The sequence below is a fragment of the Cervus canadensis genome, chromosome 2 (assembly GCF_019320065.1).
Source record: "Cervus canadensis isolate Bull #8, Minnesota chromosome 2, ASM1932006v1, whole genome shotgun sequence".
NCBI classification, from domain to species: domain Eukaryota; kingdom Metazoa; phylum Chordata; class Mammalia; order Artiodactyla; family Cervidae; genus Cervus; species Cervus canadensis.
The window spans coordinates 11,637,772-11,781,950 of NC_057387.1; the positions used below are offsets into that span (position 1 = coordinate 11,637,772).

At 40.4% G+C, this 144,179-nt stretch overlaps 2 protein-coding genes across 7 annotated transcripts; both read left to right on the forward strand.

The window, feature by feature from the left end:
* Positions 1 to 11,809: 11,809 nt before the first annotated feature.
* FCRL1 (Fc receptor like 1) lies at positions 11,810 to 28,120 on the forward strand. Of its 4 annotated transcripts, none has more exons than XM_043452816.1 (11): positions 11,813 to 11,928; positions 15,849 to 15,869; positions 18,522 to 18,791; positions 20,966 to 21,253; positions 21,398 to 21,676; positions 22,011 to 22,127; positions 23,622 to 23,649; positions 24,921 to 25,003; positions 25,210 to 25,281; positions 26,040 to 26,071; positions 27,026 to 28,120. In XM_043452816.1, the coding sequence occupies exons 1-11, from the start codon at positions 11,898 to 11,900 to the stop codon at positions 27,095 to 27,097; spliced, it is 1,293 nt and encodes a 430-aa protein (XP_043308751.1). In that variant the 5' UTR covers positions 11,813 to 11,897; the 3' UTR covers positions 27,098 to 28,120. The 4 variants fall into 4 exon arrangements, with proteins under 4 accessions (XP_043308760.1, XP_043308751.1, XP_043308766.1 ...); XM_043452830.1 differs by having other exon boundaries at positions 11,891 to 11,952; XM_043452825.1 differs by lacking the exon at positions 15,849 to 15,869 and having other exon boundaries at positions 11,810 to 11,928.
* Positions 28,121 to 50,425: 22,305 nt separating this feature from the next.
* Positions 50,426 to 97,259, forward strand: FCRL3 (Fc receptor like 3). Of its 3 annotated transcripts, none has more exons than XM_043452792.1 (14): positions 50,426 to 50,534; positions 50,607 to 50,740; positions 63,204 to 63,224; positions 64,986 to 65,225; positions 65,464 to 65,748; positions 66,571 to 66,858; positions 67,389 to 67,664; positions 79,312 to 79,590; positions 79,960 to 80,079; positions 89,878 to 89,905; positions 92,031 to 92,128; positions 92,341 to 92,409; positions 96,344 to 96,375; positions 96,466 to 97,259. In XM_043452792.1, the coding sequence occupies exons 2-14, from the start codon at positions 50,644 to 50,646 to the stop codon at positions 96,607 to 96,609; spliced, it is 1,977 nt and encodes a 658-aa protein (XP_043308727.1). In that variant the 5' UTR covers positions 50,426 to 50,534; positions 50,607 to 50,643; the 3' UTR covers positions 96,610 to 97,259. The 3 variants fall into 3 exon arrangements, with proteins under 3 accessions (XP_043308727.1, XP_043308733.1, XP_043308741.1); XM_043452798.1 differs by having other exon boundaries at positions 92,037 to 92,128; XM_043452806.1 differs by lacking the exon at positions 63,204 to 63,224.
* Positions 97,260 to 144,179: the final 46,920 nt, after the last annotated feature.

Genomic DNA, 144,179 nt, shown 5'->3' on the forward strand with positions numbered 1-144,179 from the left:
GTTTTTGCTGACTATATAGAGCTTCTCCATCTTTGGCTGCAAAGAATATAATCAATCTGATTTTGGTGTTGACCATCTGGTGATGTCCATGTGTAGAGTCTTCTCTTGTGTTGTTGAAAGAGGATGTTTGCTATGACCAGTGTGTTCTCTTGGCAAAACTCTATTAGCTTTTGCCCTGCTTCATTCCATACTCCAAAGGCCAAATTTGCCTGTTACTCCAGGTGTTTCTTGACTTCCTACTTTTGCATTCCAGTTCCTTATAATGAAAAGGATATCATTTTTGGGCGTTAGTTCTAAAAGGTCTTGTTGGTCTTCATAGAACCGTTGAACTTCAGCTTCTTCAGCATTACTGGTTGGGGCATAGGCTTGGTTTACTGTGATATTGAATGGTTTGCCTTGGAAATGATAGAGAACCTTCTGTCGTTTTTGAGATTGCATCCAAGTACTGCATTTTGGACTCTTGTTGACCATGATGGCTACTCTATTTCTTCTAAGGGATTCCTGCCCACATTAGTAGATATAATGGTCATCTGAGTTAAATTCACCCATTCCAGTCCATTTTAGTTCGCTGATTCCTAGAATGTCGACATTCACTCTTGCCATCACCTGTTTGACCACTTCCAATTTGCCTTGATTCATGGACCTAACATTGCAGGTTCCTATGCAATATTGATCTTTACAGCATTGGACCTTGCTTCTATCACCAGGCATATCCACAACTGGGTATTGTTTTTGCTTTGGCTCCATCCCTTAATTCTTTCTGGAGTTATTTCTCCACTGATCTCTAGTAGCATATTGGGCACCCACCAACCTGGGGAGTTCCTCTTTCAATATCCTATCATCTTGCCTTTTCATATTGTGAAAAGGCAAATAGCTGTGAAAAGAAGAGAAGTGAAAAGAAAAGGAGAAAAAGAAAGATATTCCCATTTAAATGCAGAGTTCCAAAGAATAGCAAGGAGAGATAAGAAAGCCTTCCTCAGTAATAATGCAAAGAAATAGAGGAAAACAACAGAATGGGAAAGACTAGAGATATCTTCAAGAAAATTATAGATACCAAGGGAACATTTCATGCAAAGATGGGCACAATAAAGGACAGAAATGTTATGAACCTAACAGAAGCAGAAGATATTAAGAAGAAGTGACAAGAATACACAGAAGAATTGCACAAAAAAGATCTTCATGACCCAGATAATCACAGTGGTGTGATCACTCACCTAGAGCCAGACATTCTGGAATGTGAAGTCAAGTGGGCCTTAGAAAGCATCACTATGAACAAAGCTAGTAGAGGTGATGGAATTCCAGTTGAGCTATTTCAAATCCTGAAAGATGATGCTGTGAAAGTGCTGCACTCAATATGCCAGCAAATTTGGAAAACTCAGTAGTGGCGACAGGACTGGAAAAGGTCAGTTTTCATTCCAATCCCAAAGAAAGGCAATGACAAAGAATGGTCAACCTACCACACAATTGCACTCATCTCACATGCTAGTAAAGTAATGATCAAAATTCTCCAAGCCAGGTTTCAACAATAGGTGAACCATGAACCTCTGGATGTTCAAGCTGGTTTTAGAAAAGGCAGCGGAACCAGAGATCAAATTGCCAACATCTGCTGGGTCATCAAAAAAGCAAGAGAGTTCCAGAAAAACATTTATTTCTGATTTATTGACTCTGCCAAAGCCTTGGACTGTGTGGATCACAATAAACTGGAAAATTGTGAAAGAGATGGGAATACCAGACTGCCTGACCTGCCTCTTGAGAAACCTGTATGCAGGTCAGGAAGAAACAGTTAGAACTGGACATGGAATAACAAACTGGTTCCAAATAGGAAAAGGAGTACATCAAGGCTGTATGTTGTCACCCTGTTTATTTAACTTATATGCAGAGTACATCATGAGAAATGCTGGGCTGGAAGAAGCACAAGCTGGAATCAAGATTGCCAGGGGAAATATCAATAACCTCAGATATGCAGATGACACCACCTTTATGGCAGAAAGTGAAGAGGAACTACAAAGCCTCTTGATGAAAGTGAAGGAGGAGAGTGAAAAAGTAGGCTTAAAGCTCAACATTCAGAAAACTAAGATCATGGCATCTGGTCCCATCACTTCATGGGAAATAGATGGGGAAACAGTGGAAACAGACTTTTTGGGGGCTCTAAAATCACTGCAGATGGTGATTGCAGCCATGAAACTAAAAGACACCTACTCCTTGGAAGGAAGGTTATGCCCAACCTAGATAGCATATTAAAAAGCAGAGACATTACTCTGCCAAAAAAAGTCTGTCTAATCAAGGCTATGGTTTTTCCAGTGGTCATGTATGGATGTGAGAGTTGGACTATAAAGAAAGCTGAGCACGGAAAAATTGATGCTTTTGAACTGTGGTGTTGAAGAAAACTATTGAGAGTCCCTTGGACTGCAAGGAGATCCAACCAGTCCATCCTAAAGCAGATGAGTCCTGGGTGTTCATTGGAAGGACTGATGCTGAAGCTGAAACTCCAATACTTTGGGCACCTCAGGCGAAGAGTTGACTCATTGGAAAAGACCCTGATGTTGGGAGGGATTTAGGGCAGGAGGAGACGGGGACGACAGAGGATGAGATGGCTGAATGGCATCAGCGACTCAATGGACATGAGTTCGAGTAAACTCCGGGAGTTGGCGATGGACAGGGAGGCCTGGCATGCTGCGATTCATGGGGTTGCAAAAAGTCGGACACGACTAAGTGACTGAACTGAATTGATGATAATAAACCATATCAGTATCTCACGACTTACAGTGTAAACGTTTATTTCTTTCCCAGACTAACTGAGGGCTTCCCTGAGAACTCATTTGGTAAAGAATCTGCCTGCAATGCAGGAGACCCTGGTTTGATTGCTGGGTTGGGAAGATCCCCTGGAAAAGGGAAAGGCTACCCACTCCAGTATTCTGGCCTGGAGAATTCCATGGACTGTATAGTCCATGGGGTCACAGAGTCGGACGTGACTGAACGACTTGCACTTTCACTTTCAGACTAACCGAAGGTTGCAGGTAGTTGGGTTTTCCTATGTTCCTCTGCTCTCAGTATGGTTTGGCTTTGGCTATGGGCTGGGTTCAGGTTTCCTTTGTCATCTCATTCTAGGAAACAGGTTGAAGGAGCAGTCAAGCCAAACCATGCAACTGCAATTAAGTATCTGGTTGCAGCAAATATCTTATACATTTAAGTCCCTTTGGCCAATGCATGTCCTATAGCCAAGCCAAAAGCCAGTGAATTAGGGACATCCACTTCTCCCAAAGGATGCTTGAGCAAATCACCTGACCATGAGAAAGTGCATACAATTCTCTTAAGGGTAGGGAGCCAATGGAGGCAGTAATCCAGTCTACTACAGTGACTAGTAACAAGTTTCTTCTCCTCTATGGACCACATTTTCTTCATTTGCAATATATAGAGATGAAATTTCCTGTTTTTTTGACTGCATGTCTGGGCCCCATAGCCCAACCAAGTTGGTTAAAATTAACCAACACAGCTTCTGCTGCAGAAACTAGTGTTTGTTAGATATGACTCATGAGAACTGCAGACCTCTACTCTGTGTGGTGGTGTGGTACTTCACTCTCTAAACTCTTGCATTTGAGTTCAAATCACCTCTGTGCCCTCATTACTGATTTATGTAGCAAAAGATGCTGATTTTCCAGTAGAAGCATCCTTTTGTGTAAATTGTTATTCTGATGTTGGAGCCCCAGTGACAGCATTCATTTTCATATTCCTCTCCTTTCTTAGTGGTGTGCCCTTTCACCCACTGCCTCTTTAATCTGCTCGTATCCCCATTGACCTCATTAGAATCTTTGTGGGTGGGCTCATGGTTTTTCATTTCATCATAGTATTGCATAACTTAAATGTGTGTTCCACTTCTTAGTAGATATGTATGGGTTAATGTTATAAAAATAAATATGTTAGGACTTAATAAAGAATGCCCTTTTTAAACCCATGAAGAAGAAAGGGACAGATATTTTTATCTGAAGAAAATGTGAAGGCACGCATTTGAGCACAGGAAAGAGGTGTGAAACAGCACAGAGTAAGCAGAAACTTATGCTCTGAGTTCAGAGGGCTTCACATTGCTCATTGAGCGTTATGACTTGTCCTGAAACTTTAAACTAGGCAAATTCATCCCCATACAGGCTTTCCCAAATCAATAAACAAAGCTGTGGCACACCTGTCTTGTTTGTAGCAATTTCCTAGGGGGCTTTAGTCTAGTCCCAACATTGCTCCCTCTTCCCTCCATCTTTGCCCATCATTGACCATTTGTTTCTTTCTTTTTCTGTCAGGTTCCTCTATCCATGGGATTCTCCAGGCAAGAATACTGGAGTGAGTTGCCATGCCCTTCTCCAGGGGATCTTCCCAACCCAGGGATTGAACCTATTCTCCTGCAAGGCAAGCAGATTCTTTACCATCTCAGCCACTAGGGAAGCCCAAATATTACCTACTCTTTTACAAATTCATTTCTTATTTAGGTTATTATTAGACCATTTGTTTCTTTTCTTAATCTTCCTCTTTGGACTCGATACCTGGACTTGGATGTCAATACCGAAAAGCATCTTCCCATATCCCCTAATACATTAGCTTCCACACATTCTTACTCCTAGATACTCAAAGATTCAAGAAATGTTGAAAATTAAGATGGCTTATTCCCTTCTAATCCATAGTCTGAGTTACATACAGTCTTCAAGTGTGGAGAATTGGTGGCCCCAAAGTGCTAAAGGAAGAAATGGAAGAGATTACAAATATCTTAATTTTGGGTGACAGGAGGAACAATATCATAAACGCCAGGGTTAGTGATAATGGTGAACTTACCTCAAATGCCCAGAAGATAATTTGCATATGCATAGTTCCTGTATTTTGCTTATAAATGTTTCCTGGTTTGTAATTTCCATGATTTTATTTTTCAGTTGTTTCATGCCCACTTATTGGTACCCTGTGAAAGTTTAAATACGGAAGCTAGTATCTTATAAATTGTTGTTATTGGATAGCAGCCATTCTGACTGGCATGAGATGGTACCTTATTGTGGTTTTGATTTGCATTTCTCTGATAATGAGTGATGTTGAACATCTTTTCATGTGTTTGTTAGCCATCTGTATGTCTTCTTTGGAGAAATGTCTGTTTAGTTCTTTGGCCCATTTTTTGATTGGGTCAATTTATTTTTCTGGAATTGAGCTGCAGGAGTTGCTTGTATATTTTTGAGATTAATTCTCTGTCCGTTGCTTCGTTTGCTATCATTTTTATCCCATTGTGAAAGCTGTCTTTTCACCTTGCTTAGAGTTTCCTTTGTTGTGCAAAAGCTTTTAATTTTAATTAGGTCCTATTTGCTTATTTTTGCTTTTATTTCCATTACTCTGGGAGGTGGGTCATAGAGGATCCTCCTGTGATTTATGTTGGAGAGTGTTTTGCCTATGTTTTCCTCTGGGAGTTTTATAGATTCTGGTCTTACATTTAGATCTTTAACCCATTTTGAGTTTATTTTTGTGTATGGTCTTAGAAGTGTTTTAGTTTCATTCTTTTACAAGTGGTTGACCAGTTTTCTCAGCACCACTAGTTAAAGAGATTGTCTTTTTTCCACTGTATATTCTTGCCTCCTTTGTCAAAAATAAGGTGTCCACAGATGTGTGGATTTATCTCTGGGCTTTCTATTTTGTTCCACTGATCTATATTTCTGTCTTTGTGACAGTACCATACTGTCATAAATGATGATTGTAGCTTTGTAGTAGAGCCTGAAGTCAGACAAGTTGATTCCTCCAGTTCTTTTCTTCTTTCTCAAGATTGCTTTGGCTCTTCGAGGTTTTTTGTATTTCCATACAAATTGTGAAATTATTTGTTCTAGTTCTGTGAAAAATACCATTGGTAGCTTGATAGGGATTGCATTGAATCCATAGATTGCTTTGGGCCGTATACTCATTTTCACTGTATTGATTCTGCTGATCCATGAACACGGTATATTTCTCCATCTATTTGTGTCCTCTTTGATTTCTTTTGCCAGTGTTTTATAGTTTTCTATATATAGGTCTTTTGTTTCTTTAGGTAGATATATTCCTAAGTTTATTCTTTTCATTGCAATGGTGAATGGAATTGTTACCTTAATTTCTCTTTCTGTTTTCTCATTGTTAGTGTATAGGAATGCAAGGGATTTCTGTATGTTAATTTTATATCCTACAACTTTACTATATTCATGGATTAGCTCTAATAATTTTCTGGTAGAGTCTTTAGGGTTTTCTATGTAGAGGATCATGTCATCTGAAAACAGTGAGAGTTTCACTTCTTCTTTTCCTATCTGGATTCCTTTTATTTATTTTTCTGCTCTGATTGCTGTGTCCAAAGCTTCTAAAACTATGTTGAATAATAGTGATGAGAGTGGGCACCCTTGCCTTGTTCCTGACTTTAGGGGAAATGCTTTCAATTTTTCACCATTGAAGATAGTGTTTACTGAGGGTTTGTCATATACAGCTTTTAGTATGTTGAGGTACGTTCCTTCTGTTCCTACTTTTTGGAGGGTTTAATCATAATTGGATGTTGAATTTTGTCAAAGGCTGTCTCTGCATATATTGAGATAATCATATGGTTTTTATCTTTCAATTTGTTAATGTGGTGTACTACATTGATTGATTTGCAGATATTAAAGAATCCTTGCATTCCTGGGATAAAGCCCACTTGGTCATGATGTATGATCTTTTTAATATGCTGTTGGATTCTGTTTGCTAGAATTTTGTTAAGGATTTTTGCATCTATGTTCATCAGTGATATTGGCCTGTGGTTTTCTTTTTTTGTGGCATCTTTGTCTGGTTTTGGTATTAGAGTGATGGTGGCCTTATAGAGTGAGTTTGGTTTACCTTCCTCTGCAATTTTCTGGAAGAGTTTGAGTAAGATAAGTGTTAGCTCTTCTCTACATTTTTGGTAGAATTCAGCTGTGAAGCCGTCTGGTCCTGGGCTTTTGTTTGCTGGAAAATTTCTGATTACAGTTTGGATTTCCTTGCTTGTGATGGGTCTGTTAAGATTTTCTATTTCTTCCTGGTTCAGTTTTGGAAAGTTATACTTTTCTAAGAATTTGTCCATTTCTTCCAAGTTGTCCATTTTATTGGCATATAGTTGCTGATAGTAGTCTGTTATGATCCTTTGCATTTCTGTGTTGTCCATAGTGATTTCTCCATTTTCATTTCTAATTTTGTTGATTTGATTCTTCTCCCTTTGTTTCTTGGTGAGTGTGGCTAATGGTTTGTCAATTATTTTTATCTTCTCAAAGAACGAGCTTTTGGCTTTGTTGATTTTTGCTATGGCCTCTTTAGTTTCATTTGCATTTATTTCTGCCCTAATTTTTAAAGATTTCTTTCCTTCTGCTAACCCTGGGGTTCTTCATTTCTTCCTTTCTAGTTGCTTTAGGTGTAGAGTTAGGTTATTTATTTGACTTTTTTCTTGTTTCTTGAGGTAAGCCTGTATTGCTATGAACCTTCCCCTTAGCACTGCTTTTACAGTGTTCCGTAGGTCTTGGGTTGTTGTGTTTTCATTTTCATTCATTTCTATGCATATTTTGATTTATTTTTTGATTTCTTCTGTGATTTGTTGGTTATTCAGAAGTGTGTTGTTTAGCCTCCATATGTTGGAATTTTTAATAGTTTTTTTTTTTTTCCCTGTAATTGACATCTAGTCTTACTGCATTGTGGTCAGAAAAGATGCTTGGAATGATTTAAATTTTTTTAATTTACCAAGGCTAGATTTATGGCCCCAGATGTAATCTGTCCTGGAAAAGGTTCCGTGTGCACTTGAGAAAAACGTGAAATTCATTGTTTTGGGGTGAAATGTCCTATAGATATCAATTAGGTCACCCTGGTCGGTTGTGTCATTTAATGTTTGTGTTTCCTTGTTAATTTTCTGTTTCGTTGATCTATCCATAGGTGTGAGTAGGGTATTAAAGTCTCCCAATATTATTGTGTTACTGTTTTTTTTAAATATAAATGTATTTATTTTAATTGGAGGCTAATTACTTTACAATATTGTAGTGGTTTTGCCATACATTGACATGAATCCACCAAGGGTGTACATGTGTCCCCCATCCTGAACCCCCCTCCCACCTCTCTCACCATCCCATCCCTCTGGGTCATCCCAGTGCACCAGCCCTGAGCACCCTGTCTCATGCATCGAACCTGGTCTGGCGATTTGTTTCACATATGATAATATACATGTTTCAATGCCATTCTCCCAAATCATCCCACCCTCTATTGTGTTACTGTTAATTTCCCCTTTCATACTTGTTAGCTTTTGCCTTACATATTGTGGTGCTCACAGAGTTACATGGAGAAGAGAAGAGGGAGGAGGGAGATAGAGGTGACCAGGAGAAGAGGGGGAATCAAAAGGGGAGTGATAGATCTAGGCAGTACTCTGTTCACTAAGTGTTTTTCACAGCCCAGAACACACACAGAGATTCACAGAGTTAGGTAGAGAAGAGAAGGGGGAGGGAGGAGATAGAGTTGACCTGGGGGAGAAAAAGGAGAGTCAAAAGGGGGAGAGAGTAATCAAGCCAGTAATCACACTCCTAAGTAAAAATGAGTACTGAAGATTGGATTCTTAAATGTACAAAATTAATAACAAATACCAAAAAAGCAAAGATTAAAAATCTAGAGTAGAGGTTAGACTCTCAAAAATACAATATTAAAAAAACAAACAAACAAAATCACAAAAAGTATAAGAAATATATGTGAAGTTTGCTTTAAAAATGAGGTCCTCTTTTTTTTTTTTTTTTTTTTTTGGCAAGGTAATAGTAGGTTATAAAAATGAAAATTAAAGGAGTAATAGAGGACTTTAAAAAAAGAAAAACATTTAAAAAATGATAAAAGTAAAAATATATCTAGGAATTTCTCTGGAGCTGTTGTGGGCAGTGCATGGTCAGTTCAGTTTCAGACAGTTCCTTGTTCCAACTTATATATCTCAATATCTATAGGCCCCTTCCAATGTAGTAGGTGTTAACCACAGGGATTTTAATCTGTTTCACCAGTCACTTCCAAAGCGGTTCCCTCTGTTTATTTGGCTTCTTCTGTTTGCAGGTCTCTTCAGTGTCTAATTTCCACCCTGACATAAGGGGGCGAAGGTGGTCATTTGTTTAGGCACACTTGTTCAGTCATGCTGTGAGGAGGGAGGATCACTGCAAACAAATATCACTGGCCTGTGTAGGGAGTGCTCGCAGTGTCTCGGCCACACTGGGTTTGCCCCTGCTCATGGCGTGTGTGCTTTCCCAGTCTACACTGTTCAGGCTCCAGGTTGCTCTGCAGGGAGCAGGCCCTGGATTGTGTGCGCTTCCCAGGTCTAAGCCGCTCAGGTTCAGGTTCTTGGGTACTCCACAAAGGCGCTGACTCGGTTGGGCCAGTGTTTTGTGCCCTTCCCAGGTCTAAGCAGCTCAGGTGACCAGGTGCTTGGTGAGCGCAGTCTCCCCAAGCGGCGAGTGCATCTTATCTCCTCCCCAGTTCTAGCCGCTCAGTTTCCTGGGTATGCAGTGGGAGTGCCATCTCAGGTGTGATGTGTGTCTCCTCTGGGGAGGTGATCTCTGGCTGCGACCCTCCTGGCAGATTTCAACCGTCCAGAATCCCAGGAAGTCTTGGTTAGAAATTGGAAGTCTGGTCACAGTTTGGTAGAGGATGCCATCTCTGGGGCTGAGTTTGCCCCTTTCCGGCTCTGGCTGGCACTCGTCTGCCCCCTGTCTCCAGCGGGGCATGGGCCCGTCTGCATCCTGCTAGCTCTCCTCTGATATTCGCTCAGTCCTGTGATCTGTGAGTGGGCCGGCAGTGCCTCAGGTAAGCGCTTTTCTCTCTCTCTCTCTCTGCCACCCCCCCCCCCCCAGCTATCCCACAGTTTAGGTTGCCAGCCCCCTCAGATTGCCCTCAGGGGATTCAGGCCCAGTCCTTACCCTAAGCAATGCAACCTGCTCCTCCCTGTTCAGCCACCGCTTGCTGGTGGCAGATGCGAGCATCTGGGGTACTTTTCTGCTGGGAGTTGCCATTAGGCATATAAACTGTGGGTTTTATTTATTTATTTATTTATTTATTTATTTATTTATTTTTCCTCCCAGTTATGTTGCCCTCTGAGATTCCAAAACTCCCCACAGACCCACTGGTGAGAGGGTTTCCTGATGTTTGAAAACTTCTCTTTTAAGACTCCCTTTCTGGAATGGATCTCCATCCCTAACTCTTTTGTCCCTCTTTTTATCTTTTATATTTTTTCCTACCTCCTTTCAAAGACAATGGGCTGTTTTTCTGGATGCCTGATGTCCTTTGCCAGTGTTCAGAAGTTGTTTTGTGGAATTTGTTCAGCATTCAAATGTTCTTTTGATGAATTTGTGGGGAAGAAAGTGATCTCCCCGTCCTATTCCTCTGCCATCTTAGGACCGCCCCCTTTATAAATTGTAGTTATTGTTCAGTTGCTCAGTCATGTCTGACTCTTTACAACTCCATGGACTGCAGCATGCAAGGCTTTCCTGGCCTTCATCTCCCAGAGTCTGTTCAAACTCATATCCATTGAGTCACTGGTGCCATCCAACCATCTCATCCTCTGTCATCCCCTTCTCTTCTTGCCTTCAATCCTTCTCAGCATCAGGGTCTTTCCAATGAGTCAGCTCTTCATATCAGGTGGTTGAATTATTGGAGCTTCAGCTTCAGCATCAGTCCCTGTGGTGAATACTCAGGGTTGATTCCCTTTAGGATTGACTGGTTTGATCTCTTTGCCTTCCAAGGGACTCTCAAGAGTCTTTTCCAGTATTATATTTTGAAGGCATCAGTTCTTCAGTGTTCAGCCTTTTTATTGTCCAGCTCTTACATCCATACGTGACTACTGGACACTTGACAACCATGCACATGAAGTTGCTTCAGTCATTCTGACTCTGTGCAACCCCATGGACTATAGCCCACCAGGCTCCTATTTCCATGGGATTCTCCAGGCAAGAATACTGGAGTGGGTTGCCATACCCTTTTCCAGACCCAGGAATTGAACCCGTGTCTCTTACATCTCCTGAATTGGCAGACAGTTTCTTTACCACTAGCACCACCAGGGAAACCAGAGCTTTGACTATATGGACTTTTGTAGGCAAAGTGATTTATAAGCTATCTTATATATAAGTTGACCCTACAAACCACTGGTCTTCCCAGGTGGCTCAGTAGTAAAGAATTTACCTGTAATGCAGGAGATGCTGGTTCGATCCCTGGGTCAGGAAGATTCCCCTGGAGGAGGGCATGGCAACCCACTTCAGCATTCTTGCCTGAAAAAATCCCATGGACAGAGAATCCTGGCAGGCTAGAGACCATAGAATCACAAAGAGTTGGACACAACTGAAGAGACCGAGCATGCATGCACAAATCATCATGTGCAACGACTGTCACACGTTACCCACAACCTGGGTGACAGCCCACTCTTCCCTGCCTTACTGACACTTGTGTGTGTAGGGTGATTAAGGTAGAGGCTGCTGCAAGGCAAAAGGATGTGCTCATTAGATATGGTTGAGAAGACACACTTACTAAAGATGACAAACATGCCATTTGAATTTCAGCAGGACCACTGCCTGATGAGACGCCCATCAAAGTCAGAATCTGCTTTTACTTTGAGCTACCCGAGTTCTTAAAGAAGGCACTGATGTATTAATATGTACTGTCTTCAAAATTTGGAAATAGAACCAAACTATAAACAGAAGTGTATTTAATTTTCTTGGCCTCCAGAGCAGAGGAAACAGAGTGGCTCTCAGAAGACTCTTGTTCCTTCTATTTCTGTACACGTGTGCTTCCGATCATGTGACTTCTGATCCTGACTTCCTCAAACTTCTGACAAGCCACAGCCTCTTGAATCTAAGGCCAATTCTTGTTTTGATGAGACAGTACCTTCAGTTCCATGTCCTCTCCCAAACCTGGTCCCCATGTTGCTGAGGCTCCTGCTGCTGATCTGTGGTGAGTAGGACAACTCAGAGAAGGGTATGGGATTCTATCCTCTTGCACCCTGCCTTCTGAAGCTTTCGGGCTTCTCTGGACTGAGTTTCTGCCCAGTGATGGTCAGGTGTGCTCAGATCTTTACTCCCCAGTGAGGGCTCAGAGCTGGGCAGAAAATCATAGATATTGGAGAGCCAGATTTTGGAAGAAAACTGCCAATTTATTTTTTATCTCATAGTATGTGTTCACTTTCTGTCTTTCTTTCCTCTATTGATTCTGACTTTGTTCTTGGTGGTTCTGATAGCCACAAAGATAATTCATACAACAAATTGGCCTCTTAGTCCCTTTCCCTTCTTATCATCAAAATGATTTCCCTATTTTCTTCCTTGTGTTGTGTGTTAGTCACTCAGTTGTCTCTGACTCTTTGCAGTCCCATGGACTGTAGCCTGCTAGGCTCCTCTGTCCATGGGATTCTTTCTCCGGGCAAGAATACTGGAGTGGGTAATTATTCCCTTCTCCAGGGGAGCTTCCTGATCCAGGGATCACCTGGGTCTCCCACATTGCAGGAAGATTCTTTACTATCTGAGCCACCAGGGAGGACCCCATTCTTCCTTGCCTTCCCCTATTCCTACCATCAAACCCCAGAACTTGTGATTACCAACAACCGTCCCACTTCCAAAGTCTTTGATTTCAGCATCCACCTTCCCATCCAGTTACAGCATACTTCAGCTCACTTTCTCTAATGCTCCATTTTCAACATGCCTTCCACTCCCCAGTCTTACTTTTCCATTGTCAATTACTACACTCTGTGTCCTCACTTCTCAGAGTTCATCACAATACTCTCTTGGATACATCATCACCTCTCTTCCCCATAGTGCTCTTCTGACTGACATTCTTTTCTGCATGCTTTACACCTGTGCCTGAGCAACTGAATGTGACCCTAAACAAAAGGGACAATCCTGCTGCCTTTCTTTCTTTCTAAATGTAGTAAACCAATCTCAGGTGGCTATCAGAGGTGCCACACAATCCTCCTATTCTTTCTGAGTCAATGCTTTTCCATTTTTGATGACCACTTCCTCATACTCCCTCCTTTCTCCTCAAACTTTTCTCTTGTTACTCTTAATTTAGAACACTGAGAAAAATAAAAGCAATCCAAAAAAAAATTCTTCATCTTTCCACTGCTGTATCTATCAACCTGTCCACCTCTGTATTTACATACTGTGCCTTTTCTCCCCCTATTATGGATATATTTTCCCTCATCCTATTGAAGGCAGGATTCTCCACTTGTGCATTGGGCCCAGATTCCCTGGCCCCACCATCAAAATGTTTTTCCATCCTGGGCTCTTCCTATAAATGCATAAGTATGCTATAATATCTTCTATTTTAAAGTCATAAAAATGTAATCTTCATTTGCTTCACCATTCAGTTTATCCCTTTATAGTTTTCAGAGAGTTGCTATCTTTACCTGACCTCCTCCCATCCTTTCTTTTTAAAATTCAATGTCTATTTTCTTTGTAGTAAGATTAACTTTTTGATGCAGTTTGATTTTTGACAAAGATTTGGAGTCATGTGACTACCACCACAATCAAAATACAGAACATTTCTATCACCTAAAAAATTCCCTCAAGTCCTCAATCCCTTTAGAGTCAACGCTTCCTAACCCTTGGATATTGTTAAACAGTTTTAGGTCCTTGTAGTTCTTCCTTATCCTTTCTTGGTCCCACTTCAATCAATCTTTGCCTCTACCACTCCACTAAAACTACTCTGATTAACATCATCAACCACCTCTATGTTGCTTCACCCAGGATTCAATTTTTATTTCTCATGTTGTTCAACATCTCAGACCATAGTTGACCATTCCAACTTCTAGAAATACTTTCCCATTTGGCTTCTTAATATTATATTCTGTTGGTTTTCTTTCTAACTTATTACTGGATGCTTTACTGATCTCAAAATGTTTGACTTTCCCAAGATTGGCATATAGATTTTCTCCATCCATACTCATTTCCCAAGTTATATACTTTAGTCATTTTATGTGCCATTTTAAACACCTTTAAATCAAGTTACTTATCCAACTTTGATCTCACTTTTGAACACCTTGCATATATTCAACTGCTATCCAACTGTCTAATATGTATTTTAATCCCAACATGTCCAAACAGATCCTTTGACTTACATGAACCACCACCACCACCATGGAATTTAACCTATTTCTCCCTACCATTCCTCCATGTTTGTAAACATCACCAACATTCTTCCTAGTATACTCCTAGATACACTTAATTCCTCTCTTTCCTCTATACTTCATATTCGGTCCACAAGGAATTCCTATCGATTCTACCTCCAAACTTATACTGAAATATGTCTCAATCACAGCACCAGTACTGCCTAACCTGAGCCATCATCCTCACTCTTCAAGATTAAACTCCCACTGATTTTCTCCCTGCTTTTCTTGCAAGTCTGTAGTTCTTTCCACAGTGGAAGAGTGATTTTACAAATGGATATCAAGTCAGAACTGTCCATGGTCCCCAATTACACCATGAATGAAATCCAAAGCTATGACCAAGTCCACCAAGCCTTCTGTGACAGGCCCCTGCTTACTTCTCACGCAAAACTATCAACCACTCTCCCCCTCAACTAGACAGTTCCAGGTGCACCTGCCTTCAGACCATCCCAAGATACTCTGAAACTTATTTTTCTGTTTTATTTTTCATATAGCACTGACCATTCTCTGAGATCATGTTGCATATTTATTTATTTTTTTATTGAAGGATAAATGCTTTATAGAATTTTGTTGTTTTCAGTCAAACTTCAACATTAATCAGCCCATATTTATTTTTTAACTGAATCTCTTCCACTATAATATAAATTCCTTAATGGAAAAGATTGTCATTCAAGGTCACTCCTGCAACCTAAGTGCAATGTACAAGGCCTGACTTACAGTAAGCACTCAAAATTATTTGTTGTATGGATGAGTAAATAAAATGTAATTTTTATGCTAGCCCTCATTGATTCTCTTCTTGTACCTGAGGAGCTAGTTATTCAAATAAACATTTATTCTAAAACTGTAGGCATCTCAGACTAAACTGGGCTAAAATAGATAATAATAGTGAGATAAAATTTACTGAATGCTAGATGAATTCCAGACATTCTTCTAAGTGTTTTGTGGATATCGACTCATTTAATCTTCACAGAACTCTGTGAGGTAGGTTTATTATTATCTCCATTTTACAGGAAACTAAAGCACAGAGAGGTAAAGTGTTTTTCCCAGAGTCACACAGCTCATAAGAGGAAGAGCCAGGATTCAAATCAACATCATCTCGCTACAAAGCCTACATCTCCCCCAGAATTTTCCATTTTTAACCATATGCTATAATATTATGGTAAATTCTTGAAGGATAAGAGACTCTTTGGAGAAACCTGAATTCTGTATCTGGACCTAAGCCTCCTCTGCTCTGAAGTTGTCAAATAAAGGGGCATCATGTCTTGCGTAAGACCTGGTGCACTCTCCTTGCTGATGAATCAGCAAGTCTTTAGAGCTGAGTCATCAGACTTCTGAGAGATGAGGTGAGGATAATGTGCTTGAGGAAGGAAGTCACTAAGTAGTTATGGAAAAAGACACCATCTCATAATCACAGGTGAGAGAAACTATTGGAAATTTTGATCACAAAACAGAAGTGTGTGTCATTTTGTAGGCAGGTGGTTGAAGTGGAATATGGGGAAAGGATCAGAGAGAAAGGAGGAAGGAAGCAGGGCAGGGAAGGGGTAGAAAAATAAAGTGGTAGGGAGGGAAAAAGAGAAGAACAGAGAGAAAAAGGAGAGAGGAAGGGCACAAGGAAAGGAAGGTGAGTTGCTGGGCAAATCCTCGGGGGAGTAAAACTTTAGATACGTTTGGGATTTGCCACCCCGTACTGACGGATCTCTGCTGAATTCTCTCCCAGCTCCACTCTGCGAATCAATTGGTGAGTGTCACTTCCTTTTCTTCTTCATGATCTGTGGGTATCTTGTTACTTGAGCTAGTGCATGAAGTCTGTGGTTGGTTGTCTGGTATCAAGTATATAGACGACAGCAGCTCCCTTGGGCCTAGATTGCTTGTGTTCACGCCAGTCTCTGCATGTGACGTGTACATACTCAGCTGATAGAGCGGGTCTTGCTCTGATCTTTAGACAGTCTTTTTTACTGGGACATCTCAGTTTAGGGAGGGTGATGCTGTTTGCACAAGGAAGTCAGGGAGTGCTGAAGACTGATGTTGGAAAAATCTCTGCTCTCTGCTCAAAATGCTCCAAAGCCCCTGTGTGCTCCCCAGTTGGGTGCACCACTAGAGGACTGAAGAAAATGCCAAAGTCATACCTCCGCAGAGAACAACATTATAGCCAGTGCTCGAGGCACACACAATTTGTAGACTGCTGCCTTCTTCCTATTTCCAGCCCTCCTCTGCAGCCGTAACTGTTATCTCAGTGTGATTTCTTTCTCAGACTCTGGTTTATGCAAGCTTACTTCATTACTTTGCTCCCAATTCAGTCTTATTTTTACAAGGCAAGGAGGGAAGGAAATTTTTCCCTAGAAGAAATCTTCCACTAAAGTATGAAACTGAAGTTCCAATACTTTGACCACCTGATATGAACAGCTGACTCATTGGAAGAGACCCTGATGCTGGGAAAGACTGATGGCAGAAGGAGAAGGGGGTGACAGAGGATGAGATGATTGGATGGCATCACTGATTCAGTGGACATGAACTTGGGCAAACTACAGGAGATGGTGAGGGACAGGGAAGCCTGGCATGCTGCAGTCCATGGGATACAAAGAGTTGGACTTGAGTTGGCGACTGAACAACAACAACAACAACAATTTATCAAAGACTGCTCTCTTGTGCAGGTATAAAAGAGGTTATCCTGCTACTCCAACACAGGCTTCATGTGCAACTAGGAAGCACAGGAATTCCTATGACCAGAAATACTCAGTTACTCACCTGATGTTTGTCCAAGGCTAACTCACACCTTGTGTTGATGCCATGATGCCTTGCACCTGGCTCTACTTTTACTCCACAAGTGTGTGTGACTCGTTGTCGCCTCAGTAGAAATTTAAAGCTGCATCCAGGATGAAGAAACAAAGCTTTGGCCCCCAGGAATTTTCCAGGTAGTCTCCGTGATTGAGAATTTTCTGAAACAAGCTCTGAACTGCAAGACTGACCTTTGGACCTGTGCAAACTGCCCTGTCCAGTGTCCTACTCCATCTTCGCCCCAGACCCATTCAGAAGAGTGGGTTACAGTTGCCTTTTTTAAAATTCCCTTTCCTGCCCTGCTCCCAAGGCTGTGTTGCTCCTCAGTCCTCTGGGGATTACAATTTTCCAAGGAGAGAAAATGACTAAATGCACAGGGTATTCCATGCCGCAGCACAGGCAAATATTTGGGTACCATGAAAGTGAAAGTTGCTCAGTCATGACTGACTCTTTGTGAGCCCATGGACTAGATAGTCCCTGGAATTCTCCAGGCCAGAATACTGGAAAAGGTAGCCTATCCCTTCTCCAGCGGATTTTCCTGACCCAGGAATTGAACTGGGGTCTCCTGCATTGCAGGCGAATTCTTTACCAACTGAGCTATCATAGTACCATGGTTGAATTGAATTGTTTAAAAGTCCAAGGGTAAAGCATTCTGATAGGAAGGCTTGGAGATTATAGATGCTGGACCAGGAATCACCCCTTAGTGATCTAGAACACTTAGCATTTTTACCTGATAAGGAGACAAAGAGGCTTTTCTTAAGAATATTCTTAAAACTTCTCAAAGAACAAAGTCTCTGAAGGTTGGATAAACAAATGCCTATGAGCAAATGCTATCAGGGCTTTTGATATTTTATGAATTGTTGCAACTGGGATAGATACAGACGTAAGATGAAAGCAGAATACAACTTTACTCATCTTTAATTCATCCAGAAAAGAGTCCCTATGGCCAAAAAAGGATACATGGCTTCTGTAGGCATTTGTATAGAGGTCCCAGAGCAAGGGATCTGGGCCACATGGATGTGTGGGTGCAGACTATTTCTTGGCAAGTGCATGCTTGTTCCTTCCATTAGGAATTGCAATAAAAGGGGCAGGAAAGAATAGTAAAGAAATCAAGTTCATCTGAGTATTTCCCAAACTGACTGATCTTCCATGTGTCATATTCTACCTCTGAAAGAGATAATGTGGGTCTGAGACATCAGGGAAAGGGGAACAGAAGAAAATGACAAGTACGGCTTATCACAAGGATAAATGAAATATATTTTCCTAAAACTTCGAGCTTCGCCTTCTTCAATGCCAACTCTAGTGACAGTCATCAGTATCCCTGCATCCCAAGAGTGTTTTCAGGTCATGGATAGAAACTTCAAAGAGTAAGAGCCAGGTCAAAGGGAAGGGTTTGCCTTGTGGAAGGAAGTGACACTTTATAGGGGCAGGATGGGAACAGTTGTGTGTGAGCAGTTGAAAGCCCATGGGCCATGTCCAGGCGGGGTGGTAATGTGAGACGTGGTCTGTGTGTCAATGAGCTGGTTCTCTGAGTCTTGCTGAGAACGCAAAGTGCTTCTGATTAGGATCTCTGAGTTCCATTGCCCTAGAATATGTGTTTATTTCTTCCCTCTAGAACTGTTACTGATAGTCAGCCCCTCTCCACCCATAGAGGGGAAAACAATGACCCTGACTTGTAAGACCCAGCCCCCTCCACAGAAGTTGGATGCCAAGCTCCAGTTCCGCTTCTACAGAGATGGTCGGCCCCTAGGGCTGGACTCGAATAGCCTCCCGGAATTCCGGATTCCTGCCGTGCGGAAGGCAGACTCAGGGTCCTACTGGTGTGAAGCAAAGATAACATCTATCAAATTCAAATTGAGCCGAAGAGTCCAGATAGCAGTTCACAGTGAGTGCCAGTGGGGACCTCTGCTGGGATGGGCCAAGATGTGCAGAGACATGAGTCTGGTCTTACCTAACTATTGTGTTCTGCTCCTGCATGCATGGGTGCTGTTTGAGGCATGTACCTAAACTTTTGTTTATCAGAGTCATTTTTTAAAAAAAAATTTAGTTGATAATTTTTTAAACTTTTGGCTACATCCCACAGCATGTGGTACCTTAGCTCCCCAACAAAGGATTGAACTCAAGCCCTCTGCCCTGAAAGGCAGAGTCTTAACCGCTGGACCCCCAGGGACCTCTCTTTAGCTTTTTAAAATAACAGTTTTATTGATATATAATTCACATAGTGCAAAATCCACCCATTTGAAGTGCACAATTAGTTTTTAGGACATTCACAGTTAGACAACCTTCACCACGATCAGCTTTAGACCATTTCCATCATCCCCCAAACAAATCCCTTATTCATTATCAGTCAGTCCCCATTTCCCCCTCCTCTCTCCCTAGCTCTATGCAGCCACCCATGTACTTTCTATCTCCATGGATTTTCCTATTCTGAAAATAGGAAATCCTATTCTGATTCCATCATATAAATGGAATCATGTAACACGTTGTCCTTTGTCACTGGCTACTTTCACTTAGGCAATATTTTCAAGATTCCTTGATGTTTAGATGTATCAATACTTCATTCCCTTTTACAGCTGAATAACATTTCATCATATGAATATACTGCATTTTATTTATCAGTTTATCAGTTGATGGACATTTGGGCTATTTCCATTTTTGACTGTTATGGATAATCTGCTGTGAACACTCATGCACAAATTTTTGTATAGGTATATGCTTTCAATTCTCTTAGGTGTAGAACTAGGAGTTGAAGTGCTGGGTAACCGAACTGCCAGACTGACTTCCAAAGTGGCTGAATCATTCACTCCACCAGAACTATATGAGAAATCTTAATTTTTCCACATCATAAGCGGTATTTTAACAGATGACACCATAAATGTCAAAGTGAAGCATGTGAAGTTATGGTATCTCTTAATTTACTGGCAATAAACTCAAATAACTTTCAACTTTTAAGACTTGATTGATTCAACCTAAAAGAATAATATTTAAAATAGATGTTTAGAAAACAGCCTAATATTTATTTTATCAGAGTTCTTAAGCAGTCTTCCCTTATTCCTGCTATTCCTGTTTAAGCAAACAAAAGAATGTTTAGAAAGACCTTACCGTATTTCATCATTGTGCTGGAGGGTGTGGAGGAGAAAGTTGCATAATATGTGGTTCCTGACTGCGAGAAACTGACACTTGGCTGGCATCTGAAACAACTAGGGTGGTCATGTTGTACAGGTTGACTATTGATAAAAAGTGTAGAGAAGGGATAAATCTGCCTGAGGAGGTAAGAGGAGGCTTTGAGGAAAGGGGGAAGGGCTTATGGAAGAGAAGTTGAGGTCTGACTTTGAAAGATAAAAAGGAATTGAAGGTGTTTTGTGATTATGAACCACGTTATCCCATATCAGGGTTGACATTTCTGACATCCTCTCCCATTCTCAAACAAAGAGGTATCCATACTACCATAAGCAAATGTTAATACCTCCTGAAAGCTGAGCTTTCCCAAACTTGCTCAAAACTCAACACTGTGGGCCTGGATCTCTACAAAAGCCACTGGATAGTTCATATGCCACAGACCCTGTTCTAGTGCTTCACACATGTTTAATTAAACCCTCACAACTGTAGAAGGTAGCTACCATTATCTTCTCCATTTTACAGATGGAAAATTGAGTCTCAGAGAACAAATAATTCGAACAAGCAAACACACACAAGAAGAGTTGGAACCAACATTCCAACCCAGGCAGTTTGCTTTGTAATCTAGACTTGTAACCACTATACTGCTGTGCTTTGAAAAATGGGAGTTTGAGAAATCAGGGTTCTGGTAATCACACTGTTCTAGGCAGGGAGAAGACACTGCAATCTCCATAGGAATATTATGGTGTCTTTCTTACCCTGCCATCATCAACCCAACCAGTGCCAATTATGAATCAGCAGGATTCCTCACCTGTCCCTCATCCCACCTTTACATAAACTTTTGACTTGACCAGAGGCCTTTGCTTTCAGGACTGTCACAAGTACCCTGTCCCTGAAACCTTCCTACTTAGGGCCTTCCTGTGTCATCTTGTATTCATGTAGGAGTCCCTGTTGGTAACGTGAGCTTGGAGATACAACCTCCAGGTGGACACCTGATGGAGGGAGAGAAGCTGGTTCTTGTGTGTTTGGTCACTGGGGGCACAGGAGATATCGTCTTCTACTGGTACAGAGGTGCCCGGGGTTTAAGCCTGAAAACGAAGACCCAGCGTTCACTGATGGCAACATGTGAGATTCCTGCAGTGAGAGAGAGGGACTCTGGCCAGTATTACTGTACAGCTGACAATGGCTATGGCCCCAGCCTCAGTGAGCTAGTGAGCATCACTGTCAGAAGTAAGTTCCACTGCCCTTCAGCTCAGCCAGCATGTTCCCCGGGGGCACCCTGAGAAAGTTCACTGGGGTTGAGCCTCTGTGGGCAGGGATTGGGAGTGTGCCATCATCAGAGACCCCCCTGTGACAGTCTACTATCTCTCGCAGTTCCAGTGTCTCGCCCTGTCCTCACCCTCAGGGCTCCTGGGGCCCAGCTGGTGGTGGGGCACATGGTGGAACTTCACTGTGAAGCCCAGAGAGGCTCTCCGCCGATCCTGTACCAGTTTTATCATGAAAATGTCACCCTTGGGAACAGTTCAGCCTCCTTTGGAGGAGGAGTGTCCTTCAACCTCTCTCTGACTGCAGAAGATTCTGGAAACTACTACTGCGAGGCCAACAATGGCCAGGTGGCCCAGCGCAGTGAGGTGGTACCACTCAACATCAAAGGTATAGCTTGAGTTGTGGAGCTGTCTTGGTCAATGTTTCTTCTCAGCATCCTGGAAGAGTTTTGCTGACCCCACAGTTTTGCTGGTGGGTATGCTACCAAAGATGAGGCTTTGCCGGTAGTCCTGTCCTGGGGGAAGTATCCAAGGGGCTGTGAGGACACCAAGGCTGGTTCCTCTCCTCCTCTCATCAATGTGATAAGCTGCAAGTCCAGAGGTGCATAAATAAATCCCATTTGCCTCAGGAAGAGCAGGAATGGCCTCAATCCATGCTCAAAATATCTGCTCCCCAAACCCAAGCCCTTCTTGGCAGCTCATTTACAGGTCTCTTCCTTCAGTTCATATGGAAGACAGAAATGAAGTTCTTACTTCAGGAATCATTGAGTTGCTGCTTGGCATCCTTGCTCCCACCACTTTGGCCATATTATTTTGCTTCTGGCTCAAGAGAAAAATAGGTTAGTATTTATAGAGATTGGTATTTTGTTACTGTGACCTTTGTTTTCACTGAAATAAGGCTAGATTTGTGACATCTATACTATTAAGGATGAATATATTCCATTAGCTACCTTGCCTACAGATTTGCTCACAGGCCCTCCCCTCAACTTTCCAGCACACAGGTCAGTATCTATTAAAGTAGTGAAAGTTTTTAGTAAAACCCTTCATCCCCACATGTTATCACTTGAGGTTAAGCTGATACCTTAAACTTCAGTGGTTTAATGTTTATACAAAAATGTAACTATTTAAAATAACTAATCAGCCACTGGAAGAGAAATACAATGAACAGTTCCAGATATACTGACTATCTCCCAGTTAAAGTCAATGCACTAATTCTTATTTGTTTTAGAATACTGTCACATGATTTTTTCTCCCTGAAATGCTCAACCATGCATTCACACAGTCTGTTCATTGTTGTCTTTGTCACTTTTCAGTTTAAATGTCATTTTCTCCAAGAGGCTTCACCTGGCCACACAGCCTACAATTCTCTTCTAAGTGGCTCGGCCGGTAAAGAATCTGCCTGCAATGCAGGAGACCTGGATTCAATCCCTGGGTTGGGAAGATCCTCTGGGGGAGGGCAAGGCAACCCACTCCAGTATTCTTGCCTGAAGAACCCCCATAGACAGAGGAGCCTGATGGGCCACAGTCCATGAGGTTACAAAGAGTCGTACATGACTGAGTGACTAAGCAAATCATAGCACACGTTCTTAATCAGAGTACCAATAGCTTCACACTTCATTTCAACTGATAATTACATATTTATTTGCATTTAATCTCAGGTTTCCTGTTCTCCATAGAGCAAGTTGGAAATGGGGCAAGAGAGGATGTGAGATTCACACTTAAATTCCAAGATTTTCAGGCATATTTGGAGACCTCACCCAACTGTAATGTGTCTGTGGCAGTGCATTTTGTCATGATAAGATTAGGTTGAAAAGTGAGTGTTAGTTGCTCAGTTGTGTCCAGCTCTTTGCAACCTCATGGACTGTAGCCCACCAGACTCCCTTGTCCATGGAATTCTCCAGGCAAGAATACTGGAGTGGGTAGTCATTCCCTTCTTCAGGAGATCTTCCCAACCCAGGGACTGAACTTGGGTCTCTTGCATTGCAGGCAGATTCTTTACTATCTCAGCCACCAGGGGGGCACTTTCAGGATTAGATTGTATGGTTGTAAAGCCAAAGCCAAAAAGTGTTATAGGTGTGGGTACAGAGGCTTGGGCTCAAGTCCAGTGTTGATATTAACTGCCTTTGGGCAACTCAAAGGACTATTCTGGACCTAAAGCTCTTCAACTGCAGTATGAAGGATCTGCCCAAATAATTGCCAAGATGTACTCTGGGCACAAAAAAGCACCTTGCAATGGGCATGCTAGAACAAGACACATTCCCTGCACAAGGACTGTATGAAAACACTGAGAAAGTTGCTCCACTGACATGTTTGTTCATTTGTTTGACTTTCAGGCAGACGTACAGCCAAGGATGCAGTCAGGTGAGACCTCTGTTTGCTCTGTGTGTGCTGATAATATAGATAAATCTATTAAAATATTCTTGAATTGTTCTCTCTTGTCAGCTTTTCTCCATGTTTTATCATACCTAAAACTGCCACTCCAGAGTTCTTCCACTGGTAACTTCATTTGCTATTCCTTTTCTTTTATGTATTAACTAATTAATTTAAATCCTTTCATCATTTGTCCTAACATCTCCTTCACTAAATCTGCTGAATAAGAAAGCTCTACTATATCAATCAGTTTCATACATTTATTCGATCAATTAACCAATATCTGAGAGTATGTAAATCATTTTATTGAGTTCCAGAAATCATGAACACATGGAAAGATTTTGAGAGATTTGAAGTATTTTAGAGTAGTTAAGATATACACACATTTCCAGAATACAGGCCAGAGAATAATCAACATACTGAAAAATTGTTGATGACATTTCTTAGAAGATTAAAGGAGGAAGATATTTTTAAAAATTTATTTCTGATTTTATTTTGTTGACATATAGTTGATAATTGTGTTATTTTCAGGTGTATAGCACAATTATTCAGCTATCTTAATATATTCTTTTTCAGATTCTTTCCCCTTATACACTATTACAAAACTCTGAGTAAATTTCCCTGTGCTATATAGTAGGCCCTTGTTGATTTAGAGGACGAAAAGATTTTTAAAATACTTTCATTGGGAAATATCAGTATTTAGTTGATACATTTTTATAGCATGTTATTATTTTTGCCAGTAAAAACTAGACTTTTTTGCAAATCAGAATAGTTGAAATTACTGATTTCATCTATTTGTAATTCCAATTACAAATTAGATGTACTGAAATTTTTCAGTAATACATGTATATGCAAGACCATTATCTTTTCCTTCCTCAAGCTGCTTGTTCTATGTAGCAACTGCTTTCCATCTGGAGTAAATAAATATTTTTTCATTCAATATTTACTGAGAACCTATGATGCAAATAGCACTATCCTGGGTGTGGGCAATACCATAGAGAGCTGTCAGATAAGGACCTTACACTCCTGGAATATGTACTCTATGGATGCTCCGCAATGCCCTGCTCACTGCAAGCATAGAGTGATGGCTTGTACCAGACAGCTATGCTGATTGCTGATTTCCACATAAATTAGCATTCTCTCAGGACATTTCCTCCTTCAGGCTTCTCTCCTTCACTGTTTTACTCATGGTCCCAGATAGTTATGTCTGGAACATCTGGGATTCTATCCCAAAGAGATAATGTATGTTTCTGTGTTTGCAGGAGCATTCCCAATCCTGTACCCCAAGAATCCAACTACTTCAACTCACAAGCCCCAGAGGAACTACACCCTGACTATGAAAATGGTGAGGCTTCCCAAATGACCTGGGCCGAAGTAGGCAGAGGGGGCTGGTGATGTCTCTGAACCGAACCTGACTCTGCTGTGTCCCCGCCGCCTCTACAAATCAGTGACTCACCTGCTGTCATGGCTGTGATAGGTAGTAGGTACAGAGTGAATTAAATGTTTAGAAGAAGGGACTGTGTCATATAATGATGCTTCCTTCTCTTTCAGTGAATATTGTAAGCGGGGATGAGGTTTATTCTTTGGTGTACCGTGTGCAACAGGAACAGCCGTCAGCAGCAGGTGAGACAAGAGAGTGTGAGTTGGCCCCTGATTTTGTCTTTCCTGGAGCCAGGAGGATAGTCAGTGACTGTGTACGGCAACATGGCAGCTGGCACTGCTGCTTCTGCCCTTGGAGTGGAGTGTGAGCACTGCTATGCCTATCTGAAGGTTGGCCTGTGGTCTGGAAGCTGCCTTGAGTAGGTCCCAGTGAGGATGCCAACTTGCATATCTCATTCCCTGTCTGATGGCAGCCTTGGAAATGGTACCAACTCTGTGTTCCCTATAGCACCCCAAAGGCTGCCTAGCTGTGGCTGTAGCCCCATCCCGTGCTTGATGCACACGGAAATACTGAGAGGTATTGATGCCAGGGGGGCTTCCCTAGTGCTCAGTTGGTAAAGAATCCACCTGCCAATGCAGGAGCTGCAGGTTCAATCCCTGGGTCAGGAAGATCCCCTGGATCAGGAAATGGCAATCCACTCCAGTGTTTTTGCCTGGGAAATCCCATGCACAGAGGAGCCTTGTGGGCTACAGTCCATAGGGTTGCCAAAGAATCAGACACAACTTAGCAATTAAACAGCAACAACAAATGCTAGGAGGGACCGTCTGGCCCTCACACCTGCATGTGCCAATTTTCCTAGCCATATTTGTGATAGGCAGAAAAGCAAGACAGAAAATATCAATGGATGAAAGTTACAGGAAATAGGAGAGGAAGAAGCCTTTATTAACATTAATTTAAGGAAGGACTCTAAAGGGAATCTCACATCTATTTGTCTTCACAGAATCACCCCCGGGGATACATCCTGGGGATACGGTGAGTTAGAATCTTTGTTCTTTCTTCCTTGCTCTTTCACTCCCCTTCTGGGGACTGGGTCTCAAACTTCTACAACTATGGGCACTTAGGAAAAACAAAAGATTTCATCATCTATCTCCTATTTTTATCTCCCCATACAATGGGAATAAAAACATCCAATTACAACAGTAAAATGTCTTTATATAAGATAATTTTAGAGGCTCACATATGCATATTTTTAGCAATGGATGTATGAAGGTTTGTAGCTTAACTGTAGTACATGCTTAGTCTAAAAGTTCTATTGGTCCGAAAATCTTTCTTCTGAAATACTGTTGAACCATGCATACATCACTTTGTGCTGTAAAGCTAGCCAAACAACATGTCAAAAACTAAATTGATATTGAATAAAATGAAACTAAGAGTGATTTTTGTCATTGAAAAATTGGTAATTTCTAAACCTTGATCAATTCAAGACTTCACTAATAACACAAAACTGCTTTCAGAAAATTGCAGAAACTCCAACTCTGCATGTGTGCAAATAGAGGAGGTGCTTTGTAATTTTGTCTAGTGTGGTGTGGCAGCCAACTGTCTCAGAACAGAATTCAAATCCTTGATAAACTCTAGCGACAGGCTAAATTTAGCTTATGAATATGAAATTCTGATACCCTTAAAAAATTTTAGCCCATGGAATGGCCTAATAAAGGCCCATAAAAATGAAAGAAGGTTTTGCATATGTAGTTCAGTTTACAGCTCATCAGGAGCATGTCTGTAGCCCAACAATGGGACCAAGCCCTTTGAAAATGCCTAGGGCCACAGTCTTCCAGAAAGCTCTGTGTTCTGTCTTGAGTGATGCACCATGGTAGGATGCATCCAGGTTGATCAGAAAGAGAACCCATGGAAAATATGTTATACTTGTTTTCCTTGCTCAAGTTCTATCCATGTTCTATCCTGCTCAAGTTCTACCTTTGCTCCTAGGACCCCTCAGCCATATATTCCAGGCTGAAGAAGGCAGATCTTACAGATATGGACTATGACGATGTTATGTAGAGTTACAGAAGATTCTGCTCTTGGAAAACCATCCATGACTCCAAACCTCAGAACTATTATGTCCTTCAGAGATCCTGGGAGAATTAGCATTCCAGTACACCTCATCCAGGTGCTTTCCTCCATAAAACTATTTCTGCATCTACTGTGAAGTGCAGTTTGCTCAAGCTTTGACGAGATCATCTAGAAGAACCAACCCGAACTCAGAAGTGGGAAAAACTGTGTTATTAGAACTTGATTCCTATTAGTTCTTTCAGGTACAGATCAAACTCTGCTCTAAATTCTCTCTCTGTAAGTGGAAGCAGGATGGGAATATAAGAACTTGAGATCTTGGGGGTAGTGAGACAGTGAAGCTTAGAGTGCATGAACCCAAGGTTAGTGATTTTTGTGGGACTGCTCCATACAGAGAGATGCATCAATATTTTTTTTTTTTTTTGCAAGGGCTTTCTCTGGGCAAACAGTACAGTGCTCTAGCCATGTTTCTTAGATTGATCATCCTGTTCCTCCATAAAATATGTGATTCAGTGAATTTGGGGGTCACTATTACCAAACTAGAATTAAATCAAAGTTACACAAAATTCTGTTGTGGTTGCATTCAGTTTTAATGACATATTTTATACGCACAAGCCAATCTAGATGCCGCCGTGTTTATAATGAGATATAGTCTTTGTAAGTTTCACTGCATCCACAGTTCTATATTTGTTGCAGCTTCTAGAAGTTTTAGGAATATGTTTTCTTCCTTAATTCATGCCTTTTTTTGGAAATGTGATAATATGGTTTGAAGTCCATATTTTAATTTTAAAACAATCATAAGCTAACACAAATTAAAACGTTTGAAAAGTATATAATGTAAAAGTTAAAGTCTTCGCTATAAGTTAACACCACAAGTGGTACCCATTGTTAAAAGCTTAGCATTGTTAAAATCTTAACTCTGAAGGTACGTTTCTATTTTTTTGTAGTAACACTTCTACGTACATGTGAATATATTTAGAAGTATATATATTTAATAAAATACCATGAAATATTTTAGAGTCTGTACTATTTTAAAAGGCTGTGTAGTATCCTGTGATGTGATAAATTATAATATATATTTTCTTTTTTATTTTAGTAAAGTATAAATAACATAAAATTCACAACTTTAATCAATTTTGAGCTACCAGTCTTTTCTTTATTTTCCACTTGTCAAATTCTTTGTTTATTTTTTCTCATTTGTGTTTCTTCTATTTTTTTTTATTGCAATAACATTGGTTTGTAATAGTGTATACATTTTATATGTATATTTGTAATTTTACTTTTATTTACACTACTGTGTGCTGACCATCAGGAGTTTAGTTTCAGTCCATTACCATATAATTAGTTCCCTTACCCACTTTGCTATCCTCACCCCTCTTCCCCTTTGGAAACTGCTAATTTGTTCTTTGTATCTATGTGATGGTTTTTGTCTTGTTTTGTGAATAGTGTAAGACAGGAGTCCAGTTTCATTATTTTGAATATGAATATCCAGCTTTCCCAACATCACTTATCAAGGAAACTGTCCCTTCTTCACTGAGTATTCTTCATTCTGTTGTGAGCTATTAGTTGAACATACATGCATGAGTTTATTTATGGGCTCTCAATTCTGTTTCATTTGTCTATGTGTCTGTTTTTATGTCCATACCATACTGTTTTTATTACAATAGCTTTGCAATATAGTTTAAAATCTGGATATGTGATGTCTTCAGCTTTGTTCTTCTTTCTCGATATTGCTTTGGTTATTTGATGACTCTTGTAGCACCATACAAATTTTAGAATTCTTTGTTACATTTCTGTGAAATGAATGTCTTTGGGATATTGATAGGGATTACATTAAATTTAGAGATGGCTTTGGGTAGTTAACAATATTAATTCTCTCAATCCATGAACAAAGGATATATTCACATTTATTTGTGTCTTCTACATCTTACATCAATGTCATACAGTTTTAATTATATAGATCTTTTGCCCCTTTGGTTAAATTTATTCTTAAATATTTCACTGTTTTTAATGCTATTCTTTTCAGATAATTTGTAGTTAATGCATAGAAATGCAACTGATTTTTGTCTTTATTTTTTATTTTGAAACTTAACTGTATTTTATTATTTCTAGCAATTTTTTGGTGGAGTTTTAGGGTTTTCTATATATAAATCATGTCATTTGCAAACAAAAATTTACTTCTTTTCTGATTTGGATGGCTTTTTAAATTTTTTTTATTTTTTTCTAATTGCTTTGGCTAGGACTTCTAGTATTAAGCAGAATAGGTAGGAGTGAGTACTCTTGCTTGTTCCTGACAGTAGAAGAAAAGTTTCAACCTTTCACGTTTAAGTATGATATTAGCTGTTGATTTGTCATTTATGGCCTTTATTATATGGAGGTACATTCCTTCTATATACAATTTTGAAAGTTGTTATCATGAAACATTTTGTCAAATGCCTTTTCTGTGCCTATTGAGATAATTTTATGGTTTTAATTTCTTATCTATTAAATTAATATATTACTGCACCACACCAGGCTTCCCTGTCCTCCACTATCTCCCAGAGTTTGCTCAAGTTCATGTCCATTGAGTCAGAAATGCTATCTAACCATCTCATCCTCTGCCACCCCTTTCTCCTTCTGCCTTCAATCTTTCCCAGCATCAGAATATTTTCCAATGAATCTGCTCTTCACATCAGGTGGCCAAAATATTGGAGCTTCAGCTTCAGTATCAGTCCTTCCAATGAATATTCAGGATTGATTTCCTTCAAGATTGACTGGTTTGGTCTCCTTGCAGTCTGAAGAGCTCTCAAGAGTCTTCTCTAGCACCACGATTTGAAAGCATCCATTCAAATGCTTGTTTCTAGGAACCCATTAATTATTTCTCTATGTCGTCCAACTTGTTGTGATGTAATTATTTATAGTGGTTTCCTATGATACCTTGTATTTCTGTGGTACTAGTTGTAATGTATCCTTTTTTCACTTATAATTTTATGTGAGTCCTCTTTTTCTTGTTTAATAGATTTGTCAATTTTGTTTACCTTTTCAAAGAATCAGGTTTATTGTCTTCTAATGTTTTCCTATTCTCTATTTTATTTATTTTTGCATGATCTTTATTATTTCCTTTCTTCTGCTAACTTTGAACTTAATTTGTTCTTGTTTTTCTAGTTCTCTGAGGTATAATGCTAGGTGTTCAATGAGGTCTTTCTTTTCTTTTTAATTTAGGCATTTGCATTAACCTTTTTTTTAATTTAGGCATTTGCATTAACCTTTCTTCATTAAACTGTTTTTGCTGTGCTCCCAAGTAATGCTGTGTTATGTTTTTATTTTACTTTGTCTAAAGATATTTTTTGACTTCCCTTTTGTTTTCTTCTTTGCTCCATTGGTTGTTCATAAGTGTGTTGTTTAATTTCCATGTATTTGTAAAATTTCAGCTTTCCTCCTGTTATTGATTTCTAGTTTCCTATCATTACAGTAGGGAAAAAAAAAAACTTGATATAATTTATTTCTCCTAAAATTTGTTGAGAACTTGTATTGTGGCCTAACATATTATCTAGCTTAGAAAATGTTCCCTGTGTACTTGAAAATGGTGTGTATTCTTTTGCTGTTGGATGGAATGTTTCATATATGTCTGTTAGGTCTATTAGGTCTATAGTGTTGTTCCAGTTTGCTCTTTCCTTATTGATTCTCTGGACGATCTATTCATTGTAGACACTGGGTAGTTAAGTCCCCAAATATTATTGTATTGGTGCTTTCTCCTTCAGTTCTGTTTGTGTTTGATTTATGTATTTATGTTGGGTACATAAATATTTGCAATTGTTATATCTTCTTGGTAAATTAACCCAGAAGGCAATGGCACCCCACTCCAGTACTCGTGCCTGGAAAACCCCATGGACGGAGGAGCCTGGTAGGCTGCAGTCCATGGGGTCGCTAAGAGTAGGACACGACTGAACGACTTCACTTTCACTTTTCACTTTCACACATTGGAGAAGGAAATGGCAACCCACTCCAGTGTTGTTGCCTGGTGAATCCCAGGGACGGAGGAGCCTGGTGGGCTGCCGTCTATGGGGTCGCACAGAGTCGGACACAACGGAAGCGACTTAGCAGCAGCAGCAGCAGCAGACCTTCTTTGTCTCTCCGTGCACCCCACCCTTTCCGTCCCCCACTGTGTCCCAGAGTTACAGCTTTTGACTTAAAGTCTATTTTGTCTGCTATAAATATAGCTTCTTTCTTTTGGTTTCATTTACTCAGAATTTGTTTGTTCATTCCTTTATTTTGTTCTGTGTTTATCTTTATAGGTGATGCGTCTCTCTTCTGAGCAGCGTATAGTTAAGCCTTGTTTTATTATCCATTCAGCCACTTGATAGAAGAATTGAATTTAAATTTAAATAATTACAGATGTGTAAGAACTTACAAATGCCATCTCCTGTGGTTCATGGATAGACATCTTGATGGGTCCTGTGATGCAGTTAGTAACATTTATGTCCCTTTGGTCCCCTCTGAGAGTCCTTCCTGCCACTTTCTGAGTTGCTCCCCATCACTGTCACACAGCACACCTAAATATTCCCCTTTAGTCTATCCAACATCTGAGTTTTTGCTCCAATAGTGTGTTGGAAATTCTCTGCTGGACTCCTGGATTTCCACAAGGCTCTCTTGTTCTTTGGTGATTGTCTAAGTTGGTGGTCTTAAAGGAAAGACAGAAGAAAATTCTTATTCTCCTATGATGATAATATCACTCTGGTCCAGTTTCTTTCTTCATGAATTTTTGCTTTCTAGTTCTTTTTGCTACAGTCTGTGAGTTCGTTTGTCCAAAAGGTACAAATGCAAAACTGTGAGGTGAATGAACTGAGAGCCTGTGATAGATAGGGAAGTAAGTCAGAAAGAGAAAAACAAATATCTTATATTAACACACACACACACATATATATATAATCTAGAAAAATGGTATTGATGAACCTATTTGCAGGGTAGGAATGGAGACACAGATGTAAAGAACAAGATTTTGTCTCCTGATTCAATTTGGACTTTAAGTGTGAAGCCCATAAAAATTATTTAGTGTAATATTTTCTCCCCTACTCCTCCCCAGGGGAACAGTAATGTAATTTACATGTTTAATACTCTATTTTCACTTCCTTTTTAAAATCTATAATACAGGAATTTCCCTTCTTACCTGTTTGGCTATGCATTTTAAAAATTAGGTACAATTTATCCATCCCTAAATGAATGTATGAATGCTTTTTCTGACTGGGGATTATACCTATTATACCTAGCAACCTAAACAGTTGTTAGAAGAGCATGTTAGAAGAGTGTGCAAAAACCTCTGAAGGGACATCAGAATTGAAAGCCAGGATATAATTTGGATCTTAGTGCTTATTTATTTTTCTGTCACAAACTGATGTTTAGCTGCCAGGAAGATACCCATAGAAAGCTGCTGTAGGTGAGGCTATTAAGGGATGGGATAGTCAATGACCCATGACCCACAGTTCTCAGTAATTGTCCTTCCCACATGAAAGTCATAACCCATTTCTCTTTTGGAAAATCCATGAACATACAATTAAAATAGAAAGTAGAAAGCTTCAAATTGAATTGCTTGATTCTTGGGGGCCCCTCTGCACCTGCCATCCCCAGGGAGTCTAGGCCACTTACCAGGTGGTATTTTTACACATGGAGGAAGGGCAGCTCCCTGTTGCAGATGCTACGCAGACATCTGTCAAGAGCCTCAGTAAGTCATCCTGTGCCTCTGTCTCCCCTCAGACCCCAAGACTAGGTTTACCTCTACTCCCCACCACAAGAATGGCAATGCCTTCTGTAGAAGGGGTTTATAGCAACTTCTACTAATATTGAGGAAACTGATACTCTTTGTGAAGAAAAAATTGAGCTCTGTAAAGCTTCAGTCTCTTAAAACAATCATTATCTGAAGCCAAAACTTACTTCTGCTCTTCTCTAATTGAGCAAATGTGGGGATAACTCTTTTAGAAGCTGGATCTCTGGAGCATCCTTTTTTTAATTTTTTTTAAGTATTTGGTTGTGCTGTCTTAGTTGTGGTACACAGGATCTTTAGTTGCAGCATGTGGGATCTAGTTCCCTGACCAGGGATTTGAACCCAGGCCCTCTACATTGGGAGTGCTGAGTCTTACCCACTGGACCATCAGTGGGAAAATCCCTGGAGTATCTCCATCTTTACATCTTCCAAGGAGGTAATAGAGGACAACTTCCAGGCATTCTTAGTCTGAATTCTGTGTCATTCTATTTGACCTATATAGGGCCCCAGTAGATTTCTAGAAATTAATTAACTGAATTGTAGAGAATCTGCTGGGCAGAGGGGTCTGTTTCTGCCTTAACAACATCTGGATGTTGTCTGTATAGACAACATCAATATTTCCACTAGGCAATTCTTCTCCAGAAAGTCTCCAACAAACATTACCTCTGTGCATGCGTGCGAAGTATCTTCAGTCGTGTCTGACTCTGTGACCTTATGGACTGTAGCCTGCCAGGTTCCTCTGTCCATGGGATTCTCCAGGCAAGAATACTGGAGTGGGTTATCATTTCCTTACCATTTCCATACCTCCAAAAGTATGCATTTATTAGCCTGGACATAAAATTCCTAAGTCAAGACTTATCAAGAACGACATATCATGTTGTCCAAAATAATTATAATAACTATTAAAATTACTACCACAACAACCACCACACAATGATGATAACCTTGCCAATGACTACTTCTATAGCCATGTGTGTGTGTGTGTGTGTGTGTGTGTGTGTGTGTATGTATAATGACATTTAATCTGTCAGAGTGACCTTGGAGCCCCACATTCAACCAGATACGTCCAGAGATCTCTGAAGTTTACCAGCCTAGAGAAGTTTACCTTTTCTATCCTAACTATCCTAGTAGTCAACTTCCTGAAATGGGAGATGCTATGTTTTCCCCTTCTTAGTTGTATTTCATGAAAGTGCTCTTGGTTTCAATTCTGGCATGCTCCATCTTGGTTTGGCACTGTACTATGTGCCTTATTCAAGATGCTGAACAGAATTTGCAGAGACTGCTTTTGCTCTGCATCTGAGAAAGTGTCTTTCTGTACATTACCACCTGTGGAATCTCCAAGTCAAGCATCTACGTGGTTGTGCCAAGAAACTTTTCTATCTATGAGTAAATCTGTTTTCCTCTGGTACCCTTGACTCCATCTTGCTGGTGGCTAATTATCTCTGCACAAGGGAATTTTTTTAATCTCTCACTTGGGTTTACTCCTCCCCCCAACCCCCAGCAATTTCACTTTTGCCATTACAATCTTAAACATTAAGTTACCTTTTCTTCCACTGTATTACTTAGCTTCCTAATCTCTGGCTGTGGTCCCTATCTTGCTTCAAGTTTTCTGTCTGTGTCTTTCCACAGGCAAATGTCTGCCATCTGTCAAATACAAAACAGCATCCAGGAACTTCCCTGATGGTCCAGTGACTAACTCTCCACACTCCCTATGCAGGGGGTCTAGGTTTGGTCTTTAGTTGGGGAACTAAATCCCACATGCTGCAACTAAGAGCTCACAAGCCACAACTGAAAAATTCTGCATGCTGCAACTAAGATCTGTTGCAGCCAAATACATAAATGCATAATTTAAAAAATCAGCACCCAGATGGAGCATGTCAATCATCTCAGAGGACTTGTTGCCACCACTGTGGTCCATCCACCTCACTATGGCAATGATTGTCTCTAATAACTCGTTATTTCTCCTTTCCACCTACAACACTCACCTTCACACAAACCATGAATTCTATCCCACACCATTTGATAGCACCTTAGGAAATATTAATTTCCAACCAAACAGGCTACATTTCTGTACAAGACATATTGGGATTAATGAAAGGTTGTGAATATTTTGAAAAATTTCCTCAAATGTTTATGAAAACTTACACCTACCACTAACTCCTCCACCATCTTTTACTTTCTCCTCTCTCTACTCTCTTCCCTAATTTGCTTCCACTCACCAACATTCTATGATTTTCTGGAGGAGGAATTATAGACCAAGAACAGGAGGAATTATAGACCAACTAGGAATACTTCCAGCAGGTAAGGACTTGATGATCAGCTCTGATCTCAGGGAAAGAAAACTTACCCTGTTTGAAACACAAATAAACCATTTATGCAGATAGCTAAAGTAGCACTGGATGGCTTCTCTGATAGCTCACTTGGTAAAGAATCTGCCTGCAATGCAGGAGACTCAGGTTCGATTCCTGGGTTAGGAAGATCTGCTGGAGAAGGTATAGGCTTCCCACTCCAGAATTCTTGGATTTCCCTTGTGGCTCAGCTGGTAAAGAATCCACCTGCAATGTGGGAGACCTGGGTTCGATCCTTGGGTGGGGAAGATCCCCTGGAGAAGGGAAAGGTTACCCACTCGAGTATTCTGGCCTAGAGAATTCCACGGATTCTGTGGTCCATGGGGTTGCAAAGAGTTGGACACAACTGAGCAACTTTCACTTTCTTTTCACTTTCCACTTAGCAATATATCATAAACATCTTTTATTCCTATAAAATATTCTTCTGCAGAATCATTTTAATGGCAGATTGGTAGTACGTGTATAATTTATTTTCAAACTGCCTTTGTTAGGTGTTTTTAGCATTTTCTTTTTACATGATTATAATGGTTCATAACATCACATATATATACATCGGCATTTCCCAAAATAAAACTACATTTATAGTGAATGATATTAAGTATTCACCTGAACAGATAACATTGAGTCTATGATTATTATTTCACTATCAGTCAGTCTCCAGGTTACAAACATCTATGATTTTGTGATTTAAAGTTTCATGTTGCATAAGGTCCAAAAACACAACTTCCATCTGCCTGGACACCCTAACAGATTGTTCTATATAACATTTATGATGACTTCATATTATCAGAATGAGAATGACAGTAGGCTTTAACATGACGCATGCTCTGTAGGGTACAGTGATATTAAGACCAGTCTGTGGTACAAAATACTGAAAGAGATGGGACTGCCAGACCACGTGACCTGCCTCTTGAAAAACCTATATGCAGGTCAGGGCAACAGTTAGAACTAGATATGGACCAACAGACTGGTTCCAAATAGGAAAAGGAGTACATCAAGGCTGTATATTGTCACCCTGTTTATTTAACTTATATGCAGAGTACATCATGAGAAACACTGGGCTGGAAGAAGCACAAGCTGGAATCAAGATTGCCGGGAGAAATATCAGTAACCTCAGATATGCAGATGACACCACCCTTATGGCAGAAAGTGAAGAGGAACTAAAAAGTCTCTTGATGAAAGTGAAAGAGGAGAGTGAAAAAGTTTGCTTAAAGCTCAACATTCAGAAAACTAAGGTCATGCCATCCGGTCCCATCACTTCATGGGAAATAGATGGGGAAACAGTGGAAACAGTGTCAGACTTTATTTTTTTGGGCTCCAAAATCACTGCAGATGGTGATTGCAGCCATGAAATTAAAAGACGCTTACTCCTTGGAAGGAAAGTTATGACCAACCTAGATAGCATATTAAAAAGCAGAGACAATACTTTGCCAACAAAGGTCCGTCTAGTCAAGGCTGTGGTTTTTCCAGTGGTCATGTATGGATATGGGAGTTGGACTATAAAGAAAGCTGAGCACCAAAGAAATGATGCTTTTGAACTATGGTGTTGGAGAAGACTCTTGAGAGTCCCTTGGACTGCAAGGAGATCCAACCAGTCCATCCGAAAGGAGATGAATCCTGGGTGTTCATTGGAAGGACTGATGCTGAATCTGAAACTCCAATACTTTGGCCACCTCATGCGAAGAGTTGACTCATTTGAAAAGACCCTGATGCTGGGAGGAATTGGGGCAGGAGCAGAAGGGGATGACAGAGGATGAGATGGTTGGATGGCATCACCGACTCGATGGGCGTGAGTTTGAGTAAACTCCGGGAGCTGGTGATAGACAGGGAGGCCTGGCGTGCTGTGATTCATGGGGGTGCAGAGTCGTACACGACTGAGCGACTGAATTGAACTGAATACAAAAAGCAATATGGTTTAGAAATAGGGAAGGGGACAATGTTTGCAATGACATAGAGCAAGTGCTTTGAATCTCAGTGAAAATCTCATTCTACAAACTGAGAAATTGACTTAGGAAAATCTCACCTAAGAAACCTGAGCCATTTTAACAATGGCCCTGCTATCTTAAGGGAAGATTGAGAGACAATACTTCATAGTAAGACATCAAAGTGTTTAAAAGGCAGGCTATGGAACTGGACTGCCTGGATTTGACTCCCAGTTGTTACTACTAGAAATTGACCATGTTGATCTTGATGGCTTTTTCTCTTGTGCCTCAGTTACCTCAGTTGCATGAAAGGTAGAGCATGGACTTTACAAGTTTACTGAGTATTAAAAATAACTTTGTGAGCATAAACCACTTTGAATGTATTCAGCTTATTAATAACCATATATAAGTGTTAGTTATCATCAGCGTTAAGATGTGGAATTTCTCTGCCATCGAGAGGATCATCTTCAATTCTCTTGGCACCTACAGAAAAGAAGATAGTGGTGAGTCATTGAAGAGCTCTTCTACTTCCTTTTTAGCTAATTGTGCAAAACTTACTTTGAAAAGTAGTTTTCATTTCCTGATCATGGAATTCAGCTGGTGGTTGTGGGAACATCTCAAATAGCTGAACCAGGCCTTCACACTGTTATGGTCATTGCTGATAATCTTTGGTGAGTTAACATGAATTTAGAACTAATGTGGAAGTCAGATGAGATCTCTAGCTCCTGAAAGGTCTAAGGATTTCTCAGAGCCCCGGAACCAATAGAAATGCTTGGGTCTCTAATGCTTCCAGCTTAGATTTCAAAGGCAGATGTAAAACAGTGGCCCCAGGAAAATCCTGTTGCAATACATCCTAATTCTAAATGCTCAGGGCAGGCCCCTTTACTATTTGTTGACCATGATTGGAGTGAATGAATGAATCTGTTTTATCTTAGATCTCAGAGAGTAATATGTTCTCATAAATAAAATTTTCATAATTTCAAAATTTCATAATGCTTAATACCTCTCCTTGAAAAGTATTTAGATAGTTATCAACAAGATTTTGGCTTAAAAGATGTATTGGTACCTTTAGCTAATGTTCCTTTGCTTAATCGTGGGCAATGGGGGAGAAGAGGGCTGCTGCTGAGAAGCAAGATTCCTTTTTTCTACATTCAGTAGGCACTAAATTCAGTAAGTCCCCTACATATGAACCTTCAAGCTGTGAACTTTCAAAGGTGTGAATGTGCTTGCCCTGCATCTCCTATTGCTGATAATTCTTCAGAATGACCGTGTGTCTATCATTGCTTCTCTGACTCTGGATCAGGAGTCCGCAAACTTTCTCTGTAAAAGGCCAGAGAGTAAATAGTTCAGGCCTTTCAGGTCTCTGTTGTAACTTTGTAAACTCTGTCATTGTAGCAGAAAAATCACTATGGACCATATATAAATGAATGGGTACAACTTTGTCTCAATTACACTTCATTTACCAGAACAGGCTCACAAGGCACTGTCTGCTAGTTCTGACTCTAGGCCATTATGCAATTCTGAATTTCTTCATATGTGTGATTCTTTTCTAACATTGTATGAATAAAGATAATTTCATCTTACTGCTTGATTTAAAACTGTGCTAAACAAAGGAGGTAAATGAAGACAATGTTTTATTCTATACACAGAAAATCCACATGAGCCAAGACTAAATCTGAGGAGCTGGAGAATTGTCCCCTTTCTTATCCAATGATAACCACCAAATGGGAGGGTCTCTGTGGGCTCTAAGGAATTGTGCTGGGATAAACAGATCCCTGTCTCACCTTTAACTGTGAGACATTAATGGAACAGGAATGTATAGCGACACCTACAGGAGTTTTGGCTTTCAGCTTCCTCAGGAGCAAAACTCATCTCTTGCATTCACCCTATCCTTTGAATAATTCTTAGTGACCGACTCAAAGGTTTAGTTAGTCAACTATAGCCCCAAGCCTGTGAAGTTGTTCATCATGAGCCCTTTCAATAGCATTTCTAATCATGACTTAGAATATTTCCTTCCTGTCTTGGAAAGCATTATCCCTGGGAATTTTTTCCAACTTCTAGGTGAAGACTCTAGTAAATGGTTTAAAGATTGGCTTCATTGTAAGTGCCAGGACCAAGTCCCCATGGGATCTAGCCTCCATCTATAAAGGAGAGCAAAAATCTTGAATTAAGCTATTGTTACTGCAATGCACCTTTTCTGCTCTTCTAATTTTATTAAACAACAGGTTGTCCCTCAATATTCAACAGGTAAGTCTGATTTTCCACCTATATCATTCAGTAACAAACCACACATTTTTCTCAAAAATTACAGTTCTAAATTCCATAAGCTTCTTGTGGCATTTGGCTCTAGATTTATAGTGATACTTCAGGAGGTATGACATCTCTTATATGACTGACCTCTCTTCCTTACACTGTACATCCAAATTCTGGTAATCATGGTGTAACTGGACAGTGGTAGGGAGAATATTTTCATTCGATATATAGCTTAGTTCCTCACCTTGGGGTCAAAATCCTCAACTATAATCCTAAAATATAATGCAGGTGTGACAAACAAGAAACATAGTTTGGTACATAAATAAGTGAAGACACAGGGTGGAAATTAGATAATCCATGACCAATCTAAGAAGGGCAGCCCTGGGGGAGGACATTGTATTTGGCAATGACATTTTTTTTTTTTTTCATAATTATCAGTCACCTAAGAACTGAGCCTTGGATTTAAACTCATATCTTCCTCATTATACATTCAATGATTGGACAAAAAATTTTGGAAGCATTTAAGAAGAAAGTTCTGAGAATTAAAATTACTGGATCTTATTCTAGTAACCAGCTTATTCTGCGGTTATCCAGGCCATTTTGTGGTTTCACCTAGCTACTTAAGAAGAAGGAACAGAACATGAATTTATAATATGGCATAGAGCCTTAAAAGATCGGAAGAAAGCATAAACTATGGGAAAGCAAATGCCCACTAAGGACAGTGGTCCCCTGTGTGATGTCACCAATGGAGAAAGCTAAGAAGTAGGGGCTTTAGCAGAATACTCTTTATCCATGTAAAAAGTTGTTCCCTGCAATGGACTGACTGTTTTAGTCAGTTACCCATTCATGTGTTAAAACCATCTTCCCAAAGTGATAGTATTTGGAGGTGGGACATTTGTGAGGTAAATAGATTATAAGGGCAGAGTCTTCATGAATGGGATTAGTGCCCTTATATGAAGAGGTCAGAACTGGTTAGTTTTCTTCCTGCTTTATGAGAAAACAAGTCAGCAGTCTGCAACCCAGAAAAGGGGCCTCAGCAGAACCAGACCATGCTGGCACCAAGACAGGGCTTTCAGGTTCTAGAACTGTGAGAAATATTTGTGTTATTGATAGGCCCCTCTGGTTTATGATGGGGGCTTCCCTAATGGGAAGTTAAGGCTATTTACTCTGGCAACTTGGTGGCTCAGACAGTAAAGAATCTGCCTGAACTGCAGGAGACCTGGGTTCGAACCACGGGTTGGGAAGATCCCCGGAGAAGGGAATGGCAACCACTCTAGTATTATGGTTTATGATATTTTGTTAAGTGCTAAGTGAAGTCGCTCAGTCGTGTCCGACTCTTTGTGACCCCATGGACTGTAGCCTACCAGACTCCTCTGTCTATGGGATTTTCCAGGCAAGAATACTGGAATGGGTTGCCATTTCCTTCTCCAGGGGATCTTCCCAACCCAGGGATTGAACCCAGGTCTCCCGCATTGTAGGCAGACGCTTTACCGTCTGAGCCACCAGGGAAGTCAGCCCAAATTGACTAAAATATTCCCTCAGGAAAAATAAGATGCACCTCTGTGTGCCTAATGGGTTGCAACTACCATCTTGTCTAAAGGTGAAGAGATTATCCCCAGTACAATTGCACTGCCTAAGAGTAAGGGAGCAGGTTAGACATTAGATTCTCTGCAGAAATGAAAAGCCCAGTCCCCACCCCTGCCTTCTTTTTCAGACTGTCTCACCTTCTTGGCTCCTTCTTCTGTCTTTAAATGAAACAGTGTGATTCTGGTACTCCAGAGAGAAAAGGCCCGGAAAACAAAGACTGCGACTTATGACAAAACTGGAAAAGAGTTTTGTTTTCCACAAACAAAAGAAAAGAGGTATTTTGTGAATACCTCACAAGAGTTACCTTGTGAAAAGAGTTATTTTTCACAAATGAAGTCTTAAGCTTCCCTGTCTAAAATTGGCAGTTGTGAGTGACACTGGCAAATATTACTGTACTCTTACTGGGAGAAAATTCTAAAGAAAGAAATAGTAAAAAAAAAAAAAAAATACTAGGGGGACTTCCCTGGTGGTCCAGTGGTTAAGAGTCTGAGCTCCCAATTCAGGGGGCCCAGGTTCGATTCCTGCTCAGGGAACCAGATGCCACAAACCTCAACTAAGAGTTCACGTGTTACTGAAAAAAAAAAAAAAAAAAAAAAAGAGTTCACGTGCTGTAACAAAGGTTGAAGATCTCATTGCATGCCACAACTCAGACCTGGCACAACCAAAAAATAATAATAATAATAATAATAGCAAAGATTACTGTCTTAGGTAAAATCATCACTCTCGTGGAAGCTGGACTGGACAGGAGACAGCGAGCAGAGCAGGTGAAAACCTCCTAGTGGAAGCCCAACCATATATCAAATATGAATCGGAGTCCTTTGGTGTGACCATACAAGGGAGACACGGTAGATGATACATGTCTTGTTATGAATGCCCTGTTTGCTGGGATTGCTTTTCACTAGGTCCTTTTCAGCAGGAACCGCAAGTCACACTGTTCTGAAAACCATTGTGATCCCTCTTTTCGGAGTTGTTTCCACGTCTCAGGCTGACATTTAGCTCCTCTGGGCCCACTGACGGCGGCCCAGTGACCCTGACCTCTCTTGAGAGACCTAGTCCTTTTTGCAGAGCTCAGATGCCCAACTCTAATTTGCTTCTTAAGAGACAGCAGGACCCTGGGGTCAGACTTGAGCAGCTACTCAGAGCTCCAGATATCCACCACACAGAATGAAGGCTCACACAGGCAGAGACAGTGATTCACAGTGTCAGAAATCGGAGCCTCCAATCCTAAATTCATGAGTTGAATAAGTATTAGTGGAGCTGAGCATGGGGGAAAACGTGAACATGGTAGCTTCAGCATGGATTGCTAATCTGTTTCTTTGTGCAATTCCTGTCCTTGTGGAAAGTAGGAGTTGGACTAGAGACACTCTGCAAGTTGCTGTTGGCATTTCATAAGAATAACAAATGCACTAAGCTCCTTATAATCTTTCTCTTTTTTATGAAAGTAATGTCATCAGTCAAATCTTCATTGATCACTCATTGTGTGCCCTGGCATTTAGCAGTGGGCTGGGGACTTTAAAAGGCAAGGCTCCTGCTCTTCAAATGGTTCCGTGTGCTGAACTGCAACTCATATTTAGCTAAATGAAGTATCAGAGAAAGCAGAAATCAAAGTGAACAGGAGTGGTCAGAGGAGGGGTGACGATTTGTGTTGTGCCTTAGAATTGGGAATAATAGAGGAAATGTTCTTATTATTATTAGGAACAGTGTCTTTTTCAAGGTAGAATTGAGTCTACCAGTGACCCTCTTCATTCTATGCAAAAACTGTGTCTGCACAGTGACTCATCTAAAAAAAATGTTTCTTCTCTCATGGAGTGGATTCATCACAGTTATTTAATGATTGCCCCCCAAGAAATTAGCTAAGATCTGGGTCAGGTCATGCAAGCATAGGTATCAACATACTTCAAGAATATTACCATGGATTCCATACCATTGTGTACTTATTATATGTTACATAGGCAATACCCATATTACTTCTCCTTGCATTAGAGAGTGAAATAAGTCTACCTTTTGGTCCCAGAGTTTTTCATAGTCAAGGTTCTCACATGTCATCTTCTATTCAGATAAAAGTCCTAGTCTGTGATGTAAGCTAAGATACTCAGGTCCCTAAAGGACAAGAGATTAAAGGAGGAGATCTAGTTCTGTTCTGCTCAAGGGCTGAAGGTATAGGAAACATCACATTTTCCTAGCACAGAGAGCCCACAGGAACCTGTCTGGGACAGGAGCCCAGCATTCCCCATCAGCAGACCTGGAGATCCCAGTTGTGAAGGGCCACCAAGCTGGCCAGTATTACTGTGGAGCTGACAATGGCCACAATCCTATCCAGAGCAAGGTGATGAATATCCCTGTGAGAAGTAAATTTCACGCTCATTCATCTCAGACAGAAATCCTCAAACCAAGAGCCAGGAGTCATGAGGAAATTTCAGGAGATCCCAGCGATCAGTGCTGTGGAGAACCAACAACAATTTGAGGATGGGTTTCCTTTACAAGTTCAACTGCTGACAGCTTTCTTTCCATGGAAGAAAACACAAAGGGGGCTGGCTTGGCATTAGAAACAAATAAGATGAGAAAGACAAATGATCATGTCTCTAGACAATACCCAGAATTATATTTCCCCAAATTTCTAAAGATACTGTTGAGGAAACAACCTCTGATAACACTAGTGGGGATGAGGGAATGAAGGAATACACAGTGACCGAGAGCCAGGCTCCTTGCTGAGAGCTTGGTGTGGGAATTTGTGAGTCTAATGGGCATCACCAGTCCTCTCTGATAGCCCCACTTTGGGCCTGTTAATTCCAGTGTCTTGTCCTGTCCTCACCCTCAGGGTTCCCAGGACCCAGCCCGTCCTGGGGGATGTGGTGGAACTTTGCTGTCAGGTTTGAAGCTGCTCCCGCATCTTCCCAGTCCTGTACTGGCTTTATCATGAGGACATCAGTCTGAGGAACAGCTTAGCACCCTCTGGAGGAGGAGCATTTCTCAACCTCTCCCTGACCACCGAACATTCTGGAAACTACCATAAGGCCAACGGAGGCCTGGGGCTTCAGCTCAGTGAACTGGCCCGACTCTTTGTCGCAGGTGGGTTGATGGTCCCTGGATACAGAAAATGAAAGTGAAAGTTGCTCAGTCGTGTCCAACTCTGCGACCCCATGGACTAAACAGTCAATGGAATTCTCCAGGCCAGGATACTGGAGTGGGTAGCCTTTCCCTTCTCCAAGGGACTTTCCCAACTCAGGGATCGAACCCAGGTCTCCCACATTGCAGGCGGATTCTTTATCAGCTGAGCCACAAGGGAAGCCCAAGAATACTGGAATGGATAGCCTACTCTTCTCCAGTGGATCCTCTCAGCCCAGGATTCGAACTGGGGTCTCCTGCATTGCAGGCAGGTTCTTTACCAACTGAGCTATCAGGGAATCCCCAGATACAGGGATAGTATTATAATCAATGACTTTTTATTGGTAATACATAAGAACTTCAGAAAAGAGGTGAAAGTATCTAGGTGATGCTGGCTAAGTGGGAGGAGTTGGAGAAAATGAGCTCATTCCAAGTCTGACTGCTTTTATTCTCTGCACTAACCTGAAAAGTACACACTATATTTAGATAAAATTACATGAATTTATATTTACCGTTCCTGCATAGTATCAGCAAGGATTCCAGGGCCCATTACTGATATAGATTGGATTTGAAAAAAACAGAGAAAAGAAAAAAGAAAACCTTCAAAAATTTGCTCAATTATTTTTATGCTTCACAATTTTCTAAGGTTCCATGCAGTGGGCAATGTTGCTATATTACTAATTTTGCAATATGTCATTTTCCCCTGCATGTAGTCACTTGAGACTAAAATCATTAACACATTCTTCCATGCTTGACTTTTAAATAAAAAGTCCAATTATTAAATGTAATTTAACAATTTCAATAGACAAAATTAGTTTATACTCAATGGAGTAGGATATAATAAGGAGTTATATTTAAATAAATTAAAACAACTTTGTACAATATTTTCTCTTTTACTTATCCATTTCTTTTCAGTTACCCTTCTCATTACAAGAAGACAGACTCCTTTATGAATTCATGAATTTATTTTACAGATCATAAGTGGCCATCTACACGTACATGTCTGGTGGTTTACACTGGGTATGGGTTGGGACCTCGGCCAGAACAGTCAATTAGAGAGTGAATGTAAATGTGATCTGGATTCTTGGGTAGTGTGGTGGCCTCAGGGTAGGCCTCAGGGTAGGCCTTTTTACATGTTGGCTTAGGCGTCCACAAAAAAAAAAAAAAAAAAAAAAGTGTGATAGTGAATCTACAACATCTCATCAACTAATTTAAAAATTACCAGTGTCACTTCCACCACAATTTCACTGGAAATGCAGGAGATGCCAATTTGATCTCTGGGTGGGGAGGATCCCCTGGAGGAGGACATGGCAACCCACACTAGTATTCTTGCCTGAAAAATCCCATGTACAGAGGAGCCTGGCAGACCACGGTCTATGGAGTCGAAAAGAGTCAGATATGACTGGGCAACTGAGCACAGTGCCCAACAAGGGCTTCCCAGGTGGCTCAGTGGTAAAGAATCTGTCTGCCAATGCAGGAGACCCGGGTTCAATCTTGGTCAGGAATATCCCCTGGAGAAGGAAATGGCAACCCACTCCAGTCTTCTTGCCTGGAAAATACCATGGACAGAGGAGCCTGGTGGGCTACAGTCCATGAGGTTGAAAGAATCGGACACAACTTACTGATTAAACAATAACAACAACAGTGTCCAACAAACTTGTCTGGATGCAAAGAGAGGGAGTATAGACTCCACTTCTAAATAAAGGAACTGTCAAAAATTTTACAACCATATGTATTTTTTTAATTGAAGTATAGATGGTTTACAATATTGCATTAATTTCAGGTGTACAACACAGTGATTTGTTTTTGTTTTGCAGATTATATTCCATTATAAATTATCACCATATATTGAATATAATTCCCATACTATACAGTAAATTCTTATGGCCTAACTATTAAATAGTTTGTATATATTAATCCCATACTCCTAGTTTATCCTTCCGTCCCTCTCTTTCTTGTTTGGTATAGATTACTTTGTGTTATTTTTTAGATTAGATGTATAAGTGATATAATTTGTCTTGGTCAGACATTCCACTAAGTGTAGTAGTCTCCAGATCAATCCATGTCACTGCAAATGGCAATATTTTATTCTTTTTTATATTACACTCATATTTTAAACATCTCCACACACTCACCAACATAAATTCCAATCCATGCCTCCCAACCTCACAGCTGAGTCGTGCAGTCATGTCTGACTCTTTGTGACCCCAAGGACTGCAGTACACCAGGATTCCCTATCCATCAACAACTCCTGGAGCTTGCTCAAACTCATGTCCATCGAGTCGGTAATGCCATCCAATTATCTCATCCTCTGTTATCCCCTGCTCCTGCCTTCAATCTTTCCCAGCATCAAGGTCTTTTCTAATGAGTCAGTTCTCTGCATCAGGTGGCCAAAGTATTAGAATTTTAGCTTCAGCATCAGTCCTTCCAATGAATATTCAGGACTGATTTCCTTTAGGATGGCCTGGTTTGATTTCCTTGCAGTCGAAGGGACTCTCAAGAGTCTTCTCCAACACCACAATTCAAAAGCATCAATTCTGCAGCACTCAGCTTTCTTTGTGGTCCACCTCTCACATCCATACATGACTACTGGAAAAACCATAGCTTTGACTAGATGGACCTTTGTCGGCAATGTCTCTGCTTTTTAATATGCTGTCTAGGTTGGTCATAGCTTTTCTCCCAAGGATCAAGCGTCTTTTAATTTCATGACTGCAGTCACCATCTGCAGTGATTTTAGAGCCCAAGAAAATAAAGTCTGTCACTGTTTCCAGTGTTTCCCCATCTATTTGCCATGAAGTAATGGGGCCAGATGACATGATCTTTGTTTTTTGAATGTTGAGTTTTAAGCCAGCTTTTTGACTCTCCTCTTTCACACTCATCAAGAGGCTCTTTATTTCCTCTTTGCTTTCTACCAGAAGGGTGAAACCATCTGCATATCTCAGATATGCAGAAACCTCAGATAACCATCTGCATATCTGAGGTTATTGATATTTCTCTCAGCAATCTTGATTCCAGGTTGTGACTCACCAAGCCCAGCATTTCAGAGGATGTACTCTGCATATAAGGTAAATAAGCAGGATGACAATATACAGCCTTGACCTACTCCTTTTCTTGTTTGGAACCAGTCCAGTGTTTCAGGTTCTAACTGTTGCTTCTTGACCTGCTTACTAGAAGTATAAAAACATGCACCTTTTATTAACCAACACTTTCATAAAGCTGTTGTGTCTTTAGCATTTTCAACATAACCATATCTCTTTGTAGTCTATTAGTTGCAAGTCCAAGAATCTAAAGAATTTCTCCAAATGATATATGATACTGATCCTCACTCATACTCTACTAGCCAAAAATTATTACCAGTGCCCAAGCTTTAGAGCCCTGCTGCATAACTGTTGCATCCATTGTCAAAAACAATGTGTCATACAATTAAAAATTCATTAAGAAGATAGACATCATGTAAAGTGTTCCTTCAATAATAGAAAAAGAAAGGAAAGGAGGAGGAAAGAAAGGAGGAAAGAAGAGAAGGGAAGAAGAAAATAAAGAAAGCATGATGGAGAACACACCAGACTCCTTTCAGCTCCTGTGATACTATAGTTTAAGGAGAGAAAGGAACATCATACATGTTGAGTCCTGCCCCAGGCCACAGGTGAGATGCCTTGCAAGGCCACAGAAGCAGAGCCCAAGGTCATCTCTGAAGCTGAATGAGACCCACTGTAACCATTGCCAAAAGCCCTTGATTATCAGTAGCAAGCTTCTTGACTCCTAGTTAGGCAAGGATGTCCACTCCAAGAAACACCCTATAGTCTCCCAACCAATCACCTAATGCCAACCTTCCAGCAGGAATTTTCTTTGTCTTGAGGCCATAAGAATTAGCTATTAAACCACAAAAACTGTCTGCTCTCCCTGGTCTGTCAGGAGGTCAGCCCTCTGTGCTCACAGTGCCCACTTTATCTCTGTTCTTTATTCTTAATAAACTTACTCCTTTCTGCAGTACTCTGTGCCTGGAAATTCTTTTCCAACCTGCACTTGGACTGCCTCAACAATGCAATCACATAAATACATACAGAAAAACAAAATTTGGTAACTGTCATGGGGGGAAAGAATAGAAAGACATTTGCTTAAAGAGGACTTCTTTCCCTTGTAGCCTCAGGATGGCCTCCTCAAAGTAGGGAAACTTGATCAGAGATTTCTCTGTTTCTAATATAAAAATGTCTTTGAATGGTCATAAGTTTCTATCCTACTGAGAATGGTCTGTCTCTATGTGTAGAGCATGCTTTCCCAGCAGAGGTGATATCAACCTCAAGGCAGCAAAAACTGGTCCTTTTAGAGGTGAAAAAAAATCTTATTTTTTATGTATAAAGCATGTATAATAAATACATAAAGATATACAGCATATCTGTGCTATTGCTTCATACAGTAGGGAGGTGGTTAGGAAAAAAAAAAAATCTAAATAGGCCCTTTGGGATGTGCTAATGAAATAAATGTCAAGAAATCCTGGTCTAGAGTTTTTCATAGTTTCTTTAAAAAATAATTATTAAATGCCTCCCTGCAAGAGAAAATTGGTAGAGGCACAGGGGATACAATGTTGGTAATATAAGCATGGGCCCTTAAATGTTAGCTGAGGAAAAGACATAAAAGCAAGCAAGAAAACAGAGGAAATAATTACAAATTATGCTGTGAAAAAAGGGTACAGAGGCCTGAAATAGAAAATAAACAGCTGATCTCTTTGAAAGTTTAGGGAAGGCCTCTCTGATAAGTGCTCTGGCTTTAAAAACAGAAGTTTCACAGTATGAGGCCTAACACCTGGTCTTTCCTTTGTAAGGCAAACGCCTAACTTAAACTTTGTTTGCTGAGGCATCCACTTCAAAGAACTACTTTGAATAAATATGTTTCCAGCCACTGGATAAAAAGGCAGCATGAAAGCCCATCCCCCAATCCCAGACTTCTTAGTTTTAGAGACATTGGTTGATTTTCATAACTGACAATTTGGGCTTGCTTTTTTTTCCCTCTCTCTTCTTGTGCTTTAAATTCTGGCTTTTATGTTTTAAATTCACCAATAAGGACTGAGCCCTCAGAAACACTAGGCTCCTACCTCCCCATTAATAAAAGCAGAACCCCAGGCGCTAGACCTCATGGTATAGTTTCAGGCGTGCCACGTGCTCTCCCAGATCTGTGAGTAATAAACTTTTTCTTTTCAAAGTTTTTTCGTGCTTATTGCTGAGGGTTGTCAACTACAAATTGGCACTTGCCATCTACCTCTACAAGGATCAAATCATGTGCTGTTGCAGTTGCCAATTTTCAATACTCTCTGAAAGGAGTTCAGGGTGGAGATCAGAAATGAGGCACTCTGTGCTCAATGGGGGTGAGACTGGCTGGACAGGTCTTCAGATAGTTAGATATTTTCAGGAGCCAATTTTATGAGCCTAATTCTTGTATCTGCTCATATCTAGAAAAGCACATGATGATGACTGTTCCTTACAACTAGCAGAAAGCTTCACAAGACTAGTAGAAGTCTTCTGGAAAAATGTGTGCTTGATTGTAGATATTCCCCCTTCACCAAAATCACATATATACCGACCTTTCCCCACTGCCTCTTTGGAGAAGTTTCTCAGAGCTATCTGACATGCTGTCTCCTGGGCTGCAGTCCTTATTTTGCCCCCAAATAAAGCTTAACTCACAATTTTCACATTGCGCTTTTTTCTAAGTCAACAGTATGTCTTGAGATCATAATCAGAACCACAATGTTCTGCCCAGCCACACCACTCATTGTATAGGCTGGGTGTTTGAGTGCTAAGTCCCTTCAGTTGCCTCTGACTCTTTGAGACCCTATGGACTGTAGCCCATCAGGCTCCTCTGTCCATGGGATTCTCCAGGCAAGAATACTGGAGTGGGTTGCCATGCCCTCCTCCAGGAGATCTTCCTGACCAAGGAAACTGTGTCTCTTATGTCTCCTTCATAGGCAGGTGTGTTTTTTTTTTACCACTAGTGCCACCTGGGAAGCCCAGTTATGGGCTGAGGTGGGCACAAAACAATTTCCTATTTAATTCTTGTTCATTTATCTCCTAATTTGCGCAGATCTGGGAGGAATTTAGGGACAGACCCTTTAGCTAGTCTGTGAATTAAAAAAAAAAAAAAAAAAAATCCTCTTCAAAAACTTTATGCCAATGCGCCAAAAGGTTTTCATGTCTGCTTTGACACTTTGACTCTTTGCGACTCACACCACAAATCATAGTGGTACACCACAATCTATATTAGGATTAGTATGAATTCAAGGTAATGAGGGTTTTCCCCTTTAAAAAATGGAAAAAAAAAAAGTTATTTAAATACTAGCAAACCCATAGCATGACTAAAGAACCCAGCATAACCTTGGAGACAATTCTCCTAAGAGAGCTGAGCTGATTGAGAGCTGTTGAAAGATGACTGTCAACATCTGAAAATGCACAGCTGCTGGGGTTGAAATACAAACAACATTAAAGAAGGTAGCTATGTTAATTTTTCAGAACCCAATGTGAAATATGATTCTTTCAATTCCCTTTTTCTAATTCTTGCAGATCTCCTCTGAGTACCTCCCTTCTGTCTTCTTTGTGGATGGAAAATAAGCCCAGCTTTGGTGAGACAGATTTGCCCTGCCCTCAGCCACGCCAGTTCCCCATGCTTCTGTGGCTGCTGCTGCTGCTGCTCCTGGGTGAGTAGATGGGTTGGACTGGACAGGGGCCTCTGTTCCTAATATCAGCCAGGGAAAAAACAAGGAACTTCTGTCTCTGCTTCTACTCAGGGTTCAGAGACATATAGCAAGTGTCAACCAAAAGAAAAATGTACAATGTAAAAGTGAGTTAAGATTTATTCGGGAACCTTACTGAGGACCATCAACCAAGAGACAGCCTCTCAGATAGATCGGAGGAACTGCTCTGAAGAAGTAAGGCAGAAACCAGGATATATATAAACTTTTTTGCTGGGAAAAACATGTAGTCAAGCATCAAAAGATCACTGCTGATCACAAAGAACAGGAATCTCAAGTTAGCAATTGAAATGCTTTTCAATATATGGGAAGATGAAAAAGTTGAGTCATTTGAATTTTTTTTCTTAGTATTCAGCTTAACTATCTAAAGATAACTAAATCCAAGGCACAGAATGTTTTCTTTTCTTTCTTTTTTTTTTTTCATCCTGAATTGTCCTCTGAGCCTACTGCCAATGGGCAACCACAGCAGCTAATGGCTTGATCCTTGTAGGCCTGGAATAGCAAGCAACAGTTTTTTCCTTACAGTGCCCTTTGTTAGTCATAAATTTGACCAAGGTTTCGGAGGCGTTTCATGATAGATTTATCCCGTGGTGCTAAGAACGCTTACTCCTAATTAAGGCAAAGATCTCCATGATAGGCCATTCATGTACTATATCTGGATTAGGCCCTGTTAGTAACTTAAAGTTCTCTAGACCATCTATCTTACTTGTCTATTATGATCCAGGAAATGTTTTTCCCTTGTTACTTTTCCCCATGTCTAGAGTTGCACGATTACAATTGTTCTGTATAGAGTTATATGTGTGATCATTGCTTCAAGACTTTTAGCCATCATTAATTTTGTTGGAGGCTTAACTATGCACAGTAGGTATTGTTGTCAAGGGACAACAATTTCACAAAATAGACAGAGTATAAGTAACAGAACTAGGAACATTAATAGGGTCAGACTAGAGCAGAAACAGAAGCAAAGCATAGTTTGAAAACAACAAAGAGAGAACAGATTAAAATGATTCCTATAACTAGGTATAACCTGGATCACAATAAGTCATGAAGTCCAGAAGGGGGCCAGCAGCAAAAGCCAAATTCTGGAGGATCAGGTAGAGAGAAAACTATAAATGTTTCATATTTGTTTACAAAGGTATATGTTATCAATTGGTTGTAAGTCATAGTGTTAAAGGAAAGGTTTTCTGGAAAAATAAGGATGAAAAGTCAGCAATACTTCAGAAAAAATATAAATTATAGGGACTTCCCTGGCAGTCCAGTGGTTAGGAGTCCACACTTCCAGTGCAAGTGGTGCAGGTTCAATCCCTGGCTAGGGAACTAAGATCCCACATGGTACATGGCAGTCAAATTTTTAAAAAAAAATTGTATTTATTGGCTATTTCAGTCCCATAAATTGATTCTTATTGATCTGGATGAAATCATCTTTTTTTTTTTTTTCATTTTGCAATTTCTTACCCAGTTCAGTGGTATGATTTAAAAGTCATCAGAAAACTTATTTGTTAAAAAGTCCTTTTTGTGAATCTTCTTAAAGATCTTCATTTTGTAAAACCATCAGAGTAAAACAATGACTGCCTATAAAAGACAACAGATTTTAAATGGCATGGTTAAATATCTGATTGCAATGTAATTGACAAAGAATATACAATATTTTGCAACATACAACATTTTGAGATAATAGTTAGAATGATAACTAATAACATTATACCAGGATATATCAAATTTTTAGAAATTTCATATAGTTTTTGGAATCTCCATGTTAATGACATATATCCATATAATAAAACCTAAGAAGTTTTATCACCACTTATTTGACAATATTTCCCATGTATTAATAATTTAACATACCCAACAAACCTAATTAGTTTAATATTTCTCTTTACTTTGAAACATCTCAAAGTTAGCTAGACGTCTAAAGAACTTCATTTGGAATTTGACGTGGGAAGTTCATTAAAGATACTAAAAACTTTTTAAAATATTTGGTTAAGTACGACCATAGGTCACTGTGAAACAATACTTATTCACCCAACTAAAGTGATAATAAAAGATTTTAAAGGCAAATACAGACAGAAAGTTACAACAAATTACTTAAAAGGTAAAGAAACTTTACAATCCGTTAACAAAAGCAGATCAATATTCCAAAAAAACTGTTCTCTGAACATAAAAAAAAAAAAAAAATTCTAGCTTTGTACCAGCTTACTTTTAATATTTAAATTTATTTACTAAAGTTTTATTTTAATCTTAGCCAGTCCTGACCATGCGCAAAACTCTTTTAAAGCTCCTTTCCCAAAAACTTTCTATAACTTTCGTTTTTGCTTTCAGATTTTGCCCTGGGATTTTTCTTTCTTTTTTTCTCTCCGGAATAAAATGACTACGTTTTTCCACAACAAAATGACTTTCCATTCTTTATGTCCTTTTCCTTTTACACAAAGATATTGCCCTTAATTATTTTAGTACTTTAGATTTTATATAAATTAGAATTCTTAACTTTTAAGTACCTTAATTTCTAGTAAACACTAAGAAGTAAGAAATGATGAACTGTCTTTTACATTAGCATTCTGTAGATTGGAAAGCATAAATATTATTTATGATTCCTAAAAATTTGTGCTTTTTATAGGATATTTTTTAGTGTGGCACCAAAATTTTTATTAATAGTTCTAAGTATCTATAGTTTCTCTGTAAAATGAAGCCTATATTTAGTAATCAATTTTCATTATTTTATTTGCGAATGATCTGACAATTAATAAATTTTCATCATTTGAATTCACTTAGAAAAATTCTAAAGCTTTAAGATATCAAAAATCTGGAAAAAAATTTTCAAGTAGATGTACCATAAAACACAATTATTTCTTAAGTGTTCACCTCAAAATTCTTACCCCATTTGTATCTATTAAATTAATTTGTTTTCAACAATTCTGTTTAGCTTATGCATGAAAACTTTATGAGATATGAGACCAAGTCATCCATCATCTCAAGCTATTTTTCTTGCTGATAAATTTTATAAGAGATAATATGATCTTATTTGAATTTTAGTAAAACTAAGTGTAATAAAAATAAAACATGTCTGTATTAATTAAACCAACAAACTTGAATATAATACCTAATATTAATTTAATATTGAATATTTCCCAGATAGTGTGAATTTTAAATTCACTTGGGTAAGTTTCTAAAACATTTAAAAATATTTAATTAGTAAGTATCTACTTTTAAGCCAATTAAATAGAGAGCTGTTATATATTTAATTTTGATAATATTATCTGAAGGTAAAGATATATCATCTGTATAACATACGTAATTCAGTTCAGTCTCTCAGTCGTGTCTGACTCTTTGCGACCACGTGGACTGCTGCCCACCAGGTCCCCCTATCCATCACCAATTCCTGGAGCTTGCTCAAACTCATGTCCATTGAGTCGGTGATGCCATCCAACCATTTCATCCTCCGTTGTCCCCTTCTCCTCCAGCCTTCAATCTTTTGCAGCGTCAGAGTCTTTCCCAAGGAGTCAGTCCTTCATATCAGGTGGCCAAAGTATTGGAGCTTCAGCTTCAGCATCAGTCCTTCCAATGAACATTCAGGACTGATTTCCTTTAGGATGGACTGGTTGGATCTCCTTGCAGTCCAAGGGACTCTCAAGAGTCTTCTCCAACACTGTAGTTCAGAAGCATCAATTCTTCGGTGCTCAGCTTTCTTTATAATCCAACTCTCACATCCATACACAACTGCTGGAAAAACCATAACTTTGACTAGAATGACCTTTGTTGGTAAAGAAATGTCTCTGCTTTCTAATACGCTGTCTAGGTTGATCATAGCTTAACTTCCAGAGAGCAAGCCATCTCAGGAGACAAGAGAGCCAGCAGTTTGAGTTTTAAGAGGTCTCTTTTTTCCTTTTTTCCCTCTTCAGCTTCAGATTCTACCTGATTAAGTTAATTAGGCTCAGTCTCAGGTCATTGTGAGTTGTATTTTCTGATTTGTAGCCATCTGAGGGACGAAGACTGTTGCTTTTAATTCCCCAAAGAACTGGTCTGCTGCCTAAATGATTTTAAAAAGTTGATTTGCCCAGCTACATCCAGCTATATTTTCTTTAATTTACTTTTATCATCAACAAGATGATATTCAGCTAAACTGAAAGTCAAGAGTTCTATATTCTAGAACTTTAGGATTCAATTTATTATGTCTTCAAAATTGTATACAAAATATTCAATAAGGACACTCTTTGTGAGTTGACGAGTTAAACATAGCAATTTATCCTAGAGAGAAAAAAAAAATTATTGCTTTTATTAGTCCCTGAATATTAGCCCCAGTTTTTACTTTATATTGTGTGGTCTCAGGTAACTCTATTGGTTTCTTTTAGTATGTTTAACTAATACTGCCCAAGGGGCAGATGTTTATGTCCCATCTTATAATACGAGGCAAGGGAAGCATTGCTCAGAGACGTAATGTCTATTCCACATTACAATTAGGTGAAAGAGATGTAACCATCTTCTTGAAAGCTCATTCAAATACTCCAGTTTTTATAAGATTTCATCTCAGTTTTATAACTCCTATACCTTTAACTTTAGCTTCCCTCCATCAGGACCCCATCAACAAGTCTTGGTCTTAAAAGGAGTCCTGAAACTCTCCTTTTTATCGCCCTGGCCATTTAATCCATTTGTGTGTAAAATGTTTTTGGGTCACCAGTGAGGGGTCAAGCCCAGGGACACAGGCCCTTTTGACAGTCTTCACTTGATTAATTGATCTCACTGTTGTCCCAAGTAAATGCTAGTCAGGTATCTCAGCGTAATTTTCTTCCAGCCTTTAAATTTTGTTTTTGTTGGTCCTTTAATGGACTGGAACCTGGTGGTCCGGAGTCAACAATAAGAAAGTAAGAGAGAGAAAGAGGCTGCTATCCCCTGGTTTACGCGGAAAGCCAATAGAGTCCCGTTCTTAGGGCTCGCGCTGCTGCACGTAGGCACCAGGCACCCTCTCGAGTGGGTGAAGGCACAGTGCGCCTTCTCGAGAGGGTCTTAGAAGCCCGGGCAAGAAAGTGAGCTCAGCGGGCCTCCGTGCTCCAAGGAATTAGCCAGAAATAGAGATATGTATATATAGAGAAAGACAGAAAGAAAGAAAGACACGGGGACCTAAGCTCTGATGGAGCAAAGGTGTTTTAATCAACATGGCATGGGCATATATACTGTCTTACAAGGTGGTTATTCTCAGCAAAGATAAAGATGAAAATTCCAGATATACAAACATAAGTCGATCCCTACTAAAGAGAGAGTTGCAAACAATCACCTTCTCATAAGGAAGAGGATACTTATCACTGTAATGAGAAATGCCTGGATTCCTCAGCCCCAGGAAAGGCGTGCCTCTCCTCTTAATTCCTGAATATTCAGGAATTAATAAGGGCCAGAGGGTTCCTGACAGATCCAAAACAGCACAGAGAATGCCTCTTGCTAAATGCTTCCTGACAGTTTTAAAACAGGGATAAGTAGAGTGAATTACACTGTTGCAGGGACCAACGGGGGGTCCCTTTGGTCTATCCAACCTCAGTTCAGTTCACTTCAGTTCAGTCGCTCAGTCGTGTCCGACTCTTTGCGACCCCATGAATCGCAGCACGCCAGGCCTCCCTGTCCATCACCAACTCCTAGAGTTTACTCAAACCCATGTCCATCGAGTCAGTGATGCCATCCAGCCATCTCATCCTCTGTCGTCCCCTTCTCCTCCTGCCCCAAATCCCTCCCAGCATCAGGGTCTTTGCCAATGAGTCAACTCTTCGCATGAGGTGGCCAAAGTATTGGAGTTTCAGCTTCAGCATCAGTCCTTCCAATGAACACCCAGGACTGATCTCCTTTAGGATGGACTGGTTGGATCTCCTTGCAGTCCAAGGGACTCTCAAAAGTCTTCTCCAACACCACACTTCAAAAGCATCAATTTTTCGGTGCTCAGCTTTCTTCACAGTCCAACTCTCACATCCATACATGACCACTGGAAAAACCATAGCCTTGACCAGCAGACCTTTGCTGGCAAAGTAATGTCTCTGTTTTTTAATATGCTGTCTAGGTTGGTCATAACTTTCCTTCCAAGAAGTAAGTATCTTTTAATTTCATGGCCGCAGTCACCATCTGCAGTGATTCTGAAGACCCCCAAAATAAAGTCAGCCACGGTTTCCACTGTTTCCCCATCTATTTCCCATGAGGTGATGGGACCAGATGCCATGATCTTAGTTTTCTGAATGTTAAGCTTTAAGCCAACTTTTTCACTCTCCTCTTTCACTTTCATCAAGAGGCTTTTTAGTTCCTCTTCACTTTCTGCCATAAGGGTGGTATCATCTGCATATCTGAAGTTATCGATATTTCTCCTGGCAATCTTGATTCCAGCTTGTGCTTCTTCCAGCTCAGCATTTCTCATGATGTACTCTGCATATAAGTGAAATAAGCAGGGTGACAATATACAGCCTTGATGTACTCCTTTTCTTATTTGGAACCAGTCTGTTGTTCCATGTCCAGTTCTAACTGTTGCTTGCTGACATGCATACGGGTTTCTCAAGAGGCAGGTCAGGTGGTCTTTTCCAAAACCAGCTTGAACATCTGGAGGTTCATGGTTCATGTATGAATCATGGCTTGGAGAATTTTGAGCCTGGCTTGGAGAATTTTGAGCATTACTTTACTAATGTGTGAGATGAGTGCAATTGTGCGGTAGTTTGAGCATTCTTTGGGATTGCCTTTCTTCGGGATTGGAATGAAAACTGACCTTTTCCAGTCCTGTGGCCACTGCTGAGTTTTCCAAATTTGCTGGCATATTGAGTGCATCACTTTCACAGCATCATCTTTCAGGATTTGAAATAGCTCAACTGGAATTCCATCACCTCCACTAACTTTGTTCATAGTGATGCTTTCTAAGGCCCACTTGACTTTCCAGGATGTCTGGCTCTAGGTGAGTGATCACACCATCATGATTATCTGGGTCATGAAGATCTGTTTTGTACACTTCTACTGTGTATTCTTGCCACGTCTTCTTTATATATTCTGCTTCTGTTAGATCCATACCATTTCTGTCCTTTATCGAACCTATTTTTGCATGAAATGCTCCCTTGGTATCTCTAATTTTCTTTAAGAGATCTCTAGTCTTTCCCATTCTGTTGTTCTCCTCTATTTCTTTGCATTGATTGCTGAGGAAAGCTTTCTTATCTCTCCTTGCTATTCTTTGGAACACTCCATCCAAATGGGAATATCTTTCCTTTTCTCTTTTGTTTTTCACTATCCAACCTCAGGTAGTGTTAACTCAAAACCTTTGTTTTAATCCCATCAGCAGCTATTTTATTTATCTCATTTCCCAATAACCATCTAAAGATTTCCATCCTATTGAGATAAGCCCCTTTAAAATTTCCACCTTGTTAGAAAGAAGTCTCTTGACTTCCCCTCAGTTTCTTATTTCTCTGTTAATCTACCTATTTTACATTAATTAAGCAAATGTTTTATTAGCATCTTTAAGGCTTATTGAAGGGAACCTGATACCACAAATAAAGCTTCTCCAAAAAGCTTTTGTTTGTTCATGTTTTTTTCTAACTAAGGGAGTTTTTAAGATTAGCTGTTACATATGTGTAGTATTTGGAAAACTCAGAAGTGGCCACAGGACTGGAAAAGGTCCGTTTTCATTCCAATCCCTAAGAAAGGAAATCCCAAAGAATGCTCAAACTACCACACAATTGTACTCATCTCACACGCTAGTACAGTAATGCTCAAAATTCTCCAAGACAGGCTTCAGCAATACGTGAACCATGAACTTCCAGATGTTCAAGCTGGTTTTAGAAAAGGCAGAGGAACAAGAGATCAAATTGTCAACATCCTCTGGATCATCGAAAAAGCAAGAGATTTCCAGAAAAACATCTATTTCTGCTTTATTGATTATGCCAAAGCCTTTGACTGTGTGGATCACAATAAACTGTGGAAAATTCTGAAAGAGATGGGAATACCAGACCACCTGACCTGCCTCTTGAGAAACCTGTATGCAGGTCAGGAAGCAACAGTTAGAACTGGACATGGAACAACAGACTGGTTCCAAATAAGAAAAGGAGTACATCAAGGCTGTATATTGTCACCCTGCTTATTTCACTTATATGCAGAGTACATCATGAGAAACGCTGAGCTGGAAGAAGCACAAGCTGGAATCAAGATTGCCAGGAGAAATATCGATAACTTCAGATATGCAGATGACACCACCCTTATGGCAGAAAGTGAAGAGGAACTAAAAAGCCTCTTGATGAAAGTGAAAGAGGAGAGTGAAAAAGTTGGCTTAAAGCTTAACATTCAGAAAACTAAGATCATGGCATCTGGTCCCATCACCTCATGGGAAATAGATGGGGAAACAGTGGAAACAGTGGCTGACTTTATATTTTTGGGCTCCAGAATCACTGCAGATGGTGACTGCAGCCATGAAATTAAAAGATGCTTACTCCTTGGAAGGAAAGCTATGACCAACCTAGACAGCATATTAAAAAGCAGAGACATTACTTTGCCAGCAAAGGTCCGTCTAGTCAAGGCTATGGTTTTTCCAGTGGTCATGTATGGATGTGAGAGTTGGACTGTGAAGAAAGCTGGGCACGGAAAAAAATTGATGCTTTTGAAGTGTGGTGTTGGAGAAGACTCTTGAAGGTCCCTTGGACTGCAAGGAGATCCAACCAGTCCATCCTAAAGGAGATCAGTCCTGGGTGTTCATTGGAAGGACTGATGCTGAAGCTGAAACTCCAATACTTTGGCCACCTCATGCGAAGAGTTGACTCATTGGCAAAGACCCTGATGCTGGGAGGGATTTGGGGCAGGAGGAGAAGGGGACGACAGAGGATGAGATGGCTGGATGGCATCACTGACTCGATGGACATGGGTTTGAGTAAACTCCGGGAGTTTGTGGTGGAGAGTGAGGCCTGGCATGCTGCGATTCATGGGGTCATAAAGAGTCAGACACGACTGACTGAACTGATGTGTACTATTTTTCATAGGCAACAATAGAACAGCTCTTTATTTATTTATTTAATCTTTGACTAGCATTTTAATTTTTTTTTCCTTTTATTTTTATTAGTTGGAGGCTAATTACAATATTTTAGTGGTTTTTGCCATACATTGACATGAATCAGCCAGGACATGGAAGCAACCTAGATGCCTATCAGCAGACGAATGGATAAGAACAGCTCTTTAATTTCAGAGTTCTCTAAAAATTTACCAGTTTAGACGTTTCTCCTATTTAAAGAATCCATTGTCTGGCCATTGATGAATATTATCTTGTGAGCATGCTAAGTTGCTTTAGTTGTGTCCTACTCTGTGGCCCTCTGGACTGTAGCCTGCCAGGTTCCTCTGTCCATGGGATTTTTCAGGCAAGAATACTGGAGTTGGTTGCCATGCCCCCCTCCAGGGGGATCTTCCCAATCTAGGGATCGAATCCTCATCTCTTACATCTCCTGCATTGATAGATTGGTTCTTTACCACTAGTGCCACCAGAGAAGCCCTAATAGTATCTAAATACTGATTCAAACTAATAAGACACAAGAGGCATTCTCAGAAGAGAATGCAAAGGATGCCACCTTCACAAGATACGGAAAGCTTATTCCCCAAAATAGTCTAAGAAATTAATGCCTTTGTTGTACAGGTAGACACAGCAAAGATTGAAATGACAAAGGCCCTTTATGGGCTAGGATTCTTTTTTTTTTTTTCCCCTTTCTTTTAATTGGAGGCTAATTACTTTACAATATTGTGGTGGTTTTTTGCCGTACATTGACATGAATCAGCCATGGGTTTATGTGTGTTCCCCATCCTGAAACCACTCCCTCTTCCCTCCCCATCCCATCCCTCAGGGTCGTCCCAGTGCACCAGCCCTGAGCACCCTGTTTCACGCGCCTAACCTGGACTGGTGATTTATTTCACATATGATAATATACATGTTTCAATGCTATTCTCTCAAATCATCCCACCATCGCCTTCTCCAAAAGTCTGTTCTTTACATCTCTTTTGTTGTCTCGCATATAGGGTCATCGTTACCATCTTTCTAAATTCCATGTATATGTGTTAATATACTGTATTGGTGTTTTTCTTTCTGACTTACTTCAGTCTGTATAATAGGCTCCAGTTTCATCCACCTCATTAGAACTGATTCAAATGCATTCTTTTTAATAGCTGAGTAATATTCCATCATGTATATGTACCACAGCTTTCTTATCCATTTGTCTGCCTATGGTTGTCTGTCTAGGTTGCCTCCATTTCTTGGCTATTGTAAACGAGGCTGAGATGAACATTGGGGTACAAGTGTCTCTTTCAATTTTGGTTTCCTCGGTGTGTATGCCCAGCAGTGGGATTGCTGGGTTGTATGGCAGTTCTATTTCCAGTTTTTTAAGGAATCCCCACACTGTTTTCCATAGTGGCTGTACTAGTTTGCATTTCCATCAACAGTGTAAGAGGGTTTCCTTTTCTCCACACCCTCTCCATCATTTATTGTTTGTAGGCTTTTTGATAGCAGCCATTCTGACCGGTGTGAGATGATACTTCATTGTGGTTTTGATTTGCATTTCTCTGATAATGAGCGATGGTGAGCATCTTTTCATGTGGGCTAGGATTCTTTATGACAAATTTTTCCAAGAGCTGGCATAGCCAGACAAAATGACTGCTTGAAATCCCAGTTGATTCAATTGCCTGCCAAATGTACACCATATGTATACCTTCCCATGGCAGAGACTTAGCTCTCAAAACACAGAATCAAATGCCTAAGAAGTCAAGACATAACATTTACATCTCAAAGGCACAAGGAGAGAAATGCAAGTTCCCCCTGGATGGGCTTTGTTCCTTTCAAGTCAGAAGTTTGAAAAGATGTTTTATCAGGCTGACTTTCTTCTAATCAGTCTTGAAATGTCAAAAGAAGCTTATCTTGGCCACTTTAGGACAAGATTTCCTTTGATTTCCAGTTAAGCAAGTACCTATAAGAATAAATTGCATAGGTACATAAACAAGGCTTGAGTGTTAGTTGGAGGCTGACTTTCTGTTGCCCCTCATTTCACCCAGTCTAGACCACTCAGTGTCTTTCAACTGAGTAAATCCTCATGGCTTTCAACCAGGCTCCCCCAGTATCTTTAAACTGGGATCAGGGGAGGCGGAGGCTAGATCCCTGTTGTATACCACAGAATAAAACTCAGGATCATCAGCCAATAATTGGGAGATCCAAGAACTAGGAGGGACTCACCCAAATTTGTCTAAGTTCACAGAGAAGAATGGGACAAGAGTTCTTGATGGTATCAGGGCTCCAGATCTTTGTAGAGTTCAGGCAAAGGAATGAAGTCTGTGATTACCAATGCCATTGAATGAAAGAGAATGAAAGAGAAGCTCACAACGTAAAATTCGAGTCAAGTTTTATTTGTGACCTTACTGAGGGACTATAGTCCAGAAGATAGCCTCAGATAGCTCTGAGGAACTGGTCTGAAGAAGTAAGGCAGGAGCCAGGACATACACACAAACTTTTTTGGTGGCGAAAACATGTAGTCAAGCATCAAAAGGTTACTGCTAATCACATGGAAGAGAAATCTTATAATTTTATAAGATTTATAATAATTTTAGTGCTTTTCTCTGTATGGGAAAACATAAGAATCATTTGAAAATTTCCCTTAGATATGTATCTTAACTATCTGAGGAGCCAATATACCCAAAGCACAGAATGTTTCCTGTCTTTCTTTATACTGAATTCCCTTCAGAGTACACTGTCTCTGGGCAACTGTGGTGGCTAATAGCTTGATCCTTGTACAAACTGGAATGGCAGGCAACATTTTTTTTTTCTTTATACAAGAGATGGAAAATGAGCAGAGTTGGGTCCCAGGAAAACTAAAAGACTCTACACATAACCAAAGTGGCAAATCAAGTATATTATCCTTGGTTCCTCAACCAATTTTTTTTTTTTTTTTTTCATTTCATAGGAAGTTTGGATGTTTCTTTCTGTCAAACCCCCTCTATATCCCTCAAATAAATAATTATTTTCAACATTTAAGTGAGTAAGGGAAGATCTACTGAGAAATATGGCTCCCTTCTTGAGACTTGAAGCCATAATTTAACCAGAGATCAAAAAAGGAGGAGGAACAATGCCCAAGAAATGAGGGGAGAAAAGCCATTTCTACAAGCCCTTCCCTACATTGCTGAGTTCAGGCTAGAGAAGAGTGGAAAGGAATGAACTATGAAGCTGCTAAGAGGGTTGTGGATACAAGTCATTCATATTTATAAACAAATTACAGGCTATTCTTTTTTTGTTTGTTTGAGGACTATGGGAATCATAGAATGGGGGTAAAGAAATGGGAAGAAAAATGGAAAGAGTGGTGGTGGCTGTGTTATTGGAACATTTCTTAAATTGTCTAAGTGAAATGTTTGAAAAATTTTGCTCTGTGCTAATCTTTAAATCTTGGCTCCCTCACAGCTCCTGGAAGAGATCAATCAGGTCAGTTTTCCCTTTTCTCTGTTCCTCCCAGTCTCTGGGCATTGGTCCTCCCAGCCAGCACTACCTGTCCCCATAAATGAGGCCTGTGGTAATGCACCAACATCAGTGGTGTTGCTACTCTGAGGTCAGCCCTGTTGTGATAGTGGGTGAGCAAACCCTCCTCTGATCTTTCCTGTCTTTAGTTCTTTCCCTATTACTGAATGCCACAGTGTAGAAGGGAAGAAAATGTTTGCAGAAGGAATGACAGAGGCAGGAAACTGAGGTTTAAAGAACCTCAGATCTAATCTCTATTCCCTAAGACCCCACCCTCTGTATGTCCAAGCTGGGGCCACTATCAAAGAACACAGAAATAGCTCCTATTCACAGAGGCCAAATCTTTATATATCTCCAAAAGAAACTCATGTCACTGAACTGTTTCAATTTCTGGTCCCATTGGTCATTTGCAATTATATACACAAATACGATTATGCAAGCAGTCCATGCCCCTTTGTTCAATCTTTTTTTGTGTGTCATGTGTCAATTGCTGATTATGTTCACCTTAGGTGGAGAGTTGAAAAACTTTGCCCTCTCCATAAAATCTAAAATTAAGCAAGGTTTAAAAGAATTGTAAGTGAAAAAAATCTTGCTCATTAAATATTAACAACCAAAGAGGAACTGGTTTTTCAGTCTAGAAACTGCTTCCCAGGTTCATTTTCCCTTGACAAGAATGTATAGGACAAGAGCTTTCAGAATCAGCCCACTTACAGAGGCCCTCAACTATAGCTCAGTCTTCACCCATCTATAAATCATATCTCCTGAACTTTTCTGAGCCCATTCCGGGAATCTACCTCCCACTACCACTAGGCAAAAAAAAACCACAAAAAACAAAAAAAACCCACCAGATTTTGTATGAAGTATTTCTCCAAGTTAATACCTCCACATGGAGGTATTACTCCATTTCCAATCCTGTCCCTGATAGGAATTAGTCCAGAGAAACTTCTAGTTGCAGCTGGGCCTTACCCTATGTTCCACCCACCTCCCATTCACCTTCACAGGCCTTCATCTTCCTATTTCCTCTTTAGGAGTAACTCCAAAAGCTTTCCTTCTCCTCAACCCTCTATGGTCCACAAACTTCCACAAAGACAAAATGACTCTCACATGCAGGGGTTCCCTTTCTCTACCCCAAGGAGACATATCTTGGTATTGTAATGAGAATTTGTTGAATAAAAAATCTGAAGAGATCCAAATAGACAAGACTGGGTATTACAAATGCAAGACCCAAAGATCTTCTCTCAGTGACCCCATACATGTGGATTTTTCACTTGGTGAGAAAGGAAAGGGGGTGGTTTCTGCCTAAACCCCTGGGCAGCATGTCTAAGGGCTGGGCAAATGCAGGGAGCTAAGATAAGATTGTAAATAGGCATGAGAATATTTGATGTACTGACCCCAGTGGGGAAAATAAGAAGATAAGGCAGCAACAGGATGCCGTCTTGTCCATCTTTTCCATCCAGAGAAGTACAAGTCAGAAATCACCAGGTAAAAGGGATTCAAGTCTGAAGAAAGATGAGGTATAAAATTCCTCTTTTAACAATATGCATGGGGATTTCTTAAGGACATTTTCTCCCTAGGACAAGGGAGAATTGGATTTGGGGACCATGTAGAAATATTGATGGAGGATATTTTCAGGGGTACAGGATTGTAGCTCTTTCTTTATGAGAAAACAAGAGTTTGAAGAAAGAAGCATCAAGGAATAAACTGAGTGTATTCCTCTACTCTTTGCAGACAAGCTGATCCTTCAGGCTCCACACTCTGTCTTTGAAGGAGATGAGGTTGTTCTCAGATGCCAGGCGAGAGAAGAAGCAAAAGAAATACATTTTTACAGAAATGAATATCAAATTCAACCAAACTTCACTGTAAAGTCAGTCTCCAGGAATGATGACAAATATCACTGTTCTGCTCTTATGAGAGGCTTTTGGGGATGGAAGAAAGAAAATTCAAAACATCTAACGATTCAAGTTCAAGGTAATGGCTGCCCTCCTGTGGGTAACATGACTCAGCGGGGAAACTGTGTGTGATGATTTAGCGAGTGGTTCATCAATGGGGATTTCATGAAATGCCTCCTGTCCTGGGAGGCAGATGGGAGGTGATACCACCTGCTTGGGTCCCTGTGTTCTACTGGCTGATGCTGAGTGCTCATATGCATCTTTCCAGGATGCCTGAGCTGTGCTACCCTGAGAACTGTGTTTGTTCTTCCCTCTAGAGCTGTTTCCCCCTCCTATGCTGATAGCCAGACCCTCCTCACCCACAGAGGGGAGCCCAGTGACCCTGAAATGTGAGACGTGGCTCCCTCCACAGAGGTCAGACATTCAGCTTCGATTCTGCTTCTTCAGAAAAGACGAGGCTTTGGGGTCAGGCTGGAACAGCTCTCCAGAGCTCGAATTACCCACTGTGTGGAGTGAAGATGCAGAGTCTTACTGGTGCCAGGCAGAGACAGTGACTCCACGTATCAGAAAAAGAAGCTGGAGATCCCAGTTATATGTGCAGAGTGAGTATTTATGGAGTTGCTCTTCCAGAGTCAGAGCTGGGGAGATGAGAGCAGAGCAATGATGTTTCCTGCTCTCTGGGACAGTGAACATAACTGAGAGGAGCTTTCTGCTATCCTGATATCCTTCTCATGTCAGGTTCAACACTGGCCTAATGTCCCTAGAACATTCTCTTCCATGTAACTCAGTCAATAGTAATTGTTGATCAACTGCTGGGTCCCCAGCCCTTTGGGGGTGACAGAGCCATACAGCATATGTTTTCTCAAGAGTCACAGATAATTAGAAGCACAGATGACCACATGCAGTCTTTAGAGGTCCCTATGCTTCTTCCATTTGTTGACCTAAACATATTCCAAAAGGAAAAGAGGACGTTAAACAGGAATTGGTGTAATCAGGAAAAAACATGGGAAGATGGGGGTGAGACTGAAGAAGAGTCTTGAAGGATAGGAGAGGGATTTGAATTTCAGGACAGAAGTAATATTCTCAGAGTTCTGTTTCTTTTGAACAGAAGTAAGACCACTTTTATTTTGTGGTCATTGGTGAACCAAAGAGTCCTTAAGTATAAATGTCCATAAAATGTGACTGCTATCAATATTAGGTTTAAGATCAAGAACCCATCCCTGCATTCTCCAAGGATGGGAACTGTTGTGTGTGGTGCAAGGGTACCTTTATAATAACATACATGATTAATTCCCTGTTTCTCACTTTGGCCCCCTGCTTATTGTGTCTGCTGCTGTTGACTTATTCATGGCAGAACCAGCCTTCTCCTTGACCCTGAAGTTTCTGCCATGAGAATCTTCATGTGTCATCTTGTGTCCTCCCAGGAATCCCTGTGTCTGATGTAGATCTAGAGATCCAGCCCCCTGAGGGGCAGCTTACTGAAGGAGAAAATCTGCTCCTTATCTGCTCAGTAGCCAAGGGAACAGGGACTGTCACATTTTCCTGGCACAGAGAGGGCACAGTAAGAAGTTTGGGAAGAAAGACCCAGCGTTCCTTGTCGGCGGAGCTGCAGATACTCACTGTGAAGGAGAGCGATGCTGGGAGATACTACTGTGCCGCTGACAACATTCACGGTCCCGTCCTCAGTAAACTGGTCAGAGTCACACTGAGCAGTAAGTTCTCAATTCCTTCTATTCAGCCTCAGTTCACAAGCCAGGGTTTAGCTTATCAATTTGCCATGAAGCTCTTTGGAAGGAGGCAAAGGAATAGAGGTGTAAAGATTTAGAAGCTAACTAATGAATGGCAAAGATGACAAAAGCTGAAGACATCTTATGTCTTGTGGAGCAAACTGAAAACAGTAGTAGTGATGAAAGCAAAATCATCTAAGATTACTCTTCATGGTTCAGTTGGTATATCTATATTTAGGCTTCCCTGGTAGCTCAGTTGGTAAAGAATCTGCCTGCAATGCAGGAGACCAGGGTTTGATCCCTGGGTTGGGAAGATCCCCTGGAGAAGGAAATGACAATGTTGTCCAGTATTATTGCCTGAAAAATCCCATAGATAAAGGAGCCTGGCAGGCTAGTCCATGGGGTCATAAGAGTTAGACACAACTTAGCAACTAAACCACCAACAGGCTTCTTGGGTGTGGTTATGCGTCTGGCACAGCATCAGAGTCCTCTGACAACTCTTTTGTATCTTTCAGTTCCAGTATCTCGCCCTGTCCTCACCCTCACGTCTCCTAGGACGAAGGCTATGGTGGGGGATGTGGTGGAGCTTCACTGTGAGTCCCTAAGTGGCTCTCCTCCTATCTTGTACCGATTTTATCATGAGAATGTCACCCTTGGAAGCAGCTCAGTTCCCTCTGGAAGAGCAGCCTTCAAATTTTCTCTGACTGCGGAACATTCTGGAAACTACTCCTGTGAGGCTGAGAATAGCCTGGGGGTCCAGCGCAGTGACAGAGTGATTCTCAATGTCACAGGTGAGTAGGATATGCCTACAGCAGTTACAGACAAGAACAGAGTATGTCCTCTCCTTTGGGCTACTTGCTGGTGCGACATTCCCTCAGATACCTTGTTTTTCTGCCTCTACTGGAGAGTCCTGGGATTCTTTCTTCCGACAATACATTCAGGAACTTAGGCCATTCCTAATGTTTTTCCTACATTTCTTGAGATGATCATATGGTTTGTATTCTTCACTTTATTAATATGGCATATCATGTTGATTGGTTTGCAAATGTTGAACCATCCTTGCATACATGGAATAAGTCCCACTTGATCATAGTGTGCGATCTTTTTAAAGTATTGTTGTGTTTCATTTACTAATAGCTTGTTGAGGATTTTTTGTGTCTATGTTATGTGAGATAATGGCCTATAATTTTCTTTGTCTGGTTTTGGTATCAGAATGCTAGCTTTGTAAAATGTCAGGAAGTAATCCTTTCTCTTCAGTTTTTTTAAAAAATATTTTGAGAAGAATAGGATTTAAATCATTTTTGACTATTTGGTAGAATTTAACCTGTGAAGTCGATGGGCATGAGCTTGAGTAAACTCCAGGAGCTGGTGATGGACAGGGAGGCCTGGCATGCTGCGATTCATGGGGTCGAAAAGAGTCGGACACAACTGAGTGACTGAACTGACTGACTGACTGACTGACTGAACCTGAGAAGTCATCTGATCCTGTGCTTTTTTATTCTTGGGAGGTTTTGATTACTGTTTTCCTCTTTACCAGTGATAGGTCATTCAAATTTCACTTTTTATGGTTCAGTCTTGGAAGGTTGTATGGTTCTAAGAATTTGTCCATTTATTCTAGGTTGCCCAATTTGTTGGCATATCAGTTTAGTTCAGTTGAGTTGCTCAGTCGTGTCCGACTCTTTGCGACCCCATGGACCTCAGCATGCCAGGCCTCCCTGTCCATCACCAACTCCTGGAGTCCACCCAAACCCATGTCCATTGAGTCGGTGATGCCATCCAGCCATCTCATCCTCTGTTGTCCCCTTCTCCTCCTGCCCTCAATCTTTCCCAGCATCAGGGTCTTTTACAATGAGTCAGCTCTTAGCATCAGGTGGCCAAAGTACTGGAGTTTCAGCTTCAGCATCAGTCCTTCCATTGAACACCCAGGACTGATCTCCTTTAGGATGGACTGGTTGGATCTCCTTGCAGACTCTCAAGAGTCTTCTCCAACACCACACTTCAAAAGCATCAATTTTTCAGCCCTCAGCTTTCTTCACAGTCCAACTCTCACATCCATACATGACCACTGGAAAAACCATAGCCTTGACTAGATGGACCTTTGCTGGCAAAGTAATGTCTCTACTTTTTAATATGCTATCTAGGTTGGTCATAACTTTCCTTCCAAGGAGTAAGCGTCTTTTAATTTCATGGCTGCAATCACCATCTGCAGTGATTCTGGAGCCCAAAAATATAAAGTCAGCCACTGTTTCCACTGTCTCCCCATCTATTTCCCATGAGGTGATGGGACCAGATGCCATGACCTTAGTTTTCTGAATGTTGAGCTTCAAGCCAACTTTTTCACTCTCCTCTTTCACTTTCATTGAGAGGCTCTTTAGTTCCTCTTCACTTTCTGCCATAATGGTGGTGTCATCTGCATATCTGAAGTTATTGATATTTCTCCCGGCAATCTTGATTCCAGCATATATAACTGTTCATAATATTCTTAAATCCTCTGTATTTTTGGACATTCATTGTTATAGCTCCTCTTTTGCTTCTGATTTTATTTATCAAAGCTTTGTTTCATTTTTCTTAGTGAATCTAGCAAAAGGCTTGTCAATTTTTGTCCATCTTTTAAAAGAAGCAGGTCCTAGTTTTTATCAATCTTTTGTATTTTGCTTCTAGTGTATATGTAATTTCTCTTCTAATCTTTATCATTTCCTTCCTCATACTGACTCTGGGCTTTATTTGTTCTTTTTCTAGTTCCTTTATGTGTAAAGTTAGATTTTTTATGTCATATTTTCATTTTCATTTGTCTTCATTTTTTCCATTTCTCCTTTGCTGTCTTGTTGGACCCAATAGTTGTTCCTCAGCATGTTATTTAGTCTTCACATATTTGTGATTTTCCAGATTTCTTTTTGTGGTTGATCTCCAGTTTCGTACCACTGTAATCAAGAAAGATGGTTGATATGATTTCAATCTTAAAGTCATTGAGACTTGTTTTGTGTTCCAATATATGGTCAATCATTGAGAAAGTTTCATGAGCAATTAAGTATGTGTATTGTACTGCATTTGAATGGAATGTTCTATATAAATTTATCAAGACTCCCTGGTCTAATGTTTCTTTTAAGGCTGTTATTTCCTTGTTGACTTTTTGTCTGTATGATCTGTTCATTAATATAGGTGAGGTGTTGTAGTTCCCTATTATTATTGTGTTGCTCTCCAATTCTCCCTTTAGGTCTGTTAATAATTGCTTTGTATATTTGGGTGCTGCTATGTTAGCTACATATGTGTTTATCACTGTTTTATCTTCTTGGTGAATTGTCCCCTTTACCATTACATAATATCCATTTTTGTCCTTTGTTACCTTTCTTGGTTTGAGGCCTATTTCATTTAATATGAGTATGACTACACCCACTTTATTTTGGTTGCCATATACATGGAGTATCATCTTCTATTACTCTGTCTAGGCACTCTGTGTCTTTTGATTGGTGAATTCAATCCATTTATATTTAAGGTGATTATTGATAAAGGAGAACTTGTGCTGTCCACTTTATCTTTTATTTTCTGGTTGCTCTATATCTCCTTTTTTTTTCTCCTCTTAAGGTTCTGCATGTCATCTTGGTTTTGTGGCTTTCTATGATATTTTTCTCAATTTCCTCTTTTTTTTTTTTTGTTTTGTTTTGTATCTCTGCTTTAGATTTATGTTATGTGGTTACCTTGAGGTTTGCATAAAACCTCTCATAGATAAAGTAGTCCATTTTCTGTATTCTGACCTGGAGAATCCCATGGACAGAGGAGCCTTGGTGGGCTACAGTCCATAGGGTCACAAAGAGTTGGACACAACTGCTGCACACTGCTAATAGCATTTTATTTTCATTTACCTATGTGAGTTCTATTCATTCCCTCTTCCTTTTTTATGTTTTTGTCTCAAATTTTATCTCTTTTTATGTTGTGAGATTGCTACCAAATTGAAGTAAGCAATAGTTTTTTGTTTTTTTTTTTTTTTTGCTTCCTCCTTTTACCTTTATGCTATAATAAAGTATTTAAAGCCTATTCTGAGTTGCAATTTTCTGATTCTACATATAACTTTCTTCAAAGTATTGTGTATTTTTGCCTTTTTGTTTTTAGTAGAGAGCTTCTTTAAACATTTGTTATAAGCAGAACCAGTGTTGATGAATTCCCTTAGCTTTCATTTGTCTGGGAAGAGATTTGTTTTTCCTTCACATATGAATAATAACTTTGCTAGAAAAAATAGTCTTGAGTGACACCTTTTATTTTTCAGTATTTTGAGAATGTCACTCTATTCTCTATTGTCCTGTAGAGTTTCTGTTGAGAAACCTGATCATAGGCTCATGGGGATTCTCATGTAGGTACCATCTTTTCTCCTCCTGGCTGCCTTAAAAATCCTTTCTTTGTCATTGACTTTTGACAATTTTAATATAATATGTCTTGTACAAGGTCTTTTTGCATTGAGGTAATTAGGTGTTAGCTTCATGAATTTGTATACCCAATTTCTTTCCCAGGTTTGGGAAGTTCTCAGCTATTATTTGTTTAAATATACTCTCTCAGTTATTATTTGTTTAAATATAACTGAGAGACTTCCCCTTCCCCTGTATTCTCCTGGGATGCCCCTTACTCTAATGTTGCCTTTTCTAACAGTCATATAGCTTCTGGAGAATTCCTTCATTTTTAAATTATCTTACTTCTCTCTCCTCATATACCTGTAGCATTTCTAAATTTCTATCATCAAGCCTGTTAATTCTCTCTTTCATACAGTCTAATCTATTTCCAAAGCTTTCCAAGGCATTATTCTTAACATTTACTGGGTTCTTCAATTCCAAAGTTTCTGTTTGGCTCTTTTTTTAGAGTTTTAATGTCTCTGGTATTTTTTCTGTTTGCTAGTTTTATTTCTGAGCTCGTTAGTCTGGCTTTCTGATTTTTCTTGCAGCTTGCTGAGTTTCTTCATGAAAGCCATTTTGAATTCTTTCTCAGTTAGATCATAATATTCTATGACAGTAAGTTTGGTTTCTGGAGAATTATCATTTTCTTTTTGTGGTACAGCGTTACTGTGATTCTTCACGGTACTTGACTTTTTCCTACGCTGGTGCCTTTGATGTAGTGTTAGAAATTAGAGGCCTTTCTTTTGTTTTCCAGTAGGTGGTGCTATGGCATAAGTTTTGTTTTCTCACACCTAAGCTTGCTCTGGTTATATTATATTTGGGAGCAGTCACTTTCCATCCTCCCACGTCTCTACAAAAGGTGTGGCTCTGGTATCACTTCTTGTGTCTCTGGGGTTATTGCCGCTTTGCCCCCGGAAGTGATGCATTATTGTCAGCTGGTGCCGCCGGATGGAGGGCTCTTCCCTCATGTCTGGGATCCCCTGAGTTATCGTTTCACCAACGCAGGGAGAAAGAAAGGGTAGGAGGGGAGCCAGGGTGAGACTGGCACCTCTGCCTTGCCTCTTGTTGGAAAGTTTGTGGACTCTGATGCTGCGGGTTAAGGGGTAGGGGCCAGAACTGGGTTCATGGGGAACCCATTAAAAAACGAGTAAAGAACTTGAATAGGCATCTCTCCAAAGAAGATACATAAATGGCTCTAAGTACACACGCACAAAGCTCAGCATTACTCATTATTAGGGAAATTCAAACCAAAAAAAGCTACAATGAAATACTACCTATACTCATTTGGATGGATGCTATTAAAAAAAAAAAAAAAAAAAAAAAAACAAAAACAGAAAATAACAAGTATTGGCCAGGATGTGGAGATATTGGAGTCCTTGTGTAATCCTTGTGAGTGATCACATCGTCATGGTTATTTGGGTCATGAAGATCTTTTTTGTATAGTTCTTCTGTGTATTCTTGTCACCTGTTCCTAATATCTTCTGCTTCTGTTAGGTCCATGCCGTTTCTGTCCTTTATTGAACCCATCTTTGCATGAAATGTTCCCTTGGTATCTCTAATTTTCTTGAAGAGATCTCTAGTCTTTCCCACTCTATTGTTTTCTTCTATTTCTTTGCATTCAGGACTGAAAAAGGCTTTCTTATCTCTCCTTGCTATTCTTTGGAAGTCTACATTCAGATGAGTATATCTTTCCTTTTCTCTTTTGCCTTCTGCTTCTCTTCTTTTCTCAGCCATTTGTAAGGACTCCTCAGACAACCATTTTGCCTTTTTGCATGTCTTTTTCTTGGGGATGGTCTTGATCACTGCCCCCTGTACAATGTCATGAACCTCCATCCATAGTTCTTCAGGCACCCTGTCTATCAGATCTAATCCCTTGAATCTATTTCTCACTTCCACTGTATAGTCATAAGGGATTTGATTTAGGTCATACATGAATGATCTAGTGGTTTTCCCTACTTTCTTCAATTTAAGTCTGAATTTTGCAATAAGTAGTTCGTGAACTGAGCCACGGTCAGCTCCAGGTCTTATTTTTGCTGACTGTATAGAGCTTCTCCATCTTCGGCTGCAAAGAATATAATCAATCTGATTTCGGTGTTGACCATCTGGTGATGTCCATGAGTAGAGTAGTCTCTAGTGTTGTCGGAAGAGGGTATTTGCTATGACAGTGCGTTCTCTTGGCAAAACTCTGTTAGCCTTTGCCCTGCTTCATTTTGTACTCCAAGGCCAAACTTGCCTCTTACTCCAGGTGTTTCTTGACTTCCTACTTTTGCATTCCAGTCCCCCTATGATGAAAAGGACATCTTTTTTTGCTGTTAGTTCTAGAAGGTCTTGTAGGTCTTCATAGAACCGTTCAACTTCAGCTTCTTTGGCATTAGTGGTTGGGGCATAGACTTGGATTTTTGTGATATTGAATGGTTGGGCTTCCCTGATAGCTCTGTTGGTAAAGAATCTACCTGCAATGCAGGAGACCGCAGTTCGATTCCTGGGTTGGGAAGATCTTCTGGAGAAGGGAAAGTCCACCCACTCCAGTATTCTTGGTCTTCCCTTGTGGCTCAGCTGGTAGAGAATCCGCCTGCAATGTGGAAGACCTAGGTTTGATCCCTGAGTTGGGAAGATCCCCCGGAGAAGGAAAGGCTACCCACTCGAGTATTCTGGCCTGGAGAATTTCTTGGACTGTATTGTCCATGGGGTCGCAAAGAGTCGGACATGACAGGGTGACTTTCACTTCCCTTGGAAATGAACAGAGCTCATTCTGTCATTTTTGAGATTGCACCCAAGTACTACATTTCAGACTCTTCTGTTGACCATGAGGGCTACTCCATTTCTTCTAAGGGATTCTAGCCCAAAGTAGTAGATATAATGATCATCTGAGTTAAATTCAACCATGATGGTCCATTTTAGTTCACTGATTCATAAAATGTCAATGTTCACTCTTGCCATCTCCTGTGTGACCACTTCCAATTTACCTTGATTCATGGACCTAACATTCCAGGTTCCTGTGCAATATTGTTCTTTACAGTAGCAGACTTTGCTGCCATCACCAGTCACATCCACAATTGGGCGTTGTTTTTGCTTTGGTGCCATCTCTTCATATTCTTTCTAGAGTTATTTCTCCACTCTTCTTCAGTAGTATTTTGGGTACCTACTGACCCAAGGAGTTCATCTTTCAATGTCATATTTTTTGCCTTTTCATACTGTTCATGGGGTTCTCAAGGCCAGAATACTGTAGTGGTTTGCCATTCCCTTCTCCAGTGGGCCATGTTTTGTCAAAACTCTCCACCATGACCCGTCTGTCTTGGGTGGCCCTACACAGCACGACTCATAGTTTCATTGAGTTAGACAAGGCTGTGGTCCATGTGATCAGATTGGCTAGTTTTCTGTGATTGTGGTTTTCATTCTGTCTGCCCTCTGATGAATGAGGATAAGAGGCTTATGGGAGCTTCTTGATGGGAGAGACTGACTGTGGGGGAAACTGGTCTTGTTCTGATGGGTGGTGCCGTGTTCAGCAAATCTTTAATCCCACTTTCTGTTGATGGGCAGGGCTGTGTTCCCTCTCTGTTGTTTGGCTTGAGGCCAAACTGTCAACCCACACCTCTACCACAGACTGGACACTCACAGGCAAGTCTGGCTCAGTCTCTTGTGGGGACACTTCTCCTTTCTCCTGGTTCACACAAGGTTTTATTTGTGCCCTCCAAGAGCCTATTTCCCCAATCTTGTGGAAGTTCTGTGATCAAATCCCACTGTCTTCCAAAGTCAAATTCCCTGGGGGTTCCCAGTCCCTTTGCAGGATCTCCAGGTTGGGAAATCTGTTGTGGGTCCTAGAACTTTCTTAACAGTGTGAGAATTTCTTTGGTATAATTGTCCTGCAGTTTGTGGGTCATCTGCTCAATGGCTCTACGGTGGGTCTAATGGTGACCTCCTTCAAGAGGGCTTATGCCACATGCTGCATGACCCAGATCTGCTGCAGCCAGCCAGAGTCCCTGTCCCCGCAGCAGGCAACTGCTGACCCGTGCCTCCACAGGAGATACTCAAACTCTCAAAGGCAGCTCTGTCTCAGTCTCTGTGGGGTTTCTGGGTCCTGGTGCACACAAGGTTTTGTTTGAGACCTCTGAGCATCTCTGGCGGGTATGGAGTTTGATTCTAAATGTTGTGTAATTTTGGTGGGAATGTAAAATGATGAAATCACTATTGAGACCACTATGGAAGCTCCTAAGAAAATTAAAAATAGAGCTACCATATAACACAGAAATTCCACTGGTGAGTTGTTGTTGTTTAGTCTCTAAGTCATATCTGACTCTTTGTGACCCCATAGACTGCATCACATCAGCCTTCTCTGACCTTCACTATCTCCCTGAGTTTGCTCAAACCCATGTCCATTGTGGCAGTGTTGCCATCCAAACATCTCATTGTCTGTCACCCCCTTCTCCTCTTGCCCTTAGTCTTCCCCAGCATCAGGGTCTTTTCCAGTGAGTCAGCTCTTTGAATCAGGTGGCCAAAGTATTGGAGCTTCAGTTTCAGCATCAGTCCTTCCAATGAATATTCAGGACTGATTTCCTTTAGGACTGACTGGTTTGATCTCCTTGCTGTCCAAGAGTCTTCTCCAGCACCACAGTTTGAAAGAATCAATTCTTAGGTGTTCAGCCTTCTTTATGGTCCACCTCTCATATCTGTATACGACTACTGGGAAAACCATAGCTTTGACTATATGGACCTTTGTTGGCAAAATGATGTCTGCTTTTTAATACATTGTCTAGGCTTGTCATTGCTATTCTTCCAAGGAGTAAGCATCTTTTAATTTCATAGCTGCAATTACTGTCTGAAGTGATTTCACAGCCCAAGAAAATGAAATCTGACACTGTTTCCTCATTTTCCCCATCTATTTGCCATAAAGTGATGGCACTGGATGCCATGATCTTAGTTTGTTGAATGTTGAGTTTTAAGCCAACTTTTCCACTCTCCTCTTTCACCTTCATCAAGAGGCTCTTTAGTTCCTCTTCACTTTCTGCCAGTAAAGTGGTATCATTTGCATATCTGAAGTTGTTGATATTTCTTCCAGCAATCTTGATTGCAGCTTGAGATTCACCTAGCCCAGCACTTCATGTGGTGTCCTCTGCATATGAGTTAAATAGGCAGTGTGATAATATGCAGCCTCAATGTACTCCTTTCCCAATTTTGAAGCAGTCCATTATTCCATGTCCAGTTCTAACTGCTGCTTGTTGTCCTGTGTACAGGTTTCTCAGGAGGCAGGTGATGTGGACTGGTATTTCATCTCATTAAGAATATTTCACAATTTGCTGTGATCCACAAAGTCAAAGGCTTTAGCATAGTCAGTGAAGCAGAAGGAGATTTTTTTTTTTTTAAATTCCCCTTCTTTTTCTATGATCCAGTGTATGCTGGGAGTTTGATCTCTGGTTCCTCTGCCTTTTCTAAATCCAGCTTGTACATCTGGAAGTTCTTGGTTCATGTACTGTTGAAGCCCAGCTTGAAGGATTTTGAGCAAAATCTTGCTAGCATGTGAAATGAGTGCAATTGTACAGTAATTTGAACATTCTTTGACCTTGCCTTTCTTTGGGATTGGAATGAAAACTGACCTTTTCCAGTTCTGTGGCCACTGTTGGGTTTTCCAAATTTGCAGGCATAATGAGTGCAGTGCGTCAACAACATCATCTTTTAAGATTTGAAATAGCTCAGCTGGAATTCTATCACCTCCACTAGCTTTGTTTGTAGTGATGCTTCCTAAGATCCACTTGACTTCGCAGTTCAGGATGTCTGGCTCTAGGTGAGTGACCACACCATCATGGTTATCTGGGTCATTAAGACCTTTTTTGTATAGTTCTTTTGTGTATTCTTGCTACATTTTCTTAATCTCTTCTGTTTTTAAGTCCTTGCCATTTTTGTCCTTTATTGTGCCTATCTTTGTATGAAATATTACCTTGGTAGCTCCAGTTTTCTTAAAGAGATCTCTAGTCATCCCCTTTCTATTGTTCTTCTGAATACTGCTCACCCCCCACAAAAAAGAAAAAATTGAAAATATGTTCTCACAAAGACATTTGTATACTCATGTACAGGACATTATTCATAATAGCTAAAACATGGAAACACCCCAGGTGTCCATTAAAAGATAAATGGGTAATCAAAATATGGTATACACTTGACATGGAACTTATTCAGACTTATAAAGAAAGAAAATTCAGATACATGCAACAACATGGATGAATCTTGAGGTCATTATTGTAAGTGAAATAAACCAGTCAAAAGTAACAAATACTATATGATCCCACTTATATAATATATTCAGAGTAATCAAAATCATAGAAATAGAAAGTAGACTGATATTTGTCAGGGGCTGAGGAGAAGGAGCATAGAGACATATTGTTTAATGGGTATGTAATTTCAGTTTTACAAGAAAAATGTTATGGAAATTGATGATGGTGTTGGCTTCACAATGTTATGAAAGTATTTATACCACTTCACTATACACTTAAAAAGTTTATGGTGGAATATTTTAAGGTATGTATGTATATTTTACAGCAATAAAAATTGAATAAAAATATATGAAGTTGTGACATGGGTGAAAAGGCAAACTGAGGTGCACAAACATATAAAGACCCTGAGACCCTTAGCATTTGGCCCAAGTCATTGTATATTGTAAAGGATATACAGAAGGGCAAAACTCAAGCTATCTGTTTGAATTTTACAAAAGCATGACTTGGCATTTCTACCCAAATGAGACCACTGGTGCCATCTGCCTTATAGCCAGAAGATGGTGCATTTTTGAGTTGAATTATCCCCATTCAACTGATTGTCTCCATTACCCCTCTCCTTTACCCTATCTCAGATGCAAAGCTAAGCTCTAGATCCTTGCCAAACTTCTCTTGCCAATGAAGCGCACCATTTGTATCTAAAGCACTGCACACAGCCTGGTTTACCTGGGTTTCCTCACAACTTAACAGAATCAGCAATCTTACAGTTCACATTTCACGTTAATTAATTATTGATGAATAATTCCATATATTAATTTAAAACATAATGATTTTCTGTTTTTCCTGGCTTCCCTATTTCTTAATTATTGATGAATAATTCCATATATTAATTTAAAACATAATGATTTTCTGTTTTTCCTGGCTTCCCTATTTCTATAATCACAAATTAAAATGGAAATCTTTGTTGCTATTTCTGTATCTGGATATTTTGGGGCCAAATATAGATTAATTTACTTATCCACTTATTCACCAATTATTGATAAACTATTACAAGCCAAGGCAAAATTCTAGCAGTTGGAAATACAAAAATGAACAAAGAGTTAAGTCCTCATTCTTATGAAGCTTACATTCTATTGGGGGAATCAGATATATAACCATGATAAATAGATAGATACATAGAAAACAGATTGATAGATGTTAGTGCTAATGCTAAGTAGAAAAATAAAACAAGGTAACTGAGTAGAGGATACTTCAAATAGGTGTGGATGTCTAGGTTTAAAGTTAAGTCTCAGAAATTAATAATATGGAGCAAAAAACCTTGCTTCTAGTAATTATTCCTATCAGCAACAGTAGCTAGTATTTATTGAGTGCTTTACATACATGATTCTTACTATTACCTCCACTTTACAAAGGAATAAACTGAGACTTGGAGAAGGTAAAATGTTTTAAAACATCAAGATCACAGGGCTAATAAAGGGCAGTGAAAGTGTTATTCACTCAGCTGTGTCTGACCCTTTGTGACCCCATGGACTGTATGTAGCCTGCCAGGTTCCTCTGTCCATGGAATTCTCTAGGTAAGAATACTGGAGTGGGTAGCCATTCCCTTCTCCAGACCCAGAGATTGAACCTGGGTCTCCTGCACTGCTGGCAGATTCTTTACTATCTAAGACACCAAGGAACTTGAGTTTAAATCCTTTCTCTGCCATTAATAAAGAGCAGAGATGGGATTTAAGTTCAGGTTTTCCTGAATTCCAAGTCCATGCTCCTAGTACTGAACTATGCTGGATATTTCCTTTATTAAATTATTTTGCACTTACTTAACCAAGACTGCTCATAAGCTATGCTGCTTTTTTCAGTTCCAGTGTCCCATCCTGTCGTCACCTTCAGTCCTGCTGGGGCCCAGGCTGTGGTGGGAGATGTGTTAGAGCTTCGCTGTGAGGCCCAAAGAGGCTCTCCCCCAATCCTGTACTGGTTTTATTACAAGAATGTCACGCTGGGGAGCAAAGAGGCCCCCTTTGGAGGAGGAGCATCCTTCAACCTCACTCTGATGGCAGAGCATTCTGGAAACTTCTCTTGTGGGGCTGACAATGGCCTAGGGGTACAGCACAGTGAGATGGTGATACTCAGCATCATAGGTAGGTTGGTGGTACCCAGGCTACAGGTTACATTTATAGTCAACAAAATATTTCTCCAATAGACTGAACAAATCCTCCCAACGTCAAAGAGTTATTAACATGAAACCAAGGCTTGGGGCTTCTGGAGATTGATACTGATTTTGTGGGGACAGGGGAGGGAAAAGAAATAAATTTTAATGTTAGATTCTGGCAATCACTCTCCCTGTGTTATTATTTTAAAAATACAAATTATACTGGAAATGATTCCAGTTGAGAAATCAGAACCTGGCAAAAACCTGTCCTAATATATAGCTACTCCCCCACCTACATAGTTTTTGTCTGGATGAAATGTATTTGGCACTGAACTCAAATACAGGTCTCTTCACTTAGGACCACCCAGTAACGAAACAACCCTTATCACTGAGGGAGTCACCGCAGGGCTACTGAGCATCCTTGGCCTCGCTGCTGCTGCTGCTCTGGTGCATCACTTCAGGACCCAAAGGAGTTCAGGTAAGTGGCTATATCTTACTCTTCGATGTTGTGACTTTTGCCATTGCTATTATTATTTCGACTTGTGTAGTGTATCCTACAAAGGTTGATTATTCTTTTCCAAGTACTGATCACACAGATTGGCAGAGATAAAAAGGCAGAACAAATTTCTTAAGGAAGTTGTTATTCCATGTGTTTCATTTGAATTTTAAATCAGAGAGTAGAGTTTTGTTTCCATTTAAAAATTAGAAAGTTAAGTATTTACTGTTCCAACCTCAGTCCAAAGCTTACTGAAAATAAAAAGAATGAAAGAGAAAGTCCTTCATCTGTAAAAACAACAGAAATAAACAATAGCCATAGGTACAATCCATAAACTCATATATATTTAAATACTATTTAAATATAGTGATATTTAGATAAAATTAAGAAATTCTGAGAATGAAATTAGTTTCAGTTTCTGATTGTTTGTTGCTACTATGTGTGTGTTAGCTGCTCAGCCATGTCCAACTCTTTGTGATCCTGTGGACTCTAGTCCGCTGGGCTCCTCTGTCCGTGGGATCCTCCAGGAAAGAATTCTGGAATGGATCACCAGTTCCTTCTTCAGGGTATCTTCCCAACCCAGGGATTGAGCGGGTCTCCCACCTTACAAGCAGATTGTTTAACTTCTGAGCCACCAAGGAAGCCCCTTGTTGCTAGTATATAGAAATTCAATTGATGTTTCTATATCGGTCTCATATCCTACAACTTTGCTAAGCACACTTATTAGTTCTAGTATTAGTTTTGTCGATTTCATCAGATTTTCTACATAGATGACCAAGTCATCTATGAATAAAGATAATTTTATGCCTTCCTTTCCAATCTTGATTCCTGTTTTCTTTTTCCTTAGTGTACTGCCTAGAACCTCCTGGACAATGTTGAACAGAAGTGTTAAGAGAACATACATCTTTGTCTTGTTCTTGAGCTCAGGGAGGGGAAAGTATTTGAACTTTCACCATTTACGTATGATAATCTTAGCTGTGGATTTCTTGTAGCTACAGTTTATTAGGCTGAAGAAATCCCTACAAATTGTAATTTACTGACAGTTTTTATAGAACAATGACAAATGCTTTTTCTAGGTTGAGAAAATCATATGATTTTATTTTCTAGTCTACTGATACAGATATTGGATTTTGAATGTTAAATGTTGAAACAGCTTTGCATTTCTAGGGTTAACCTTCCTTGGTTATAATTTTTGAATTTGATTTGCTAAAATTCTGTTAATATTTGCACTTATATTCATAAGGGATATTGGTTTGGTAGCTTTATTTCTTATCATTTCTTTTTCTGGCTGGATGTCAAGGTAATACCCATTTAGTTATGACCTCCAGAATCCTTCATTCCTCTTTGTATATATACGCATCCACATGGTATCATTTTCTTTCTGCCTAAAGGATTTCTTTTTAACATTTCTTGTAGTATGAGTTTGTTGGTGAATTTGATTGATAGTGTTGCTAAAGTCTTTGATATCTGTACTGATTTTTCTCTTACTTTATTGATTATTGAGAGAAGGATATTAAAATCTTCAACAATAATTGTGGGTTTTTTCATATTTTCTTGCAATTCTATCAGATTTACTTCAGGTATTTTGAAACTCTATTATTTGGTGCACAAATATTTATCCCTGTTATGTGTTTTTGATGAAATGACCACATTATCCTTTATGACTTTATGACCTTGTGACCTTTTTATTCCTGGTGGTATCATTTAACCCTGAAACACTATTTGATATTAACAAAAAATTAATTAATGTTGTATTAACTATAGGGCTTCTCTGGTGGCTCAGATAGTAAAGAATATGCCTGTAATGCAGGAGACCCAGATTTGATCCCTGGGTTGGGAAGACCACCCTGGAGAAAGGAATGGCTACCCACTCCAATATTCTGGCCTAGAGAATCCCATGGAAAGAGGAGCCTATATTAATATATTTATATCAAATAATATTTCGAGGTAAATTGTACTACCAGGAATAAAAAATTATATAATTAATGTTGGGCTTCCCAGGTGGCTCAGTGGTAAAGAATCTGCCTGCCAAAGCAGGGGACACAAGAGACGTGGGCTCGATCCCTGGGTTGGGAAGGTCCCCTGGAGGAGGAAATGGCAACTTGCTCCAGTACTGTTGCCTGGAGAAGCCCATGAACAGAGGAGCCTGGAGGGTTACAGTCGATGAGGTGACAAAGAGTTGGACACAACTGAGCACGTATGCACATAATTAATGTTAGCTTGATATTTCTTTTTTCCATTCTTTAAAATTTTAACCTATTTGTGCTTCTATATTTAAAGCATATTTTTATAGATATCATATAGTTAATTCTGTTTTTTATCTAATATGGCAGTCTCTTTCTACTTTCTAACTTTAAGAACTTTGACCATTTGCATTAATATGATTGTTGATACAACTAGGTTCCTATGTCTATTATTTTCCTATTTGCTCTCTGCTTGTCTCGTCTGTTCTTTGTTTTCCATTTCCTTTTTTTGTCTACCCTCTTGGGTATTTTTGTGATTCAATTTTATTTCCTTTGTTGGTTTATTAGCTATATAACTCTGTTTTGTTATTTTAGTGGTTATTTTAAGGTGTATGGTATACATATCTAACTATCTGTCTATTTACAAGTGACGTAGCATCACTGCATGTCTAGCATAAGAATATTATCATTGTGTACTCCATTTCCCCCTTCGCAGGTACATTGTTATTACTTTTGTAAACAATCAGTTATTTTTATTTTTATTTTTTTTTTTATTTATTATTTTTTTTTTTTTAATTTTTTTATTAGTTGGAGGCTAATTACTTCACAACATTTCAGTGGGTTTTGTCATACATTGATATGAATCAGCCATAGATTTACACTTATTCCCCATCCCGATCCCCCCTCCCACCTCCCTCTTCACCCGACTCCTCTGGGTCTTCCCAGTGCACCAGGCCAGAGCACTTGTCTCATGCATCCCACCTGGGCTGGTGATCTGTTTCACCATAGATAGTATACATGCTGTTCTTTTGAAACATCCAACTCACATTCTCCACAGAGGTTCAATAGGTCTGTTCTGATTTCTGTCTTTCTTTTGCCATATAGGGTTATCATTACATCTTTCTAATATTCCATAATACTTGAGTATGCTGTAATGTTCTTCTAATCTTTCTATTCTGGCTTACTTCATCTGTATGGGCTCGTTTCATCCATGCTCATTGGACTGAATCTAAATGAATTCTTGAACAGGCTGAGTAATATTTGCATGGTCGTATTATGTCCTACAGCTTCCTTATCCATTCATAGCTGCTGTGGATCTAGGGTCGTTCCATGTCTGCTATTATAAACTATGCTGCATTGAAGCATTGGGGTCACGTGTTCTCTTTTCAGATTGGTTCTCAGTGTGGTATGCTCCAAAGTGGAATTGCTTGGTCATTTCAGTTCTTATATTTCCTATTTTTTAAGGAATTCCACACTGTTATTTCCCTATGCTTGTACTAGTTTTCAATTCCCACTAACATGTGTAAGAGGTTCCCTTTTTCTCACACCTCTCCAGCATTTAATTTTGTAATCTTGAGGAAATGAAAATGGAAGAGAATGACCTCCTGACTTCAGACTCTACTACAGCCATCAGTCACAAGCAAGTATGTACTGGACAAAACAGAATATGATTCAATGAACTAGAAATAAGAGCCCAGTAGAATAAATCCACGAACCTGATGACAACCTCTATTTGAACAAAGGAGGCAATTGGATATTCACAATGGAAAAAAGACAACCTCCTTAACAAGTGGTGCTGGGAAAACTGGTCAACCACTTGTAAAAGAATGAAACTAGAACACTTTCTAACACCATACACAAAAATAACCTCAAAATGGATTAAAGATCTAAATGTAAGACCAGAAACTATAAAACTCCTAGAGGAGAACATAGGCAAAACACTCTCCGACATAAATCACAGCAAGATCTCTATGACCCACCTCCCAGAATATTGGAAATAAAAGCAAAACTAAACAAATGGGATCTAATGAAGCTAAATCTTTTGCACTACAAGGAAACTATAAGTTAAGTGATAAAACAGCCTTAATGAAATAATAGCAAATGAATCAAACAGCAAAGTGTTATCCAAATAATCAACATACTCCTGATCTCAGTCCAAAAAAACTAATGACCATTCAAAAATGTGCCAAAGAACTAAACAGACATTTCTCCAAAGAAGACATACAGATGGCTAACAAACACATGAAAAGGTGCTCAACATCACTCATTATTAGAGAAATGCAATCAGTTATTTTTAAAAGAAACTTACATATAATTAAAAAATATTATACATTTACTCACACAGTTAACACTCAGTGTTCTTCATTCCTTTGTGTGTATCCATATTTTCATCTGATATCATTTCTTTTCTGCTTAAAAGATTTCTTGTAGGATGGGTCTGCTAGTGATTGATTATCTCAGCTTCTGTATGACTATAAAAGTCTTTGTTTTGCATTCATTTATGAGAAATAGTTTTACTGGCATAGAATCCTAAGTTGAAAAAAAAATTTTTTTCTTTCAACATGTAAAAGATGTTGCTGTACTGTCTTCCGGATGCATGGCTTCTGGCAGGAAATCTGCCATCATCTTTGACTTTGTTCTTATGTGACTGCTTTAATTTTTCTCTCTGAATGCTTTTCGTGGATCAGAAATCTTGGGATGTATGGGCTGTTTTATTCAGTGCTTTGGGTGCTTATAAGGTTTCAAGACTTTATATTTGGAATTACTAATCCTTGACTTTCTATCTTTCTCTGTGGTATAACACAAACTTTCCTTTTCTATCAGGCCAAATGATTCTGTTTTCCTTTTTTTAGGGCTTATACTGAAAATCAAGCAAATAAATAACTGGATCTCAATTTAATGAAAAACATCTTAATGATGGTGGTTAAGCATGTCTTCTTACTTCTACTCTCAGGTCAATCAATGGTCTTTTATCTTTTTGCTTCTTTGTATGAAAAATGGCACCATTTCACATCATTTTGTGACTGATATTCACAGCCACCTAATATTTTTTTTCAAATAATATTATGTATACAATTTTTGTGCAGCACTAACCCTGATCAGTTCAGTTCAGTTGCTCAGTCATGTCCAACTCTGTGACCCCATGGACTGCAGCATGCCAGGCCTCCCTGTCCGTCACCAACTCCAGAGCTTACTCAAACTCATGTCCATTGAGTCAGTGATGCCATCCAACCATCTCATCTTCTGTCATCCCCTTCTCCTCCTGCCCTCAATCTTTCCCAGCACCAGGGTCTTTTCAAATGAGTCAGTTCTCTGCATCAGTTGGCCAGAGTATTGGAGTTTCAGCTTCAGCATCAGTCCTTGCAGTGAATATTCAGAACTGATTTCCTTTAGGATGGACTGGTTGGATCTCCTTGCAGTCCAAAGGGCCTCTCAAGAGTCTTCTCTAACACCACAATTCAAAAGCAACAATTGTTCAATGTTCAGTTTTCTTTATAGTTCAACTCTCACATCCATACATGACTACTGGAAAAACCATAGCTTTGACTAGATGGACCTTTGTCCTAGTAATGTCTGCTTTTTAATATGATGTCTACGTCATAGCTTTTCTTCCAAGGAGCAAGCGTCTTTTAATTTTATGGCTGCAGTCACCATCTACAGTGATTTTGGAACCCCCCAAAATAAAGCCTCTCACTCTTTCCACTGTTTCCCCATCTATTTACTATGAAGTGATGGGACCAGATGCCATGCTCTTAGTTTTCTGAATGTTAAGCTTTAAGCCAACTTTTTCACTCTCCTCTTTCACTTTCATCAGGAGGCTCTTTCTGCCATAAGGGTGGTGTCATCTGCATATCTGAGGTTTTTGCTGTTTCTCCTGGCAATCTTGATTCCAGCTTGTGCTTCATCCAGCTTGGCATTTCACATGATGTACTTTGCATATAAGTTAAATAAGCAGGGTGACAAAATACAGCCTCAACATACTCTTTTCCCAATTTGGAACCAGTCTGTTGTTCCATGTCCAGTTCTAACTGTTGCTTCTTGACCTGCATACAGATTTCTGAGGAGATAGGTAAGATGGTCTGGTATTCCCATCTCTTTCAGAATTTTCCACAGTTTGTTGTGATCCACTCAGTCAAAGGCTTTGGCATAGTCAATAAAACAGAAATAGATGTTTTTCTGGAACTCTCTTGCTTTTTTGATGATCCAACAGATGTTGGCAATTTGATCTCTGGTTCCCCTGCCTTTTCTAAATCCAGCTTGAATATCTGGAAGTTCACGGTTCACATACTGTTGAAGCCTGGCTTGGAGAATTTTGAGCATTACTTTGCTAGCGTGTGATGAGTGCAATTGTGTGGTAGTTTGAGCATTCTTTGGCATTGCCTTTCTTTGGGATTGGAATGAAAACTGACCTTTTCCAGTCCTGTGGCCACTGCTAAGTTTTCCAAATTTGCATACTGAATGCAGCTCTTTTACAGCATCATCTTTTAGGATTTGAAATAGCTCAGTTGGAATTCCATCACCTCCACTAGCTTTGTTTATAGTGATGCTTGCTAAGGCCCACTTGACTTCACATTCCAGGATGTCTGGATCTAGTCCAGTGATCACACCATCATGGTTATCTGGGTCATTAAAATCTTTTTTTTGTATAGTCCTTCTGTGTTCTTGCCAGGTCTTCTTAATATCTTCTGCTTCTGTTAGGTCCATACAATTTCTGTCCTTTATTGAGCCCGTCTGTGCATGAAATGTTTCCTTGTTATCTCTAATTTTCTTGAAGAGATCTCTAGTCTTCCCATTCTATTGTTTTCCTCTATTTCTTTGCATTGATCACTGTGGAAGTCTTTCTTATCTCTCCTTGCTATTCTTTGGAACTCTGCTTTCAAATGGGTACATCTTTCCTTTTCTCCTTTACCTTTCACTTCTCTTCTTTTCTCAGCTGTTTGTAAGGCCTCCTCAACCATTTTGCTTTTTTGCATGTCTTTTTCTTGGGGTGGCCTTGATCCCTGCCTCTTGTACCATATCTCAAACCTCCATGTCCATAGTTCTTCAGGCACCCCATCCATCAGATCTAATCCCTTGAATCTATTTGTCATTTCCACTGTATAATTGTAAGGGATTTGTTTTAGGTCATACCTGAATGGTCTAGTGGTTTTCCCTACTTTCTTCAATTTAAATCTGAGTTTTGCAATAAGGAGTTGTTTATCTGAGCCACTGTCAACTCCCAGTCTTGTTTTTGATGATTGTATAGAGCTTCTCCATCTTCAGCTGCAAAGAATATAATCAATCTGATTTTGGTATTGGCCATTTGGTGATGTCCATGTGTAGAATCTTCTCTGGGTTGTTGGAAGAGGGCATTTGCTATGACCAATGCAAGGAGTCTAACCCTGATAGTACTCATCATAACATCTACCATTCATTTGGACTCTATTATATGTGATTTCTTAATGTGTCCAGTTTTGTGTACATTTGACTTCAATTCAACCACTATTGTTATAACTATATTGAAGATGAAGAAATGAAGAATTCGGGAAGTTAGCAACCTTTCCAGATTCATGTATATCTAGTAAGAGTCAGAGTTAGGGCATAACTGGGGTCTCCCTAGCCCTTAAGTCCATATTTTCTCCTTTACATCTTTTTTTTTTTTTTTTTTTTGAGTCACTCAGTCATGTCTGACTCTTTGAGACCCCATGGCCTATACAGTCCATGGAATACTCCAGGCAAGAATACTGGAATAGGTAGCCTTTCCCTTCCCCAGGGGATCTTCCCAACCCAGGGATTGAACCCAGGTCTCCTGCATTGCAAATGGATTCTTTACCAGCTGAGCCACAAGGGAAGCCCAAGAATACTGGAGTGGGTAGCCTATCCCTTCTCCAGGGGATGTTTCCAACCCAGGAATTGAACTGGGATCTCCTGGATTCTTTACCAATTGAGCTATCAGGGAAGCCCCGATTACATCTTGGTGACTTGTAAAATGCTGGTTGTACCTCCTACTTTAAAAAGTTACTTTTCTATATCATTGCCTGTCTGGATTTCATTTAACACAAGAGAAGGAAAGACTACCAATCATTGTTTTATGTGGTCCATGAGGTCAGAGGCCCAGGAGGTTCTGTCCTCCAGATTAAGGGGAAATTGTTGTTTTAAAGGTCAAACATGACTAAGAAATTCTGACAGGCTACCAATCAGAGGGTCTCTGCCTATCACAACTCAAAATCTTACCTACTGTACTTCCCTCCAAGCAAAGTCTTCCATCTCATTATTGACCAGTCTTCTCAGGGAAAAGCTCAGGCCTTCCAAATTCTTCTAAAAATGAAGAATTCTGCTTCTTAAGCCTGACTGTTTCCTCTCCAAGTTACCAAAAGGAGTGGTATATTTATTAGCTCTATAACTGCTCGGATTAGCATTCTGGTAATGTAACGCCCTCCAAACCCCAGTCTCCTTAGTTCTGTGATGGTCATTATAATAGTATCACCATTATAGGCACTATGAGAAAATCTGTGTAAACTGCTTAGCACAGTGCCTGGCCAAAATATCTTCAGTGAATATTAACTTATATTATAAATAGCCACGTTTTGGGTCTGTTTTCCTTCAGGCAAATGAAGAGATAGTCTGACTCTCAGATGCACCCTGAACTTAGATAACCTGTCTACAAGTAAGAATATTGGTTGTTGATTGATGAGGTTACAATTCCAGAGGAGAGAGATACAGGCCAGGATCACACTTACACAGCTTTAGTTTAAGTCAGGACACCTGGTTCCCAAAGACAGGATTTGAAGGCATGAATCAGTCATTTTTTGTGGTATGTAAAGGTGGCTCAGTGATAAAGAATCCACCTGCCAATGCAGGAGACACAGGAAACATGGGTTTGGTCCCTGGGTCAGGAAGATCCCCTGGAAAAGGAAGTGGCAGCCCACTCCAGTATTCTTGTCTGGGAAATCCCATGGATGAAGAAGTCTGGCAGGCTACAGTCTGTGGGGTCGCAAAGAGTTAGACACAACTGAGCGACTTCACTTCACTTCATTTCAGGTAATTGTCAACGTGTTTTTTAGTCCTTGTAGTACATAGTTTAATTTGTTCAGTTGTTTAACAAATCTTTATTAAATATTTTCAAACTTCTAAGCACAGGAAATAAAAAAATAATTAAGATGAGTTTTATACCCTCAAGTAACACATCCTTTCATGAAGCAGTGTTAGAGGCAAACACAGAAATTCATAATTACAATGCAATATGGTAATTTTAATATAGCAGGGTTCTATGTTCATCAGGGGAAGCTCTGGAGGAGGAAGGATAAATTGGAGTTAAGTGAAAAGGAAGGAAAGAAGGGATATGGAGAAAATGGTATGCACCAAATGCTGTTGAAATGGACTTGCAAGGTCATAGACAAAGGAAGGTCTGACTACAAGAGTCTTGTAGTCCTATTGAACTGTACTTGTGTAACAATTCAGTATTAATTTCAACCCCTCTGTAGGCCACAGTCACCCCCTCATGGGGCTGCAGTCAGAATAGAGAAGTGGGAAGAGGGGTAGCACTTGGCCTAGAGTTAAACATTAAGTTGTCTCTCTTCTGCCACTCAGTTACAAACTACGTAGAGTTCATTCTATTGATTGAATGACTGAGAATAATTGTGATTCTGTGCAAACATCTCTTCAGATCCCACCTTCCTTCTCTATAACATGACTTAAGGGGTGGAGCCAGATGTTCTCAAAGATTTGCCATAGCTGAAATCTAGAATGAATTTGATTTCAGGGAAAGGACATTCTAACATATAGCACATTGTCGACACAGATCACTTATCATCAATGTTCCTTTGCTGTTTTTCAGAAAGACCTGCTACCACTGGGACACCTAGGTAAGGTTTCTGCTTCTGGTGCTGCCAGCCTTTTCATTTTATTTATGTTTCCAGGATAGAACATGAAACTATGTGCACTTAAAAGTATTTTTGCTGGATCTCCTATTAAAATTTTCAAATGCTTGGTGGGGAGGGAGAAATCAGAACAGGATTGACACACACATGTTACAATATATATTAATAAGATAGACACCTAATAAGGGCCTACTGTATAGCACAGGGAACTCTACTCAATATTCTGTGATGGCCTACATGGAAAAAGAAGCTAAAAAAGGGTAGATATATGTATATGTTATAACAGATTCACTTTGCTGTACATCTGAAACTAACACAACATTGCAGATTATACCCCAATATTTTTTTTTTAAGTTTCAAATTCTTATGACATAAATGTGGTACTGCAGATGGTGACTGCAGCCATGAAATTAAAAGATGCTTACTCCTTGGAAGGAAAGTTATCACCAATCTAGACAGCATATTAAAAAGCAGAGACGTTACTTTGCCAACAAAGGTCCGTCTAGTCAAGGCTATGGTTTTTCCAGTGGTCATGTGTGGGTGCAAGAGTTGGACTATAAAGAAAGCTGAGCGCCGAAGAATTGGTGCCTTTGAATTGTGGTGTTGGAGAAGACTCTTGAGTCCCTTGGACTGCAAGGAGATCCAACCAGTCCATCCTAAAGGAGATCAGTCCTGAGTGTTCATTGGAAGGACTGATGTTGAAGCTGAAACTCCAATACTTTGGCCACCTGATGTGAAGAAGTGACTCCTTGGAAAAGACCCTGATGCTGGGAAAGATTGAAGGCAGGAGGAGAAGGGGACAACAGAGGGTGAGATGGTTGGATGGCATCACCGACTCAATGGACATGAGTTTGGGTAAACTCTGGGAGCTGGTGCTGGACAGGGAGGCCTGGCATGCTGCAGTCCATGAGATTGCAAGGAGTCAGACACGACTGAGTGACTGAACTGAACTGAACTGAAATGTGGTTAGGAAGGCTACTTTCAATCATAGTTGTGAATGAGCATACTTATACTTGGACTATAAAGAAGACTAAGTGCCAAAGAATTGATGCTTTTGAACCATGGTGCTTGAGAAGACTCTTGAGAGTCCCTTGGACTACAAGGAGATCAAACCAGTCCATCCTAAAGGAAATCAATTCTGAATACTCATTGGAAGGACTGGTGCTGAAGCTGAAGCTCTAATACTTTGGCCACCTGATGTGAAGAGCTGACTCATTAGAAAAGACCTGATGCTGGGAAAGACTGAAGGCAGGAGGAAAAGGGGACAATAGAGGATGAGATGGTTGGATGGCATCACCAACTCAATAGACATGAGTTTGAGCAAATTCTAGTAGATGGTGAAGGGCAGAGAAGCCTGGCATGCTGCAGTCCATGGGGTTGCAAAGAGTCAGACATGACTAAGCAACTGAACAACAAAATACTTACTTATATGTGGAATTAATGTTATTTACTATCCATCCATTTTAATTTATCTTCTTCCTTAAGTGTGCTCCAGCAGAGAACTGACCACTTAATGACATCATCTTTCTTAAGGCTATATTTATTTATTCCCTTATTGTTCATTTTCCCACTCATATACTTATTCACAAGACTATGATTGAATGCTGGCAGTGTTCAACTCACAATGTTAACTGTGGAATGAAATGATATTGGAAAAAAATACTTTTCCTGAAGAGCTTTCATAGTATTTTACAGGAAATGTAGATCATTATAATATGAGGTAGAAAACTGAAAGGGAACTTAAAAAAAGAGAAAGGCCAATTTCTGAGGGAATGTAGAAGCCTCTGTTAATTGATGCTGAAGCATTTCAACTTTTGAGAATAATTTTAAAAATAGGTAAATACAAGTGCTTACTCTATCAAAGGGATCTTGATCTGTGTAGTCTTTGCCCTCTGACCTTGCCTCAGCTGGTCTTCTCTGTAATGTTGCCCTGGCTATATCTTGCATCATACTTCTGACATTTTCTCAAAAGAGCCATGCAGACTTTTCAAGTAAGCAGCCATGATATTTTACATAACCATGCTGGCCTCTTCCTGCATATTGATTTTCCTGAAATTCTATATAATCCACAAATACATTTCTCTTTTTTTCTCTCATCCTCTCATCACAGTTACAGTCCCAGGGAGTTTCAGGAAGCTTCCAGAACCTCCAACACAAATCCCCAAGAGCCACCGGACCCAGTGCAACTGCAGCCAGTGTACGACAATGGTGAGGACTTCCTAAGGGACAGAGAGCTCCAGGAATGAATCAGGGAGGGAAGAGAGATTGAGCAATAGTCCATAGTTCAGTCACATTCAATTTTAAAATGTCATTTCTGGCCCTATGTCAGGAATAGAAGGTGATTATAAACTTGGTGACTGGAAGAAGAGTCTGTAGTGTGAGGTCTTGACTACAGCCATCTGTAATCTATTCTTTCACAGTGAATCCTAGAGATAGCGACCTGGTTTATTCCGAGATCTGGAGCACCCAACATACAAAAGAAAATTCAGGTAAGACAAACTTGAAATAAGTAGAGGTAAGGTGGCAGTGTTTTATCAGATCCACCAAGCGAGTTTTGATCAAAGAGTCATCTCAAATATGAATCCAATATGAAAGGCATTAACTACTCTTCTTATATCATGAATCCTATAATCATATCTATTCCTTCTTACTTGTGTACACTGCCATCATTACCCCATAAATTCTTTAAGGACAGATACTGTATTTCTTTGCTAATATGTCAATAGCATCTAGTGTTATGCTTAGAAAACTATAGGCCCCCTCAAATATTTTCTTTTAGTGAATGAATGCACATAATAACTAAATTAAGCCTTTTATTATCTGATGAGTAAACAATTGTAATTCTTTTAACTGGTCTCTTTATTTCCAATATTGTTCTCCTTCCAACCTTGGGTTTGATCCCTGGGTTCCTGGGTTGGAAAGATCCCCTGGAGAAGGAAAAGGCTACCCACTACAGTATTCTGGCCTGGAGAATTTCATAGTCCATGGGGCTGAAAAGAGTTGGACACGACTGAGTGACTTTAACTTTCCAACCTTCTAAAAATCTGTTTCCGGCATGATCCCTCTGAGATGCGCAGTTGATTACATCATTGTCTAGATTAACTGCCCTCAATGATTCTTCACTTTAAAGCACGACCTTTGCCTCCCTGCATGCTTTTGTCCTTCCTCTAAGCTCTGCCTTTTGTCCTTGCTTTAGCCATGTTAGACTCTCAGCATTTCCTTGATCAAACGAGCTATTCTGTGCTTCTTGTCAGTCTTGTAATGTTCTTGCCTCTAGTTGGCCTATAACCCTTAGTCACATTTCAAGGCATAATTCAGTTATCACTGCGAAACTCACAATGATTCCTATCAGCCTTCCCTACCTCCAAACCTGAGAGGAACTGATTACTCTTTGGGGCAGCAGCATAGTTTAATATGCATTTTTATCTTGGTGCTAATAATACTTGTTGAATTTGTTTTCATCTCTATTTTTCTCCTTAATGGTAAGATTCCTGATCATATGCACTGAGTTTGTGTCAATTTTGCCTTCTTATAGATTACTAATGCTTAATAGTAGGTCATTATTCATTGAATGCTTACTGGGTGATTAAGTAAATGAAAGAAATCCAAATAGTCTCTTGGGAGGATAGGAGAAATATACACATTGAATTTTCTGTGTTAATGCTGCAAATCTTTGGCTTACTGGGAATTTTCTTTGTGGTCTTAGAATCCTAAGCTGCCATTGGAGAAGCCTCCTCTAATTTCTCTGTGCAGTGAAGTGAATCATAGTTACTTCCTTCTCCCAAGAGACCAATATAGACATTGTTGTTGTTGCTTAGTTGTTAAGTTGTGTCTGACTCTTTGTGACCCCATGGACTGAGGCAGACCAGATTTCCTTGCCCTTCACTATTTCCCTGAGTTTGCTCAAACTCATGGCCATTGAGTTGGTGATGCTATCCAACCATCTCATCCTTGGTTGCCCCCTTCTCCTTCTGTCCTCAATCTCTCCCAGCATTGCGGTCTTTTCCAATGAGTCAGCTCTTCTCATCAGGTAGCCAAAGTTTTGCAGCTTCATCTTCAACATCAATCCTTCCAATAAATATTCAGGACTGATTTCCTTTAGGATTGACTGATTTGATCTCCTTGCTGTTCAAGGACTCTCAAGAGTCTTCTCCAGTACTACAGTTTGAAAGCATCAATTCTTCAGTGTCCAGAGAAGAATTGCTTTATGATCCAACTCTCACATCTATACATGACTACTAAAAAAACCCCATAGCTTTGACTAAATGGACCTTTGTTGGCAAAGTGATGTCTTTGCTTTTTAATACACTTATCTAGGTTCGTCACAGCTTTTCTTCCAGGGAGCAAGCATCTTTTAATTTCATAACTGCAGTCACCATCCCCAGTGATTTTGGAGCCCAAGAAAATGAAATCTGTCACTGCTTCCACTTTTCCTCTTTCTATTTGCCATGAAGTGATGAGACCAGATTTCATGAGCTTCAGTTTTTGAATGCTGAGTTGTAAGCCAGCTTTTTCACTCTCCTCTTTCACCTTCATCAAGAGGCTTTTAGTTCCTCTTCACTTTCTACCACTAAATGGTATCATCTGCATATCTGAGGTTATTGATATTTCTCCCAGCAATCTTGATTCCAGCTTGTGAGTCATCCAGCCCAGCATTTTATATGATGTACTCTGCATGTAAATTAAATAAGCAGACTGACAATATACAAACTTCATATATTGCTTTTCCAATTTTGAACCAGTCCACTGTTCCATGTACAGTTCTAACTGCTGCTTCTTGTCCTGCATACAGGTCTCTCAGGAGGCAGGTAATGTGGTCTGGTATTCCCATCTCTTTAAGAATATTCCACAGTTTGTTATGATCCACACAGTCAAAGGCTTTAGCATAGTCTATGAAACAGAAGTAGATGTTTTTTTGGAATTCCATTGCTTTTTCTATGATCCAGCATATGTTGGCAATTTGATCTCTGGTTCCTCTGCCTTTTCTAAATCCGGTTTGTACGTATGGAACTTCTTGGTTCACTTACTGCTGAAGTCTAGCTTGAAGGATTTTGAGCAAAGTCTTGCTAGCATATGAAATGAGTGCAATTGTATAGTAATTTGAACGTTCTTTGGCATTGTCTTTCTTTGACATTGGAATGAAAACTCACATTTTCCAGTCCTGTGGCCACAGCTGAGTTTTCCAAATTTGCTGGTATATTGACTGCAGTGCTTTAACAGCATCATCTTTTAGGATTTGAAACAGCTCGGTTGGAATTCCGTCAACTGCACTAGCTTTGTTTGTAGCAATCTTTCCTAAGGCCCCTTGACTTTGCACTCCAGAATGTCTGGCTCTAGGTGAGTAACCATACCATCATGGTTATCTGGGGGTATTAAGAGCTTTTTCATACAGTTCTTCTGTGTATTCTGTGTAGTGCCTCCTCTTCTTAATCTCTTCTGCTTCTGTTAAGTCCTTGCCATTTTTGTCCTTTATTGTGCCTGTCTTTGCACGAAATGTTCCTTTGGTATTTCCAATTTTCTTAAAGAGATTGCTAGTCTTCCCCATTCTCTTGTTTCCCTCTATTTCTTTGCATTGTTCACTTTAGAAGGCTTCCTTATCTCTCCTTGCTATTCTCTAAAACTCTGCATTCAGTTGAGTATATCTGCTTTTGTTTCTTTATATCCTTTCCTTTCATTTCTCTTTTTGTTCTCAGCTATTTGTAAGGCCTCCTCAGACAACCACCTTGCCTCTTGCATTTCTTTTTCTTGGGTATGGTTTTGGTCACTGCCTGCTGCACAGTGTTATGAACCTCCATCCATAGTTTTTCAGGCACTTTGTCTACCAGATCTAGTCCCTTGAATCTGTTCATCACCTTCACTGTGTAATCACAGGGATTTGATTTAGGTCAAACATGAATGGCCTAGTGCTTTTCCCTACTTCCTTCAATTTGAGCCTGAATTTTGCAATAAGCAGCTGATGATATGAGCCACAGCCAGCGCCAGGTCTTATTTTTGAAGACTGTATAGTGCTTCTCCATCTTCAACTGCAAAGAATATAATCAATCTGATTTCCATAATGGCCATCTGGTGATGTCCATGTGTAGAGTCATCTCTTGTGTTGTTGGAAGCCATTGAGGTGCTGAATAGAGGTGGGGAGGTGGAAACAGCAGGGCTTCTCTGCTATAGTTGTGATGAGCAGTGGAGAAAGAAAGACATATTCAGAAAAGTCATTATGGACATTTTAAGGGCAGAGGAAAGGCTTTACTGTGTGTGTGTGAGGATAGGATACTTGGTCTGTGAGGGCTTGAAAGAATTCATCAGAGGAGACGGTTAGGAAATGAGTCAGCAGAGGAAAAATTGGTTTAGAATGCTTTGTGAGTATGTTGTAAGTTACAGTACGTTACCCACAATTTAATACTTTTCTTTCCTCTTCCAATTCAACAGCAAATTCACCAAGGAAACATCAGGAAGATACAGTGAGTCATATTTCCTGGCTTTCTTCCCCCTCTGCTCTTCCATACTTACATTTTGGTACTAACTGTTTGTGCTTTTCCCCTTTCCACTAGGAGTCCACAGTCATCTATTCAGATGTGAAGAGGGCGTATCCAGATGACTCTGCAGGGCAAGCCAGCATTGGAGATAGTGACCTTGAAGACGCTGCAGAAAACTATGAGAACGTTCCAAGCATATTATCAGCCTTAGACCAGTAGCTCTGTACCCACAGTGGCTCAGAGACCCTCTGAAGCAGCTTGTGCCATTCTCCTGGTTATCTTCAGCCACACTTCTTCTTTCCCTCCAGTGCTCAGCATCCCAAAGACTGGACAATGGGGGACGTGAGACTGTGTGAAAGTTCTGCCAACTTCCTCTGCGCCCAAGTCTGTGTGTTCTCTAGGAACAGAGTGAGCAGCATTTGAGTGAATTCTGCAGTCTTTTCACAATAGGGATACTTGTAAATGCAAGGCAGGTAGGCCTTCAGCTCCTAGGCCTGTTAAAGAGAAGGGAAAAGCAGTCTAGCCAGGATCACAAGGATGCAGTCATTGAAAGTTGATCTGAGAGGGATCAAAAAACTTTTAGGGTACTGTCTCTACACAAAGAGTTTGTTTGTTCTAAACATCTTGTTTCCCTTTCCATTTTTGTTGATAGTGTCATTGATGACGTTCTGGTGCACATGCGTTGTTCCAGCTACTCACTGCAAATGACCAAAAAGCTTCATTCTGTCCACAGATATACTATTTCTTCATGAAATATACATCAGTGCTAAGATTTTCAAAAACAACCCATTCTGTTTAGTGGGCTGCTGCTGCTGCTGCTAAGTCACTCCAGTCTTGTCCAACTCTCTGCGACCCCATAGACAGCAGCCCACCAGGCTCCTCTGTCCCTGGGATTCTCCAGGCAAGAACACTGGAGTAGATTGCCATTTCCTTCTCCAATGCATGCCTGCTAAGTTACTTCAGTCATGCCCGACTCTGTGTGACCCCATGGACAGCAGCCCACCAGGCTCCTCTGTCCACGGGATTCTTTCAGCAAGAATACTGGAGTGGGTTGCTATTTCCTTCTTCAGTTTAATGGGCAAGAGCTTCCAAACTGTCTGGTTAAACAGTATTATGGGCCAATTGTATTATCTCAAAGTTCAGTGTGAACATTCTTGGAGATAGGACCTTTTAGGAGGTACCTACAGTTAAATGAGATTTTAAGGGTGGCCCCTAATTGAAGTGGACAGGTGTCTTTGCAAGAAGAAGAGGAGACAACAGAGCCCTCTCTTTCTTCATACACACAGAGGAAAGGCCATGTGGAGACAAACAAGAAGACAGGCATCTATAAAGCCAGAGAGGGCAGGAAGAGAGATCTCAGCAGAAGCCAAGTTTGCCAGCACCTTGATCTTGGGCTTCTAGAACTACGATAAAATAGATTTTTGACGTTTAAGCCACTAAGTCTGTGATATTTTGTTGTGACAGCCAGAGCAGACTAGCACAGATTTATACATAGATAGATGAAAAATGATTGAGGATGATAATTATGGTAGATAGACAGGTAATAGTTAGATACATAGATAAGATCGATGCTGGTGTGTCAGTGTTTGTGCATCCCAACCCACACAGAATTGTAGTCTTCAAGATACTTCCTCTCTCATAAGATCAAATATTCCTCCTACCAGTAGCAGCTCAATTTTACTGTTTAATTATTCAGTATCCACTATTTGATGCCTACAGAAGCATCAACACCAATCTTAGAAAGTCATTAGAGCTAGTGATTCACATGACTCAGATGAAAAAGTTTAGTGTCAATCAGGAGCCCTCTTGAGCTGAGCTGGCAGTGTATGTAGAGATGGAAGGTAATTAGCAGGCTCAAAGGAGGACAGCCTTTGCATTGCTCAGTGACTCCTAATCAATTCCTCATTTGACTGACAGGCTTTGGGTGTCTACCAATGAAGAATAAAACATCTTTTTAAGCATGTCAGAAAAAAATGGCAGAAATGCTTTATCATGAGTCCTGCTGAGGCAGAAAAGGGACAAATGAAATTGTTAGCCTCTATTACCTAATGTTATACAGAAATTTTTTATCTCTGAAAACAAAAAATCAGAACTTAAGAAGCTAGAAGGTCATTGAGGACTGATGCACCTCAACTGATACAATTTATGGGCATTGTTGATTTTACACCAGCCATTGTTGATAACTGTAAATAAATAATGCAACTACACTTTGTAAACTTGAAAACAACTCAAGCATAAAAGTATTTTGTATTTCAAATTTTATATTTTTCCCCATGGGTATCAGAATCTTAGACATCAGAAAGTTTAAGATATATCAGAACACAATCTCCCTTGAGGCTTTCATCCTCAACCAATGAATTCAAGGAGATCCAAACAGTCCATCCTAAAGGAGATCAGTCCTGGGTGTTCATTGGAAGGACTGATGATGAAGCTGAAACTCCAATACTTTGGCCACCTTATGCTAAGAGTTGAGTCATTGGAAGAGACCCTGATACTGGGAGGGATTGGGGGCAGGAGAAGAAGGGGACGACAGAGGATGAGATGACTGGATGGCATCACTGATTCGATGGATATGAGTTTGAGTAAACTCCGGGAGTTTGTGATGGACAGGGAGGCCTGGCGTGCTGCGATTCATGGGGTTGCAAAGAGTAGGACACGACTGAGCGACTGAACTGAACTGAGTGAATTCAACTAGCAGGATCATTGGGCTTCCCTTGTGGCTCAGTTGGTAAAGAATCTGCCTGCAATGTGGGAGACCTGGGTTCCATCCCTGGGTTGGGAAGAGCCCCTGGAGAAGGGGATCTTCACATTCATCCTGGAATGCAAAGTCAAGTGGGCCTTAGGAAGCATCACTATGAACAAAGGTAGTGGATGTGATGGAATTCCAGCTGAGCTATTTCAAATCCTAAAAGATGCTGCTGCTAAAGCCCTGCACTCAATAAGCCAGCCAATTTGGAAAACTCAGCAGTGGCCACAGGACCAGAAAAGATCAGTTTTCATTCCAATCCCAAAGAAAGGCAATGCTAAAGAATGCTCAAACTACCACACAATTGCACTCATCTCATATGCTAATAAAGTAATGCTCAAAATTCTCCACGCCAGGCTTCAACAGTAAGTGAACCATGAACTTCCAGATGTTGAAGCTGGTTTTAGAAAAGGCAGAGGAGCCAGAGATCAAATTGCCAACATCTGCTGGATCATCGTAAAAGCAAGAGAGTTCCAGAAAAGCATCTATTTCTGCTTTATTGACTATGCCAAAGTCTTTGACTGAGTGGATCACAAGAAACTCTGGAAAATTCTTTTAGAGATGGGAATACCAGACCATCTGACCTGCCTCCTGAGAAATTTGTATGCAGGTCAAGAAGCAACAGCTAGAACTAGACATGGAACAACAGACTGGTTCCAAATAGTAAAAGGAGTACATCAAGGCTGTATATTGTCACCCTGCTTATTTGACATATGCAAAGTATATCATGAGAAATGCCTGGCTGGATGAAGCACAAGCTGGAATCAAGATTGCCAGGAGAAATAGCAATAACCTCAGATATGCAGATGACACCACCCTTATGGCAGAAAGTGAAAAGGAACTAAAGAGCCTGTTGATGAAAGTGAAAGAGTAGAGTAAAAACCTGGCTTAAAACTTAACATTCAGAAAACTAAGATTATGGCATCCAGTTCTATCACTTAAGGGCAAATAGATGGGGAAACAATGGAAACAGTGAGAGACTTCATTTTTGGGGGCTCCAAAATCACTGCAGATGGTGACTACAGCCATGAAATTAAAAGACACTTTCTCCTTGGAAGAAAAGCTATGACCAGCTAGACAGCATGCTAAAAAGCAGAGACATTACTTTGCTGACAAAGGTCTGTCTAGTCAAAGCTATTGATTTTTCCAGTAGTCATGTATGGATGTGAGAGTTGGACTATAAGGAAAGCTGAGTGCCGAAGAATTGATGCTTTTAAACTGTGGTGTTGGAGAAGACCCTTGAGAGTCCCTTGGACTGCAAGGAGATCCAACCAGTCCATACTAAAGGAAATCAATTCTGAATACTCATTGGAAGGACTAATGCTGAAGCTGAAACTCCAATACTTGGGCCACCTGATGTGAAGAATTGACTCATTGGAAAAGACCCTGATGCTGGGACAGATTGAGAGTGGGAGGAGAAGGGGATGACAGAGGATAAGGTGGTTGGATGGCATCACTGACTTGATGGACATGAGTTTGAGTAAACTCCAGGAGTAGGTGATGGACAGGGAAGCCTGGCATGCTGTAGTCCATGGGGTCTCAAAGAGTCAGACACAGCTGAGCAACTAAACTGACTGACTGAGTAAGGTCATTTGCTGAGGGAAAAAATGATCACCTTCTTAAAGAGGAAATAAATATTTTTATTATGAAAGAGGGACTTAACATGTCTTGTTCTGTGTTAATAGGTACACTATACAGTCCATAATAATGTATGTCTGGCCTTTAGCAAGAGCAGGGAATACAGGTCTGTGTCTGAGCCTAAATTTTGCTCCAAATGTCTCCCCCCTCTGAGTTCCAGAATGAATAAAAGTATACAGGGAAAAGGGAACATGCCACTAGACCAGCTGTGGAAGCCCATCTAAGAGTGGTGGCAAAAGCCAGATTTTCTCTATTGACTTGATAGGGAAAAAAAAAAATCCCTAAGGGAGAAAGACAAGGTTGAAGTAGCTTCCCATGGATAGTGAAAGTCATTCTTCAGGAGTGCAAGCCAGAAGTGCAAGCAGCACCAAGGACAGCAATATCTAAGATGAAGAGAATCAGGAAATGCCAACAAGAAAGAGGGACACCAGAGGGGATCTAAGCCCATGGAATAGTTCCAAGTGTATGGAAGACATTCCTCCCCTTATACAAGCCTTCAAATGGAAGGCAGATAGAGTATCTGTAAGTAGTCAGGGAGAGTCTAAGGAATATTTGGGAGAAGATTCATGAGGAAATTTTGTTTCCAACTAGTTGGTAAAGACTCTGCCTGCAATGCAGGAGACCCAGTTTCACTCCTTGGGTTGGGAACATTTTCTGGAGAAGGGAATGGCTATCCACTCCAGTATTCTTGGCCAGAGAATCCCATAGACAGAGAGGCCTGGCGGGCTACAGTCTATGGGGTTACAAAGAGTAGGACACCACTGAGTAACTAACACTTTCACTTTTAGTCAAAAGGTAACAATTGAGGCATTAGGATTAAAGATGTTATTATAATTTTTTTTCTTTACATTTATTTTATTTGTTTATAATTTAATAATTTATGCATAGTAAGTTGCACCTATTTAAAGTGTACAATTTGATGAATTTTGATAAATACACGCATTGGTGAAACCACTACCACAATCAAGATCCCAAATATCTCCATCACCTCCAGAGTTTCCTTATCTCCTAAGCAATAGTTTTTTCCCTCCACCTTTATCTTATATAATCACTGATATGCTTTCTGTCACTGTAGATTTCAGTGTAGTCTTTAATGTTTTTACAGATAGAATCATAGAGTACATACTCTTCTGTGCTTGGCTTCCTTTACCAAGCAGAAAGATTTTGAGGTTCATTCACATTGTTTCATGTATTCATAGTGTATATATTTTATTGCTGCATAAATATTCCATTATCCAGATATACCACTTTTGATTATCCACTTATCTCTTAATGGACATTTGGATTGTTTCCTTTGTTATGAAAATTCATGTACAGTTCTTTGAATGGACATATGTTTCCACTGCTACTTTGTAAACACTTTGGAGTGTAATTGCTGGGTCACATAGTAGATTGATGCTTAACATTTTAGGAGGCTGCAACACTCTTTTCCAAAATGGCTGTACCATTTTACACCCCCATAAGCAATGCTTGATAGTTACAGTTGCTTGACATCCTTGCCAACACTTGGCATTTTCCGTCTTTAATTTTGGTTGCTCTAAGGAGCATGCTCTAAAGATCCCACAGAGACTGAGACAAAACTGTGTTTGAGCATCTCTTGTGGAGGTACAGGTCAGCAGTGGACTACCACAGGGATGGAGGCTCTGGGTGCAGCAGGCCTGGGTATGGCATAAGCCCTCTTGGAGGAGGTTGCCATTAATCCCACCATGGAGCTGCCAGAACTTACACAGGACTGGGAAATAGACTCTTGGAGAGCACAAACAGAAACTTGTGTGCACCAGGACCCAGGAGAAAGGAGCAGTGACTCCACAAGAGACTGAACCAGGCTTGCCTGTGACTGTCTAGGAGTCTCCAGTGGAGGCGTGAGTCAGTGGTGGCCTGCTACAGGGTTGGGGGCACTGAATGTAGAAGTACATGCATGAGATCTTTTGAAGGAGGTCACCATTGTCTTCATTACCTCCACCGTAGTTTGGCCCCAGGTAAATAGCAGGGAGGGAACACAGCTCCACCCATAAACAGAAAATTGAATTAAATATCTACTGAGCATGGCCCCACCCATCAGAATAAGACCCAATCACCACCCCCCACCCCCACCCCAGTCAGTTTCTCCCATCAGGAAGCCTCCATAAGCCTTTTATCCTCCATCAGAGGGCAGACAGACTGAAAACCACAATCACAGAAAACACCAATCTAATTACATGGACCACAGCCTTGTCTAACTCAATGAAATTATGAGCCATGCCATGTAGGGCCACCCAAGACAGATGGGTCACGGTGGAGAGTCTTCACAAAATGTGGTCCACTGGAGAAGGGAATGGCAAACCAATTCAGTATTCTTGCCTTGAGAACTCCATGAACATTATGAAAAGGCAAAAAGATAGGACACTGAAAGATGAAATCCCCAGGTCTGTAGGTGCCCAATATGCTACTGGATATCAGCAGAGAAATAACTCCAGAAAGAGTGAAGAGACAGAGTCAAAGCAAAAACAACATCCAGTTGTGGATGTGACTGGTGATGGAAGTAAAGTCCAATGTTGTAAAGAACAATATTGCATAGGAACCTAGGATGTTAGGTCCATGAATCAAAGCAAATTGGAAGTGGTCAAACAGGAGATGGCAAGAGGGAACGTCAACATTTTAGGAATCAGCAAACTAAAATGAACTGGAAAGGGTGAATTTAACTCAGACAGCCATTATATCTACTACTTTGGGCAAGAATCCCTTAGAAGAAATGGAGTGGCCATCACAGTCAACAAAAGAGTCCAAAATGTAGTACTTGGATGCAATCTCAAAAAAGACAGAATGAGCTCTGTTCATTTCCAAGGTAAACCATTCAATGTCACGGTAATCTAAGTATATGCCCTGACCAGTAATGCTGAAGAAGCTGAAGTTGAATGGTTCTATGAAGACCTTCTAGAACTAACACCCAAAAAGATGTCCTTTTCATTATAGGGGACTGGAATGCAAAAGTAGGAAGTCAAGAAACACCTGGAGTAACAGGCAAATTTGGCCTTGTAGTACAGAATGAAGGAGGGCAAAGGATAATAGAGTTTTGCCAAGAGAATGCACTGGTCATAGCAAACAACCTCTTCCAACAACACAAGAGATGACTCTACTCATGGACATCACCAGATGGTCAACACTGAAATCAAATTGATTATATTCTTTGCAGCCAAAAATGGAGAAACTCTATACAGTCAGCAAAAAAAAGACCAGGAGCTGACTGTGGCTCAGATTGTGAACTCCAAATTGCCAAATTCAGATTTAAATTGAAGAAAGTAGGGGAAACCAGTAGACCATTTAGGTATCACCTAAATTAAATTCCTTACAATTATACAGTGGAAGTGAGAAATAGATTTAAGGGATTAGATCTGATAGACAGAGTGCCTGATGAACTATAGACAGAGGTACGTGACATTAATAGGAAACAGGGATCAAGACCATCCCCAAGAAAAAGAAATGCAAAAAATGCAAAAAAGTCAGAGGAGGCATTAAAAATAGCTGTGAAAAGAAAAGAAGCAAAGGAGAAAAGGAAAGACATACCCACTTGAATGTAGAATTCCGAAGAATAGCAAGGAGAGAAGAAAGCCTTCCTCACTGATCAGTGCAAAGAAATAGGGGAAAACAATAGAATGGGAAAGACTAGAGATCTCTTCAAGGAAATTAGAGATACCAAGGGAACATTTCATGCAAAGATGGGTTCGATAAAGGACAGAAATGGTATGGACCTAACAGAAGCCGAAGATATTAAGAAGAGGTGACAAGAATACACAGAAGAACTATACAAAAAAGATCTTCACCACCCAGATAATCACGATGGTGTGATCACTCACCTAGAGCCAGACATCTTGGAGTGTGAAGTCATAGCATCACTATGAACAAAGCTGGTGGAGGTCAAGGAATTGCAGCTGAACTTTTTCAAATCCTAAAAGATGCTGCTGCTAAAGTGCTGCACTCAATATGCCAGCAAATTTGGAAAACTCAGCAGTGGCTACAGGACTGGAAAAGGTCAGTTTTCATTCCAGTCTCAAAGAAAGGCAATGCCAAAGAATGTTCAAACTACTGCACAATTGCACTCACCTCACACACTAGTAAAGTAATGCTCAAAATTCTCCAAGCCAGGCTTCAACAATACATGAACCGTGAACTTCCAGATATTCAAGCTGGTTTTAGAAAAGGCAGAGGAGCCAGAGATCAAATTGCCAACATCCGTTGGATCATCATAAAAGCAAGAGAGTTCCAGAAAAACATCTATTTCTGCTTTATTGACTACATCAAAGCCTTTGACTGTGTGGATCACAAGAAACTGTGGAAAACTCTGAAAGAGATGGGAATACCAGACCACCTGACCTGCCTCTTGAGAAATCTGTATGCAGGTCAGGAAGCAACAGTTAGAACTAGACATGGAACAACAGACTGGTTCCAAATAGGAGAAGGAGTACATCAAGGCTGTATATTGTCACCCTGCCTATTAAACTTACATGCAGAGTATGTCATGAAAAATGCTGGGCTGGATGAAGCGCAAGCTGGGATCAAGATTGCCGGGAGAAATATCAATAACCTCAGATATGCAGATGACACCACCCTTATGGCAGAAAGCAAAGAAGAACTGAAGAGCCTCTTGATGAAAGTGAAAGAGGAGAGTGAAAAAGTTGGCTTAAAGCTTAACATTCAGAAAACTAAGATCATGGCATCTGGTCCCACCATTTCATGGCAAATAGATAGGGAAACACTGGAAACAGTGTCAGACTTTATTTTTTGGGGCTCCAAAATCACTGCAGATGGTGATTGCAGCCATGAAATTAAAAGACGCTTACTTCTTGGAAGAAAAGCTATGACCAACCTAGACAGCGTATTAAAGAGCAGAGACATTACTTTGCCAATAAAAGTCTGTCTAGTCAAGGCTATGGTTTTTCCAGTGGTCATTGTATGGATGTGAGAGTGGGACTATAAGGAAAGCTTAGCGCTGAAGAATTGATGCTTTTGAACTGTGGTGTTGGAGAAGACTCTTGAGAGTCCCTTGGACTGCAAGAAGATCCAACTAGCCCATCCTTAAGCAAATCAGCCCTGAGTGTTCATTGGAAGGACCGATGCTGAAGCTGAAACTCCAATACTTGGGCCACCTGATGCAAAGAACTGACTCATTTGAAAAGCCCCTGATGCTGGGAAAGATTGAGGGCAGAAGGAGAAGGGGATGACAGAGGCTGAGATGGCTGGATGGCATCACTGACTCAGTGGACATGAGTATGAGTTGGTGATGGACAGGGAGGCCTGGCATGCTGCAGTCCATGGGGTCGCAAAAAGTCAGACATGACTGAGGAACTGAACTGAACTGAACTGAAGGAGTGTGTAGTGTGGTATACCATTATTTCACCGTGATTTGATTTCCCCAATAATCAATGATATTGACTATCTTCTCAATTCCCTATTAACAGTTTGTAGATCTTCTTTGGTGAAGTGCCTATTCATACATTTTACCTTGTCTTTACTGGATTTTCTTATTATTGAGTTGAAAGAGTTTTTTTTTGTTTTTGTTTTTTAAATTTCCCAGTCTAATTTATGTGTTACAAATGTTTTCTCCATGTCTATAGCCTGCCCTTCACTTTTTTAAAGGTGTCTTTGAAGAGAAGATTTTTTTTGTTTGTTTTGATAAATTTCAGTTAATCAACTTTCTCATTTTATTGGCAAGCTTTGTGTTTTTATATAAGAACATATACCCTGAAATCAAAAGATTCCTTCCTATTTGTTTTTCTAGAAATGTTATAGTTTTAACTCTTACATATAAGCCTAGGAGCCATCTAGAGTGAAAATTTTTGTGTGTATAGTATGAGGGAAAAGTTTTCATTTTCTTCCTGTGAATATCCAGTTGTTCCAGGACTATCTGCTGAATAAGCTCTCTTGCCTCTTTATAATTTGAATCCTTTGTCTTCTTATTACCGAGGTAATAAATTCTTTACTTATTTGGGATATGTACACCTTCGTCAGATACATGCTTAGCAAATATTTTCTCTTGCTATGTGACTTGCCTTTACAGTTTCTTAACTGTATCTTCCCAAGAGCAACCATCTTAAATTTGATGAAAATTATTTATCAGTTTTTTCTCTTATGATTCATATTTTGTGTATCCTGTTTTAAAACAATTTGCCTAATTGGATGTTATGAAGATTTTCTTCTATATTGTTTTTTAGAAATTTAATAGTTTCAGCTCTTGTGTTTTAGAAACACGATGCATTTCAGATTAACTTTTGTATGCATAATTAAGTAAAAGTTGATGTCACTTTTTTTTTTCCCACACAGATATCCAATTATCTCACCATCATTTCCTGAAGGAAAAAAAACCTAACTTTTTCTCATTGGATCACCTTGTCAACTCTGTCAACAATCAACTGACCATTTAAATGTGGGTCTACTTCTACACTACTTTGTTCCATTGTTATTATACATCTATCTATCTGAGAGAGTTTGAGTGAGACTGATTATTTTACTTAAAAATATTTAATAGAATACATCAGAAGAAGCTGCTTGAATCTGGATTTTTCTTTGTGAAAAAGCTTTTTTTTATACAAGAAATATAAGTTATTAATACATAAAGGACTAGTCACACTTTTTTTTAATTCTTTTGGTGTCTATTTTGGCAATGCGCATTTTTTAAGGAATTTGCCCATTTCATTTGATTGTCAAATTTGTTAGCATACCATTTTATATAATATTTTATTACCTTTTTACTGTCTGAGGTATTTGTAGTGCTAGCCTCTCATTCCTAATATTGTTGGTGTATCTGTTTCCTTTTATTCTTGATCTGTTTAGCAGGAAGTTTCTAAATTTTGTTGATCATTTCAAAGAATCAGATTTTCTCTTTATTGATTGACTATTTTTTTCTGCCTTACTCTTTCATTATTATTTCATTCCTCTGCTTATTTTGTGTGCAGTAGTGATCTTGGAGGGAGAACAAACAGTGAGTGGTCCTAAAGAGAGATCTTAGTTCCCTCCCCAGGAATCGAATGTAGGTAGGCTGGATGAAAACCACGGACCTAACCACTAGACATCCATGGGCTAGAGGCTAGAGACAAACTGGTTCTGATTCTTTTCCCCGCTTGAAAGCAAGACTGTTTCAAGGAGGCGAAAACTGTAAAAACAGGTACAAAGAGTATCATTAGAGACACAGCACAATGCATGAGAGAGCGCTCAGAGAAGCAGTTGATTTAAGTCAGAAGCTAGGCAGAAACAGGCCTGGAGAGGAGTGTGGGCATCCTGAATGAAGAGTGCAGTAAAGAGGTGATTTAAATCACTTTATATAGGACAGTCCTTCCGGGCCTTTGTTTACCTTTGGCCAATTATCTTGTTTCTTTCTTCACGCCTGACTAGTCCTAGTGTTGCTGAAACTTGGCCCCTGTTCACTGGTGCCAAACAGAAAGACAGAGACTGAGTTTTGGGTGAAGTAGAAAAGGGTAGCTTTTATTGCTTTGAGAGGCCAAAGGGGCCACAGTAGGCTAATGCCCTCAAGGTTGTGTCAGCCACCCTATAGCGGTTAGTGAGAAGGAGTTAGTGAGGAGTCTTACAATGTTCAAGGAGCAGGGCATGATCAGCTCATGGACCATTCTTGGATTGGTTGGCATCAAGGTGAAGTTTCAAGCATCATCAACCCTCTGGTTTCACTCAGTCTATGTTCTTGTGTTCAGTTTTCATCTGAAGGGTATCCGCTTCCTGTAAAAACAACTTAGGAACGCCTGTCAGGCCTTTATCTATATCTTTCAGGGAACTGGAAGTTCAGTGATTCTGCTATTTGGTGGATTTATAGTCTAATTTTTACCAGTTTCCCTTTCCCTGGTCATTAACCCTAGAGTCAGCCTTTTATTTTAAAAGACAAGGACACAGCGACTTGTACATGGTTTTGATACTGATTTCTAATTTAATTGCATTGTTATTGGAGAACATTCTAGTATTTCAATCATTTCAGACCTATTGGGACTTGTTTTATGACCCAGTAGATAGTCTATCTAGATGAATATACCATGTACACTTGAAAATAATATGTATTCTGCAACTTTGAAGTCTCCTATAAATATCAATTAAGTTGAGGAAGTTCAGAGTGGTATTTAAATTTTCTGCATCTTCATTGAGCTTTTGACTAATGTTCTTTCAAGAGTTGAGAAAAGAAGGCTAAAATTTCCTACTACCATTTTGGAATTACCAATTTTTCCACTTTTACCTTCAATTTTTGCATCACATATTTTGAGGCTCTCATACTAGATGTATACACATTAATAATTATGGCTTCCTGAAATTATCTCTTTTATCGTTATGAAATTCTATTTTATCTCTAATAATAATCTGTCTTGAAGTCTATTTTATCCAATATCAGTGTAACCACCCCAGTTTTCTTATGCTGATTGTTTGAATAATATGTTTTTCTATCCACATACTTTTGATCTATTTGTATTTATAGTCCAAGTGTGTTTCTTGTAAGCAACGTATAGTTGGGCCTTATTTTTTAAATTATTCAGATAATCTCTTTCCTTTCATTAGTGTTTAGACCACTAACATTTCATACAATTATTTATACAGCTGGATTTATTAATTTCATTTTTGTTTCTAATTTTTCTCTACTGTTTTTTGTTCCTTTATTGCCACCTTCCCCTCTTTTGAATTATTTGTATATTTCAGTATCTTATTTTAGTATGTTAAATATGGTAATTTTATCATCTTTTTAGCTATATGTTTGTATTATTTTTGGAGGCTAATCTAGAGATTACAATACACATTCTTAATCTTTCCTGATCTACTTGAAATTAGTTTTCTACTTCTCCATAGAAAATGTAGAAAGTTTGAAACCATATAGATATCTTTATATCCCTGGCTTTTGAATTCTTTATATTTGTCACAGGTTATATTTGGCACAGGCACTGTATTTACATACATGTAAAAAAATCACGTAAGTGATGGTTATAATTTATGTTTTAAGAAGCCACACATATTTTAAATGGGTAGAAACTTGTAATCTTCTATTTTTCTACAGATATTTGCTACTTCAATATTACTAACTTTTCCTGAAGATCCAAGTTTCCCTCTGATATCATTTTCCTTCAGTACTTAACATATTTCAACATTTTTTATGCTCTTAAATGCTCTTCTAAAACATGAGTTTAATAGTTATATAGTATTGCACCATATAGGTATACTCTAATGACCACTTTTCCATTTTGGAATTTTGATTTTTTTTTTCTACTCTTGTAAAAATTTTCAAATGTAATAACTTCTGTCTGCATCTCTGATTTTTTTTCACAATAAATTTTTATTAAGAAAAGGAGTATAAAGAATATTAAAGTTCTTAATTCAATACAAATTTATATTTTATTTTTCCAGAAAAGTACATGAGTTCCAGCTTTGGATGGTGTATTTTTTTTTTACATATATGAAAGTAGAAGTTATATTTGATTGCTTACAGTTTATTTAGTCATTAGCAAACTTGAATATCATTTCATGTGTTTGGGGTATTCTATTTTTTTTAAACCAATAGTTTGTGATAATATTTTTATATTTCTTTCTAGAAATTGAAATCTTCTTTTTCTAGTGAACTATGTGATTACTTTCAGGTGGGTTCTTTACCGCTAGAGCCCCCTGGGACGACCCATGAACTAATGATAGATAGTAATCCTTTATTAGGTATGATGTAGATATTCATGGTGTGTCTTTGGCCTTATACTTTTGCCCAGGGTATTTTAATATGCCAAAGTTATCTAGTAGAATATAAAAATATATTCATTTATGAAAATGCCTCTTCTAGCCATGTGTAAAAAGACAGGACATCTGCTGAAACTTCTCTAAATTCTCTAAACATGAAACCAAAACCTGGCCTGAGGAGAAGAAATACCCGTGCGTAATCCAGAAGACAAGCCACTTCTTGAGTTGCATTCTTTGAGCAGAGTAGTGTCATGATGCTCAAAAATCTGAAAATTAGATGCCAGACAGAAATAATTAAAGCCAGGGATTCCTAACTGCAGACAACCTAACAGCAAGGGACAATTTCAGAACCGTGGACTAAGGGTTACTCTTTAAAAGAACCATAGGCATGCTAAGTCGCTTCAATCATATCTGACTCTTTGTGAACCTGTGGACTGTAGCCCGCCAGGCTCCTCTGTCCATGGGATTCTCCAGGCAAAAATACTGCAGTGGGTTGCCATGCCCTCCTCCAGGAGATCTTCCTGACTGAGGGATCAAACCTGCAGTTCTTATGTCTCCTGCATTGGCAGGTGGGTTTTTTTTTTTTTTTTTTACCACTAACACCACCTGGGAAGCCCTAAAAGAACCATAATCCTTGGGTGATTCCATCTAGAGAACAGCTTCATTTTTCCAAAAGCAAGTATGGTGGAATATATGTTAAAGCATCCACTTTCACCTATGCTATGCACTTACAGGGGGACATACTCTTAATACACAAACCAAAAGCAGTGACTTGTTCATAAGTAAAAGCACATGTATATCAAGGATTATAACTTACAATGCAATAACCTCTCACAGATCCCTTTGGCATTTTAGTTTCCTCCCTGCATTGTCCTTTTAATAGATGAAATCATATTTGCATATTACCCTCCCTGATAATTGTAAATTCTTCTCTCTCTCTCCCTTGGATTGAAGGAAGTTCCCTCTTCTCTACTGATGAATAATTAATGTTTAACAACTGCTATTTCTTCAGCCCTTTAACTAGGACAGGACTGCTTTACATATGGTGTGAGGGGTAAAAAAGGAACAGAGGGAAGTAAGCACAAAAGAAAGAAGTAGTGGTTAGTAGGTTGCTGAGAAAGTTCTCAGAAGTTTGCAAATTGAAAAGATTGGAAAATGAGCAATTCTGTGCAAGTGGCTGGTTTCTTTTCTTTGACAGTTCCAGGAAGAAGAAGAAGAAAATCTACAACTTCTGTTCTTGCTTTATGATTTCCAGGCAAGGTTAGCTCTCTTTGTCAGTAAACTAGAGTCATAAATATCTATCCAAGATATTAGATAGATATCTATCCAAGCCCCTTCTCTCTAATGCTACAAGAGTGTGACTCCCATCACTTGAGGCCAAGGGAGCACTGTAGTTACACCCATCTGTACTCTAATTGCCTGCCTGTCTTTCTGTGCGACCAGGGTCTGTCTGTCCTAAAAGACAGCCTTATCTGCTAAGAAATGCTAACGAGGCAGGACTAAGAGCTCTTCAAAGAGAAGAGCAGGTTATACAGGGGGCTACTGATGGAACATCGTCTGTGCCATCAGTCTTCCAGGGGTTCGGCAATTGAGATGGATCTTGAAAGCAAACGGAATCTTACAGATAAATCCATGATCCATGTCCAGAATACAGTAGTATTCTTGTGATCAACCTCTGCTTTCAATATCCAACCCTGTCATTTAGTTTCAGCTTCAGATTAAGCAGGTGCCTTAAATATTTCTACCTACAATTTTTTGTCCTTAATACATGATGGAAAGAAAGTCCCCTAACACTAATGTTAATATGGTAAACAGAAGAGCCTTGCTCTCCACACAGGTTTCAATCTACTGAAAGTGGAAATTTCTCTTTTATTCATAAAATATTGGCAGCACTCTTTTGGTATCAGGGAGCATGGACCAACTTATGTGACCTTCAATAGAAATGGGGAATTATTGTTTAAAAAACACAATTTCTTTTAGAAAACTAATCAGGAAGGTCAGAAACAAACTGGCATCAAAAATTGGGATGCTGTGGGAACCTTGACACTAATCTGCCTCTGAAACCAGGGAGATGCCTCCACCTGTGACCTGTGTCCTTGGACAAGATACTCAACTTTCTTATTCTTCAGTTTCCTCATGTTAAAATGAGATTAATTTATTTTCTCATAAGATTTTGTGATGATTAAATGAGTTAACATATTCAAAGGGCTTGGAACTATGTCTGAAATTTACTAAGCATTCAAATAGTAGCTATTTTCTTTTTTGCTGTTGTTGTTGCTTGTTTCATTCTATTTGCCCACATATTTTGATTTCTATTGTGTTTCTTTCATAGAAAGCCCCACAGTCTGAAATCATCTTATTTACATAATCATTTATTTGTATAACATCTGCCTTCTCTTCTAGTATGTAAGTTTCTTTACAGCCTCAAGGACAATGGGAGTCTTGTTGTATGCCCTGTTTGCTGGTGCAGAGAACTCTCAGCTTGCTTCTTACCCAGACTTGCACTCTGGAAACAGTAACTGTGTCTCATCTCCAGGGCTGCTTCTATCTCCCTAGCTAAAAGCTGCACTTCCTGCCCCATGGAGGGGAGCTCCTTGAGCCTCAACTGTAAGGATAAATTAATCAGAATTCATTTGGTTTAAAGTCAGACTGACTGAGAAGACGACCAATATATAATGCTTGAAGTTCTGCCCCTTGGAAGGATTCCCTTCATCATGTTCTTTCAAGAACAATCCTAGTTGGGGTTGTAACTCTATAGTGGTTCACTTCCAATTAATTTCAGCATTTTGTACAAAGTCATCATGAAACAGGCACTGGTTTTTCTTCTTTAGTTAACTAGTTATAAGGAACTCAACATGAAGCTGTTGGTGTGGACTGAGAGAGAGGATGAAATGAGGCAAAAGTTGCTGCCATAGCAACCTGTGCTACCTGCTCATACAACCTAGTTATGTCTGCTTGAATCCAGTTTTTTTTTTTTTTTCCCCTCTTAAAGATACACACTATGATTATACATCAGGTGGCTCAGATGGTTAAGAAACTGCCTGCAATGCCGGAGACCCAGTTTGATCCCTGGGTTGGGAAGATCCCCTGGGCTAGGAAATGGCAACCCACTTCAGTACTCTTCCCTGGAAAACTCCATGGGCAGAGGAGCCTGGTGGGCTACAGTCCATGGGGTCACAAACAGTCCGACATGACTGAATGACTAACAGTTTCACTTTCGGTTCATGAGGAGAAGTTCAGATTGTGTGGTCACTTGATGTCCCACAGTTAAGCATTTGATTTCCAGTAAGACCACGTAACAACTTTGATGCTACTTCTCAAAAGAAGAAGAGTTACCTAAGAGCTATCTCCAGAAGAGGGTATATAGTTTTGCTCTAAACTCTTAGGATCCTGTGTTGTAATTCTCCTTTCCCGGTTCCTCAGATGCCCCATGCAACATCCTTCTTTCCACAGTCACTTCAGGCAACGTCAGATCTTCTGAATCGTATCCCTCATACAGTTGAGCAGCTTCCATGGCAACTTGGACTCGTTGCAGAGTGGCCTCTTGCCCCGGGCCTCACTCAGAACTGACAGTCGTTTGGGCTGCTCAGTGACTGGGTCGGAGGGGCACACTTAAATGTGAAAGACAGTGCCTCCAAAATAAAAACAAAAATGTACCAAATATTTTGCCTCTTCTTTGGTGATAAGGGGAGGTGCAAGTTAGCTCTTATGATGATGGGGGTGATGATGATTCTGTTTATTATTGTTACTATATTTGAAATTTCAGCAAGACTGCATAGTGAAGGCCTTTTCAGACCTTTAAAACCTTTCCTTCTTCCCACTCCTCACCATTGCACAATATAATAAACACAGTCAGAAAGGAATAGAGACCTCATCTGAGGTAGTCACAATTGTATTCATATCTCATAAAGGGCAGCTATCAAATTCAAGAAGCCAGCTTAGATCTCCACTGTAAAGTTAATGAACAGGAATTGCAATTAGAGCCAGGGACCACCAGGGGGCGCTCTCACACCCCGTGACGATTGTGGAGCCGGACCAGGAAGAGAAGGAGCAAGACTTGCTTCTGGAAAGACTCAGCAGCTAATGAAGTCCTGGACTCAGTTTACTGTAGCCCTCTCCACCTCCTTTCCATACGTAGAAGCATTCTCCTTCCCATGCTGTGTGGGGACTTACATGTGACTCACCATGGTTGCAGACCCTGAACCGTAATTCTGATTCTAAATAAACCCATCTTTGCTGGAGAAGTATCTAGTGGCCTATTTGAACCAGGTCGACTGTACAAACTGCCGTTATATGTTCAAATCATTTCATATGTATTATATTCTAGTGAAGTCCTAGACTATTTTTTTTTTTTAAGCAAGAAATTGACAAGAAGTGAAGTATGTCCTTGGTCCATACTTGCTGAGTATATTTGGGTGAATGTGTATGCAGGGCAGGGGTGTGGGGACAAACAGGGGAACAGCCACCTCCACCCCCAGGAGGACAACAGGCCTTTGGGTTCCTAAATACCAAATCCTCTATAATTCTAAGAAGAATAAACAAGACTTTATGTGTTTCTGTGGGCTAAGGCCTTCCTAACAGACAATTCAATTTGTTACTTTCAAAAAAGGAATGAATACTTTCAGTTTAGAAGGTGTGAAATGGAAATCAGTTCAGTTCAGTTCAGTCGCTCAGTCGTGTCTGTGAAACCATAGACTACAGCACGTTAGGGTTCCCTCCGCATCACCAAGTCCCAGAGCTTACTCAAACTCATGTCCATCGAGTCAGTAATGCCATCCAACTATCTCATCCTCTGCCATCCCCTTCTCCTCCTGCCTTCAATCTTTCCCAGCATCAGGGTCTTTTCAAATGAGTCAGTTCTTCATATCAGGTGGCCAAAGTATCAGAGCTTCACCTTCAGCATCAGTCCTTCCAATGAATATTCAGGACTGATCTCCTTTAGGATGGACTGGTTGAATCTTCTTGCAGTCCAAGGGACTCTCAAGAGTCTTCTCCAACACCACATTTCAAAAACATCAATTCTTCGGCGCTCAGCTTTCTTTATAGTCCAACTCTCACACCCATACATGACTACTGGAAAACCATAGCCTTGACTAGATGGTCCTTTGTTGGCAAAGTAATGTCTCTACTTTTTCACATGCTGTCTAGGTTGGTCATAGCTTTTCTTCCAAGGAGCAAGTGTCTTTTAATTTCCTGGCTGCAATCACCATCTGCAGTGAATCTGGAGCCCCGCAAAATAAGTCTGTCACTGTTTCCATTGTTTCCTCATCTATTTGCCATGAAATGGGATCTATTTGCCATGAAATGGAAATATCTCCTGCCATATCAACAAACAAGAAATGTCACAACCATCAGTGATTTATGGCCTCCAAAAGTGAATGAAGTTTCCCCAAACTGTACCCTCACCCCACCCCGTGGTGATTGCTGAGGAGTGGGAGGTGGGGGTGGGGCTTGGGCAGGGCCAGAAGCAGCCCGTCTGCCACACCTGCCACTCCTTAAGGTGACTAAGGAAACAGGATTTGGCCCCAGATAGCTGAAGTGCATATGAAAGGAATGAATCCAGTGAGCCCAGAGGCCTGTATCTTCCCATACATAGAATGCTGAATTCCTTAAGGATGTTCAGACTGCTCCCTTTGTTGCAAACTTGGTAGAAAGTGAAGAAGAACTAAAGAGCCTCTTGATGAAAGTGAAAGAGGAGAGTGAAAAAGTTGGCTTAAAGCTCAACATTCAGAAAACTAAGATCATGGCATCCGGTCCCATCACTTCATGGCAAATAGATGGGGAAACAGTGAAAACAGTGGCTGACTTTATTTTTCTGGGCTCCAAAATCACTGCAGATGGTGATTGCAGCCATGAAATTAAAGACACTTGCTCCTTGGAAGGAAAGTTATGACCAACCTAGATAGCATATTAAAAAGCAGAGACATTACTTTGTCAACAAAGGTCCATCTAGTCAAGGCTATGGTTTTTCCAGTGGTCATGTATGGAAGTGAGAGTTGGACTATAAAGAAAGCTGAGCGCCAAAGAATTGATGTTTTTGAACTGTGGTATTGGAGAAGACTCTTGAGAGTCCCTTGGACTGCAAGGAGATCCAACCAGTCCATGCTAAAGGAGATCAGTCCTGGGTGTTCATTGGAAGGACTGATGTTGAAACTGAAACTCCAGTACTTTGGCCACCTGATGCTAAGAGCTGACTCATTTGAAAAGACCCTGATGCTGGGAAAGATTGAGGGCAGGAGGAGAAGAGGATGACAGAGGATGAGATGGCTGGATGGCATCACCAACTCAGTGGACATGGGTTTGGGTGGACTCCGGGAGTTGGTGATGGACAGGGAGGCCTGGCGTGCTGTGGTTCATGGGGTCGCAAAGAGTCAGACACAACTGAGCGACTGAACTGAATTGAACTGAACTGTATATAGCCTGATTCCCACTCCCACCTCCTAGGATCAATTTTCTCAGAGCTACTGAGATGATGGCTCCCTGCTCAGAGTCCTAACTAAACATTCTCACCAAATAAAATAACTCTCAACTTTTAGGTTGTGACTATATTTTTTTTTAGTTGACAAGGCAGAGGCAGTGGTAGACCTGGAATGAGAATAGGGGAAGGAAAAGAAACAGAGGCTTTGGGTCCAGGAGAGAGGTAGTCACCTGCTCCTGAACAGATGGCTCTCCTGAGTATCTCTTTCATACTGCTTCCAGGTTCTGTCTGTGTCCCAGGACATCCCAAGATCAATCAGCCATAGGCTCCACTACTGGGAGGGGCATCTTGAAAGTATCCAGCAGTGATGGACACTGCTAAATGGACAGTGGTGGACACTAGCAGTGATGGACAGATGCTAAAACAGAGGACCCACCCTGGAGGTACTCTTTGCAAGGAAGCACTCCTGCCACATGAGTGATATCATCATCACCCATGGGCTTCAGTGCACTGAACACCACTTACCTGTGGAACTGGAGCAGGACATATCCCAGGAAACCTGCAAGCTGGATAGAATCACTAGAAAACCCAGGGGTGGAGGAGCTGGAGTGCATGTGAAAGCAGCTCTTGGCAGGAAACTGCCCTCAGCAAGAAATGCTTTTTCTTGTTATTTTTATCAAAGCTACATTGTAACTAGCTTTTAAACCAAGGCCCCACCTCCAACTCCACCCCCTACCCTGGGCTCTACTCATCTCCAGGCTTAGCACAGCTTTCAAATCATTTGATCACACAACACTTTGTTGGTTCTTTCCTAGATCAAAAAGTAGAAATGAAGACTAAGTAATTAATAGAAAACCAGATCTCTTCCCTAGCTTCCTCTTCAGTAATCTTGCAAACAAACTATGTGACCAAACTAGCATCTAGAGGAAGATCACAAGAAGTCAATGGGCCTGCACACAGTGGGGGATGGTGATGACTCTGCTCCCCTATCTCAGTGATTAACAGATCACTTCCCTTTTTTCCTTTAAAACTCTCATGGTCCAACAGCGTCTTTGGAGATAGTTTTTGGGGAACACTGAGTCCCCTATCTTCCCAGATTGCTGGCATTTTGCTTAAAAGCAACTTCCCTTTTTACCAACATCTTTCTTTCTTGAGGCTTTATTTTTTGAGCTGTGATTTAGTAATTTAGTAATGAATACACTCTGGAGGTGAATGGAAACAATTTGGTGCACAATGAGTATGGGACAGACAGACAGATATTCCCTTCAATCATTTATTTCGTATATGTGTCAGGTACTAATTTAAGTGTTTTTACATAGCAACTTTTAGTGGAGAAGTTGAGATTTCTGCTCGAGGTGAGAGACAATTCAGCCTTAGAGCATATGAGTATGTTTGCAGGCTGTGGGCAGAGTAGAAACTACCTATAAGGAACCACATGGAGCATAAACAAGTGATAGATGAGAAGCATTCTGTTGAGAGACATCAAGTAAGTTTTTGATCTTACCAGGAAAATAGAAGATATGTCATTCTTTACGTCAGCTTCATTCAACACAACACAGCCAGGAAGATACGACTCACCTATATAACTCAGTCCGTGAGACTGTACATAAGCAATGCATGCCAAGTCGTTTCAGTCATGTTCAATTCTTTGAGACACTATGTACTGTGGCCCACCAGGCTCCTCTGTCCACAGGGATTCTCCAGGCATGAGTACTGGAGTGGGTTGCCGTGTCCTCCTCCAGGGGATCTTCCCAACCCAGGGACTGAACCCACACGTCTTATGTCTCCTCCATTGGCAGGTGGATTCTTTACCACTAGCACCACCTGGCAAACCCAAATAAGCAGTAGTTGAAATGAACCCACCCCCCCACCCCCCGCAAAGACAGAAACTAAGGAGATTATAATATTATATAATATTATTATAATGAGATACCAAGTCTCATGTTTCTGGATGACTTTCAACTACTTTAGCTACACTGTTGATCTATATTTAAGTAAATCTATAAACAAGAGAACAATTTCACTTCCCTAGAACCCATAGCAGAGGAAACGGCAATTAGCAAATATCAGTGTCCTTGGCTTCCCCTTTTTAAAATCTTCTGGGCCATGCTTATTGGTGCCACTATGGACAGCCTCTGTCCTCAGATCCAAGTACAACTGTCAATTTCCAAGAGAAACTTCCTCGGAGTCTCCTGGAACAGGACTCCATGGTGCTATGGTTCTTGCTAGAGGTTCTAGAAGAGTGGGTACCACAGAACAGAACCTGGATGGGATGGATTGATCAGCCTCCTCAGAGCACTCAGCTCAGATGCCCATAAAGTCTTCCCTCGGGCTTTGCACTCAGACATTCTCTAGAGTTAGAAGGGACTGGGTGAGCTTTTCTTGGAATGTGCATCTTTATCTTCTCAAATGAGACTTTAGCAGCATATCAAAATAAAAATGATGACAATAGAAATGCTAATGTTTACGGAGTGTTCACTAGTAATTTGTGTGCTCCTTGTGTATGCTCACTCGCTCAGTCATGTCCAACTCTTTGTGACCCTAGAAACTAGCCTGCCAGGCTCCTCTGTCCATGGAATTTCCCAGACAAGAATACTGGAGCAAATTGACATTTTCTACTCCAGGATATCTTCCCAACCCAGGGACTGAACTTGCATCTCTGTGTCTCCTGCATTGGCATGTGGAGTCTTTACCACTGTGCCACCTGGGCTCCTCACCAGCAATTTGCTTGTGTGAAGTATTTCCATCTTATGATGCTGCTGCTGCTGCTGCTGCTAAGTCGCTTCAGTCATGTCCGACTCTGTGCGACCCCATAGACGGCAGCCCACCAAGGCTCCCCCGTCCCTGGGATTCTCCAGGCAAGAACACTGGAGTGGGTTGCTATTTCCATCTTACACTAACTACTACCAAATAGAATTTGTGTCAGAATTGAAGAATGTGTAAGTCTATTGTTTTTACATAATAAGCCACATCAAAATGCCAAATAAAAATAAATGGTGAAAACAGATGCCAAAGATATTAGAATAGGTATTAAAAATCAATGAAGTGAAAGTGATAGTTGCTCAGGCCTGGCCGACTCTTTACAATCCATGGACTATAGCCCACCAGGCTCCTCTGTCCATGGAATTCTCCAGGCAAGAATACTGGAGTGAGTTGCCATTTCCTACTCCAGGAGATCTTCCCCCAGGGATCAAACCTCCGTCTCCTGCTTTGCAGGCAGATTCTTTACCATCTGAGCCACCAGGGAAGCCCATATAAAAAATCAATATCTATTCCTAAAATAAGTATTTCAGAAGGCTACTTATTTAACATAACAAAGAATGCTTGTTCTAGATTGACAGTCAATATTATACATAACAGAACAGCACTAAAATTGCCGTTCAAATTGGAGCTAGAACCAAGATGCTTGCTGTCATTGTTATTTGCTATAGTTTTTAAATTCTGCCAATACACTAACATTGGTAGCAAAAGTAAGAGGCGTACACGTTGGAAGGCAAGATTTAAAATATATTATTCATTCTTTATACATCCCACCATACTTATTTGGCACTTGCTTGCGTTACAAACTATACAGCTTCTATTCTTGATTTTTATCATCTATGCAGTATAGTTAGAAGTACATGCATATGAATTAATTAATTAGGAGGATTCAAGATAAATGTCCAAAACAGTGACATCCTTGAAAATTATCAAATACTACTTTCAGATTATAGTGAAGAAATTCCATCTAAAATAGCCATAAAAGTGAAAGAATAGGCGTGATAAAAATGTTTCTTGACTTATAAGGAAATCTATAAAGGTGTACAAAGAAAACTTCAATGAATGAAGACATGTCATTAGTCTAGACAGGAGCACTAAGGTAGAAATGTTATAAAGATGTCACTTCTCCCCAAGTTGATTTATAGATTCTATATAATTTCAAACAAACTACCTGCAGAATTTTTCCTTAGAACTCAATAAAATATTCACAAATTTATCTGGAAAAATTTATTGGTGAGAATATCAAAGAATAGATTTTTTTTAAAAGAATAATGTTGGAAATCTAGTTCATAATATTTTAAAAATAGATTGTAGAACAATATAGAAAGATGGTGTTGTGGGTATAGGATGTAAGTATAGGTCACTGGAAAATAACAGAAATCTAGAAATACGTTTAGTTACATATTAGCTTAATTTATGGTAAAGAGACATCATCACACAGTAGATATTTACAGACTCCACTGTAAATTTTAAAATAAACCAGATAATTGAGATAAGTGTATTTTTTTAATTCTCAAAAACATGATGGAAAATGAATTAAGGCTATATTGGATTTTTATACAGATTATGTTCTTTTAAATATTGAAGTAGTAGAACATTCTGATAAGATTTTATAAAATAAACTTTTAATATTTCTGCATTATGATAATAATATAACTGTAACAAAAGTACAGTCTTTGGAAAACATTTGCAGCAAATAAGGCAAGGAGTTGAGATAGGATGCAAAGTAGTCATATAAGTTGGCAAGAAAACTTGAAAACGTTTTGGGTAAATGGATAAAGATCATGATGATCTGCTAAAAATTACTTCCTCCAGCAGCTGTTTCCTTGACCATCAGCATCACAAAAAGCATTGTCTGTCCCTAAAACCTAGCTGAGTGCCTGGCACATAGTTGGCATTTGGTTAATATTTCCTCTATGAATGAATAAATCCATTCAGGAAACACTGACTAAAACATGGCAGTACCGTTTATAGTCATTAAATTTGCAACAAGAACAAGCCCAGAAGGCTAAATGCTAATTTTCCAGTGTGGGCAGATTGAGTGAAGCAGGTGTAGTCATACACTGCTCTTGGCAACAGAAGTGGTAAAGCATGTTTGGAAAGCCAGTTAAAAAATGGCATCCATGTTGACCTAGTAAACCCAGGTCCGGGAATCTAAAATAAAGGGTAAGCATGGAGAAGATAATATATACAATGATGGTTTCATTGTATATATTTATTATGATATGATAATATTGAAGTAATGAGAGCAAAATTCTAAAATATATCTTAACAAGTGCTAAAATTAGGCTAAGCAAATATACATACAAGAAAAGTGTCTGGGAGGAAATAGTGAAACCTAATGAGCTGTGGAATTGAAAGTACACATGGACTGTTTTATTTTTTAAAATATAAATAATATCAAAATATTTGAAAAATAATGAGTTTCAATTCTGATAATAGGCTTAGCATTTTTACTCTGATGTATTCCTGTAATATTGCAAAACTACCTAAATGATCTTTTCTTATTCAGTAAAAGAGAGAAGTTTTATACCCACTTCTGTGTTCTTTTTTATTTTTAAAAATTTTTTATTTATTTATTTATTTTTTCATTTATTTTTATTAGCTGGAGGCTAATTACTTTAAAATATTGTAGTGGTTTTTGCCATACATTGACATGAATCAGCCATGGATTCATGTGTTCCCCATCCCGATCCCCCCTCCCACCTCACTCCCCATCCCATCCCTCTGGGTCTTCCCAGTGCACCAGCCCTGAGCGTTGTCTCATGCATCCAGCCTGGGCTGGTGATCTGTTTCACCCTTGATAGTACACTTCTGTGTTCTTAATAATTCTCTCTCTTCCCACTGTCATGGCCCTATCACACTGTCTTGTGATTCCTTATCAATTTAGCATCTCCTCCATTAGATTGTAATTATCTTGAGGGTAGTGGCAGTGTTTAATTCTTGGTAACTCTAATATTTAGACCCACTCCTGGCACAGTAAGTGTTTACCAAATGCTTGTTGAATGAATGAGTGAGTGAAGAAGGAAGTTGCCTCTATTGAGTACAAAGAGACAATCCCTCATATGAGGACTTGGTGAGATCAGACTTCTGCTAAACCCTCCTCTGGACACCAAAGTCAAACCAGAAAGCAGGTAGGGGAGATCTGTGCTGAGGAAAAGGAAGGGCTAGAGGTCTTTCTCCTCTGTCTTTCCTGCCTCCATGCTATTCTAAACCAGCATTTGGGACTGAAAAAACAAAACAAAATAAAACAAAAACACAAAGAACAGAACTGCTGGAGTAGCCAATACGCTCTGATAATGAACTTGAGCAGTGTCCATCATTGTTTGGGTAGGGACAGGGTGACGTAGAAAAGGCCCAGAAAGGTAGAGGAAGTGTGAGTGTGTAGCTGAGGAAGGGATACCTGTGCTGTGTTCATTTCTCATGTCTCTCTCTCTATCGCAGTCCCTGGCTGACAAGCGTCCTGTAAGTTCATCTCTGTTTCTTCTTCATGGCCTTGAAGTTATGGCCAGCACAGGAGCCTGGGGCAGTTGTAGCAGTCCTTCTCCCCACAGATGCAGGGAAGTGTCCCCCTTTCCATGAGCCCCAGTCATTCTAGTCCTTCTACCTCTCTGTTCCTGACACCTTCCTGCTCTGCTCTGCTCAAGAGCTTGCTCTTTGACCTCTTCTGCAGGAGGAGGAGGGCAAACCTGATAAAGGAAAGGCAGGCAAGGAGACAATGTCTTCATCTGTTTGCAGGTGCACTAAGGCTCCTGGGGGGGTGGGGAGCCCCAGCTGGAAGTCCCTATTAGGAGCAGGAAGGCAGCTCTGAAAGAAATATTCACAGGCACAATCTCACTCAAATTTTTGATCCAGGCTCAGAACAAACTCCTGTCTTTTCCATCATTTTTACCTACAAACTCAGTATTTCACACTGACCTTGTTTCAGCTTCTTATTTTCTTGTCTGAACAAGAATCAGAAGTGTTTTGGGTGTGGGAAAAGAAACTACTTACTCATTTGCCTGATTCATTTCAGACCCTGATATTAATAAAGATTCATGAAAGAAAGTCCCAGAACTACCCCAGAGTAATGTGGGCTCATCGCTTGCTTGGCAACTACCAAGCAGAGGGTGAGGGTTTTGGCAACCTTCTCAAGCATAAAGCGTGGTTTAGTAGAAAGACTATGGTCCTAAAATTTAGTGAATGAAGTTCAGATCCTACCTTTGCTGCATTCTAGTTCTGTGACCATGGGCAAAAAGGTCTAAACCTCCACTCATTTACATGCTTACAAATTAGACGTGATGATAATGACCCCATGGGTATTTGTGAGGACTCAACGACCTCATATAAAGAGTCTAACAGGTGTCTGATGCCTAGTGGAAACTTGATTCATGTCAGGTTCCTCCATCAGTCGCCCAATCAGGAGCTGTGCTATCTTCCATTCTCCGTGGACGATCACAGTGGTAAAAATGACATGCAAAGCATCTGTCTATCCTGGAACAGAGAGAGCATGATGAGCCTAAGAACAAAGATGGACTAGTAATTTCCTTTCAAACACTATTCAAGAGACACATGCTGGAAAGCACAAGTTGTTGTTCAGTCGCTAAGTCGTGTCCAACTCTCTGCGACCCTGTGAACTGCAGTACGCCAGCCTTCCCTGTCCTTCACTATCTCCCAGAGTTTGCTCAAATTCATGTCCATTGAGTGGATGATGCCATTCAACCATCTCGTTCTCTGTTACCCTGCCTTCTCCTCCTGCCCTCAATTTTTCCCAACATCAGGGTCTTTTCCAATGAATCAACTCTTGCACTGGGTGGACAAAGTATTAGAGATTCAGCTTCAACATCAGTCCTTCCAATGAATATTCAGAGTTGATTTCCTTTAGAAGTGCTATAACCTGAACTTGAGTCCCAGTGACCCTATGCACCCAGTAGTCTCTTCAAGTGAGGGAGAAGAGGGTCAGACTTCAGAAATCACCTGCTCCTGAGCAAAGGATCAAATTCATGAGGAAAAAGCAAAACTGTCATTGAATAGACTGAATACATAGGTTTTTTGAGGAAAGTGAGTGCAAGGTTTCACCAGGCACACAGATGATGGAAAATCAAGGAATGAATTGAAAGTCTGCTGTCTGTTGCGGGCCAGCTGATTCTCCAGGTCCCTCACTCTATCTTTGAAGAAGATGGAGTGATTCTGAGATGCTGGGGAAGAGAGGGAGGGGAACTGAATGAAATGTTTTACCACAAGGATGGGAAAAAACTTGCTGCTTTTACAAGGAATCAAGCTTTTTAGGGTACCAAAACCAGCCTCTAGAAACAGTGGCTTATATATTACTAATTTCTGGAGAATGTTATGTATCTCTATGGGAAAGGATTTCAAACCTTGTAAAGATAAAAGGTCAAGGTAATGATTACACTCCAAGTATAGCAGTGAAAGTGAAAGGCATTCAGTTGTGTCTGACTCTGTACGACTCCAGGGACGACAACCTGCCAGGCTCCTTTGTCCATGGAATTTTGCAGGTTAAAATGTTGGAGTGGGTAGTCGTTCCCTTCTCCAGGGGATCTTCCCAACCCAGGGATGGAACCCGGGTCTGCTGCACTGCAGGTAGATTCTTTACCAACTGAGCCACCAGGGAAACCCAAAGGATCAAAGTTCAAGGTCATAACCATACTACAGGTATAGCAGGGTTGGGTGCAAACAAGGCTGGTCAAGGAGTGCGGAAGGAGAGGGTGTGTTTATCAAAGTTTGCTAGAAAGCCAGAGGCAGAAGCTGTGATAATTCAGTTGTGTCAGGGAGATGGGTGGTGATGTTATTGACCTGATTCTGTGAGATCTATTCGATAGTGCTGAGGACACAGATGGGTCTCTCCAGGTGTTCTGACCCTTGCTGCCCTGAGATCTTGTTCTCTTTAGAACTGTTTCCAACTCTTGTGCTGGTAGCCAACACCCTCTGGCCCACCAACAGGAGTCCAGTAACCCTGATCTGAGACTCTGCTTTTCAGAGTCAGATGCCCAACTTCAATTACATCTCTTCAGAGAAGTCTAGGACCTGGTATCAGACTGGAGCAGCCCCCCCCCCAAAGCTCCAGATTGCTGCCAGGTGAAGAAAAGACTCAGGGTCTTCCTGGTACGAGGCACAGACAGTGGCTTCCTGTGTCTGAAAACAGAGTCAGAGACCCCAGATTCACACGTGGAGTGAGATCTGGTGAAAAGGGAGGTTGGGTCTGGAAAAGAGAGGTAGAGCAGGGCACTGTTCAGACCTTAGTTCCTCCTTTTCCCCGAGGTAGGGATGGGGGTCTGTGGTAGAGAGATACTGATGCTATCCTGTGCTCCTCTCATTTATAATAGTGTTTTAGGAATAAAACAGTTTTCAAGAGACTTCAAGAACCACAGAACCTTGGCAGGTATACCACATTCCTCTTGTAACATAGTCAGATATATACTGTGTGTGTGCTCAGTCATTTAGCCGTGTCTGAGTCTTTGCGACCCTATGGTTGCATGGACTATGGTCTATGGACTGTAGCCCTCTAGACTTCTCTGTTCACAGGATTCTCCAGGCAAGAATACTGGAGTGGGTTGCCATTTCCTCCTCCTGGGCAGATATATACAAGGTGCCTATGCTATAGAGGCTGTAGAAGGAGCTGACAGCCAGAGAATAGTTTAGCAGCAAATCCAGCACAATAGGATTTGAAAGAACATAGAGACTCATTTTACACTGGGGCAATTAGAGAAGACCGTATTGAAGCAGGGGTCTTGAAGTAGATCTGAGAGGATGGGAGAAAAGCAATTTATCTTTTTGTGTGATGTCACTTTAAAGGAAGGCTAATATTTTCCATTTCCTTCCTAGTTCTCAACACAAGACTTCTACCCATTGTCACCAAACACAAACCCAAGGACTTTTCCCTGGAACTGCCCACTCTGGCCTCCTAGGGGAATCAGAATCCTGAAGTGAGCATCTTACGAGGTGAGAAACCTCATGTGACTGAAGGCTGGGAAGTGAAGAACTTGCCTCCCACAGACATATACTCAGAACTGACAATCACCATCCTCAATTCTGTCTGCAAGTATCTCTGTTTTCGGATCTTGCTCAAAATTGCCAATTCTATCTGCTGTCATGTTTAGGGTGATACCAACCACTTCAGCCTTGATGTTCCCCAGAGTCAAGTCATATCTTCTGTCTCCTGTTTGCACAGGGATCCTGTGTCTTCTGTTTCCATGGAAACTCTGCCCCAGAAGGCAGGTGATTGAAGGGAAGACACTGGTCCTTGTCTGCTCCGTGTCTGAAGGCACAGGGGAAACCACCTTTTCCTGGCACAGGGGGGACATGAAGGAGAGTTTGGGGATGAAAACGTGGCATTTCCAGGGAGCAGAGCTGGAAATACTGGTTGTCACCAGGTTGTGGGGGATGCAGTAGGCTGGAGGATACTACTCTACAGCTGACGACAGTTATGGCCTCATCCAGACTGAGGCAGGAAATATCCCTGTGAAAGGTGAGATCCCACAGTTCAGAGGTTTTCACATAAGGCTCAGAGATCCTATAGGACTGTGAGAACACTTTAAGGTGGTTATAGCGACCAGAGCCACGAAGAGCTAAATCTTTTCTGACAAAAACAGATCTTCCAAAATAAATAGCTGCCTTAGGGGAGCTACAAATCTGGTAGAAAAAGAAGATAGTAAGGTGGAAGAGATAGTAAGGTGAAAGAACACTGCTGCAGTCAGCAAGCCAGAGAAAGGCTTCCTAGAATTCATCCTCATAGCTCTAGGGTAAATGTCTCTACACCTGTGCTATTCAATACAGGGGCTGCTTGTCACATACGGCTATTTACATTTAAATTGTTATTAGTTGCTCTATCTCGTCTGATTCTTTGCGACACCATGAGCTGTAGCCTTCCAGGCTCCTCTGTCCATGGGATTCTCTAGGCAAGAATACTGGAGTGGGTTGTCATTTCCTCCTCCAGGGAATCTTCCTGACGCAGAGATTGAACCCAGGTCTCCTGCATTGCAAGCAGATTCTTTACTGTCTGAGCCACCAGGGAAGACCCACATTTAAATTAATTAAAATAAATTCTTTTATTCACACTAGTCACATTTCAAGTTCACAACAGCCATATGTAGGTAGTCTGCTGGGCAGCACAGATGTCTAATATTTCCACCATCTCAGGAAGTTCCGTTGGACAGCCCTGCTCTAAGGATTAAATCTGGGATGTGGGGACAGAGGCAGGGGTAGGTGGTGAGATGTCAGGCAGAAGAGACACCCTCTGACAGCCCATTTACCCCTTCAGGTCCAATGTCTTGCCCTGTCCTTGCCCTCAGAGCTCCAGGGACCCAGGCGGTGTTGGGGGAGGGGACGTGGTGGCGCTTCACTCTGAGACCCCGAGAGGCTCTCCCCCAATCCCACATCAGTTCTATCATGAGATGTCGCCCTGGGCAGCAGCTCAGGCCCCTTTGGAGGAGGCGTGCCCTTCAACTTCTCTGACCATAGAACATTCTGGAAACTGTTATTTGAGACTGACAATGGCCTGCGGGCCCAGTGGAGTGAGGCACCGCTATTAAATGTCATTTGTGGGTTACTTGAGCCAGGGCTATGGGATTCCCTTCTAGAGGAAAGACTGCAAGCGTGCCATTCAATGTGTGCTAAGTCTTCAGTTGTGTCCGACTCTTTGAGACCCCGTGGACTGTAACCCATCAGGCTCCTCAGCCCATGGGATTCTCCAGGCAAGAATACTGGAGTGGGTTGCCACTTCCTTCTCCAGAGGATCTTTCTGACTCAGGGATTGCACTCGCGTCTCTTACATCTCCCGCACTGGCATTGGTAGACAGGTTTTTTACCACCGAAGGGCATTTGGTTAAGATCTGGATTCCACAGAAAGTAGCATTGACATATATACGCTATCTTGTACAAAACACATAGCTAGTGAAAAGTCGTTATATAATGCAGGAAGCGCAGCCTGGTGGTCTGTGATGATGTAGAGGGCTGGAATGGTGGGAGGGGAGGGAGGGAGGCTCAAGAGGGAAGGGATATATGTATAATTACGACTGATTCATGTTGTGCGGCAGAAACCAACACCACGTTGTAAAGCAATTTTCCTCCATTAAAAATAAATTTAAAAAAAAAAGTAAAAAAAAAAAAAAAAGAAGAAGAAGATGATTAGGGTTCCTTGGGGATTCCCTAGTGCCCCAGGCCTGTGTTTTCACTGCCATGGCCCACTTTCAATCCCTATTTGGGGAACTGAGATTCCACAGGCCACATGGGAGAGCCGAAAAAGAAAAAAAAAGTTTGAAATTCCTCAGTGACTTGTACGGGAAGCAGAGACCAGAGACTGTGAAAGTTAACAGCCAGCCTCACACTAACCTGAGAGGCGTGGAGTACACTCCAGGTCATTGGAGGAATAATTGAACATCCACTCCACCACGTCTAGCCAAGGCAAAACCCACTGAGGCCTCTGCTCGATCCCCACCTCACTCCCCTCCCCCACAGTATCCGCAGGATTCCAGCCTGAGTCCCAGCCTCTATCCTCAGGGTTTGGAGAGACAAGGGCCACCTTCTGGCCGCAGTGATGGAGGTGGGGGTTGCGGGGATCTCTGCTTGGTTTACTGGCAACTGCTGCTCTGTTTTTTTTTTTTTACCTAAGTTTCCAGAGGAAGTCAGATTTGTAACATCTGCCTTCATTCTTTATTGCTCTCTCAGAAATGCTGCTTTGGTGGAGTAGATGGTACACAGGTGGCCTGGAAGCTGCCACCCAATGGATGAGACTGTCAGTTAAAGCAAGTCAGCCCTCCAAGGAAGTATTGATTGCACATTTACATTTGTTTCTTCAATAGAACTCTGACAAAATGACTCTCAGTGAGAAGCAATTTCCATGAAGATGCATAAACAGGGGAAAAACAACAGGGAGCTAGATTTTAAAAGAAATAACCTGAGTATTTAAAGTACTATAGACTATAATGGGCTTCCCAGGTGGCACAGTTGGTAAAGAATCTGCTTGCCAATGCAGGAGACACAAGAGACGTGGGTTTGATTCCTGGAGTAGGAAATGGCAACACACTCCAGTATTCTTGCTTTGAAAATTCACGGACAGAGGAACCTGTTAGGCTACAGTTTGTGGGACAGGAGGAGAAGAGGTCAGCAGAGGATGAGATGGTTGGATAGCATCACTGACTCATGGACATGAGTTTGAGCAAACTCCGGGATATAGTGAAAGATTGGGAAGCCTGATGCAGCGCAGTCCATGGGGTCCCAAAGAGCTGGACATGACCTAGCAACTGAATAGCAGCAATAGACTATAATACAATGGATATACTCAGTTCAGTTCAGTTCAGTCGCTCAGTCGTGTCCGACTCTTTGCGACCCCATGAATTGCAGCACACCAGGCCTCCCTGTCCATCACAAACTCCTGGAGTTTACACAAACCCATGCCCATGGAGTCAGTGATGCCATCCAACCATCTCATCTGTCGTCCCCTTCTCCTCCTGCCCCCGATCCCTCCCAGCATCAGGTCTTTTCCACTGAGTCAACTCTTCGCATGAGGTGGCCAAAGTATTGGAGTTTCAGCTTCAGCATCAGTCCTTCCAATGAACACCCAGGACTGATCTCCTTCAGGATGAACTGGCTGGATCTCCTTGCAGTCCAAGGGACTCTCAAGAGTCTTCTCCAACACCATAGTTGAAAAGCATCATTTTTTCAGTGCTCAGCTTTCTTCACAGTCCAACTCTCACATCCATACATGACCACTGGAAAAACCATAGACTTGACCAGACGGACTATTGTTGGCAAAGTAATGTCTGTGTTTTTTAATATGCTATATTACACATCATATATAATTATGCATAGTATAGCATGTTATATTTTAATTAAATACATTGGTATTTAAAGAGCTTTGGGCTGGAAGTAAAGAGATGAGTTCTAGCCACAGTTCTGCCATTTGCTTAGTGGGATATATCAAAAACCTACCAAGACAATGATTTGATCTGAGTTTCATTTTCTTTCTCTGAAAATGGAGATATTCATGCATTTATATTTTATATAAAATGTCTCACTCCATTTTTTCATTTAGTTACATTCCTAATTCACTTCATGAGAAAGCTTGTGACAAAAAACTATCAACAGAGGAGAATGAAGTGCAAATAGAGAATCAAGCCCACGGAAAACATAAATAGATGGAAGTTAGCTACAGTTTGCTTGCCTCAGGTTGTAATCACACAGAGTCCAATCCTAAACTATTCTCTTGATAGCAGGAGAATTCTGGCTGCTCCAAGTCTGCTGCTGCCTGTTTAATGCTTAGGCTCCAGATTGCTCCTGCAGAAGTCTTAAGAACTTGGGCTGAGCTGGCCTAGGGCATGAATGGCACACAGCCCTCCCTTCACCAGAGTGAGGAAGGAGGAGTCAGCTTCACCAAAACCTCATGAACCAAGCACAGTTGTCATATAAGGGGTGAGGGGTGCCTCTCCTGTGGACTTCCCAGGTGGCGCTAGTGGTAAAGAATCCATCTGCAATGCAGGAGGCTTGAGCTGGACCCCTGGGTCAGGAAGATGCCCGAGAGGAGGGCATGGCAACCCACTCCAGTATTCTTGCCTGGAGAATTCCATGGACAGGGGAGGCTGGCGGAACCCTACAGCCCACAGCGATATAAAGAGTCAGGCATGACTGAGCAACTTGGCATGCATGCATGCCTCCCATCAAACGAAGGTTTCATTGGACACACAAAGATAGCTAAGAACTTGACAATAGGCAATCAGGCATTACTACCTTGACTCCAAGAAGTCACTTTTCCAAAATTACTGTAGGCTAGGTCCTTTACCCACAATAAAATAATCACATTTCTTTTCCAATTCACCTCCCTCCCATTACCTTTTTCAATTCTTAGGGCAAAAGAAGAGCTGTTCATCCCAAGAGAGGCTTTTGATGTTTCTCTTTCCAGTTCTTTTACCTTTTTTAAAAAAAGCTCTTGTAATATTATGACAAAATGCACTCACTAGATGCATTAGGGACGCCCAGCATATTGGTGCCAAAGATGCACTTCCATCCTGAAGATCCCTCCAGACACCCAGTAAGCTCACATAAAGACAAAGAATAAACTTAGGGAAAATCCTAACTGACACCGGGAGGTTAAAGGATCCCAGCCCTCACTAAGTGTCCCCCAGTCATGAAAGGAGCCGGTTAAAATGCCCTGTGCCAAGAGACTGCAGAAGACCTCCAGAGTGAAACGTCCCCATGAAGATATTAACCAGAAGGACAAGGAGAGCCTGGTGTACATCAAACAAGTAGCTGAAGATCTCATGTCCCTAAAAGATCTCTAGAAAATTTCAAAATGCCTTACCTGCAGGACAAAGGAAGGGAGAACATAGACTCCAGCAGGGTGAAGACTACTGTGCCTGCTGAGGGTACCTATTAAAGTTCATATGGATTTAATTTAGGTATTCACTTTTTAAACCTTCCAGGCAAGATTGTGTAAGTGAATCAGTGATGGCCAAATAATGAAAAATCCTCAAGGATTCAAAATTGTGGCTGCTTTAATTTCAAAATCAAATATGTCCTGAATTTATGTCATAGGGTTACTCTGAACTGTGCATATTTGGGATACAGAACAGAACCACAACCTAAGATTGGAAGAAACCAGGTCAGAGTCACCATATGGTATTCACACGGGGATGTCGTTCACTCTGCCATCTATAGAGACAGCATCCCATAGCACTGAGCATGGCTCTGGAGCCAATAAATCTGACTGCACAACAGAATCAGCCATAAGATAAACAAATATCCCATCCCAACCCAGACTTACTGATTCTAATTTCTGGAGATGCGGATCAAGAAACTGTTTGTATAGTAACCCAAATGCATAGCGACGTTGGGTTAGTTTGGGCTATTAAATAAAAAATGATAATAAAAATAATAGAAACAAAGATTGAGTGCTTACCATGTGCCAAATACTGTTATAATCACTTACCATGCAGTGACTAATTCAATCTTCACTTTTTATTATTATTGCTGTTTTCCTCATTTCACAAATACAGAAACCGAGATACAGGAATGGTGAGTAATTTACTTAAAGTGACCCAACCACAATGCACTACACTCATAAAGAGCACACCAAGGTCTCGAGAAGCAAGTTACTTAGGTTACACAGCCAGTAGCCAAATCACTAAAATTTCCAGGTGTAAAGCATTTACTATCTGTCCCTGGGAAGACAGGCATTTCATATTTTCCATCCATTCCACTAACATTTATTAAGCACTAATTTGACCCCAGGCACTGTGCCAGGAGCTAGAAACACAGTGGGACAGAGCCAGGAGTTTATTGCCAAGGAACACACATACAGTGGTCATGCGGAATGTGGGATGCTTACCCTGAGTGCAAACTGTCCAGCATGGGGCCTTCCAGACCATCATCTATGAATATGTGAAATGAGTAGACTTCTCTTTGGTCAAATCCGTCTGACACAGAGCTTCCCCTTGGAGGATATTAGTTTACTCTGCTTCACAGGAACAGGTTCTGGTGTCAGTTCTCACATGTGAGGCCTCGATGTCTAGTCCACATTCATGTGTTGGTTCATTTATTCAATATCTTGTGTGTATGTCCCATGTGCTAAAGATGCTGGCATTCTCCTTCTGATTTATTCAAAGCTCAAAATGGAAGATTTGGGAAATGATTCAAAAATGGAAATTTGGACATGCCATATTCTGCATCCCTCCCTCTTTCTGGGACTAAGCTCAGACTATTTCCTCAGGAACAACCCCTTCTACTACCCTCACCTTTTATCCCTGTCTGATTTCTACTTCTTCACATTTCAATTCATATGTCAGTGTATCTGAGAAGTCTAACTCTCCTCCCAACTCTGCTTTCAGAGATAATAATGAAATATCATAACTCCTGCTGATAATAATAGCCAGTTCTTAACGTAGCACTTGCTTTGTTCTTATGCTTGACATAGGTTAATTGATCATATAGAGTATTGTTTATATATGAGGGAATTAGGCACAGAGAGGGTATGTAAGTTAGTCAAGATCACACAGCTAAAAAGTGACAAAGTCTAGTTTTGAAACTAGAATTCTGGCACCAGAATCCATACAAAGATGCTATAGATTTAAGACAATATTGTATGACGTATTTTGGAACACAAAAAAGAAACACCGCTTAAATATAAACTAAAACCTCAAGGTGATGGTAACTGGTATATATTCACATAATGGCATCCCATTTTCTTCCTGGATATTACTACTTTTTTTGTCTAAGACTTTATCACATTCAGAGTTTGAACTTTTCCTGAACCACTTTGGTCAACAGCAATGCACAGGAATCTTTATTTTAGATGTGACAATATCATTGTGAGGTACATCAGAGACAACAAAACTTTGTTTAAAGTGCAAGATTCTTTTTATCCCTTGATTAAATCATGTGTTATTGAAAATTAAGTATCTTTTCTGTGATATTAGCCCAACATAATAGAAAGATACTTACACAATCTATATCTTTGAAGGAAATTATAATGAGCTATACTTTTGATGAAAGTTTCCAAACAACTGATTATTTTTCTCTGAACTTGACTTGGATGTCCCCAGCTTAGACTTGTTTTGGTCCTACCAGGCCTCAGGGGTTGCCCTTGCTGGGCCTCCATGACATTGCCCATGCACAGGTATATCAGGCAGCAGTCTACCAACCTTTCAAGACCCTGTGCCTTTCTGGGTACTGAATCCTCTGAAACTCTGTCTACATGTTAGCCCCCTTGCCAGCCTTTCTTCCCCTTTTAATTGAATGTTCCCAGGACTGACACTTACTTCTGTGCTTTCAGAAATCTTTCAGCTCAGGTCTGAAGAAATGCCTCCACTCCAGTTCATCTGCCCCAGCCAGGGACCAGGAGCTTGTGTAGATCAGTGGTGAATGAGTAAGGGCTGTTAGGTAAGGTCTCCAGCCAAGGAAAGGTATAGGTGAAGGACCAATGAGGTGAGGCTTGCAGGGATGTCCTTAACATACCAGGTTCCACTGCGACTCAGCTGGAGTGGTCAAGGGAAGTATGAAGCATGTGGTTGGGAAAAGGTGCCTCTGTGAGCCCTTGACCACCACCTCCTCTCTAACCTTGTCCCCTTTTTTCAGTGAATCCGATGTGTCCGTGCACGGTTCATTCCCAGGTCTAGAGCACCCAGCAGGGACCGAAGGGTGCAGGTGAGCTTTGGGGCAGTGCTTCTGTCTTTGCTGTAGCTCAGGGGTCAAGTGGGCTGCTGGACACAGCAGAGATTTCCAGAGCAGTAACTTCTGCCCCTTGACACTGATAGCAGTCATCACTCTGCACATAGGAAGAGAATGTGGGTCTCTCTCGATGGCCATATCTTTCAGTGCCTCTGTGTCTCTTCCTTGTCTTGGGAGAGAGACAGAAATCCTGGGGAATGAAGTTTAAGGACTGGATAAAGGAGGCTCCCCCCTCACCCTCTTTTTAATTTTCTAATTTCCTCCCCAGCAGAGCACCTAGGAACACATCTGGAAGGCAACGTGTTTCCATGTTCCTGGCTTGTCTTGTCCCAATATTTATTCTCTCTCAATGAAATATGTAGTTCAGTGTATGAGACACAGTAGTTCCTCAACAAAACATTAGCTTCTCTTTATGAGTTTTTTTCCTCCTCAAAATTCCTGTGTTGTCTCTTCTGAAGTGGAGAAAGGACAGTCCCCAGCAGCCCCACTGAGCAGGTCTGAGCGTGAAAGGAGCCTAAGAGGAACCTGCAGTGAGTCAGAAAATGTCCTACAGGCATGTCTTGACCCTGACTGAGATCCTTGGTGTCTTGAAGTATCCACTAGGATACCCATGTGCTTCTCTCCTAGGAGTCCTCAGTCATTGTTTTAGGGATAAGGATAATTATCTGGCAGGACTCAGCAAGGAAAACTCAACAGAAGAAAAACTAAAATCATGGCATCTGGTCCCATCACTTCATGGCCAGTAGCAGGGGAAAAAGTGGAAACAGTGACAAATTTTCTTTTCTTAGGCTCCAAAATCATTGCAAATGGTGACTGCAGTCATGAAATTAAAAGATGCTTGCTCCTTGGGAAGGAATGCTATGACAATCCTAGACAGTGTTTTAAAAAGCAGAGACATCACTTTGCTGACTAAGTCCATATAGTCTGTATGGTTTTTCCAGTAGTCTTGTATGGATGTGAGAGTTGGACCATAAAGAAGGCTGAGTGCTAAAGAATTGATACTTTCAGATTGTGGTGCTGGAGAAGGTTCTTGAGAGTCCTTTGGACTGCAAGGGGGGCAAACCAGTCAATCCTAAAGGAAATCAACCCTGAATATTCATTGGAAGGACTGATGCTGAAGTAAGCAGCTGATGCTCCAATGCTTTGGCCATCTGATGCAAAGAGCCAACTTATTGGAAAAGACCCTAATGCTGGGAAAGATTGAAGGCAAAAGGAGAAGGGGGTGGCAGGGGATGAGATGGTTAGATAGCATCACCAACTGAATGTACATGAATTTGAGCAAACTCCAAGAGATAGTGAAGGACTTGGAAGACTGACATGCTGCAGTCCTTGGGGTCTTAAAGAGTCAGACACGACTTACGGACTGAACAACAGCAAGGAAAGTCAGGGCTAAGAAGCACCCTCTGAGGATACTAGAGAAGGTTATGGGAATATCATCCTCATGACCTGCTCATGGCCCAGACCTTGTGGTTCCTTCAGGGACCAGGGGTGGCAGTTGGAGTCGTCTTTCCAGTTTTCTTCACCACCCCCCCTCCCCCCCCCGCCAGACTATACCATACTACAGTGAAGCCAGTATAGTCTAGGGCCCTCAGCTGGAAGACCCAGGTCACAGACAGGACACAAGGGAGAGGGAACCTTCTTGAGTAGGGGCTGCCCCCAAATCCCCTGAGGGCAGCTATGTGGTCAGCACCTGCACACACAGAGTAAGCAGAAGCCTTGCACCAGGCCATTGGCTGCAAGTCACAGACCCCCTGGGGGAAACTTTGCCACAATTCTTAGGTTTAACTGTGTCAGAGGGCCCTCAACTTGGCGAGCAGTGGGAGGAGATAAGCTTTCAAGCACTTTTACCATCAGGCAAGGCCTTCTGATATGCATGTCATGTTCACTCATGGTTTGTTTTACTAGTTTATCCCATTTCTTCACTTTTAATCTTTGGACATGCATTCAAGCCTTGATCATCATATTATTGATGGTCATCATATCATCATCTACTTCATGAGGTTAGAATAAATCAACAAATTAAACATAATAATGTGGTGTAAGTACATTGGTGTAAGTAATTGGAATAAGAAAACTAGTGAAAAACAAACAGTTACAATGACTCTATGTCAATGGTATATTTTTATATTCATCTGCCTCTATTGCAACTATGTAGTCAGGCTACATTGTATTACATTAATGTAGCTTAATTATATGAAAAACTACCTTAAAGTCATTAAGTTCCTAGATAAAGGGTTTCCCTCCTCACTCTGCACCTTCTATTTTCCATTCTCCCTGACCAAAATCCTAATTAATTCTTAATACAGTTTCTATCGATGGATTAACTTTCAACTTTAGATAAGTTTAAAAGAATAAAAAAGGCTTCCTTAGGCAATTTGAGTGGGAATATTCTTTCCAGAATCCACTTAATCCTTAGTCCTAGGGATTTTAAATAGTTATGAAATGAGGTTTCCATTACCTGAAATATAAAATAATTGAGACCAATATAACTCCATCATTACAGAAAGTTTATTATACTGTCTCTAAAGCACAGACCTAGTCAAGGCTATGGTTTTTCTAGTGGTCTTGTATGGGTGTGAGTGTTGGACTATAAAGAAAACTGAGTGCCTAAGAATTGATGCTTTTGAACTGTGGTGTTGGAGAAGACTCTTGAGAGTCCCTTGGACTGCAAGAAGATCCAACCAGTCCATCCTAAAGGAGATCAGTCCTGGGTGTTCATTGGAAGGACTGATGCTGAAGCTGAAACTCCAATACTTTGGCCACCTCATGCAAAGTGTTGACTCATTGGAAAAGACCCTGATGCTGGGAGGGATTGGGGGCAGGAGGAGAAGGGGACGACAGAGGATGAGATGGTTGGATGGCATCACTAATTCAATGGACATGGGTTTGGGTAAACTCCGGGAGTTTGTGATGGGCAGGTAGACATGGTGTGCTGCAGTTCATGGGGTTGCAAAGAGTCAGACACGACTGAGCGATTGAACTGAACTGAACTGAAAGCACAGACCTGCCTTTCTTCTTTTATACCAAAATTTTCAGAGTCCATGGTCCCCCAAATACTACAGTCTCTCCTGTCCTCCTTGTCCCCACCTTCACTTCCTGCCCTATATCACCATCAGACTCTTTGCTCATTGAAGGAAACATTTAAATCTTTGAAATGGTTTAAATTTTAAAAAATTTAAATCTTTGAAACATTTCCAGAAACTTTAGGCAAAGTAGGCAAGACATATATTTCAGGAAAATAAAGGGAAGAAAATAAATTCTAAAAAGAGGAATGGTGGGTCAAAACAGCCCCTGGTGTCTGCAGAATTAATATGTCATAGACAAAAGGAAGGTGAAAAAAAGAAAAGAAAAAATAAAAATCTGACAAACAGCTTCAGATGAAAACAAAAACCCGACAAACAACTTTAGGTTGAGGCATACGATGGTGAGTTTTGTCAACAGGACTAGGCTCAGAGATGCCAGTGTTGCTAGTAGAAGGATATTTCTGGGTGTATCTGTGAAGGTGTTTGTAGAAGAGAATTGCACTTGAATCATAGACTGAGTAAAGACCTAGCCTCATCAATGCAGGTGAGAATCACCTAATCTGTTGAGGACCATATTAAAATACAAAGGTGAAGAAAAGGCTTGAGCCAGGACATCCATCTTCTCCTGACTTCAGATATCAACACTCCTGGCTCTTGGGTCTTCAGACTCAGATCGTTATACCACTGGCTCCTCTGGTTCTCAGGCTTTCAGGTTTGGACTAGGACAATACTACTGGCTGCCTTGAGCCTCCACCTTGCAGACAGCAGATCATGAGGCTTCTTTGTCTTCTCAATCATGTGTTAGTCCCTTTTGCTATGTCTATGCATATTCTACTGGTTAAAAAGGTAACTGCAGAGACTTAACAAGGTATTCTGGGCTAGAATCTTCTGTTTTTGGAAGAGAGGTGACATGGCAGGACAAAAAGACAAGATTTGGACTGGATGGGAATGCTGATTGATTTTTTACCACTTGTCTGACTTTGGGAAATTATTATCCTCTCTGAATCTCAGTTATGTTATCTATAAAATGGGATTAATTGTTCTTATAGGGCTGTTATAAGATTGAGACCTTCTAAGAAATAAATGCCTATTGTAAAAAGGCATATAATAAGTGGTTATTTTAATGCTTGGGTTGCTATTATCATCATTGTTATGGAAAGGACTGTTCCTTACAGACATCCCAAAATACAATTTACCAAGAAGTCTTGAGTGAATTTTATCCATGTTACTGCTACGACCTTTTTCCAAACATAGGCAAATGCATAGAACCCTACATACACTCATAGTTTAATCAATGGAGTAGACTACAGAAAGCCCACTTCTCATCTCCAATCTTCAGATAATATTTTAGTCAGGGTTTTTTGTTCTAAAACAGAAATCAGTTCTGGCTCACTTTTCAAAATGGGGATATTTAACTGAAAGTATATTAGCAACTCAGAAAGTGGAATGACTAGGCTTAGGAAATGGATAGGAACAAGAGAGTAAGCGGTCCAAGCAGTAGAGACCACAGCAAATGTCATGCTACAGAAATGTGATCTACACACTGATCTATCCACTGCAGCAACCCCATACCCTAATACCACCAGCTCAAGCTGCAAAGTCCTGGGGTAGAGGACTAACAGGCTGAGCATGGGTCTCACATCTATCTCTTGACAGCACAGGAACAGGGGATGGAATAGTCTTGTTCATTGGGCTTTTAAAAGGAGACGCTGCACTATTCCTCACCAAGACCACGCATCAGGTGAGTCCACCTAAAAGGAAATCAAAGTGATGATAGAAGGGTGTGTTGTACTCAAGACATCAAATATAGCAAATGACAAGAGTCTGCTAGAGCCACTAACTCAGTCATCTTAAAATATGACTAATTGACTCATATATATGTCCTATATATCCATGCAAATAAAGTATATCTTTTTTTTTTTGGCCAAGCCCTATGACTTGCAGGATCTCAGTTCTCTGATCAGGGATTGGACCCAGGCCATGGCAGTGAAAGTGCCAAATGCTAGCCACTAGACCACAAGGGAACTTCCAAAGTGTGTCTTTTTTGATTAGACACAAATAAAGTTACTACTGTAAAACAGTCTATAGCAAGAATTATGACAGGCTAGAGAAAGATGCACATTGAAGAAATTAATGAACTAAAAAATAAAAGGCTGAACTTTAAAGAGGGCCTCTTTTTAGTGTTCATAAATTAAATATTACCACTATGAAATGCAGCTACATGCTCAATAAGAAACAAAAAGTTTTCTAAGTACAAGAACTTTCACAGAGGGTAAATCTATAAAAGAATGTTTCTTGAGGGCAAAAATATTGTGTTTCCTGAAGAGAATTAAGCATTGGCTGATGTTCAAGAAGTTAAAAATATGATTTAAGAGCTGAAAGGATAAGTGTGTGAAATTTTTAACCAATGCAAGGCATTTTTACAACAGTTTATAAAAGTATAAAGATAAACACTACCACCACCTGGAATAATGATTTACTTCAATATCTTTAAGAATTAAGATGGAACTAAAAGGTTTGGTCCTGATGCTAATAGTGTATTGAGATAAATCACATCAGATAGTGTGTGCATGCATGCTCAGTCGATTCAGTCATGTCTGACTCTTTGTGACCCACTGGACTGTAGCCCACCAGGCTACTCTGTCCATGGGATTCTTCTGACAAGAATACTGGAGTATGTTACCAAGCCCTCTTCGAGGGGATCTTCCAAACCCAGGGATCGAACCCACATCTCCTGTGTCTCCTGCATTGTAGACAGATTCTTTACCACTGAACCACCGGGAAAAGCCATCAGATAGTAAATCTGTGTAACAAATCACCCTAAAACCTAATGGTTTAAATCAACATACATTCTTATGATTTGGAAATACAGTTACTTGGCTTGGGTTTATCTCAACAGCTGTTTCAGCCTAGGCAGTGCTCGACAGTTATTGGCTGGATTCTCTTATGCATTTCTGCTGTCACCTGATGATTGGGTTTGGACTGTCTGGTTTAAGCAGTGAAGGCAGAAGCATGCAAAACCTCTTGAGACATTCATGATTTTCATATCATTGTTTCTGCCACTTTTTATTGGCCAAAACAAGACATTAGGCCAGACTATATTCAAGAGATAAAGAAATAGGTTCCCCTCTTGTATGAGAGAAGCTACCAAGTCACTTTATAAGGTCACAGATGCAGGTTGGGGAAGAGGTTGTGGCTATTTTTGCATCTACCACAAGTCTTGAAAAGTTAATATGTGCTCAGTCGCTCAGTCGTATGCAGCTCTTTTGTGACTCCGTGGACTGTAGTCCACCAGGTTCCTCTGTCCGTGGGATTTCCCAGGCAAGAATACTGGAGTGGGTTGCCCTCACCTTCTCCAGAGGCTCTTCCCACCCCAGGAATGGAACCTGCATCCGCTGCATCTCCTGCATTGACAGGAGGATTCTTTACCACTGAGCCACCCGGGAAGCCCAAAGTTGAATACAGTCTGGTCAAAATTAGTAAGAAAAACATAAATGTGCTCTTACAGTGGTCAGTGCTAATACTGAGCTTATGATTTGCAATGAAAAGGAACTAAATTTGATCATTGCACCATTCATAAGAAATCACTCTATGCTGAAACAGAACACATCTCAAACTCAATAGTTAAAACCATAAGCCAGATATATTCCTGGGATTAAGATCACAGAAAGACTAGCCATTTTGCTTGATGAATAAGGGGCAGAGTATCGTTGTCATTCATACATGAATTTTAGGTGACTTACTTGTGACATGATACCATAGAGAACTGAAAGAAACTCACTCATGTCATCGACCTTGGCTCCCCACCAAAGATTAGGTCAAATACTTGTTTTTTCAGTGGATGATTCAATACATTTAAACACTGTTTCTCAGGGAAACATTCCTTAGTATCATGTGCTGTGCTGTGCTTAGTCGCTCAGTCATGTCCGACTCTTGGTGACCCCATGGACTACATGTAGCCTGCCAGCCTCCTCTGTCCATGGGGATTCTCCAGGCAAGAATGCTGGAGTGGCCTTCCTCTAGGGGATCTTCACAACCCAGGGATTGAACTTGGGTCTCCTGCATTGCAGGCAGATTCTCTACCGTCTGAGCCATCAGGGAAGTCCAAGAATAATGGAGTGGGTAGCCTATCTCTTCTCCAGGGGAACTTCCTGACCCAGGAATTGAATTGCAGGCAGATTCTTTACCAACTGAGTCCTTGGGAAGCCCCATTAGTATTATAATTACCCAAAATTGTGATCCCATTCACTGAAATCAGTTTCTAGAAATAAAAGGGATGACCTAAACTATATATCTCTAATTATGGAGTTGAAAAGTAAATTTAGAAAAAAATCTGAAAATATCTGAAAATAAACTAACATGGTTAAATTGGCCTTTTCCAATGAACATGATAGTTGAGCTCAAGAGTTTCAAATAGAAATAACTAAAGAGAAGGCAATGTAACAGTGAAAAACAAATATGGCAATGTAGGAATGCCAGAATTCCAAACATCTAAGTCATTCTCCTGAATATGAAAACCAGTGTGCAAACTTTTCTACCCATGATCAGAGATGTTTACATTTGCAAATAGCTATCTAAACTTATAAAACAACAAAACTAAATATTGTGACCATTAGTCTTTTTTTCTTCCAGTTTTATGAAGATATAACTGACATGCAGCACTGTATAAGTTTAGGGCTTCTCAGGTGGCATAGTGGTAAAGAATCTCTCTGCCAATGCAGGAAATGCAAATATGCAGATTTGACCCCTGGGTTGGGAAGATACCCTGGAGGAAGAAATGGCAATCCACTCCAATATTCTTGCCTAAGAAATCCCACAGACAGAGGAGCCTGTAGGCTACAGTCCATGGGGTTGCCTAAAGAGTCAGACTTGACTGAGTGAGTGAGCACCCATGCACACGTCATACGAGTTTAAGGTATACAGCATGATGATTTAACTTACATGCATCATGAAATAATGATCATAAGGTTAGTAAACATTTATTCTCTGATTTAAGCGCAAAATTAAAGAAATAGAGGGACATGGTCTAGTGGTTAAGATTCTGGGCTTTCAACACTGGGGACATGGGTTTGATTCCTGGTCGGGGAACTAAGATCCCACATGCTGTCTGTGATCTTGGTTGAAAAAATATTTGTTCCCTTTTGATGAAAGTTTGTACCTTTTGACTGCTACCTTTATCCAATTTCTCCTCACAAACCCCTCCCCCATCTCAGGTAACTACAAATCTGATCACATTTCTATGCATCTGTTTGTTTTTGAAGTGTAATTGACCTACAATAAATATAATTAGTTCCTGTCATAGAACATAGTGATTTGATGTTTCCATACATTTCAAAATGATCTTCATGATAAATCTAGTTACCATCTGTTACCATACAAAGATATTACATAATTATTGACTATATTCTCTACACCGTTTATTTCATACCCATGACTCATTCATTTTGAAACTGGAAGTTTGTTTCTAAATCTCCCTCATCTATTTCTCTTTCCCCCTCACCCCTCTTCCTTCTGTCAACCACTTCTTGTTCTCTCTATTTATGACTATTTATGTTTAGTTACGTTGGTTATTTGTTTTTTAGATTTCACATATAAGTGAATCATACAATATTCATCTTTCTCTGTCTGACTTACTTCACTAAGCATAATACCCTCTGGATCCACCCATATTGTCACAAATGGCAAGATTTGATTCTTCTTTATGTCTGAGTAGTATTTCCTTGTGTGTTTATGTAAACATATATACATATGCATAATACTTCCTTGTGTGTATACATCACATAATACTTCCTTGTGTGTATACATCACATCTTCATTCATTCATCTACTGACGGTCATTTAGGTAATATCCATATCTTGACTACTGAAAATAATAGTGCAGTGAACATAGGGGTGCATATGCCTTGAATTAGCATTTTCATTTTCTTCAGAGAAGTATCCAGGAACAGGATTGCTGGATACACAGCAAATTCCCTGAGTTGGACAGCAAATTCCCACTGGCTATCTATTTTACATACAGTAGTGCATGTGTTTCCAGGCTACTCTCTCCATCCATCCCACTCTTTCCTTCCCCCCATCTCCTGTGTCCTAAGTCCGTTCTCTATGTCTGTATCTCCATTGCTGCCCTGCAAATAAGTTCATCAGAATAAGATAATTAAACTTTTAATGCATTATGGCAATTCATTTTTCTCACACCTGACTATCTTTACCCTACCTTGCTTGTCTGACTTCCATAGGTTTGGAATTCACACTCCTTGAAACAGACTGAATCAGATTAAAACAGATGCCAAGAGCAACAATCTACGAAAAGCAACTAAAACAGAGTAAATTGGTAAAACATAAACTTGCCCCACTCCCATAAAGTAGA

Excerpts from the sequence above, each read along its gene's own strand:
- FCRL1 (XM_043452816.1), top strand. The coding sequence starts at position 11,898 with ATGTTGCTGAGGCTCCTGCTGCTGATCTGTG. Across the intron at positions 11,929-15,848 it reads GCTCCTGCTGCTGATCTGTG|CTCCACTCTGCGAATCAATT; the intron begins GTGAGTAGGACA and ends ATTCTCTCCCAG. Across the intron at positions 15,870-18,521 it reads TCCACTCTGCGAATCAATTG|AACTGTTACTGATAGTCAGC; the intron begins GTGAGTGTCACT and ends TCTTCCCTCTAG.
- FCRL3 (XM_043452792.1), top strand. The coding sequence starts at position 50,644 with ATGGAAAATAAGCCCAGCTTTGGTGAGACAGATTTGCCCTGCCCTCAG. Across the intron at positions 65,749-66,570 it reads ATCCCAGTTATATGTGCAGA|GAATCCCTGTGTCTGATGTA; the intron begins GTGAGTATTTAT and ends GTGTCCTCCCAG. Across the intron at positions 89,906-92,030 it reads GCTACCACTGGGACACCTAG|TTACAGTCCCAGGGAGTTTC; the intron begins GTAAGGTTTCTG and ends CTCTCATCACAG.